The sequence below is a fragment of the Aegilops tauschii genome, chromosome 5 (genome assembly GCF_002575655.3).
Source record: "Aegilops tauschii subsp. strangulata cultivar AL8/78 chromosome 5, Aet v6.0, whole genome shotgun sequence".
In the NCBI taxonomy this organism is placed as follows: Eukaryota; Viridiplantae; Streptophyta; class Magnoliopsida; order Poales; family Poaceae; genus Aegilops; species Aegilops tauschii.
Window position 1 is genome coordinate 48,289,590 of NC_053039.3, and position 144,179 is coordinate 48,433,768.

At 46.8% G+C, this 144,179-nt stretch overlaps 1 long non-coding RNA gene across 1 annotated transcript; it reads left to right on the forward strand.

Annotated features, from left to right (window-relative positions):
* Positions 1-127,181: 127,181 nt before the first annotated feature.
* LOC123493849 (uncharacterized) lies at positions 127,182-129,511 on the forward strand. The gene is made up of 3 exons (XR_006663245.2): positions 127,182-127,265; positions 128,550-129,141; positions 129,226-129,511. It is a non-coding gene; the product is annotated as an uncharacterized lncRNA (long non-coding RNA).
* The last annotated feature ends 14,668 nt before the right edge of the window (positions 129,512-144,179 follow it).

Genomic DNA, 144,179 nt, shown 5'->3' on the forward strand with positions numbered 1-144,179 from the left:
GCACGGTGGGGTGTCGCCGACAAAGCCGGGAAGGAGAACGACGGCGTCTGGCCAGCATGTGAGAAGTAGTAGTACTAGTAGTTAGTGTGTGTCTGTGTCGTCCGTATGTTTGTTTAATTAATTACGAGCATGTACCCATACTACTAGTTACTGCTGTAGTTTTTAGAGCAAATTACCAGTACATTAGCCTAGACTCAATGGAAAATTCATATCCTATGCATCAAATGGCATCTCTTTCTCTATAGGAATTGAGATGCATGTCATCTCACTTCCTATGATTTTCATATTCCTATAAAATTCCTATCCTATGAACCAAAGGAGGCCTCTGCTGGAGTAACTACTGTAGCTAGCAGTGTTGCTGGTACAGTAGTTTTCTTCAAGAAGCGGAATTCAACGAAGTCATGATGGTTCCTTCGTCCGAGCAACTTCACAGTGGGTAAGGTTGGGCCCGTGATTTGATGGCTCATTAGTAATTACTGCGGCGCGACCACCGGGGTGAGTCTCCCTTGGAGTTCTGCGGGCATGGCAAGTGGACCAGGATGGTCGACGTCCCACATGTCGGCGAGCGGAAGTATTCTTTCTGATATCGAGGAGCAAGGAAACCGCGTGGTATAGTATCACTGGTGATTTATATTTATTTTTTATTTATGATGAATGCTAGCGTTTCAACTCTTACGACGAAGGAGTGCCAAACACACGGCACGTGCTGGATGTCCCACACGTCAGCGAAAGGAGTGGGACATGAACAACATGGTAGAGTGTCTCCACTTCTGGGTCGGAGACCACACGTAGTAGTACTACTGTACTAGTGGTATGAACGATACAAAGTGCGACCCAGAGAGAAAGACACGTCTAGTTGGAAGGTCTCGGGGAACACACGTAAACACATATAAAACCTAATATGTGCCTCCAATTAATATAGTAGTAGTAGAGTACTTAGTCACGTACTCCATAACATCATCGGGCATTGCACGTACAACATTTAGTGGTAGTAAGAGACAAATGCCTATATGCCATGCATGTTCATACTATTCATGCCTTTCTACTTCACTTACTGCGCTACATTAGACAGGTTCGCACGTCCACTAGTGGGTACATGTCAGTCTCGTAGTTCCAGTCCCACGTGTTCTTCATATAGATGGAACGATCCTTGCATGACACGTGCACCTTGATGCTAGATGTCTCGTGTGTTGGCAAAAGGATGAACAAAGCTCACGTAAAAAAGAGAGTGGAAGAACATAGATTCCCGATGACCGAGAAGGAGCAAGGAACCTCGTGGTGGAGCGTCTGCACTCATAATATTTTATATTATTCAGCGATATAAAATCAACCAATCATCACCACAGTGGACTGGAAGAGTACGAAACACGGCAGCCCAGTGTAGTTACATCATACTAGTACATGGCTAACCCACGCTATCACCATATTTCTTGGCTTCCGTGCGACACCTATCTCTAGTAACCCAACAGCCTGTATCTCTTCTCCCTCCTCGTCTCTCTCAAAGTGCGGCGGGCTTGCGTTTTTGCCGTCTACTGAGGTCGGTTAACTCATCACATGTTAGCGACATGCCAAGATCATTCTAAAAAAATTCCTTTCACGTTTCGTTTTCAAAAAGAAAAAAAATCCTTTCACGTACGAATTTGACTGTATGCTTTGAGCAACTTGCGTGTCCTATACTGCTCCTGTTTGGATACTCTAACTTAGCTAGAGGTTAGACTAACTCATGACTAACCCTGAACTAACTGTAGCCAAAGAGGTGTTTGGGTGTCAAGGTTAGAAAAGTGATTTTTCAGTGGTCCCAATGAGAACTATCTCCAGTTAGCACCTCTTGGGTGGGATAGTTTTTTTTGGTGGGTTCGGTGCAACTTGCTCCAATTTAAACCCTCATGCTTGGATACTTTAGGGATATTTGAGCCCCAACTAGCTCAAACTAACTCTAATCCATGGATCCAAACAGGGCCTATGGCCAGCCTCGACGCGGAGCAGTCGCGTGCACCGGGTAGCGGCTCTCTCTCGGCCGTCGCGCCGCTTCAAAGCTGGCGCTAGTGAGACGTCGCCTCCGCTCTGGCTGGGCATTAATGCGGCACTGACGCTCTAGGGCGACGCTGACCATTTCACGTGGGAAGCGCGCGCTGGCAAGGGAGTATAGGTTTTGAACCGTTTCAGGTGTAGTACTGGTAGTTTGCAAAACTACTCAATTATTGCACTCAGTTTCCTAAGAAATTGTGGTAAAAAACGTTACTCAATAGCCTGATTCCCTTCTCCTTCCTCTTGCACCGCCCGTGCACGTCCGCGGGAAGCGACCGGTCAACCCTTATATAGGAGTGCTAGCACAAAAAGATACATGCACGACCACTAAAATTTCCAGATTAAAGCGACGCTCCCGGTCTCCCCATTCTCTCCGTTGCCCGTTTCAGAATCCGATACTCTCTGACATGCACCCGTTGCACCTCTCAGACCTTGTTTTGTGAGCGGGAGAAAAGCATCCTCAGAATGGGCTGAAATTTGTCAAGTGGTCTTGGTACACCACCGGTAGACCGCCTGTCAAATTTCGTTCCATTTGGAGGTCGTTTGATGCCCCAACGGTTAACCGCGTTAGCCGAAACCCCTCTCTCTTTGCAGCCCAACACCCGCTTCATAATATCCTACTAGCCCATCTAAATCCCCTCCATGCTCTCCGTCATTGGATCACGATCGTGTGGGCGAAAACCGCACCTCATTTCGCCTCTCCTAGCTCCCTCTACCTATAAATTGCCCTCCCCTCCGAAATTTCGGGCAAAACCCTAGCCTACCACTCCTCCCCGCGCAGCCGGACACGTCCGCCGATGGCCAGACATGTCCGCACCGCCGGCCGAGCCAACGGGAGCGCGCCACGTCAACCCGCCGCGGCCCGCCGGGGCCCGGATCGGGCCCTCCCGGCCCGGATCCGCCCGCGACCGCCTCCACCCGAATGCCCCCGCTGCTCCGCCGGCCGCGCCGCGCTCCACCGCGCCGCCCTCCGCCACCGCTCCGCAGCCGCGCCCCCGCTGGACCTCGCCGCCGCCGCCGGAGGTCGCCTCCTCCTCGCCGTGCCACTCCTCGCCGGCCTCCTCCTCGCGCGTCGCCGGAGCTTCCCCTTCCCGGATCCACCTTCCCCTTCCCGGATCCACCTCGGGTGGATGAGATCCACCAAGCCCCTCATCCAAACACACCGCGCCCCGTCCCCGGATCCCTCCGTCCCGGAACCACTCCGTCCAGTTTTCGCGGGGTAAAATTCTTCCAAGTCCCCAGTTTTTCAACATGTGTGCATCTTTGACCTGCCGTAACTTCATGCGTATTGCTCTATTTCGCGTGTATGATATGTCAAAACGTTCATCTCTGAGTGCTCTGGAAGCTAGTGTCATTTTCATGCCTGTTACTCTCCATATTGATGCCAGAATCATTGTTGCAAGAGTGCTAAGTGATATAACCTACTGAGAATTGTCATAGATTGCTGATTTGTCTTTTTCATAGCATTTTGTTTGTATGTCTTTGAGCATCATGTCTACATGTTTTAGGAGCATATTCAAGTCATATTTACAGTGGTGCAACCCATGTATTTTTATGTGCCTTGTGGTAAGTGCATCAAGCTTGTGAAGTAGGGTACTTGTTGTTGCTGATTTCTGTGACTTGATGTTTTCCTCTTTAAGTCTGAGAATCTGTTTTTAACTTGCAATCTTGTCTTGATGAATGCCATTGATCTTGAGGTTATATGGAGATGCTTAGTAATCCTGTTTTGCCATGTTTAACCTGCACTTTAATTCCATGCTTTTGCTTGTTATGTTATTGCACTGTAGGATGCTTGTTTCATGCCTCCAACATGTCAACATGTTATTTCTGCTCACATGTATGCCCTGTTTTTGCTTCTTGCTTTGATCATGTTGGCTTAATCCTGATGCCTATGAACCTCAACCTTGATGATATTTGAAGCATGTAATATGTACTTTGAGTGCATACCAAGTTTGTGTCCATATGTTTCCTGTAGCATGTTGTTTCCTTCATTGCAAAGTGCTTAGTTGCTGTTTTGGGCAGATTATGTTTGAAACTTGTATTGGGTGTATGTATTCAAACCATGGCTCCGTTTGGAGCATCCTCTATATGTAACTTACTAGGTTTTGCATGTAGTTTCATGTTACCTTGTTGCATCCTTGTTTTGGAGTGTTTGCGATGTTATTTTGTTTGCATTTGCATCAATGCCATGTTTAATTTGTTTTGCTCATATCTTGTAGGCCGTAGCTACGAATTAAATGAACTTTGAATGTAACTTGACTAGAAAGACGCGTAGATCATCATGATGCACTTTAACTTGATGTTTAACAACTTTAACATTATGTGTTATTCAGATCTTGAGCAATTTCGAAATTTTCATATGGGGAGTTCCGGAATTGTTATATGTTGTTTCCTGTTTCATTTAAACTTGCTTTGATGTGTTGTTCTTGTATGCATCCTCTCTTGCCATGTGTAGCATCATGTAGCCTTGTCATGCATCATACTTGGTTGAGCATCATCTCATCTTTATGTGTTGTGTGTTTACCATGTTGTTTGCTTCTTTCTGTTTGTGCTCCTTCTCCATAGTTCCTATTTCGTTGCGATTGTGAGGATTTATTCGACTACGTGGGATCGTCTTCTTCAGGGACTCGTTCTTCTTCCTAGCGGGATTTCAGGCAAGATGACCATCACCTTGGATCTCACTACTATCTTTGCTATGCTAGTTGTCTCGATGCTATCGCTATGTCGCCCTACCTACCACTTGTTTATCAAGCCTCCCAAATTGCCATGATAGCCTCTAACCTTTTTCACCCTTCCCAGAAAACCGTTGTTTGGCTATGTTACCGCTTTGCTCAGCCCCTCTTATAGCATTGCTAGTTGCAGGTTGTTCCATGTTGGGACATGGATATCATGGGATATCACAATATCTCTTATTTAATTAACGCACTTATACACTTGGTAAAGGGTGGAAGGCTCGGCCTTATGCCTGGTGTTTGGTTCCACTCTTGCCGCCCTTGTTTCCGTCATACCGGTGTTATGTTCCTTGATTTTGCGTCCCTAACACGGTGAGGGGTATGGGGCCCTCTTGACAGTTCGCTTTGAATAAAACTCTTCCAGCAAGACCCAACATTGGTTTTACATTTGCCATAATAAAACTTAAATTAAATAATTAATTGGCATAGGGCGTCATGAACCCGAGGATTCTTTCTACATAGCAGGGGGGCCAGCGCTGATGGTGTTGGTCCCAAACTAGAGTCCCTTGCAGCACCGCCACGGGGAAACCTGAGGACAGGTTTTAGTTGTACGGACTACTCATTCGGACGTGGCCTGAGACGAGATACGCGCAGCTACTATCAGGGTGTCGGCACGCCGGGAGGTCTTGCTGGATTAGTTTTACCATTGTCGAAATGTTTTGTGCACCAGGATTCCGAGTCTAATCGGGGGGTCCTGCGATGGAGGATTGTCTCCGCGGATCATGAGCTTGTCATGGGCTAAGTTGGGACACACCTGCAGGGTTTAAACTTTCGAAAGCCGTGCGCGGTTATGTGGCAGATTGGAATTTGTTAATATCCATTTGTAGAGGACTTGAAGTAAACTCAATTAAAATACACCAACCGCGTGCGTAACCGTGACTGTCTCTTTTCGGGGAAGTTCGAGAGGAGAACACGGTTGGGTTATGTTTGAATGTAAGTAGTTCAGGATCGCTTATTGATCACTATTAGTTTGCGACTGTTTGCGTAGATTCTCGTCTTATTCTTGTACTCGTAAGTTAGCCACCATACAATGCTTAGTCGCTGCTGCAACCTAACCACTTATCCTTTCCATACCCATTAAGCTTTGCTAGTCTTGATACCCATGGTAATGGGATTGTTGAGTCCTCGTGGCTCACAGATTACTACAACAACAGTTGCAGGTACATGTAAAGCGATGATCATGACGCAAGATCAATGTCTACTTGTTTTGGAGTTCTTCTTCTTCGTCGATCTTGGGTTAGGTTCCTAGTCGGCAGCCTGGGCTAGCAGGGTGGATGTCGTTTGAGTTTCTATTTGTGATTCATCCGTAGTCGGATGTTGATCTCATGTATGATGTTGATGTATTCTTATGGCTTTGTATGCCCTTTGTATGTATCCCCATCTATTATTTAATGGTACGATGTAATGATACCCACCTTGCAAAAGCGTGTCAATATGTGTTCTATCCTTGGTGGGACCTTCGTCTTTAGGATAGGGTCGCATATTGCGAGTGACAAGTTGGTATCAGAGCCTCGACCGACCATAGGATCCCCCTTGATTGATCGTATTTGGCCATTGTCGAGTCTAGTAGAAAAACTGTTCGGAGTCTAGTTATATCGAAGAGTAGGAATTCTTTTTACTCCTCAGCCCCCTTCGTCGCTCTGGTGAGAAATCTTGACGTAGGTATTTTGATATACTCCTCTTCCCCTTCAATTTTTTTAGGATCACGCAGTTAGTTTTCGTTCGTTGCGATGTCAGCTCTTTTCATCCGGTGCATTCCTCGTCAAGTTGATTCGATCCTCGTTATCTTTTGGGAGATCAATCCTCAGTTTCTTATAAACGACGTTGTTCCCCCGTATGAAGTTGTTATCTTTTCCCACCCGCCCACCCTTTTTCTTCTCGGAGCCGGAGTCCATAATCGAGTATCCATCCTACTCGTGCGAAGCCTTTGCATTCTTTCCTCAATTACTTACACCAGTTTTTTCTCTTCAAGTTATTCGTCGGTTCCCCGTTCCAGTTGTCTTTGTTTTTCCCGCCCTCCCAACCCTTTTATTCCCGGAGTCTGAGCCTCTATTCGAGCATCAATTTCATTCGTGCGGAGCGTCTTCAGTCTTTCATCAATTTTCTCAACCGGTGAATTCTCGTCAGCTTCATTATGGTTCGTCTCGTCCTCTTTCCGGTGGATCCAATTCATGTTTTTTGTTGTTGATCATATTCCTTTCCTCGACTGAAGTGTTTCCCCTTGCTCGTTCGCCTCTCGCCAGCTTATCATTCTGGAGTGCTGAAGAAATCTCAGAAGATTCATGGTTGTGTTCAAATTATTTCAAGGTTGTCACCTCATTCAAGTCTTTCAGCTGTTCCGGTGCGTCATCTCTCTCTCTCAACCGATCCTTTCCAACGGTGTTTCTTTTCAGTGGGTCCTAACCCACAGGTCTTTTCCCAGGATCTTACCTGGCTCTTCTAATTATTCCGGAGTTATTCTCAAACTCTTTTCAAGGTTGATGTAAGAACGAATTCTCATCAGTCACATGCCTTCTTCGAGACCATTTTCAAATTCTTTTCAACTTCCGCTCAACATTTCTAGTATTCATTGTTCCGGAGCATCTCCCTAATTCTTCATGGTGTTTCCCGTCGTCATTCTCAACATTTGAAGACCGAAGAAGAGTTTCCTCAAAAATCTTGTCCGCTCTCTCGGAGATTCATGGTGCTAGCTTGTTGCTATCCTCTTATTGTTGGGGAACGCAGTAATTTCAAAAAAATTCCTATGAACACGCAAGATCTATCTAGGTGATGCATAGCAACGAGCGGGAGAGTGTGTCCACGTACCCTCGTAGATCGAAAGCGGAATTGTTTAGTAACGCGATTGATGTAGTCAAACGTCTTCGCGATCCAACCGATCAAGTACCGAACGCACGGCACCTCCGCGATTTGCACACGTTCATCTTGGTGACGTCCCTCGAACTCTTGATCCAGCTGAGGCCGATGGAGAGTTCCGTCAGCATGATGGCATGGTGACGGTGATGATTAAGTTACCGGCACAGGGGTTCGCCTAAGCACTACGACGATATGACCGAGGTGTAAAACTGTGGAGGGGGGCACCGCACACGGCTAAAGGTCAACTTGTGTGTCTTTGGGGTGCCCCCTCCCACGTATATAAATGGGGGAGGGGGGAGTAGGCTGGCCAAGGAGGAGGAGGTGCGGGGGTGCTACCTCTTGAGAATGCGTTGGTTTTCCCTTGAAGAGGAAAGGGTGATGCAGCAAAGTAGCGTAAGTATTTCCCTAAGTTTTTGAGAACTAGGGTATCAATCCAGTAGGAGACTACATGCAAGTGACCTAGTACCTGCACAAGCAATCAATAACCTTGCAACCAACGCGATAAAGGGGTTGTTAATCCCTTCACGGCCACTTGCAAAAGTGAGATCTGATAAGGATAATAAGATAAATATTTTTGGTATTTTTGTTGTATAGATTGGAAAATAAAGATTGCAAAATAAATACCGACAGAAATATCTAGTTGACAGGAAACTAATATGATGTAAAATAGACCTGGGGGCCATAGGTTTCACTAGTGGCTTGATGTCTACTACACAACCTTCTTCTTGTAGACGTTGTTGGGCCTCCAAGTGCAGAGGTTGTAGGACAGTAGCAAATTTCCCTCAAGTGGATGACCTAAGGTTTATCAATCCGTGGGAGGCGTAGGAAGAAGTTGGTCTCTCTCAAGCAACCCTGCAACCAAATAACAAAGAGTCTCTTGTGTCCCCAACACACCCAATACAATGGTAAATTGTATAGGTGCACTAGTTCGGCGAAGAGATGGTGATACAAGTGCAATATGGATGGTAGATATAGGTTTTTGTAATCTGAAAATATAAAAACAGCAAGGTAACTAATGATAAAAGTGAGCACAAACGGTATTGCAATGCGTTGAAACAAGGCCTAGGGTTCATACATTCACTATTGCAAGTTCTCTCAACAATCATAACATAATTGGATCATATAAATATCCCTCAACATGCGACAAAGAGTCACTCCAAAGTCACTAATAGTAGAGAACAAATGAAGAGATTATGGTAGGGTATGAAACCACCTCAAAGTTATCCTTTCTAATCGATCTATTCAAGAGTCCGTAGTAAAATAACATGAAGCTATTCTTTCCGTTCGATCTATCATAGAGTTCGTACTACAATAACACCTTAAGACACAAATCAACCAAAACCCTAATGTTACCAAGATACTCCAATGTCACCTCAAGTATCCGTGGGTATGATTATACGATATGCATCACACAATCTCAGATTCATCTATTCAACCAACACAAAGTACTTCAAAGAGTGCCCCAAAGTTTCTACCGGAGAGTCAAGACGAAGACGTATGCCAACCCCTATGCATAGATTCCCAAGGTCACGGAACCCGCAAGTTGATCACCAAAACATACATCAAGTGAATCAATAGAATACCCCATTGTCACCATGGGTATCCCACGCAAGACATACATCAAGTGTTCTCAAATCCTTAAAGACTCAATCCGATAAGATAACTTCAAAGGGAAAAATCAATCCATTACAAGTGAGTCGAGGGGGAGAAACATCATAAGATCAAACTATAATAGCAAAGCTCGTGATACATCAAGATCGTGCCAAATCAAGAACACAAGAGAGAGAGAGAGATCAAACACATAGCTACTGGTACATACCCTCAGCCCCGAGGGTGAACTACTCCCTCCTCGCCATGGAGAGCGCCGGGATGATGAAAATGGCCACCGGTGAGGGATCCCCCCTCCGGCAGGGTGCCGAAATAGGGTCCCAATTGGTTTTTGGTGCTACAGAGGCTTGCGGCGGAGGAACTCCCAATCTAGGTTTCTTTCTGGAAGTTTGGGGTTACATAAGAGGTGTTGGAGTTGGGAACAAGTAAGGGGGTCCCCGAGGCGGCCACGAGGTAGGGGGATGCCCAGGGGTGTAGTGCGCGCCCCCACCCTCGTGGTGGCCTCGGGACTCTTCTGGCCCACCTCCGGTACTCCGTGGGCTTCTTGTGGTCCAAAAATGATCTCCGTCAAATTTCAGCTCAATTGGACTCCGTTTGGTTTTCCTTTTCTGCAATACTCAAAAACAAGGAAAAAACAAAAACTGGCACTAGGCTCTAGGTTAATAGGTTAGTCCCAAAAATCATATAAAATAGCATATAAATGCATATAAAACATCCTAGAAGGATAATATAATAGCATGGAACAATCAAAAATTATAGATACGTTGGTGACGTATCAAGCATCCCCAAGCTTAATTCCTGCTCGTCCTCGAGTAGGTAAATGATAAAAACAACATTTTTGATGTGGAATGCTACCTAACATATTTATCAATTTAATCTTGATTATTGTGGCAAGAATATTCAGATCCATAAGATTCAAGACAAAAGTTTAATATTGACATAAAAACAATAATACTTCAAGCATACTAACCAAGCAATTATGTCTTCTCAAAATAACATGCCCAAAGAAAGCTTATCCCTACAAAATCATATAGTTTGGCTATGCTTCATTTTCGTCACACAAAAATGCTCTCATCATGCACAACCCTGATGACAAGCCAAGCAATTGTTTCATACTTTAGTATTCTCAAACTTTTTCAACTTTCACGCAAGACATGAGCGTGAGCCATGGACATAGCACTATGGGTGGAATAGAATATAATGATGGGGGTTGTATGGAGAAGACAAAAAAGGAGAAAGTCTCACATTGACGCGACTAATCAATGGGCTAGGGAGATGCCCATCAATTGATGTCAATGCGAGGAGTAGGGATTGCCATGCAACGGATGCACTAGAGCTATAAATGTATGAAAGCTCAACAAAAGAAACTAAGTGGGTGTGCATCCAATTTGCTTGCTCATGAAGATCTAGGGCATTTTGAGGAAGCCCATCGTTGGAATATACAAGCCAAGTTCTATAATGAAAAATTCCCACTAGTATATGAAAGTGACAATATAAGAGACTCTCTATCATGAGGATCATGGTGCTACTTTGAAGCACAAGTGTGGAAAAAGGATAGTGGCATTGTCCCTTTTATTTTTTTTATTTTTTTATTTGGCCTTTCTTTTTTTTCTTTTTTTATTCGGCCTTTTTTTGCCTTTATTTTTTTTATTTTTTCGGGACAATGCTCTATTAATGATGATCATCACACTTCTATTTATTTACAACTCAAAGATTACAACTCGATACTAGAACAAAGTTATGACTCTATATGAATGCCTCCGGCGGTGTACCGGGATGGGCAATGAATCAAGAGTGACATGTATGAAAACTTATGCATGGTGGCTTTGCCAAAAATACGATGTCAACTAAATGATCATGCAAGGCAATATGACAATGATGAAGCGTGTCATGATAAACAGAACGGTGGAAAGTTGCATGGCAATATATCTCAGAATGGCTATGGAAATACCATAATAGGTAGGTATGGTGGCTGTTTTGAGGAAGATATAAGGAGGCTTATGTGTGATAGAGCATATCATACCACAGGGGTTGGATGCACCGGCAAAGTTTGCACCAACTCTCAAGGTGAGAAAGGGCAATGCATGGTACCGAAGAGGCTAGCAATGATGGAAGGGTGAGAGTGCGTATAATCCATGGACTCAACATTAGTCATAAAGAACTCACACACTTATTGAAAAAATCTAGAAGTCATCAAAAACTAAGCACAACGCGCATGCTCCTAGGGGGATAGATTGGTAGGAAAAGACCATCGCTCGTCACCGACCGCCACTCATAAGGAAGACAATCAAAGAAACACCTCATGCTTCAAATTTGTTACACAACGGTTACCATACGTGCATGCTACGGGACTTGCAAACCTGAACACAAGTATTTCTCAAATTCAAAATTACTCAACTAGTAGTACCCTAATATCACCATCTTTATATCTCAAAACAATTATCAAGTATCAAACTTCTCATAGTATTCAATGCACTCTATATGAAAGTTTTTATTATACCCATCTTGAATGCCCATCATATTAGGACTAATTTTATAACCAAAGCAAATTACCATGTTGTTCTAAAGACTCTCAAAATAATATAAGTGAAGCATGAGAGTTCATCTATTTATTAAAAATAAAACTACCGTCGTGCTCTAAAAAGATATAAGTGAAGCACTAGAGCAAACGACAAACTACTCCAAAAGATATAAGTGAAGATCAATGAGTAGTTGAATAGTTATGTAACTATGTGAAGACTCTCTAACATTTAAGAATTTCAAATCTTGGTATTTTATTCAAAAATCATATAAAATAGCATATAAATGCATATAAAACATCCTACAAGGATAATATAATAGCATGGAACAATCAAAAATATAGATACGTTGGAGACGTATCATGGCTTCTCTCATGATAGCATATATCACGGTGGGTGAACAAATTGCTGCCGAGCAATTGATAGAAAAGCGCATAATTATGAGAATATCTAGGCATGCTCATGAACATAGGCATCACGTCCGTGTCAAGTAGACCGAAACAATTTTGCATCTAGAGTATTAAGTTCATAAGAACAGAGTAACGCATTACGCGAGATGACATGATGTAGAGGGATAAACTCAAGCAATATGATATAAACCCCATCTTTTCATCCTCGATGGCAACAATACAATACGTTTCGGTTCCCTTTCTTTCACTGGGATCGAGCACCGCAAGATTGAACCCAAAGCTAAGCACTTCTCCCATTGCAAGAAAGATCAATCTAGTAGGCCAAACTAAACCGATAATTCAAAGAGACTTGCAAAGATATAAATGAAGGAAATATGCCCTAGAGGCAATAATAAAGTTGTTATTTATATTTCCTTATATCATGATAAGTGTTTATTATTCATGCTAGAATTGTATTAACTGGAAACTTAGTACATGTGTGAATACATAGACAAACAGAGTGTCACTAGTATGCCTCTACTTGACTAGCTCGTTGTATCAAAGATGGTTAAGTTTCCTAGCCATAGACATGAGTTGCATTTGATTAACGGGATCACATCATTAGAGAATGATGTGATTGACTTGACCCATTCCGTTAGCTTAGCACTTGGTCGTTTAGTATGTTGCTATTGCTTTCTTCATGACTTATACATGTTCCTATGACTATGAGATTATGCAACTCCCGAATACCGGAGGAACACTTAGTGTGTTACCAAACGTCACAACGTAATTGGGTGATTATAAAGGTGCTGTACAGGTGTCTCCGATGGTACTTGTTGAGTTGATATAGATCGAGATTAGGATTGGTCACTCCGATTGTCGGAGAGGTATCTCTGGGCCCTCTCAGTAATGCACATCACTCTAAGCCTTGCAAGCAATGTGGCTAATGAGTTAATTGCAGGATGATGCATTACAGAATGAGTAAAGAGACTTGCCGGTAACGAGATTGAACTAGGTATTGAGATACCGATGATCGAATCTCGGGCAAGTAACTTACCGATGACAAAGGGAACAACGTATGTTGTTATGTGGTTTGACCGATAAAGATCTTCATAGAACATGTAGGAACCAATACGAGCATCTAGGTTCCGCTATTGGTTATTGACTGGAGATGAGTCTTGGTCGTGTCTACATAGTTCTCGAAACCGTAGGGTCCACACGCTTAACGTTCGGTGATGATCGGTATTATGAGTTTATGTGTTTTGATGTACCGAAGGTAGTTCGGAGTCCCGGATATGATCACGGACATGACGAGGAGTCTCAAAATGGTCGAGACGTAAAGATCGATATATTGGAAGCCTATGTTTGGACATCAGAATGGTTCCAGATGAATTCGGGCATTTACCGGAGTACCGGGAGGTTACCGGAACCCCGCGGGGAGTATATGGGCCTTATTGGGCCTTAGTGGAATAGAGGAGAGGAAGGGAAAAGGTGGAGGGCGCTCCCCCTAGCCCAATCCGAATTGGGTGGGGGGCCGCCCCCCCTTCCTTCCCTCTCTCCTCCCCTTCCTTCTCTCCTACTCCTACTACTTGGAAAGGGGGGAATCCTACTCCCGGTGAGAGTATGACTCCCCAGGGCGTGCCATAGTAGAGGGCCGACCCTCCCCCTCCTCCACTCCTTTATATACGGGGGAGGGGGTGAGGGAGTCCTGGATTAAGGGGTCCTCGGGCGTCCGGACTATGATACGTAGGCCGGACTCATGGGCTGTGAAGATACAAGACCGAAGACTCTCTCCCATATCCGGATGGGACTCTCCTTGGCGTGGCAGGCAAGCTTGGCACCCTGATATGAAGATTCATTTCTATGTAACCGACTTTGTATAACCCTAGTCCCCTCCGGTGTCTATATAAACCGGAGGGCTTAATCCATAGGGAGGAGGATAATCATAGTCATAAAGGCTAGACTTTTAGGGTTTTAGCCATTATGATATCGAGGTAGATCAACTCTTGTAATACTCATATTCATCAAGATCAATCAAGCAGGAAGTAGGGTATTACCTCCATAGAGAGGGCCCAAACCTCGGTAAACATTGTGTCCCCCAAATCCTGTTACCATCAACCTTAGACGCACAGATCGAGACCCCCTACCCGAGATCCGCCGGTTTTGACACCGACGTTGGTGCTTTCATTGAGAGTTCCGCTGCGTCGTATTCAAGAGGTTCGATGGCCCCGTCAATCATCTACAACAATGCTGTCCATGGGGAAGTCTTCCCTGGACAGATCTTCGTATTCGGTGGCTTCGCACTGCGGGCCAACTCGCTTGGCCATCTAGAGCAGATCGACAGCTACACCCCTGGCCATCAGGCCATATTTGGAAGCTTGAACTACGTCGCTGATATCCGTGGAGAATTGATCCTCGACGAATTCGAGCCCACGGTAGGTGCTCCCTGCCACCTCGATGAACATGACTTAAATCTGTCATCGGACCACACCCAGGAGATAGTGCCTGTAACTGGTCTGGCCCTAGATCTGGAGCGGATCGCGCCATCCGAGGACGGGAAGCTTAACCCCGCCACGGAAGCCGCAGACTCAGCGGCGTTGGAGCCGCACACAGATCCAACCTCGGGTGGAATCTGCGCCACCGGAACCTCGGACTCGTTTCTGGCTACAGGTTTCGAACCACATGCGTCCGCGTACGTCGAGCTTGATCAGACTTCGATCATCGAATTCAGCTCCGCGGGCATCTTCCGGCACTCACCTTCAGGCGATGTGCTAAACTCATTAAAAACACTCTCCTTAGCGGGGGACTCATAGCCGAATTATATCCGGTTCGAACTAGAGGCTGATGACGGAGAATTTTGCTTCCCACCCACCGCCCACTTCATAGCCACTGTCGAAGACTTAACCGACACGCTCGATTACGGCTCCGAAGACATTGGCCGTATGGACGACGATGCCGAAGAGGAGCAGGGCCAAAACCCGCCGTTTACCGGGCGCTGGACGGCCACTTCTTTGTACAATGTGTACATGGTGGATACACCTAAAGGGAACAATGGCAATAACGAGAAGGATCTAGTCGAGGATAATCCTCCTGAGATATAGCCAAAATGCCGACGCCAACGTCGCCGCTCAAAGTCATGCCGTGAAAAGATAGCGATACCGGCACAAGAGAAAACAATACTCCGGATGATGCCGAAGACAAGGAATACCCCGTTGAGCCAACCTCCGAACAGGACGAACAGGAGGACGGGTGAGTCAGCCCTGATGAACAGGCCGTAAACAAAGACTCGGAGGACAGTAATTATATTCCACACTCCGAGGATGAGGTAGCCTCGGCAACGAGGATTTCATCGTGCCTGAGGAACCTCTCGAGGAGGAGCGCTTTAAGCGTCGGCTAATGGCCACTCCGAGGAGCCTGAAAAAGAAATAGCAGCAGCTTCAAGCTGATCAAGACCTGCTCAACCATAGATGGACTAATGTCCTGGCAGCCAAGGAATACGGCCTCGATCGCCCAACTAAAAGTTACCCGAAGCACAAATTGTTACCCCAATTCGATGACGAGGCGTTGGAGCCCGTACCATGCAAGCACTGAAATTGTAGGTAATAGATAGTTTTGTGATAAGATAATTTGTAACGGGTAACAAGCAATGAAAGTAAATAAAGTGAAGCAAGGTGTCCCAATCCTTTTTGTAGCAAAGGACAAGCCTGGACAATTTCTTATAATGAGAAAAGCGCTCCCGGGGACTCATGGGAATTATCGTCAAGCTAGTTTCATCACGCTCATATGATTCGCGGTCGATACTTTGATAATTTGATATGTGGGTGGACCGGTGCTTGGGTACTGCCCTTTCTTGGACAAGCATCCCACTTATGATTAACCCCTATTGCAAGCATCCGCAACTACAAAAGAAGTATTAAGGTAAACCTAACCATAGCATTAAACTAGTGGATCCAAATCAGCCCCTTACGAAGCAACACATAAACTAGGGTTTAAGGTTCTGTCACTCTAGCAACCCATCATCTACTCATTAGTTCCCAATGCCTTCCTCTAGGCCCAAATAATGGTGACGTGTCATGTAGTCTACGTTCACATAACACCACTAGAGGAGAGACAACATAAATCTCATCAAAATATCGAACGAATACCAAATTCACATGACTACTAATAGCAAGACTTCACCCATGTCCTCAGGAACAAACGTAACTACTCACAAAGCATATTCTTGTTCATGATCAGAGGAGTATTAATATGCATTAAGGATCTGAACATATGATCTTCCACCAAATAAACCAATTAGCATCAACTACAAGGAGTAATCAACACTACTAGCAACCCACAGGTACCAATTTGTGGTTTTGATACAAGATTGGATACAAGAGATGAACTAGGGTTTTGAGAGGAGATGTTGCTGGTGAAGATGTTGATGGAGATTGACCCCCTCCCGATGAGAGGATCGTTGGTGATGACGATGGTGATGATTTCCCCCTCCCGGAGGGAAGTTTCCCCGGCAGAACAGCTCCGCCGGAGCCCGAGATTGGTTCCGCCAAGGTTCCGCCTCGTGGCGGCGGAGTTTCGTCCCGTAAGCTTGCTTATGATTTTTTTCAGGGTAAAAGCCTTCATATAGCAGAAGATGGGCACTGGAGGGCCACCAGGGGGCCCAGGAGACAGGGGGCGCGCCCAGTAGGGGGGCGCCCCCACCCTCCTGGCCGGGGTGTGGGCCTTGTCGGAGTAAATGACCACGGGTAGCCCAACCGGCTCCCCCTGGCTCTTCAAAAAATATCGGGCCGATCGAGCCTCCAGACATCCAAGGCGCAGGGCCGCCTTCTCCTGGCCGGCTGTCTCCTAGGCCGACTACGGGAAGGCGTCCCGGCCCTAAACTCTCATGAAGAGAGCCACAAGAAGGCCGACTCGAAGAAGCCGGCCATGAGAAGGCCGGCTCCAAGAAACCGGCCACAAGAAGACAGATTCCAAGAAGCCGGCCACAAGAGGGCCGGCCCCTAGCAAGCGGCCAAGATTGCACCCTCAAAGTCTGCACTCACATAACGTGATGAGACGGGGCGTGGCTATAGTGAATCCTGCCACCCCCGAATCCCGAAGCACGCATGGCCACAGTGCGCCGTACGGGGCGGCCATCCCCCGTCCGGCACGGCACTGTTGCCATGTTGACCATGACGCCACCCATGACAGGCTGTCAGTATGGCCTGCAGGCGGCGGGCCCCTCCAGTCAGAGAGACACCGGGAGGCGGCCAAGCCTCCCCCAGTCGACCTGGGAGGTAGCCAGCTCCCAACAGCCGGCTCCCTCCCTCCCTCGAAGTACGTGAGCCATTCAGCCAAGGCGACGGGGTAAGGCTACAGTGAAAGCCTGCCAGGCGGCGACACTGTAGCCATGCTTACCTCGACAAAGCCCTCGTCATCAAGAGCGAGGCTACAGTAACCAGCCGCCGACAAGACCCCCAGGCGGTGGGGCCGGCCTGTCGGCCGAGGAGCCGGCAGCCGGCGGGACCCACCAGTCGGCGGACCCCAGCAGCCGGCGGAGAAGCCGGCGATTACTGACACTGACGGCCTGGACCCGCGTCCAGCCAGATTACCATTGTACCCCTGGGGATCTCTTAGAGTTTCCCACACCACATAGAGAGAAGAGGAGAGCTAGTCGTGCCCTTCTTCTTCCTCTCGCCAAACAGCTCAAGGAGCCTCTTGTAGCCACTTGTGTTGATCTAGTGATCATGCGGAGACCCCGCAGAGCAGGACTAGGGGTGTTATTTCCACGTAGAGCCCCGAACCTGGGTAAGATTCGCCGGCGTGCATGTCTTCGCCTTACCCCGTTTCCAGGCACCGGCGATGTCTTACTAGCTCCCACGATGATAATCCACCCGTTGGCATATGTCGCACCTACCACCCGACATTTGGCGCCCACCGTGGGGCCAGGTGCACCATCGTCCGGAGACCTGTTCTGGACGGGAACCCTCTTCCTCCCCCGCGAGCGTAGCCAGCCCGGCACTCCCGTTGGCGCTTGCCCCGACGCGCTGCAGGGCGTCGACAACGCCTGCGCGGCGATGTGCCTCACCGATCTTCTTGGCGAGGCTCGCATCTCCGATGAGCCTGCGTCCGACGCAGGCACAGACTGCCCCGAGAACCACCTCGTCAGCCTCCTCGAGCAGCTTCACATCTCAAGCGAGCCTGCTATGGATTTGGAGTCGGTCGGCTCCACCTACCCGATGCTTGTCGACTCTGACACGGCATCGCTGGACGCCTTCCCCACCAACGTGGTGATCATCGACGACCCTCTTCGTCGAACCGACAGTGGCGGCAGCACCGTCACTGAGGTGCTGGTCATCAGCCACGGCACCGCCTCAGGCGAGAACGCCCACGACGCCCTGCAAGCAGCGCTACACGACCTGTCCGCCCCCATCCCGGCTGACGCCGACGCCGAAACACTGGAGCACGCCACCTCGCCCTCATCGCGGAGGGCCAGAAGATAGCATCCATGAGACGCCTCACTTAGGCTCACCAGTGCGAAGTCGACCGTGCCGCCTTTGGCACGCCGCCTCCTGGCGGGCCGAGCCGAGTCGGCATCATCAAGAAGCGCGGCGCAGCCATCGCCAGCATGCTGGGAGCAGACCGCCCAGTCTATGCCACACCACTCGAGAACCTACGTGCCGCCCAGGCGGCCGTAGATGAGCTAAACGGACTGGAGGCCGACGAGCTCCCCTACATGACTAGACGCATCCAGCAGCTGATCGATGCGGCCACAGAGCGGCACGAAGCCAGCGCCCCCGCTGAAAGCCCTCCCCCACGCCGAGAGCACAGCACGACATCCCGGACGCCGACTACTGACGGCGCCCGCGCGAAAAAAGACAAGGAGCCGGCTGCTAGCCGCAGTCGGATTCGCCTCACCATCGAGCGCGACGCAGAAGGCCGCCCCCGAGCTGTGGAACGACGAGGCAATACGCCTCCTCCTCTGCCTCGTGGGGAGAGATATCTCACCCCGCCGCCTGTTGCATATCCGACTCTCAGCGGCCGACTCGGCCGCCGCGAAGGAGTCGGCGAGAATGACGCCCGCCACCGGACCGACCGCCTAGAGCGATCCCTGGCGCTAAAAGAAGAAGATGATGTCGGCCCACCTTGCTTCAGTCCCCGCATCCGCGACGAGCCCTTCCCCGAAGGGTTCTCGCTCCCAAGAGACACGCCAAAATACAATGTCTCGGTGAAGCCGGAAGACTGGTTGATTGATTACTCCACTGCAGTTCGCATAGCAAACGGCAACAGGCGCGTTGCCGTGAAGTACGTCCCTCTATTGCTTCAAGGCACGAAACGCACCTGGCTGAACAGCCTCAAACCCTACAGCATTAACAGCTGGCTGGACTTCACGGAAGTCTTCAACCGCAACTTCACCAGCACATACAAGCGGCCTCCCAAGCCCCGCCAGCTCTCCTTGTGCGTCCAAGGGCCCAGCGAATCAACTCGTGACTACCTCACACGTTGGGCCGAGCTCCGCAACTCCTGCGAAGGGGTGCACGAGGTTCAAGCCATAGAGTACTTTAGTGCCGGGTGCCGAGAGGGCACCCTCCTCAAGCACCGACTCCTCTGCGACGAGCCGACTACACTCGACGAACTGCTGATCATAGCAGACAAGTACGCCACGGCCGACTCTTCGATGAAGACTGAGCTCCGGGTGGACGCCTCTGGAAAGGTGCTTCCTCCGGCTCCCAAGACGCCGGCTGGCGACTCCAATCGATGCCTGTACTAGAACGACAACAAGCGCAAGGCCCCTATGCCGCCTTCCACCAGTCGGCAAGTGGCCACAGTTGAAGACGAACAACCTGAAGGGCAACCCCAGCCCAAAAGATCGAAGGGCGGCAGGCCGGCTTGGCAGTCGGCTTTCTCCTACGAGCAAACCCTTGATGCCCCCTGCAAGTTACACAGCAGCGCGAAGCCGTCCAACCACACAACTCGGAAGTGCCATTGGCTCACACGAACCTCCAAGGGCGAAGGGCTGGTGCCGCCTCCGCCTGCTGGCCAGACGCCTCCAGCTCCTCAGCAGCAGGCTGCTCGCCCAGTAGTCCGAGCCATTCAAGACGAGTTCCCTGACGAGCACACCGCCTACGTCGTCTTTACAAGCCAAGCTGAAGACAGGCGCAGCCGGCGCCGACAACACCAAGAAGTCAACACGGTCGCCTCCAACAACCCAGAGTTCATGCATTGGTCTGAGAAGCCTATTAGCTGGAGCCGGGCCGATCACCCAGAGGTGATGCCGTCTCCGGGCTCTTATGCATTGGTACTGGATGCCACCCTCGCGACAGAAAGGCGGGCTGCCCGTTTCTCTCGAGTTCTGATTGATGGTGGGAGCAGCGTCAACATCCTGTACCGTGACACCATGGAGAAGTTGAACATCAAGACAAAGCAACTTATGCCTAGTCGGACTGTGTTCCATGGCATTGTACCCGGCCTGTCCTGCTCACCAATCGGCAAGATAAAAATAGATGTTCTCTTTGGAGACAAGGATCACTTCCGCCGAGAGGCAGTCTGGTTTGAAGTAGTGGATCTAGAGAGCCCTTACCACGCGTTGCTTGGCCGACCCGCCCTGGCCAACTTTATGGCTGTGCCCCACTACGCCTACCTCAAGATGAAGATGCCGAGTTCAAAGGACATCATCACCATAGTCGAAGATTACAAGAAATCCTCTGAGTGTGCTGCAGCCAGCAGCCGGCTAGCCGAGTCCCTCGTGAGTGCTGAAGAGAATAAGATGCTGGACCGAGTTGTGGCCATGGCCGGCAAGCAGCCGGCCCTGTCGCCTGACCCCAAGGAATCTGATGCTCAAGGCTCCTTCCAGCCGGCCAAGGAAACAAAGAAGATACCTCTGGACGCAGAGAACCCGGAGAGGTTTGCCGTCGTTGAAGCAAACCTAGACAGCAAATAGGAAGGCGAGCTCGTCAATTTCCTCCGTGAGAATCGGGACATCTTTGGATGGTCCCCAAAGGACATGCCGAGTGTTCCGAAGGATTTCGCCGAGCACAAGCTACACGTCCGAGCAGACGCAAAACCAGTCAAGCAACCTCTCCGCCGACTGTCGGAGGAAAAGAGAAGAATTGTTGGAGAAGAGATAGCCCGGCTTCTGGCAGCCGGCTTCATTATGGAGGTGTTCTTTCCAGAATGGCTTGCCAACCCGGTCCTTGTATTGAAGAAAAACAATAAGTGGCGCATGTGTATAGATTATACCAGCCTCAACAAAGCCTACCCCAAATATCCGTTTGCCTTGCCTCGAATCGATCAAGTGATAGACTCCACAGCCGGATGCGAGCTGTTGAGTTTCTTGGATGCTTACTCAGGTTACCATCAGATCAAGTTGGATCCAGCCGACCGCCTGAAGACCGCCTTCATCACACCATTCAGAGCTTTCTGCTACCTGACTATGACATTCGGCTTGAGAAATGCCGGTGCCACTTTTCAGCGTTGCATGCAGAAATGCCTCCTCAAGCAGCTCGGTAGAAATTCCCACGTCTATGTAGATGATATCGTGGTGAAGATAGAGAAGCGCGGCACCCTGCTGGAAGACCTCAAAGAAACATTTGACAACTTGCGCCGATTCCAGATCAAGCTAAACCCTGAGAAATGCGTGTTCAGAGTACCAGCCGGCCAGCTTCTAGGTTTCTTGGTCTCTGAACGCGGCATCGAGTGCAACCCAGTGAAGATCAAGGCCATAGAGAGAATGGAGATTCGTACCAAGCTACGAGAGGTCCAAAAATTTACCGGGTGCCTGGCCTCCCTGAACCGCTTCATGAGCCAGCTAGGAGAGAAGGCTCTCCCCCTGTACCGACTCATGAAGAAGTCCACTCACTTCGAGTGGAACGACCAAGCGGACCAAGCTTTTCACGAGCTGAAGAATATGCTGACCACACCGCCTGTCTTGGCGGCGCCGACTGAGAAAGAGCCCATTCTCCTTTACATTGCCGTGACTAGCCGAGTGGTCAACACAGTTATTGTGGTCCAACGCCCAGAAGAAGGTCGGGCTCAGTTAGTCCAGAGGCCAGTGTTTTATTTGAGCGAAGTGCTGTCCACCTTGAAGCAAAATTACCCGCACTACCAGAAGATGTGCTATGGTGTGTACTTCGCTGCCAAGAAGCTCAAGCCCTACTTTCAAGAGCACCCCATCACAGTCATATGCACTGCCCCGCTTGCGGAGATCATAGGCAGCCGGGATGCATCCGGGCTGGTGGCCAAGTGGGCCATTGCGCTGGGTCCTTACACAATCTTCTACCAGTCTCGCACCGCCCTCAAGTCCCAAGCATTGGCCGACTTCCTCGTCGACTGGGCCGAGACCCAGTACCTACCGCCGGCTCCCGACTCCGCTCATTGGCGGATGCATTTCGACGGATCCAAGATGCGCACCGGCTTGGGAGCCGGCATCGTCCTCACCTCTCCCAAGGGCGACAAGCTCAGATACACATTGCAAATTCATATTGCCGCCTCCAACAACGTGGCCGAGTACGAGGCGCTCATACATGGGCTCCGGCTAGCCAAAGAACTCGGCATCCGCCGGATCCTGTGCTATGGCGACTCGGACTTGGTGGTCCAACAATCATCTGGCGACTGGGACGCCAAGGACGCAAACATGGCAAGCTACCGCTTCCTCGTTCAGCAAATCAGCGGATACTTTGAAGGATGCGAGTTCCTCCACGTGCCATGGGCCGACAACGAGCAAGCAGATGCCCTGGCACGAATCGGCTCAACCCGACAAGCCATACCAACCGGCGTCTCTCTCCAACGCCTCCTCAAGCCGTCTGTCAAGCCGTCTCCAGAATCAGACTCCATCTTCGTACCGCCTGACCCCGACGTTGTCGGATCCGACTTGGGGAACCCAGCAGGCGGCTCGGGGACTTCGGCAAGTGGCTTGGGGACTGCTGTAGTCGCATCTGGCTCGGGGACTTCAGAACCCGGCCCGGGGACTGCAGCAGTCGGCCCGGGGATTGCAACGACACAACAGGCGGCGGCCGACTCCAACTCTTCACCACCCAGTCCACCCACACTGGTCGCAGTAGCCGTGTTGGCAACAGAAGAAGTCACAGCTCCATCATGGGCCCAACCCATCCTCAACTTCCTGGTAAACAGAGAGTTGCCGACTGACGAGATCTCGGCAAGACAAGTTCAACGCCGAGCCGGAGCAACACAATAGTGAACAGAGAACTCGTTAGGCGCAGCATCACTGGAGTCTTCCAGCGCTGTGTCGAGCTAGAGAAAGGCATAGCAATCCTCAAGGACATCCACCAAGGCGAATGCGGCCACCACGCGGCCTCAAGATCACTTGTCGCCAAAGCTTTCCGCCATGGGTTCTTCTGGCCGACTACTTTGGAAGACGCCAAGGAATTAGTCAAACACTTCAAAGGGTGCCAAGTTTTCAGCTCCAAGCAACACCTGCCGGCTTCTGCACTCAAGACCATCCCCCTCACCTTGCCCCTTGCCGTCTAGGGGCTGGACATGGTGGGCCCATTCAAGACAGCACGCGGCAGCATGACACATCTGCTTGTCGCCGTGGACAAATTCACCAAGTGGATTGAAGCGAAGCCAATCAAGAAGCTGAATGGGCCGACTGCCGTGACATTCATCGCAGATATCACCACCCGGTATGGCACACCACACATCATCATCACCGACAACGGCATAAATTTTGCCAAAGGAGCACTGACACGTTTCTGCGCGAGACAAGGCATCCGACTGGACTTAGCGTCCATTGCCCACCCGCATTCAAACGGTCAAGTAGAGCGAGCAAACGGCCTCATCCTCTCCGGCATCAAGCCCCGACTGGTGGTACCACTGGAGCGTTCGGTCAGCTGCTGGCTAGACGAGCTGCCGGTCGTCCTCTGGAGTCTGCGTACTACCCCAAACAAGTCAACCGGCTTCACTCCTTTCTTCCTTGTATATGGCGCCGAGGCTGTCATCCCAACTGACATCGAGTTCGACTCACCTCGGGTCACACTACAGGAAACAGGCTATTTTGCCGTCTGCCACGGCGGACGGCAAAGGCTCGAACGGCGGACGGCAAAGGCCTTTGCCGTCAGCCGCGGACGGCAAAAGGCTCCGGCAAAGTAGGCCACGGTAAATAGCTGCTTTGCCGTCCGCTTCCTGGCGGCGGACGGCAAAGGCTCTTTGCCGTCTGCCGGGGACGGCAAAGAGAGCGGACGGCAATAATTGCGCTGTCAGTCCGTTAAGTGGCTAACGGCAGACCTTTGCCGTCCGCCGCTGACGGCAAAATTTCTATGGTCTTTGCCGTCCGCCGTATGATGTCATCTACACGTCACTAGATGGCAGGTTCTTTGCCGTCTGCCGCTGATGGCAAAGTGCATGTTCTTTGCCGTCTGCCACTGATGGCAAAGTCTTTGTCGTCTGCCACTGTAGGCAAACTGACCAAATGGGTCAGGTCCCAGGAAGCACAGTTGGCTGCCACGTGGCTTCTTTGCCGTCCGCGGCAGACGGAAAAGAGCCCGTTGCCGTCGGTGGCAGACGGCAAAGAGCCTGCATATTGGCTCTTTTTTCTGTTTTTTATTAAATCCAACAATTTTCACTCCAAATATATATGACATGTATAGATATATTTCACAGGCATTCATATCACAAAATTCCATCCATAAACAAAGTTCCTTCATACATAAACAAAGTTCCATCCATAAACAAAGTTCCTTCATACATAAACAAAGTTCCTTCATACATAAACAAAGTTCCTTCATACATAAACAAAGTTCCATTCATATCACAAAGAGCCTTCATACATAAACAAAGTTTCATCCATACATAAACAGAAAGACTAGAACAAGAAGAGTAGCTTCCATGAAGTGAATGAAATCTGCAAAATGGCAAAATAAGAAAGTTAGAAATAGGTGACTAGAACAAGAAGAGTAGAACAAGAAGAAGACTAGAACAAGAAGAGTAGAACAAGAAGAAGACTAGAACAAGAAGAGTATGTCATTTATGAGCTAACTTACGTGAAATGGATCATATATGAGCTAACTAAGTTGAAATGGGTCGTTTATGAGCTAGCTAAGGTGAAATGGATCGTTTTTGAGGTAACTAAGGTGAAATGGATCGTTTTTTAGCTCACTTAGGTCAAATGGATCGTTTTTGAGCTAACTTAGTTGAAATGGATCGTTTTTTAGCTAACTTTGTTGAAATGGATCATTTTTGAGCTAATTTAGTTGAAATGGATCGTTTTTGAGCTAACTTAGGTGAAATGGATCATTTATGAGCTAATTTAGTGGAAATGGATCTTTCTGAGCTAACTTAGGTGAAATGGATCATTTAAGAGCTAATTTAGGTGAAATGGATCGTTTTTTAGCTCACTTAGGTCAAATGGATCGTTTATGAGCTAAATTAGTTGAAATGGATCGTTTATGAGATAACCTATGTAAGATGGGTCGTTTTGGAGTTAACCTAGGTGAAATGGGCCATTTTAAAGCTAACGTAGGTAAAATGGATCATTTAGGAGCTAATCTAGGTAAAATGGGTCATTTTTTAGCTAACTTGGATGAACTGCATCATTTATAAGCTAACCTAGGTAAAATGGGTCATTTTGGAGGAAAAGAAGCTAACTCTAGGTCATTATGGTAAGCATATTGGAGGAAATAAAGCTAAGTCTAGGTCTTTATGCATTTGTTAAGCAAAACACTAGAGAAACTTACCGTGATCAGGGAGGTGTAGGAGCGGGGTGGCTAGTGCCGCTACCTAGAGAAGGATCGTGCGATGCGTTTCTGGAGTTAAGCTGCACCAAAGATCATTTCCAATGTCTCGTTAGCATTACGACACTCAAATGTTAAGACTAGCAAGTAATGTCCATTCAAATTAAACTCACCGTGCTCCCAGGAGCAATCACTCGCATCGGCGGAGCGGGCTGACCGGACTTCTCGCACACAGACTGCACATTTGGTTTTCAGAACAGAGTCATACTAGTTAGTAATGAGACTCAAATGTTAAGACTAGCAAGTAATCTGCAGAAGAAACTTACCACAAGGAGCTCGTACATGGCCCTTGCCTGCATGTCATTCCGTGCCCTCTCCTCCTCCATCATCTTTCTCGTCCTCTCCTCCATCTCCCGCTGCCTCTCCGCCGCCTCCGCCAGAAGTTTCTCCGTTCTATCTCTCTCAGTCTGTATAGCAGCCTGCAACACCACTCACATGACCATTTGTAATCATTGATGGAAGCGCACACAATGTAATGGAGAAAGATAACTGAGTACGTATCACTAACCTTGATGGCGAGTTGCACTGGCCGTTCACGAGGCCTTATCTCAGGAACGGAGCTCGACTGGCGCGCCTTGATCTCCGGGAGAGTGCTAGGACAACGGATAAGTCCATCTCCAATGGCTATGGAGCCATGGGACCTCCCGCCACCAGATGTCATCACCAGCTCTGGATCAATGGGACCCTGGCTCGGGTTAAAGTCCTCCCCTTTCCTCGCCTTCCCCTCATCTCTATATCTCACGAGCTTGTTGTGGGAGGAGATGTTGGTGAAGTTGTTTGCATCATCGAGGTCAGACTGAGAGAAAGCCTTGACTTTCTTGAAAGAGCCAGTGTGGGCCATGGCATACAGGTCGTACACCTCTGGCACCTTATCCGCCTTATTGTAGCGTGCCTGAAAGAGAGAAACAATGAAAATTAGTAATTAAAGGGCTCAAGCTAGCATGATGAATGAATTGCATGAATCATGAAGCAAACCACATACCCAGTTGCGCCCGAACTGATATAAGTTGGAGCTGCCTTGATGGTGTGGCACACCTTCCATTTGGGCACGTTTGTCCTTGGCCTAGTTGTGGAGGGCTAGCCATTCTTTTGAGCACCACTCATCGACCAACACCTCCCAACAATCCATCCGATCCGCACACCATCTCGGAGGCGCCTAAGTTAGCAAATAGAAACTTGAGCGCTACGGCTAAGAATTACTAAATGAAGGAACTTAAGTAGAAGGCCTTAAGAATTACCTTCATGTACTGCTCCTTACTCAGGAACTTATCGCGGCACGCCGGCTTGGTCTTCTTGATACCACGCAAGGCGTAGTAGTCTCGAACAGCCTGCACCCGAGCCTCGTGCTGTAAGTTCTGGAGTAGGCGCTTGCAGACGTTCTGGATAACATTTGCCGCGTCCTCCTCGTATCCCTCCTCACACCTGTAGAATGTCTGCAATCAAATGAGACAATATTGATTAGTACAATTAATAACTAGCTAGTTGAAGATTTTGAAATGTGTAAAGGAGAAATTACCCAGAACGTCCTGATCACCATGTCTGCCCTCGTGTCGCACACGACACCGTCGATAATGACATCCGGCGGGGCCGGGGCAGCCACGTAGTGCTCCCAGCTCAACCCAAGCTCTGGAAGCCGACCCTCACCAGGCAACGTGACAAACCCCGGGAAGTTTTGCTGGCAAAGAACTCCAAGGACGGAGTTGGGCCGGCGTACACTATGATGGTGGTCCCAACCCCTGCAGCATGACAAGGCCAACGCATTAGTTATTTGAAGAAACGTGAATGCAGAAGGTACAAAAATATTAAATGCACTTACGTACCTCTCCCAATCAGGGAGATCAACCACCTCTGCTCGCGGGTCGCCGGCACGGACGGGAGCCGTGTAGCACCACGCTGGTAGACGGTGCCACCCTCCTCCTCAAGATCAGTCGGCTCCCCGCCATCATCAGCATGGCCACTCGGCTCCTCGGGCTGATCCGGCCAGGTACCCCATCCGGACGTGTGCTCCACCGGGGTCTCGTGGGCCGAACTCTCGTGGGCCGAAGGCCAGTCGACCCGAGGCTCGTGGGCCCAAGACCCGTGGACCGGAGGCTCGTGGACCGGAGTCCGTGTAGCCTCCTCCTCGGACGAGTCCACCCTAGCAGTCACGTGCTCGGGTGAAACAGCTGGGGGTGGCGGCGAGGAAGGCGCCGTAGCAGTCACCCTACCTCCTCTCCCGCGACCACGTGCCCCACCTCCTCTCTTCCTACCTCGTCCCCTGCTGGGCACCGCGGTCGACGAAGAAGGGCCCGGCGGTGTGGACATACTGTCCGGCAACGCTCGGCGGAGAGGTGCGTCTGGAATCGAATACCTCAGACCACGCGCCGACGAAGAAGGGGCCTTGGCGCGCTCCCGACCAGCGCCCACCATCTTTCAACACCTGCCATGACAAACAGTAAACGAAATTAGTACAACATAAAAAAAAGACCGACATGAATAATAATATGTGTATCACTTAAGTGTATCATCATCAAGTACAACATTACAAAATTTAATACCTGACACTACTAATAATCTCGATCAGTATCATCAATAAATGCATAATCATCATCATCACTATAATCAATGACGGGCTCATAGGGTTCAGTGGCATCAACATGTGCAAGGCCACCTTGACGTAATCGGTCAAGCAATGACAGGTCATCCGCAGCAGTAACCTCTTCTTGTTCCGGCTCTTCTTGTTCCTCCTCTGGGGTGATGTCGGATTCACTGTCGCTGTCTACTTCAATGTTTTGGGGTGAAGTATAGCGGTTCTTGAAACGCTTTTTGGAAAGACGTGTCTCTTGGAAGAATTCTCCTTCATATGTGTCTGGGTTAATGTGAGGTTCATAATCCTCTTCCTTTGGGGAAGATAGTCTAGCACGTGGCGGCACTTCATAAACGACATCCCAACCTTTCAGATTTGGATTAGTTTGGCAGGCCCACGGTAGATAGAATACTTGGGTCGCCTGTTGAGCCGTAATATAGACATCAGGAACATCTAAATGGGTTCTTTGGTTGATTTCAACTAGCCCTATATGTTCATGAGTCCTTCTAGTCTCCTTCGGCTGAAACCAATAAGATTTGAAGACTACGACATTCGGTGGGTTTTCACCATAGAATAGAAGTTCATAAATTGCTTCAACTCTCCCATAATACTCGGTACCTCCTTCGCCGATAGCAGATACACAACAATTTGTAGACTTTCGGTCGGCCATAGATAGCTCTTTGCCATAGGTACGAAAGCGATACCCGTTGATGTCGTATTTTTCAAATGAACGGACCTTATAGTCAAAACCATTAGCGACTTGTCTCAATTCGGCGTCCATAGACTCTGAATTAGCCTACAAGTTTAATATGAAAGGATTGTTGCATTACGCACAAATTAGCAAATGAAACCGGGATAGCCGCCTACAAATTAGCCTACAAGTCTAATAGAAATTACCGTTTGTTTGAACCAAGAGATGAAACCGGGATAGCCGCCTCCTTGCTTTGCGAGAAGCTCATACTCTTCGACAGAATCCTTTTGGATCACCGCTCCATACGAGAATAAGGCGATGTATCGACTGTATGAAATATCCAGGAATAAGAGCAGTTCAAAGGAAATAGAAGTTGCGAAACTATGTACCGAGAACTTACTCGATGTACGGCCGCACTTCTATCAGGTTGTTGAAGATATACAACGAAATGGTCCGCCATTGCTCGTTATCCAAAGATACTGGATTTGAAACACTGGCTGGTGCGAGATTCCCTTTGAATAGGCTGAGGTTGGATCCACCCTTTTTAGGGTCGTCAGCATTGTACCAAGGCTTCGGATTATGCAAATGACGATTTTTGGCTTCGTAGTGTGCTGTCACGAAGTTTGCCGCCTCCTCAGTGATGAATGCCTCAGCCATCGATGCTTCAATTCTACGTTTATTTTTACATTTTTGTCGAAGCGTCTTCTGCATCCTCTCAGTTGGGTAGCACCAACGATTTTGCACGGGCCCCCCCAATCTTGCCTCGGTCGGGAGATGCAAAATCAAATGTTGCATTGGATTAAAGAAGCCCGGTGGAAAGATCTTCTCTAACTTGCAGATCAACTCCGGCCAACTCTTCCATTTTTTCTAGCACGCCAGGCGATAGTTCTTTCGCACAAAGAACACGGAAGAAATAGCTGAGTTCTGCCAGTACTAGCCATTCATCCTCAGGGATGAAGCCACGCAACATCACCGGCATTACCCGCTCAATCCATATGTGCCAATCATGACTCTTGAGACCAAATATCTTCAATTTATCAAGACTGGCTCCCCTCTGTAGATTCGCTGCATACCCATCGGGGAACATCAACTGCATTTTCACCCACAAGATAATTTCCCTCATAGCTGGCCTTCCAAGATTGAACCATGCCTTTGGCTTCGTCCAGTTCTGCTTTCCTTTCGGTTCTTTCATGTTTTGTAACGGCCTATCACATAGCGCCTCCAGATCGACTCTAGCCTTAGTATTATCCTTTGACTTCCCATCTATGCCGAACAATGTACCAAAAAGTGCCTCGGCGATATTCTTCTCAGTGTGCATCACGTCGATGTTGTGTGGGCAAAGGAGGTCCTTGAAGTAAGGCAGATCCCATAAGCATGTTTTGTGAGTCCAGGCGTGCTTAGAATTATACCCCTTGAAGTACCCTGGACGCTCTGGATCTGGCTCGAGAGCGTTTAACTGATCCAGGGTCTGTTGGCCTGTCAATGCAGGTGGTGCAGAGTTTTTGACAACTCTACCTCTGATGAAGTTCTTCTTGTCTTTCCTGAACTTCTGGCGAGGATTCAGGAATTGTCTATGCATGTCGAAGCAAGAAAACTTGCGACCGGCCTGAAGCCAACGAAACTCAAGAGCTCCCTTGCATGTGGGGCACGGGAACCTTCCATGCACACACCAGCCAACGAATAGCGCATACGCCGGCAAGTCATGCGTCGAGTACATGTACCAGACACGCAGTATGAAGTTCCGTTTCCTATAGGCATCGTATGTCCTGAACCCATTATCCCAGGCTTCTTGCAATTCGTCCTTAAGCGGTTGCATGTACACATTCATATTTTCCCCGGATAGTTGGGCCCTGGAATTATCAACGTCAGGAAAATGTTCTTTCTTTGCATAATCTGTCCGGGGGGGAGATTGAGTGGAAAGACAAATACGGGCCAACAATTGTATTGGGCTGCCGTCATACCAAACACACTGAACCCATCCGTGCTGATGCCGACTCGAGGATGCCTCGAATATGCCGCTTTGTTACCATGTAATTCATCAAACTTTTTCCACGCAACACCATCCGATGTGTGTACAATCATCAGATTCCCATCTGCATCTAGTTCGGTTCTTTTGCCCGTTTTGTGCCATGTCATCTGTCTGGCTGTCTCTTCGACCATGAAAAGACGTTGAAGTCTTGGTACGATTGGCATATACCGAAGAACACTAACGGGGATTTTGGTCTGTGTCTTCTCACCCATACCGTTGTCTACCACAATATACCTGGAAGACTTGCAAATGGGACAATAGTTCAAGTCCGCATAGTCAAGCCTAAACAAGACACATCCTTTCTCACAGGCATGTATCTTATCATAGGGCATCTTCAGTGCACGGAGGATTTTGTCCGACTGGTACAGGTTTGCAGGCATTACATGGCCTTTGGGTAGAAAGCGTCCAAATACTGTCATCATTGCATCGTAGCATTCTCTGCCCAAGTTGAACTGAGCCTTCAGAGCCATTACTTGTGAGATGGCATCCAACTGACAAAGCTCAGTGTGCTCATGGAGCGGACGTTTTGAAGACTCCAACATTTCATTGAAGGCCTTTGCAGATTCCTCCATCTCCTCGTCCGAATCCCGAGCATCATCAAAGTCTTGCACCATGTTTTCCATCCCGGTACCATGCTCGTCGGTGCGACGACGATCCACCTCAGCTCGGTCACGTTGGGCAGACTCACCATGAAATGTCCACACCGTATAATCGGGCGTAAAACCACTCTTCTGCAGGTGTTTGCCCATTTCAGCCTCTGTCCTCTTTTCCCAATTGCCGCACCGTAAACAGGGGCACCAGGTTTTCCTCTGGCCATTTACAAATGCGGCTCGCACAAACCCCTTGGTTTTTTTGAACCATTCAGTGCTCCATTTGTTCTGACCAGTGTGACCGGTGTACATCCACGCACGATCACTCATCTTGACTTTCAGAGCTACTAGACACACAACAAATATATATATATATATATAATTCACCATGTATATATTCATCAGCTGATCTACTTTGTCAATTTTATTACGTCCATGCAACCTACACTCTAATAGGTAATGATAGGTCCTAATCCCACCCGAGTATGTTTAGATTAGGTTCATTTTCCCATGCTATGCTCCGGATCCTACGCAAAATTTCGGCAGCACCTCCCCGCTGTTCTCCTGATACACGTCTCTGCAATAAATAGAGAGGATGTGTACCCGAAGAACAACAGGGGAGGCACTAACGAAATTTATGCGTCGGATCCGGAGCAAAGCATATGGGAAAACGAACCCAATCTACACATACTCGGGCTGTCCATGGATAGCGTTGGACAATTCGAAAGAATCAAGGTTATAAATATGCAAATGCATGCATATTTATAACTATGACGCTTTTGAACGGGAGACACATATTGGTTACGCATACTGATGATTCAAGACACATATGTAGCTAGCTATCAAGTTTCATCGAAATAGATCAAATAATTAATGGGGGAGGAGGACATGTCATTTGTGCTCACCCACGAACGAAGGGGCAGAGCTCGTCAAACGCACGGCGAGGTCGTCGAACACCAAACCTCGCAGCGATGAAACAACTGCACATTTAAAACTACCCGATCGACGCAATTATATATGATGTTTTTCATAACAAAATCGAAAGATATATGACCTAACTAATAATTCACAAATATATGACCCCGTCGGCTTCTGGAAGGCCAAAGAACACCTTTTCGGGAGGTGTCGGGGGTCGGGGTGTCGTGTCGGTCTCGGGGTGCCGTGTCGGGGTCGGGGTCGGGGTCTCGGGGTCGGGGTGTTGGGTCGGGGTGCCGGGTCGGGGTCGGGGTGCCGTGTCGGTGTCGGGGTCGGGGTGTCGGGTCAGGCTTGGGGTCGGGGTGTCGGGGTCGGGGTCGGGGTCGGGGTCTCGGGGTCGGGGTGCCGGGTCGGGGTCGGGGTACCGGGTCGGGGTCGGGGTGCCGTGTCGGTGTCGGGGTCGGGGTGTCGGGTCAGGCTCGGGGTCGGGGTCTCGGGGTCGGGGTGTCGGGTCGGGGTGCCGGGTCGGGGTCGGGGTGCCGTGTCGGTGTCGGGGTCGGGGTGTCGGGTCAGGCTCGGGGTCGGGGTCTCGGGGTCGGGGTGTCGGGTCGGGGTGCCTGGTCGGGGTTTCGGGTCGGGGTGCCGTCTCGGGGTCGGGGTGTCGGGTCGGGGTGCCGGGTCGGGGTTTCGGGTCGGGGTGCCGTCTCGGGGTCGGGGTGTCGGGTCGGGGTGCCGGGTCGGGGTCGGGGTGCCGTGTCGGTGTCGGGATCGGGGTGTCGGGTCAGGCTCGGGGTCGGGGTCTCGGGGTCGGGGTGCCGTCTCGGGGTCGGGGTGTCTGGTCGGGGTGCCGGGTCGGGGTCGGGGTGCCGTGTCGGTGTCGGGGTCGGGGTGTCGGGTCAGGCTCGGGGTCGGGGTCTCGGGGTCGGGGTGTCGGGTCGGGGTGCCGGGTCGGGGTGTCGGGTCGGGGTGCCGTCTCGGGGTCGGGGTGTCGGGTCGGGGTGCCGGGTCGGGGTCGGGGTGTCGGGGTCGGGGTCGGGGTTGGGGTCGGGGTGGCGGGGTCGGGGTCTAGGGGTCGGGGTGTCGTGTCGGGGTGCCGGGTCGGGGTCGGGGTGCCGTGTCGGGTCGGGGTTTTTTCCTCTTTTTTCTTTTTCTTCTTCTTCCTATTCTTCCTTTTCTTCCTCTTCTTCTTTTTTCTTCTCCTCCTCCTCTTCTTCTTCTTCCTTTCCTTTTTCCTCTTCTTCTTCTCCTCCTCTCCTCTTTTTTCTTCTTCTTCTTCCTCTTCTTCTTTTTTCTTCTCCTCCTCCTCTTCTTCTTCTTCCTTTCCTTTTTCCTCTTCTTCTTCTCCTCCTCTCCTCTTTTTTCTTCTTCTTCTTCCTCTTCTTCTTTTTTCTTCTCCTCCTCCTCTTCTTCTTCTTCCTTTCCTTTTTCCTCTTCTTCTTCTCCTCCTCTCCTCTTTTTTCTTCTTCTTCTTCTTCTTTCCTCAAACTAAACTAAACCTAAAACTACAACTAAAACTAAATCTAAACTAAAAAGGAAAAAACAGAAAAAAAAATAGAAAAAGGGGGGCTCACCTGGGGGGTGGAGGAGGCCGGTGAAGGAGGGGGGCGGGGCGGTGGAGGAGGCGGCCTGGGGCGGCGGGGGGCCGGGCCCTGGCGGTGGGGCGCGGGGCGGTAGGGGGCCGGGGCGGCGGGGGGCCGGGGCGGGGGGGGGGGCGACGGGGCGGTGGGGGCGACGGGGCCCCGTGGCGGCGGCGGCGGCGACGGGGCGGCGGGGGGCCGGGCCCGGGCGCGGGGCGGCGGGGGGCCGGGGCGGGGGGGCGACGGGGCGGTGGGGGCGACGGGGCCCCGGGGCGGCAGCGAGCCGGGGCGGCGGCGGCGACGGGGCGGCGGCGGCGGCGGGGTGGGAGGAGAGAAACGGCGAGGGAGAGACGAAGTGAGTAACGGGCGGGGGTACGGGCCGTTAGGTAGTGAGCTCTTTGCCGTCCGCCCCTCTTTGCCGTCCGCTTTTTTGCCTCTTTGCCGTCTGCTAGCGGACGGCAAAGAGGTGGCCCATTAAGTTTTTCCCAAACGGGCGGGGGGTGGGGGCCACCTCACTCTTTGCCGTCCGCCAGCTGACGGCAAAGATTCTTTGCCGTCTGCTGGCGGACGGCAAAGAGCTGGCAGATGGCAAAGAGCTTCTTTGTCGTCTGCCCTTTCTTTGCCGTCTGCTTTTGGGTAGCTGATGGCAAAGAGCTTCTTTGTCGTCAGCTAGCAGACGACAAAGAGCTGGCAGATGGCAAATTAGCTGATTCCAGTAGTGTCACCATGTACACGGAAGCGGAGGCCAAAGAAGCACGAGAAGACGGCGTTAACCTGCTGGAAGAGGGCCGGCAGTTAGCACTCAGCCGGTCCGCCATCTACCAGCAGGGTTTGTGCCATTACCACAACCGGAAGGTCAAACCGAGATCCTTCCAAGAGGGCGATCTTGTGCTCTGGCTGATCCAGCGAACAGCCAGCCAGCACAAGCTCTCGACCCCTTGGGAAGGCCCCTTCGTCATCAGCAAGGCCTTAGGCAACGACTCCTACTACCTGATCGACGCACAGAAGCCGAAGGCATGCAAGAGAGATGATTCCGGCAAGGAGTCAGAACGACCATGGAATGCCAATCTCCTCCGAAGATTTTACAGTTAAATGCAGTATGTACCACGCTACCTCTTGTACTAAGTATAAGACATCGGGCCCCCCGAGGAGCACTCGGGGACTACCCTCTTTTATCTATATGATGAGTATCATGCCTATGAATGTGTTATTACATTTGTTCTACTGTCCGGCACCGGGTTCGGCTAGTCGGCCCGGGGACTCGCCGCCTTGAGTCATGTTAAGTTCTACCTGCAGTCAAACAAGTAGTGTGTCGGCACCCAAGCCCTCTCTTGTCGAAAGTCGCACCTCGCAGAGTTGACTGTCCGACTGGCAAGAGTCAAAGGCAGGAAAGGATGCCCACATGAAAAACGGCTAAGGACTAATGAACTTACATAACACAAGCCGACTTCCCACCCCGCCAACCGACTGTTAGAACAGCCGGCTGGCCGGCTTCCCATTCAACTTGCTACAATCTAAGAAAGCTAAAGTACCTGTCCTCCCAAACGGCCAAGCCCTTCCCCAGCCACAGACTGCAGAGCAGCTGTCCGGCTGGGAAGGCGGCGACCAAGGGAGGGCGGCAAAGGAAACAGCCGAAAAGATGAAAAGCAAGTACAGTCGGAAGCCAAACACATGCAAGATTATATTTACACAAAAGGCCTTCGAATGGCCGGCATTCAACATAGTTTGAATACACCCCCAGTGGGTGGAACTGCGCAAACTTAACAAATATTGTTCAAAGAGCAATGAGCAGGAAAAGCAAGGGTAAAGACGGCAGATCAGGCCAAAGGTGCAACAGGCCAGCCGGGCAGGTGACTGGAGACGGCGGTGCTGGCTGGAGGAGTGGCCGGCTGGTGAGTCTCGGCTTGATCATCGCCGGCGGCAGGCGGCGCGCTTGCACGCGCCTCGTTGCTGGACGCACGATCAAGCTGAGGCTGGCCGGTTGCTCCACCATCTGGCACGGTGTCTTCACCATCCTCTCCCTCCTCCTCTTCGCCCTCATCGCTGGAGTCGATCTCCTCCGCGAGTCTTCACCATCCGCCGGGTTCAGCCCAAACCACTCCTCCGGCAGAGCAACGCCGTCATCATTTAGCTCAGGGGCGAAGGCGCTGGTGGTGGTGTACTCGGCGATCGCCGAGGCGCGCTGGATGATAGACGGCCGCACCACCTCCAGCTCCTCGTTGGCCTCCTGCCGCCAGGTGGTCAGCTGGGTCAAGTCCAGCCCGGGATACCAGGCTCGGACGAACTCCAGCGCCCGCCTAGCGCCTGAGCGAGTTGCAGAAGCCTTCGAGGCCTCAAAGCGGCCAACCGCTACCTCCAGCCAGTCGGCAGTCCGACTGGGGGTGCGGAGAATCACCTCGCCAGGCCAGAGGGCGGCCAGCACTTGCGCCCCAACGCGTTGAAGACAGCGGAGCATGCGGTGAGCCGGCTGGAGGTGGGTTTGGATCGCCAGAAGCTGCTCCTCAAGCGACCGGCGAGCATCCAGCATGATCTCAGCTCCAGCCTGCCTCTGCGCGTCACGGTGGGCCTCAATGACTTGGCTGGCGGCAACAGAGTAACCAGGGAAGTACTCTGCACAAGTAAGAAAAGAAGAGAAAAAACACAAAGTCAGAAAACGGACCAAATGGCAGGCGGCGAGCAAAGGGACGAAGAAGAAGGCGGCCTACCGTCAACCAAATCTTCGATATGGCCATAGCCGTCACTCAGCGCCTATTTTTCTTCAGCCCAGCTCGCCGCCTCGGTCTCATATTCGGCTTGGAGGGTGGCCTCGCTGTCCTGCGCCGCCTTCAGGGCCGCCTTGTGGCTCTCCTCCTGGTCGGCCAGTTTCTTGACCAAGCGGTCGCGCTCTTGAGCCAAGGCGTTGTACTCAGTTTCCTTGGCGCGAAGGGCGGTCTGGGCCGCACCCAGTTGCTCCCGCAGGTTGGCATTGGCCTCTGAAGAAATGGCAAAGAAGAAAAAAGCAATAAGAGAGAGGTCGCCAGGAAAGATCCAGCCCGACTGCTCAGCAATCGGCCCGAATCTCGGGGACTACACCCAGTGGGTGCGCTGACGCGCCCCCACGTGAGATAAAAGATGAAGCACTTACTCCGGCTCTCAGTCAGATCAATGGTCTTCTGGTTCAGCTCCCGGGCCTGGGAGTTGAAGGTAGCCGTGCGGAGGTTGTGATAATCCTGCAAATAGAACAGAGGGGCGAATAAGAACAAGATGACAATCGAAGTCTACTAAGAAGTTCCAAGCCGCCTGCTCAGCAGCCGACTCGGAACTCGGGGACTACACCCAGTGGGTGCGCTGACGTGCCCCCATGGAAGAAATCAAGAACAAAAAGCAAAAAAGCGAGAAGACTCACCCGAATGGCTATCCGCGTCGCGAGGAACTCCTCAGTGTATTGCTTCAGCATGGTGGCCTGAGACTAAAGCCGGTTCCGAACTTCTTGTGCCGCCGCATTCAGCACGGCCGTCCCGCCACCCGGCGTCCACCCTGGCGAGCTGGCGCTTGCCGTCTCCAGTTCCTGGGCCGACGAGCTAGAGCCCGCGGCCCTTTGCGGATTCGGCTCCGAAGTTGCCTTCCCTGCGGGCTGGCGCGCCGGGGACCGAGCCAAAACGTTCACCCTTGCCGCCGGCTCGCCTCCAGTCGGCGGCGCAGGTGGCGCGTCGGGCTGACCGCCTTGGTCTGCCCTAGCCGGCGATGGCGGGGCCGCCTCCCTCTCCAAGACGACGACGTCGCCCTCCTCCCTCTCCGTTACCGGCTGGTCGCCGTCGGCTCCCACCGGCGGGACCACCGGGATCTCAGGCGCCACTGCGCGGAGGGGAATGACGAGCTGCGGAGGCTGGTTACGAAGGGCCTCCACCGCCTGCTCCGCGGCTACAGCCTTCGCCTGAGCCTTGGCCGCTGCGTCGGCCTGTGCCTTCGCTGACTCCACTGTCGCCTCCTGCGCCACCTTGGCAGCGGCTGCCCTCTACTCCTCCGCCTCCCGCTCCTCCCGCGCCTCCCGCGCATTCCGCTCCGTCGCTGCCTGAAGCTCGGCGCGGGGGTCCATGCAGTGGGTACTCGCAGACTCTCCCGCCGCTCCAACCACGGAGGCAGCAGCGGTCCACTCAAGAGAAAGCGGAGCCCTGTTTTCAAGTCATGACAAGAACTCAGAGGAACATCAACGAAAAAGAAGAAAGGAATGCGTAAGAAAATCGGCACTTACGCGGAAACCATTTGCGGTTGCTTCACCGCCTTGCGGAAGCGGGCAACCTTCGCGGCTGCCTCATCCCGCTTGGTCGCCGCCGCCGCGCTCTTGGGTTTCTTCGGCCGACTGCCGAAGACGATAGGTGCGGCCCGGCGCTTCTGAGCACCGCCTCGGGCAGCCGGCGCGGCAGATGAGCCTGCGCCCTGCTGATCGGATGCCGGCTGGCGACGCGGGACGACTTCCGCCTCATCGTCATCCGGCCAGTCCTCAAGTCCCGCTCTGAGCCCGGAGCCACCTGGCTCGCCGCCTCCCCCCACAGCGTCGTCGTCCAGAGCGGCCGCCCCCAAGTCAGGGTCATCCAAGTCATTCGTCGTCCGGTCAGGGAGATATTGGCACTCCACCCCCGCGGCATCGGCTGCCGGTCGAAGGAGGGGGCTCTGTCAAGACAAACCAACTGGTCAAAGTCGGCCAAGAAGAACTTGGTGACAAAAGTGAAGAAGAGAAGAAAAGAAAGCTTACCGTAGGCGGGGGATTGGCACAGGAATACTTCTCCTTGCCAAAATGCCACTTGTCGGTGAGCTTGCAGTTCGCAAGGTAGTTCACCATGTGAGCTACCTCTGCGTGAGGCATCTCCTTAGTGCACAGCCGACTCAGATCGAGGTGTCCGCTCATTTGACAAATCAGATGAGGGCGGCCTTGGAGCGGGAGCACCCGGCGCGCCACGAAGGCGGCCAGCAGGTCGGGCCCGGTCAGGCCCTCCGACTGGACCAATACCCGAAGTCGCGCGACGGCGGCAGCCCCAGCAGGTGACAGCGTTTTCGCCTGATAGGACCATTGGGGCCGCCTCCCAGCCGGCGGGCCGGCTACCCGGCAAGTTGACAAAGTCGCCTTGCGGAGCGACGTTCTTCACATAGAAGTAGGACTGCTGCCAGAGCTTCACCGAATGGATCAGCATGATGGGAGGAAAGGGATTGTCGGCTACCGGCCTCCGCATCACGATGAAGGCGCCGCTCTGAGCTGGCACGCCCCTCATGGTGGTACCGAGCTTGGACTGGAAGAATTCCCCCCAGAGCTCGATGGTGGGAAGGACGCCGAGGAAGCCCTCGCACAAAGTGACGAAGGCAGACAGCAGCACCACCGTGTTTGGAGTGAGGTGGTGTGGCTGGAGCTGGTAGAACTCAAGGAAGGAGCGGAAGAAGCCGCTCGCAGGCAGGCCGAGGCCGCGCAGGCAGTGCGAGCGGAAGATTACCCGCTCGTCCTCCACCGGCGCCGGCGAGATCTCCCTCTTCGGCGCAAGACGGACCCACACATAATCCCTGCCGGGAAACCGCCGCGTCTTGCGGAGGAAGTCGATGTGGTCCTCATGGACGTTGGAGCCGTCCCAGTCTCCGTCGCGCGAGATGAGGGCAAGAAGCTGATGAAAAAAGGGCGGCGACAGCGAAAGCACAGCCCCGCGGCGGCGAAGCTGCGGGGTAGTGCGATGACTAGAGGAGCGGCGCGGCGGCGAGCAGCTGCAGCGAATGAGAGGAGGAAGAAGAAGAAAATGGCGGAGCGAGGGCGAGGCGAAGCCGAGGAGGCGAGGCATGGGGGGGACGTGGGGTTAACTGCGCCCACTCCCCTACGTGGGAAACTGCCGTTGGAAGACGAATGGCAGGTTCGGGCCACAGAAGATCCGCACATGGGCCGAGGCGTGGAAGTGGCGGGCCCCGGCCTGCGGCGACGTACCGTCGCGCGCGTGGGCTGGTAGGTTCTGCCAGCTGAGGGGTTCCACGTGGCGCGCAAGGGACAAGCGGCCGGCCCGCAGCCCGGTGTGCGCGCCAGTTGGCTCCCACATGGCGCATCTACTCAAGGCCGACTCCTAGTTGTTGGCTCTTCAAGATAGGAAGCTGCTTGAGCTTCTCGTCCTCCTTTCAGCCGTGAAGCCCAACCAGCTTCGGGGACTACTATCGGAGTAAATGACCACGAGTATCCCAACTGGCTCCCCCTGGCTCTTCAAAAAATATCGGGCCGATCGAGCCTCTAGACATCCAACGTGCAGGGCCGCCTTCTCCTGGTCGGCTGTCTCCTAGGCCGACTACGGGAAGGCGGCCCGGCCCTAAACTCTCACGAAGAGAGCCACAAGAAGGCCGACTCCAGGAAGCCAGCCATGAGAAGGCCGGCTCCAAGAAGCCGGCCACAAGAAGACCGACTCCAAGAAGCCGGCCACAAGAGGGTCGGCCCCTGGCAAGCGGCCAAGATTGAACCCTCAATGCACCCACATAATGGTGATGAGACGGGGCATGGCTACAGTGAAGCCTGCCACCCCCGAATCCCAGAGCACGCATGGCCACAGTGCGCCGTACAGGGCGGCCATCCCCTGTCCGGTGCGGCACTGTTGCCATGTTGACCATGACGCCACCCACGACAGGCTGTCAGTACGGCCAGCAGGCGGCGGGCCCCTCCAGTCAGAGAGACACCGGGAGGCGGCCAAGCCTCCCCCAGTCGGCCTGGGAGGTAGCCGGCTCCCAACAGCCGGCTCCCTCCCTCCCTCGAAGTACGTGAGCCATTAAGCCGAGGCAACGGGGTAAGGCTACAGTGAAAGCCTGCCAGGCGGCGACACTGTAGCCATGCTTACCTCGACAAAGCCCTCGTCATCAAGAGCGAGGCTACAGTAACTAGCCACCGACAAGACCCCCAGGCAGTGGGGCCGGCCTGTCGGCCGAGGAGCTGGCAGCCAGCGGGACACACCAGTCGGCGGGCCCCAGCAGCCGGCGGAGAAGCCGGCGATTACAGACATTGACGGCCTGGACCTGCATCCGGCCGGATTACCATTGTACCCCTGGGGTAGAATTATATAAACCCCCAGGGCACCCATGCAAAGGGTTGATCTCTTAGAGTTTCCCACACCACATAGAGAGAAGAGGAGAGCTAGGCGTGTCCTTCTTCCTCTCGCCAAACAGCACAAGGAGCCTCTTGTAGCCACTTGTGTTGATCTAGTGATCATGCGGAGACCCTGCAGAGCAGGACTAGGGGTGTTATCTCCACGGAGAGCCCCGAACCTGGGTAAGATTCGCCGGCGTGCATGTCTTAGCCTTACCCCGTTTCCAGGCACCGGCGATGTCTTACTGGCTCCCACAATGATAAGCAACCCGTTGGCATATGTCGCACCTACCACCCGACAGGCCCCCTCTGGTATTTTCTTTGCTCAGTAATTCTTAATAATTCCAAAAAAGACTTTCGTGGAGTTTCAGGACTTTTGGAGCTGTGCAGAATAGGTTTCCAATATTTGCTCGTTTTCCAGCCCAGAATCCCAGCTGCCGGCATTCTCCCTCTTCATGGTAAACCTTGTAAAATAAGAGAGAATAGCCATGAGTATTGTAACATAACGTGTAATAACATCCCATAATGCAATAAATATCAATATAAAAGCATGATGCAAAATGGATGTATCAACTCCCCCAAGCTTAGACCTCGCTTGTCCTCAAGCGGAAGCTGAAATCAAAAAATATGTCCACAAGTTTAGAGATAGAGGTGTCGATAAAAATAAAATACGAACATGAGGGCATCATGATCATTCTTATAACAACAACATATATAGATTTTGTCACATAATTTCTTATGCTCAAGTAACATTCTATTCACAATGTCGAGTATGGTTCAGAAACTTCACTGAGAACTAACAAACTATAATCTCAGTCATTGAAGCAATTGCAATTTATCATAACATCGGAAAGAGTCAAGAATAGAGCTTTTCAGCAAGTCCACATACTCAACTATCATATAGTCTTGTACAATTGCTAACACTCACGCAATACTTGTGGTTATGAAGTTTTAATCGGACACTGAGAAAGATAGGGGCTTATAGTTTCTCCTCCCAACGTATTCACCGTTAGGTGATGTCAACAATAATAGCTCATGCTAACCTACATCCAATTGGATATATATATCAGGATCTTTCCAACACGAGGCGCTTGCCAAAGGATAAAATGAAAAAGGGAAAGGTGAGTATCACCTTGACTCTTGCATAATATAAAAGACATCAAGTAAAAGATAGGCCCTTCGCAGAGGGAAGCAGAGGTTGCCATGCACTTTAAGGGTTGGATGCACAAAATCTTAATGCGAAAGAACGCCACTTTATATTGCCACTTGTGATATGAACCTTTATTATGCAGTCCGTCGCTTTTATTACTTCCATATCACACGATCGTATAAAGCTTATTTTCTCCCACATTAATAAGTCATACATATTTAGAGAGCAATTTTTATTGCTTGCACCGATGACAACTTACTTGAAGGATCTTACTCAATCCATAGGTAGGTATGGTGGACTCTCATGGCAAAACTGGGTTTAAGGATATTTGGAAGCACAAGTAGTATCACTACTTGGTGCAAGGATTTTGGCTAGCATGAGGGGGAAAGGCAAGCTCAACATGTTGGACGATCCATGACAATATACTTTAACTAAGATGTGAGAAAACATAACCCATTATGTTGTCTTCCTTGTCCAACATCAACTCTTTAGCATGTCATACTTTAATGAGTGCTCACAATCATAAAAGATGTCCAAGATAGTATATTTATATGTGAAGCCTCTCTTTCTTTATTACTTCCTATTAATTGCAACGATGACCAAAACTACATTTGTCAAATCTCAACAACTTTTATGCCTCATACTCTTTATATGTGAAGTCATTACTATCCATAAGATCAGTATGAACTCATTTATTCTATTTATTTATTTTCTATTTTTTTCAAGATCATAGCAAGATAGCAAAGCCCTTGACTCAACACTAATATTTATTATAGATAGCTCACGGACTTGATTACATAGAGAGATCACAAAGCAAAACTCAAAACTACCTCATACCAAAACTTTATTCTACTAGATCAAGATATTACAAAAAGGATCGAACTAAGTAAAACGGTAAAGATAGGAGTGTGATGGTGATACGATACCGGGGCACCTCCCCCAAGCTTGGAAGTTGCCAAGGGGAGTGCCCATACCCATGTGATTATGTCCTCGGAGGTGACGAAGGTGGTGTTGATGATGGTGGATAGTCGCACATCGAGCGTAAAAGCTCCTCCAACTTGCGGATCATGCCCTTGAGTGCGACGATATGATCCTTCAACAAAATATTTTCCCGTGTGATATACTTGTTTTGTATGTGAGCTAACTCAATCATCTTGAAAGCTTCAATCTCAGTTGGGGTGTAGAGGTTAGGTAGAGGCTGAGGGATGTTTTCTTCTTCCGCCACCGGAGCTTGGTCCTCCATGGCCTTCTTGATCCCTTCCTCCTTGTTGATCTCCTCCGGTTCTTCTCTTTTCAGCGCTATCTTCAATAGCCAAGCATCCTTGTCTTCATTGTTGAAGGAGGGTGACGTCATGATGTTCTAGATCTGTCAGAAAAACAGCTCGAAACAAAAACAGAAGATTTTTGCGTGATACGGTGGTCAAAACCTTCGGGAGATTATATAATGATTTTTTACCGACCAAAATACGTAACGTGCAAGAAAACAGAGTCCAGGAGGCACACGAGGTGACCACGAGATAGGGGGGCGCGCCCTCCGCCCTCGTGGAGGCCTCGTGTCCTTCTCGGATTACTTCTTGCTTTCCAAAATTCTTAAATATTCCAACACGGAGAAAAATTGCCATTAGAATTGTTTTCGAGTCGGTTTACTTACGTACCACATACCTATTCCTTTTCGGAGTCTGAAACCTTCTGGAAGGTGTCCCTTATGTATTCCTCCGGGGTTATGGTCTCAATAATATTAGTTTCAACATTTATAATATTACCTGTGATATAATGTTTGATTCTTTGACCGTTCACCACCTTCGGATTTGTGCCTTCGAAGTTGTTGATTTTTATGGCACCGGAACGATAGACCTCCTCGATAACGTAAGGACCTTCCCACTTAGAGAGAAGTTTTCCTGCAAAAAATCTTAAACAAGAGTTGAATAGCAACATAATCACCTATTAAATTCTCGCTTTTGTATTCTTTTGTCATGCCAACTTTTAACTTTTTCTTTGAATAGCTTGGCATTCTCATAGGCTTGGGCTCTCCATTCGTCATGTGAGCTAATATCAAATAACCTCTTCTCACCGGCAAGTTTGAAATCATAGTTGAGCTCTTTAATAGACCAATATGCCTTATGTTCAAGTTTGAGAGGTAAGTGACATGCTTTTCCATAAACCATCTTATACGGAGACATACCCATAGGATTTTTATATGCAGTTCTATAGGCCCATAATGCATCATCAAGTTTCTTGGACCAGTTCTTCCTAGATCTATTAACAGTCTTTTGCAAAATTAATTGGAGCTCTCTATTGCTCAACTCTACTTGACCGCTAGACTAAGGGTGAGAAGGAGATGCAATTCTATGATTAACATCATACTTAGCAAGCATTTTACGAAAGGCACCATGAATAAAATGTGAACCACCATCAGTCATTAAATATCTAGGGACTCCAAACCTCGGAAAAATAACTTCTTTAAGCATCTAAATAGAGGTGTTATGATCAGCACATCTAGTTGGAATAGCTTCTACCCACTTAGTAACGTAATCAACAACAACTAAAATATGTGTATATCCATTAGAGGCAGGAAAAGGTCCCATATAATCAAAGCCCCAAACATTAAATGGTTCAATAACAAGAGAATAATTCATAGGCATTTCTTGACGTCTACTAATATTACCAATTCTTTGACATTCATCACAAGACAAGACAAACTTACGAGCATCTTTGAAGAGAGTAGGCCAATAAAAACTGGATTGCAATACCTTCTGTGCAGTTCTATCTCCAGCGTAGTGTCCTCCATATGGTTCGGAGTGACACTTGCATAGGATTTGTTCCTGTTCATGCTCAGGTACACAACGTCTAATAACACCATCTACTCCTTCTTTATAAAGGTGTGGGTCATCCCAGAAGTAATGTCTTAAATCATAAAAGAACTTCTTCTTTTGCTGGTATGTGAAACTAGGTGGTATAAATTTAGCAACAATGTAATTAGCATAATCAGCATACCATGGAGCAGTATGAGAAGCATTAATGACCGCTAATTGTTCATCAGGAAAGCTATCATCAATGGGTAATGGGTCATCAAGAACATTCCCTAACCTACACAAGTTGTCAGCAACGGGGTTCTCAGCTCCCTTTCTATCAATAATATGCAAATCAAATTCTTGGAGCAGGAGAACCCATCTAATAAGTCTAGGTTTAGCATCTTTCTTTTCCATAAGATATTTAATAGCAGCATGATCAGTGTGAATAGTAACTTTAGAATCAACAATGTAAGGTCTGAACTTATCACATGCAAATACAACTGCTAAGAATTCTTTTTCAGTAGTAGCATAATTTCTTTGGGCATTGTCTAGAGTTTTACTAGCATACTGGATAACATTTAATTTCTTATCAACTCTTTGCCCTAGAACAACACCTACAGCATAATCACTAGCATCACACATAATTTCAAAGGGTAAATTCCAATCAGGTGGCTGAACAATAGGTGCAGTGATCAAAGCTTTCTTAAGTATTTCAAATGCTTCTACACAATCATCATCAAAGACAAAAGGAATATCTTTTGGCAATAAATTAGTCACAGGCCTAGAGATTTTAGAAAAGTCCTTAATGAACCTACTATAAAAACCGGCATGTCCAAGGAGACTTCTTATACCTTTAATGTCATTGGGACACGACATCTTTTCAATAGCATCAACTTTAGCTTTATCCACTTCAATACCTCTTTCAGAAATTTTATGCCCCAAGACAATGCCTTCATTAACCATAAAGTGGCACTTTTCCCAATTCAAGACGAGACTAGTGTCTTCACATCTCTGCAAAACTCGATCAAGGTTGCTCAAGCAATCATCAAAAGAGGATCCGTAAACGGAGAAATCATCCATGAATACCTCACAAATCTGTTCACAAAAGTCAGAGAATATAGCCATCATACATCTTTGAAAGGTAGCAGGTGCATTACATAAACCAAAAGGCATACGTCTATAAGCAAAAGTACCGAAAAGGGCAAGTAAAAGTAGTTTTGGATTGATCCTCCGCTGACACAGGTATTTGAGAGAAACCAGAATAACCATCTAGGAAGTGGAAATGTGTATGTTTGGACAGTCTTTCTAGCATTTGATCAATAAAAGGTAAAGGGTAATGATCTTTCTTAGTAGCTTTATTCAATTTACGGAAATCAATTACCATCCTATAACCTGTAATAATTCTTTGCAGAATCAATTCATCTTTATCATTAGGGACAATAGTAATACCACCCTTCTTAGGAACGCAATGGACAGGACTTACCCAATCACTATCAGCAACGGGATAAATTATACCTGCCTCAAGGAGCTTTAGTATCTACTTTCTTACCACTTCTTTCATCTTAGGATTTAATCGTCGTTGATGATCTCTAACTGGTTTGGCATCTTTCTCCAATTTAATTTTGTGTTGACATAAAGTGGGACTAATGCCCTTAAGATCATCTAGAGTATATCCGATAGCAGCATGGTGCTTCTTCAGAGTTTTCAATAATCTTTCCTCTTCCTGCTATGAAAGGTTAGCACTAATAATAACAGGATATATCTTATTTTGATCAAGATTAGCATATTTAAGATTATCAGGTAAAGGTTTGAGCTCAAACACGGGATCACCCTTGGGTGGAGGGGGGTCCCCTAGGATTTCAACAGGTAAGTTGTGTTTCAAAATAGGACCCTGTTGAAGGAATACTTGGTCTATTTCCCTTCTTTCATTCATAAACATTTCATTTTCATGGTCTAGTAAATATTGTTCTAATGGATCAATAGGAGGCACGACAATAGAAGCAAGACCAATAATTTCATCCTTACTAGGCAATTCTTTATCATGGGGTTGTCTACGAAATTTAGCAAAATTAAACTCATGTTCCGTATCCCCCAGGCCAATAGTAACAACATCCTTTTTGCAATCCAGCAGGGTATTTAACTTTCCCACACAAGACTTCAACATCTCTAACAATCCCAAATGGTGTAATAGTATCTCTATTGGCAAGCTTAATTGTAACATCAATATCTTCTAACTAAGCGGGTGCAATATCATGCATAATTTCTTCATATAAGGAAAAAGGTATTGCACTAGAACTAGCACCAATATCACATAAGCCATGATAACAATGATCTCCTATTTTAACAGAAATAACAGGCATGCCTACAATGGGTCTATGTATCTTAGCATCGGGTTTAGCGATATTGGCAGCTTCCCCACAGTAGTAAATAACATGCCCATCTATATTATCATCCAAGAGATCCTTAACCATAGCAATACTAGGTTCAACTTTAATTTGCTCAGGAGGTGTATAAGTTCTAGCATTACTCTTACGAACAACAGTTGAAGCTTTAGCATGATCCTTTATCCTAACAGGGAAAGGTGGTTTCTCAACATAAGTAGTAGGAACAAAAGGATCATTATAAGTAATGGTCTTTTCTTCAACTGTAATAGGTGCAACTACTTTTACTTCAGTGGGAGGATTATATTTAAACCACTTCTCCTTAAGGAGATTAACGTGAGTAGCAAATGATTCACAGAAAGAAGCTACTATCTCAGAGTCAAGTCCATATTTAGTGCTAAATTCACGAAAAGCATGGGTATCCATAAAAGATTTAACACAATCAAACTTAGGTGTCATACCTGACTCCTTACCATCATCAGAACCCCAATCTTCAGAGTTGCGTTTAATTCTTTCCAATAAGTCCCACTTGAATTCAATAGTCTTCATCATAAAAGAACCAGTACAAGAAGTATCGAGCATGGTGCGATTGTTGCCAGAAAGCCGAGCATAAAAATTTTGAATAATCATTTCTCTTGAGAGCTCATGATTGGGGCATGAATATAACATTGACTTAAGCCTCCCCCAAGCTTGAGCGATGCTTCTCCTTCGCGAGGCCAAAAATTATATATGTAGTTACGATCACGATGAACAAGATGCATAGCACTACTAGGAAAAGGGCTATAGATGATATGGACACTAATGGCGCACCAGACATGTGGTGCGCCACTACTATATACTAATGGCGCACCATGTGTTGGTGCGCCATTAGTGTCCAAATACTAATGGCGCACCACATCCACGGTGCGTCACTAGTAACATTTTTTTTTTCAAAACTAGTAATGGCGCACCAGGGGATAGTGCGCCATTACTAGTTAAACTAGTAATGGCGCACCACATCCACGGTGCGCCACTAGTAATTTTTTTTCAATTTTTCTATTTTTTTCCAAAACTAGTAATGGCGCACCAGGGGATAGTGCGCCATTACTAGTTAAACTAGTAATGGCGCACCACATCCATGGTGTGCCACTAGTAAATTTTTTTCAATGTTTTTTATTTTTTTTCAAAACTAGTAATGGCGCACCACTCCCACGGTGCGCCATTACTAACTTGACCCAAAAATTTCACCGAATGCACCCCCCACCCCCGTGGTCCGCCTTTTCAGTTTTAAAAAATAAAAGAAAATGATTGAAATGTCAAAAAAAATAAAAGAAAATAAGTTTCCCATGTGATATGTGGTCTAGTTGTTGGGAAAATTTACAAATATGAATTTCGACTTTATTTGCAAAATCTCTCTGGAATTTGTAAAATGGGCATAACTTTTGCATACGAACTCGGATTAAAAAGTTTTTTATATGAAAAATCATCTACTCGAAAAGTTACATCCGAATTTAACCGGGGGGAACCCCGTTAAACATTTTCAAAATCCTCAAAAACCTAACAGAAAAAAAGTTACGGGGCTTTCAAGATCTAGAGGCAAAAAAATTCAAAAAATTTCAAACTTACTAGTGGCGCACCGTTTGCTAGGTGCGCCACTAGTAACAGAAAAAAAAATTGGTGTTGAATTTTTTTTTTGGAATTTTTTTCAAAAAATGATACGTAATATGACCGGGAGGTTTGAAATATTTTTCAAAATTTCATCATACTCATGAACATGAACAAAGTCCTAGACATCAACAAGGTTTAATAGGATTGATATGGTAGATATATCAACAAGTGCCTGTTAAGTGAGGTGGTGCTGGGGTTGGATAGAACTGTGAAGTTAAGCGTGCTCCGGCTGGAGTAGTGTGAGGATGGGTGACCTTCCGGGAAGTTTGACCACTTAGTGCGATTTGACTTGAGATTAAGCATATTGACCCGAGATTAAGCCATAGTGACCCGAGATTAAGAAAAAAAGGAAAAAAAATTGAAAAAAAAATTTAAAAAAATTTCTGAAAAAATATTTGAAAAAAATAGTTACTAATGGCGCACTTCTATGTGGTGCGCCATTACTAAGTCAGATAGTAATGGCGCACGGCGTGATGCGCCATTAGTATACCAGATACTAATGGCGCACCAGTGGTGTGCCATTAGTATTTAATACTAGTGGCGTGGTACTAGTGGCACACCAGTAGTGCGCCATTAGTAGGCAAAACTGGTGCGCCACTAGTAGGCCTTTTCCTAGTAGTGTAGGATAGAACTTCTGATGAAATTCCAATTTCAGTCGTTTATAGTTCCAAGATCCCGTATCATCACATAGCCTATACCATGTCAATGTGTCTCCCTTCAAAGATAAAGGGAAGACCTTCCTCTTAACAACATCATCGGGAATACCTGCAAGCTTAAATAATCCACAAACTTCATCCACAAAGATAAGGTGTAAATCGGGATGCAATGTTCTACAAAGGGATTAGCTAGCAGTTTCTCTATCATACCCAAAGGAATCTCAAAGTAAACATTTTCAATAGGTTTAGTAGGTTCAGGAGAAATTCTCTACTCTACTGGTCGGGGCGAAGATGCCCCGAACAAGCCCCTCAAAGGATTAGTTTCCATAGTAACCAGTGACAGAAAATTTCAGCACACGATATAAATGTTTCGTTACCAAGTTCCACTCACCAGAGGCGCTTCACTCCCCGGCAACGGCGCCAGAAAAGAGTCTTGATGACCCACAAGTATATGGGATATATCATAGTCCTTTTGATAAGTAAGAGTGTCGAACCCAACGAGGAGCAGAAGGAAATGACAAGCAGTTTTCAGTAAGGTATTCTCTGCAAGCACTGAAATTGTAGGTAATAGATAGTTTTGTGATAAGATAATTTGTAACGGGTAACAAGCAATGAAAGTAAATAAAGTGCAGCAAGGTGGCCCAATCCTTTTTGTAGCAAAGGACAATCCTGGACAATTTCTTATAATGAGAAAAGCGCTCCCGAGGACACATGGGAATTATCGTCAAGCTAGTTTCATCACGCACATCTGATTCGCATTCGATACTTTGATAATTTGATATGTGGGTGGACCGGTGCTTGGGTACTGCCATTTCTTGGACAAGCATCCCACTTATGATTAACCCCTATTGCAAGCATCCGCAACTACAAAAGAAGTATTAAGGTAAACCTAACCATAGCATTAAACTAGTGGATCCAAATCAGCCCCTTGCGAAGCAATGCATAAACTAGGGTTTAAGCTTCTGTCACTCTAGCAACCCATCATCTACTCATTACTTCCCAATGCCTTCCTCTAGGCCCAAATAATGGTGAAGTGTCATGTAGTCGACGTTCACATAACACCACTAGAGGAGAGACAACATACATCTCATCAAAATATCGAACGAATATCAAATTCACATGACTACTAATAGCAAGACTTCACCCATGTCCTCAGGAACAAACGTAACTACTCACAAAGCATATTCATGTTCATGATCAGAGGAGTATTAATATGCATTAAGGATCTGAACATATGATCTTACACCAAATAAACCAATTAGCATCAACTACAAGGAGTAATCAACACTCCTAGCAACCCACAAGTACCAATTTGTGGTTCTGATACAAGATTGGATACAAGAGATGAACTAGGGTTTTGAGAGGAGATGGTGCTAGTGAAGATGTTGATGGAGATTGACCCCCTCTCGATGAGAGGATCGTTGGAGATGACGATGGTGATGATTTCCCCCTCCCAGAGGGAAGTTTCCCCGGCAGAACAGCTCCGCCGGAGACCTAGATTGGTTCCGCCAAAGTTCCGCCTCGTGGCGGTGGAGTTTCGTCCCGTAAGCTTGCTTACGATTTTTTTTCAGGGTAAAAGCCTTCATATAGCAGAAGATGGGCACCGGAGGGCCACCAGGGAGCCCAGGAGACAGGGGCGCACCCCCCACCCTCCTGGCCAGGGTGTGGGCCCCCTCTGGTATTTTCTTCGCTCAATAATTCTTAATAATTCCAAAAATGACTTTCGTGGAGTTTCAGGACTTTTGGAGCTGTGCAGAATAGGTTTCCAATATTTCCAGCCCAGAATCCCAGCTGCCGGCATTCTCCCTCGTCATGATAAACCTTGTAAAATAAGAGAGAATAGCCATAAGTATTGTAACATAACGTGTAATGACAGCCCATAATGCAATTAATATCAATATAAAAGCATGATGCAAAATGGACGTATCATACCATCATCGCGCAATGCTGCTGACCGACCACCATGTGGCCGGGACAAAGCGGCAACTCAGGCCGAACACCAGCTCACACTACCTCACTGTAAAAGCAAAGATAAAACAGCTCGGGGACATATATATGACCTGCGGCATAACCTGGACAGTAGAGCAGGGCAGAACAGATCGATCTATGGATCACGGGGGCGTGCCCCGAGACGCGACAATGGCTACCAAGCCAGACGCAACAATCATAATCACGCCCAGGCCGAGAATAGCAGACGGACTCCATCCGAGCTACGGCGCGAGGTGGCCCGATATAGAGGCGCCGCACACCCACTTTGCTCCAGTAACGAGGTAATGGAGCACGAATTCCCAGAAGGGTTTAAACCAATGAATATGGAATCATACGATGGAACAACATATCCCACGGTATGGATTGAAGATTTTCTTCTCCATATCCACATGGCCCGCGGTGATGATCTCCACGCCATCAAATACCTCCCACTAAAACTAAAGGGACCAGCGCGGCACTGGCTAAACAACCTTCCAGAGAACTCCGTTGGCAGCTGGGAAGACCTGGAAGACGCCTTTCGCGTTAACTTCCAAGGTACATATGTCCGGCCACCAGATGTCGATGACTTAAGTCACATCATCTAGCTGCCCGGAGAGTCAGCCAGGAAGATCTGGACTAGGTTCTTAGGTAGAAAGAACCAAATTGTCGATTGTCCGGACGCCGAAGCCCTCACGGCCTTCAAACACAGCATCCGGGATGAGTGGATCGCCCGCCACCTCGGTCAAGAAAAACCAAAATCCATGGCAGCCCTTACCGCTCTAATGACCCGCTTTTGCACGGGAGAGGATAGCTGGCTCGCTCGCAGAAGCAACAGCGCCAGCGATCCGGGCACTTCCGAAGTCCGAGATGGCAATGGCAAGCCATGTCGCAATGAACACAAGCGTCGCAATAATAATGAAAGAACGCAAGACACGGCGGTCAACGCCGGATTCAGCGGCTTCAAACCCGGTCAACGAAAAAAGCCATTCAAGGCAAATAGAGACGGACCATCCAATCTAGACAAGATACTGGACCGGCCGTGCCAGATTCATGGCACCCCCGATAAACCAGCTATTCACACCAACAGAAGCTGTTGGGTCTTAGAACAAGCCGGCAAGCTTAATGCCGAACACAAGGGGAAGGGGCCGCCCAGTGATAGCAATGATGAAGAGACTTGCCAGCCGAATACCAGGGGTCAGAAGCAATTTCCTCCCGAAGTGAAAATCGTAAACATGGTATACGTGACGCACAACCCTACAGGGGAGCGCAGCCGCGCACTATCGGGCGCATACGCCATAGAGCCGGTCCCCCCAAAATTTATCCATATCCGTCCCGAAGGTTCGGCAGCTCTGATCATCGATCCTATTATCGATGGGTTCCATCTCATGAAAGTCCTTATGGACAGCGGCAGTAGCCTTAATCTACTCTACCAAGACACTGTCCGCAAAATGGGCAACGATCCTTCAAGAATCAAGCCCACCACAACTACCCTCAAGGGAGCAGTACCCAGCGTAGAAGCTCACTGCACGGGCTCCATCACATTGGAAGTCGTTTTCGGTTCGCCGAACAACTTCTGAAGTGAAGGATTGACCTTTGATATTGTCCCGGTCCGAAATAGCTACCATGCACTTCTGGGGCATACCGCTTTCACTCGTTTTAAAGCGGTCCCACTCTACGCCCGCGCAAAACTTAAGATGCCCGGTCCACATGGCGTCATAACAATAAATGGAAATATGGAACACTCTCTTTGTACAGAGGGTGATACTATGGCTACTACAGCCGAAGTATAAAGCGGCCTCATCAAACCGCATATCTCATCAGCCATTAAGCCGCTGGTCTCTATTAAATAGGACCAATCAATTTTAGAGCTGGATTAGCAGTTCGGCCTCCATCGTTCGCCTCATATAACCGCGAAGTTTTTACCGTGCGTAAATAATTATGTACTTAAAATACCCTGGTCATCGGTGGAGGCACAATACGGACAGGGCTAGAAGCACTCCCATAGCCTCCTTTTCTTTTCTAACTATTTTTTATCTTTTACCACAGGTGGCTCAAAGACAGGTCATCTCACGGACTCTTTCGGAGTTCAGCTTTGAACACCTACCTAAAGGCTATTCCTGTTAAGGAGTCCTTTCACCGAGGCAAGGCGGCGCAGACGTGCGACAGGAGGTCCAAATAATTTTTCGTAGACCACACTCTCTATTTCGAGCCTGTAAGGTGCCTTCTCCCTCATCCTTCGACCACTGGCATGTCAAATAGCCTGAGTCGTGGCGTTATTATCTGTAAAATGGTAATTGACATATCAATCAGGTTCCAGTGAACATAATCCGTATTCAGTATTCGCTTTTTCTAAAGAACTGAATTTGGCTTCTTCGGTTGTTTCACACACGCACCTCAGCATAAATTGCCAGGGGCTCAATATGGGAACAAAAGAATTCCCGGCAAGTTCGAACAGCTTTATAGCACACTTTGGCGTCACGAGTGTCGGTGTCAAAACCGGCGGATCTCGGGTAGGGGGTCCCGAACTGTGCGTCTAAGGCTAATGGTAACAGAAGGCGGGCGACACAATGTTTACCCAGGTTCGGGCCCTCTCGATGGAGGTAATACCCTACTTCCTGCTTGATTGATCTTGATGATATGAGTATTACAAGAGTTGATCTACCACGAGATCGTAGAGGCTGAGCCCTAGAAGCTAGCCTATGGTATGATTGTTGATGATGTTGTTGTTGGTCCTACGGACTAAACCCTCCGGTTTATATAGACACCGGAGGGGGCTAGGGTTACACAAAGTCGGTTACAGAGAAGGAGAGCTATATATCTGAATCGCCAAGCTTTCCTTCCACGCAAAGGAGAGTCCCATCCGGACACGGGACGAAGTCTTCAATCTTGTATCTTCATAGTCCAACAGTCCGGCCAAATTATATAGTCCGGCTGTCCGGATACCCCCTTATCCAGGACTCCCTCAGTAGCCCCTGAACCAGGCTTCAATGACGATGAGTCCGACGCGCAGATTGTCTTCGGCATTGCAAGGCGGGTTCCTCCTCCAAATACTCCATAAAAGATTGTGAACACAAGGATCGTATCCGGCTCTGCAAAACAAATTCCACATAACACCGTAGAGAGAATATATTTCACAAATCTAATCTACTGACAACTTTTTCATAGCGTGACATCGCGCCGCGGCCCGGTCTTTATTCGAACCATTTTTCTCCCTGCCCGCCATAACACGTATTGCGAGGCGGTTTTATTGGCACGTCTTGTCGAAGCAGAGATCGTGTCCCCCTTATCACGGGATTCTCATCAATACGGGCGTGGGTGACCCAATCGCGTTACTGATATAACTCCATGGTTTTAGGCAAGTTCCAAACGGTCACGCGGAGGACGCTTGATATTCAACCTGTTTATAAAGAGGTCCAGACCCGTCCTTTTCTTTCCACGCCCAATCCTTCCCTTCCCCTACCTCGAGTTCCAACACCCAAGGCTCAGGCTACGTGCTTCAGACCTTCAATCATGTCCGGATCCAACCTTGAAGGTCGGTGGATGGCCTCTTCTGTGACAGAGGAGGATATCAAGAAACTCAGGGAGGCTAGGTATCTGACCGCCGAAATCTCCCACCGGCTACCTACTCAAGGGCAGGTTATCCCCACTCCCAAACCCAGCGAGAGTGTCGTATTTGTTTCCCACTTCCTTCGAGGGCTTGGCTTTAGTCTCGATCCCTTCGTAAGAGGGCTCATCTTTTACTACGGGCTAGATTTCCATGATCTAGCTCCGGATTCCATCCTTCACATCTCGTCGTTTATCGTCGTGTGTGAGGCCTTAATCCGCATTACCCCGCACTTCGGCTTATGGCTCAAGACCTTCAATGTGAAGCCGAAGATGATCGAGGGGCGACACGCAGAGTGCGGAGGCGCTATAATAAGCAAAGGTGCCGACGCCCCATGGCCGAAGGGTTCCTTCCTGGAGGTGTCCGAATTATGGCAGCGGGAGTGGTTTTATATCACTGCCCCCCGGCATAAAAAGTGGGTGGCCGCCCAAGCCTTTTTCCCGGGCCCTCCGCCTCAACTGGCGTCGTGGGTCAACAAAGGGCTGGACTGGGGGCCAATCAGTGACGTGCTGACATTGCAAAGCCGCATCCGAGATCTCCTCAGGAGGGACGTTAGTCTCGTCCAGGTAATGCAAGTAATGCTGGTTCGACGGGTCCCGCCGTGCAAGCGTCGCCCTCTCCATATGTGGGAGTTCAACCCGGAAGGACCGCGAACTATTCAACACTTCTTCGGCATGACGCTCGAAGGGATGTATCAATTATTCTTCAGACCACGAATAAAGTGTCCGGACACCACCGAGGATGCGGGTCTGAACTGCAACCATCCAGATACCCAAGTAAGTAGCTCTGCAACTGAACACACCGTTATTATGTCTGTTATAACATCATTCTGATAAACCACCCTCGACCAGGATTGGATAAATAAGGCGGAGAGGTTCAGGTGCTCGGCCCCTCTTCCTGAAGGCTTACCGAATCCTGTTCTAGCCAGGATGCTGGAGCGCGCACCCTACCAAGTGCCATCAGGAGAAGATGAAGGGAGGCGCAGAGAAGCCGAGAGCAGGCTTCATGCATTATACATCCAAACCGGGGGAATTGGTACCCCCGCAAAGGAGGGTGATTGGAGAGGTGAATCAAAAATTGCCTCTCCCCATGGGAAGAAAAGGAGCGCCCCCTGAAGATTTGGAGACGGAGGCTTCCAAACGTGGGAAGAAAACTTCGCCAGGGGGTCCCGGCCCAGAGGGCATCCTTGCCGCACAGCGCCCGCAAGGGGGCCAGCCATCAACCGAGCCGTAAGTGAACAAAGGCACTTTGATAAATATATCCTTTTTCTTCTCTGAGAATAACGACCAGGACACATGTTTTACAGTCCGGCTGCTAGCCCTTCTCAACAAAGTTCGTCCTCGGGGGATCTTCTTCCGGAGATGATGGAGAGTGAGACGCCTTCTCCTACTTCCCCGCATCGCGAGACGGACAACCCTGAGGTGTCGTCGCGGAGGATTTCACCGGATCGGCAAAGGCCAGAAGGTAACTCTTCGGCCGCCCGAAGTCCGGAGTATCCGGCTCCCAAGGAGAGCAACAGAAAGAGCCCGGGATTGTCCAGTGCACAACCGGACACACTGATGGGTCTTTTGGAGCAAGCGGCTATCTCAGAGGCGCATCGTACCTTCATGGGTACGGTGATTGAGAGGATTTCATCCGCTAAGAGTGGGTTGAATGAAGCTCTTACAAGCCTGCTGAGAGGCTTTGAGGTACGCAAAGTAATATATATATATACTTTTGACTGTACTGCACACGATAGGTGCTCTGTATAGATAGTAGCCCCTGAGACTCTGGTTGCCGACCAGCGGCAAACAGAGGATCATAGTCCCAGGTAATGACCGCACTGCTATCATGTGTAGGCAGCTGAGGGTCTGGCGGCTGACCGGACTGCTGATTTTGTCGAACTGAGGCGGCAGCTTGATGTGGCCGACGTCGACATCGTGCTTGTGAACAAGCGGCTTGACGAGGTGCAGGGTATGTATTTTCGGGTGGTTAGCAAATATTAAGAGGAGCATGATGCTAGTATCTATAATATGCTTTGATTGCAGATGGAGCTGCTGCCGTGGAGACCCTGCGGGCAGAACTTACCCGAGCCAAGGAGCAAGCCAGAAGAAGTGATGCAGCTGCCCTGAAGGCAGCCGAAGAGTTAAAGGCCGAACAGGCTGCCCGTCGCCAGAGTGAAGAGAAAGTAGCCAATATGGCTCTTGAGCTGCAAAATGCCGCCAGCCGCTATGAGCTCCTCGAGAGGGAGAACTAGACTAAAGCGGCTGACTTGAAGAAGGCCTTAGAAGCAGCCAAGGAAGCGCGCTCGTCAATCAGAGCGGCGCGGGAGGAGCTTCGCCAAGCCAGAGATATCACGGCTGGGAAGCCCTTCCTATTACGGACGAAGTTCGGCGATCTGAAGTATGCCCCTCTGGATAAATTATGGAGTGCTGCAGATGCATACCTGGACTTAGTGAAGAATGCTGCTTATGCGATTGAATACTTCAAAGATCAAAAGGATCATGAGGTGGAAAAGTTGTTCTGGTCGCAGTTCAGTGCTCCAAAGCATCCGCTGCTGTTAAATGAACAAATGGCTGAGTGGGCCGAGCTCCATAGGTTGTCCGGGCTTGCCATGAGGTATGTCATGGATCATCTTTGGCCGAAGGAGCCGAGTCCGGAAAGTTATTTTGGTTTAGTGCAACGATTTCTTCGTGCTGTGCCGCATATTGACGCTATAAAGAGGTCGGCGTGCATAGAGGGTGCGCGGATGGCTCTTGCCCGTGTTAAGACATACTGGGCAGAGATGGAGGCCACCGCCATTGCAACCGGGGGTCCGACCGGAGGCCAGGACTCGCCCGAGCACTATTTTGAAGAAGTCCTAGAAGGTGCCCGTATAATAGAGGCTCAGTGCTCAAAAAGTACCATGTTCTAATGCCATGTATCTTGATTGTAAAAACAATTCTACTTTGATTATAAAGGCTATTTTTATACTTTTGCCCGTAAAGTATTAAGTGCCTCCTGTGCGGCCGTTTATGTATATATGTATATAACCTGAAAGATTGCAGTCGTCGGCTTCAGCCCCCACGCATATAATGCGGGGGTGTTCGGTAAAATGCATAATCACACTTAATCCAACGTCTTGGTCCGTTTGAGGAGGTGATAGCGCGGCGAACAAGGCAATCGGACTATATTGCTTTAACACTTTCACTTAGCCATAGGGGTTTGACGGTGGGGCTACTATATAGCCCCTGGTACTTCCGCGTTCATCCGAAATACGGTGCGCGTACGTACATGGGCGGGAAACGGTCCTTCGTTAATGCGGGGGGATCCCGAAGATTCCGATGGGTCATCGAGTGGCTGACCAGTCTCTCGCTTTATCATGACAGTCAGTTTTCGGCTTTCTCTACTGAGGTGCTCGCCCAGATGAACCGGGGCACAATCGCAGTAGTTCTCCCGGTGGCACCTTAGCCGATAGAGCAGAACGTAAGGTATCAAAACACGGGAGCCGGGCAAACCCAACATTTGACCAAAGACATGATTCGGAGCTGATGCATATAAGGCCAAACTCGCGACGCCGAACACTCCCTAAGGTATTCGGACTTCACAACATATTCTGGGCTGAGTAACGCCCTCGATAATGAGCCCTAAATTTCCAGGTACATGCATTAATCTACGCGTGATGAAATGCCAATAACGCCGGTATCCCTCTCGGTTATGTAAAGTACCGGGGTAACTGAAGCAACAAGAGATAGTAAAATAGGTCTACGGAGGGACTTAATCTAAAAAGAAACCTTTGAACGGGGCCCTGCTGCACGTCTACGCCTTTGTCTCCGTTGTGCCGTATCCTGGAAGGGTGTGGCACGATGATCATCTGTAAAAAAGAGAAAGAACCCAGGTGAAAGAATCGGGTGATCGTGCAAAAAGGTTGGTTATTCTTAATGAACCATAAAAATGCAATCTATTAATTTACTAATAGGATCAAGCCGAATTATGAGCCTTTATACATGCGGGTAGCCCCTAGCACCACCTGTGGGGGCGTGTCCGCCAACCAAGCTCAGGTTTATCTGGGCTGTTACAACTAGTGGTGCACCGGACACGTCTAGCCGCGTCCGTGGTCTTGATGACCGATCGTTTATTCGGGTTGGGGAGCTGGTTCGGCTATTAGAGCCGCCGCATATTCTTCCGCACGTAGACAACGCTCTGTATTTCCGCTAATTGAAATAACGCCACGTGGACCGGGCATCGTGAGCTTAAGATAAGCGTAATGCGGGACTGCATTAAAACGAGTGAAGGCCATTCTTCCGAGTAGTGCATGATAGCCGCTTCGGAATGGAGCGATGCCGAAGGTTAGTACTTCGCTTCGGAAGTTGTCGGGAGAACCGAATACAACCTCCAATGTTAGAGAGCCCGTACAGCGGGCCTCTGCGCCTGGTATTACTCCTTTAAAGGTAGTAGTGCTTTGGCTGAATCTTGATGGGTCTATCCCCATTTTGCGGACAGTGTCCTGATATATCAGATTGATACTACTGCCGCCGTCCATAAGGACTCGGGTGAGATGGTATCCGTTAATTATTGGGTCGAGCACCAAGGCAGCCGAACCTTTATGCCAGATATTAGTCGGATGATCACTGCGATCGGAAGAGATCGGACAGGCCGACCATGGGCTTATCTTGGGGGCGACGGGCTCTACGGCGTAAATCATGTTTACTGTTTTGACCTCTGAGGGAAAAAAATATGTCCCCCAGTGTTCGGCTGGCGAGGCTCATCCTCGTCTTCACTTGGTGTATCCTTCCCCTTGTGTTCAGAGTTTAGTTTGCTGGCCTACTTGAAGACCCAGCATTCTCTGTTGGTATGATTAGCATGTCTTTCGGGGGTGCCATGAATCTCACACAATTTGTCTAGAATCCTGTTTAGGCTGGTTGGCCCATCACTACTGCCTTTGAATGGCTTCTTCCGTTGACCGGGTGGAGAGCCCCTGAATCCGGCGTTGACCGCTGTATTGTCTAGGCTGTCTTCATTATTTCAACGCTTATTTCTATTGCGCTGTGGCTTTCCGTTGCCATCCCTGACTTCGGATGTGCCTGGGTCGTTGGTACCACTGCGGGCCAACCAACTGTCCTCGCCCACACAAAAGCGGGTCATAAGGCTTGTGAGGGCTGCCATTGTCCTCAGCTTTTCCTGGCCGAGGTGTCTGGCCAGCCATTCGTCCCGGACGCTATGCTTGAAATCTGGTAAGGCTTCGGCGTCCGGGCAGTCGACAATTTGATTCTTCTTAGTGAGAAATTTGTTCCAAGGCTTTCGAGCTGACTCTCCGGGTTGTTGAATTATGTGACTTAGATCGTCTGCATCCAGAGGTCGGACATAGGTCCCTTGGAAATTAGCCCCGAAAGCATCCTCAAGTTCCTCCCAACTTCCAATTGAGTTTTCGGGGAGGCTTTTTAACCAATGCCGAGCTGGTCCTTTCAACTTGAGGGGCAGATATTTAATGGCGTGGAGATCGTCTCTGCGAGCCATGTGGATGTGAAGAATAAAGTCCTCAATCCAGACCCCAGGGTATGTCGTTCCGTCATATGCTTCTATGTTTACGGGTTTGAATCCCTCTGGAAATTCATGATCCAGCACCTCATCGGTGAAGCACAGGGGGTGTGCGACACCCCTATATTTGGATGCTTCCGACGGTTGTAGTGTTCAGTTTTGATTCCAGGTTGTTATTCGATCAGTATGATCGTTTGGGCGGCCCTGATCCTGTGTCGGAGCACGCCTCCTAGATCCGTAGATGGACCTGGCCATACCGGATTTTTTGTCCAGGTGCTCACATAAATCGTGTGCTGACTTGTGTGCGGCATTATTGGCTACTTTATCTCGGCCACAGGGTCGTCGGTCCGGCCGGTCGGCCATATTATTCTTCAGCGGTATGGGCTTTATAACGTCGTCGTTGCATTCAGGCAGAAGTTTGCGCTTTGGATAGCCCTTGGTGTGGCGATCACCGCCGTATTTTTCTTCAGTGTTGAGCACTTTGTTCCATCTGCGGTTGAGCGTATCCTGTGCGGCATTAAGCCTTTGCTTCTGCTTCTTCAAGCTCCTTGCGGTGGCGATAAGCACTTCGCGAAGGTCTTCTTGTTCCAATTGCTTTTCCGGGATGATGAATGCATCGTCGTCCGGACTGTTCTCCTCTCTGGAGACAGGTTTATGAGTTTTATCCTTGCCGTCACTATGACCGGACAGCGGCCCCGGATTATGTTCGGCGTCCCCTGGCTCATCCTGCTTCATCGCTGGGTCCATGGGGTCGTCCGGGGTATTATTTCTTCTTGCACTATTATCGCTATTTTTACTTTGGCGGGATTTGGAGCGGCGCCGACGTCGTCGCTTTGGTTGCTTGTCGAGGGGATTATCCTCCGTTGCATCCTTCCGTTCCTCACTGTTACTTTTCTCTGGGTGTATCCACCATGTATATGTCATGTGATGAGGTGGCAGTCCAGCGCCCTGTGGGCGGTGGTTCTAGTTCTTCTCCATCATCGTCGTCCATACCGTCGATGTCTTCGGAGTCGAAATCGAGCATGTCGGTTAAGTCGTCGATAGTGGCTATTAAGTGGGTGGTGGGTGGGGAACGAATTTATTCGTCGTCCGCTTCCCACTCGAGCCGGACATAGTTCGGCCGTGAGTCTTCTGACAAGGAGAGAGATCTCAATGATTTTAGCACGTCGCCGAAGGGCGAGTGCTGACAGATATCCGCGGAGGTAAACTCCTTGATCGGTGCCCAACCAGATTCCATAGGCACGGATGCACGCGGTTCGGAGCCTATGGCCGGAAACGAGTCTGAGGATCCAATGACACGGCCCTCATTGAAGGCGAAGTTTGTGTTCGGCTCCATCGCCGATGAGTGTGCGGCCTCCGAGGCGGGGTCCATCCACCCATCCTCGGATGGCACGATCTGCTCCGGATTGAGAGCCGGAGCGGCCGCAGGTGCGATCTCACGAACACTGTCTGATGGCAGATCTAAGTCATGCTCACCGAGACTGTTCGGCGCACCTGCCATGGGCTCGAGTTCGTCGAAGATCAAGTCTCCGCGGATATCGGCCGTATAGTTCAAGCTTCCAAATCTGACCTGATGACCATAGGCGTAGCTATCGATCTGCTCCAGATGGCCAAGCGAGTTGGCCCGCAGTGCGAAGCCGCCGAATATGAAGATCTGTCCGGGGAGGAAAACCTCACCCTGGGTTGCATCGTTGTATATGATTGAAGGAGCCATCAAACCTTATCGCGACGACACAGTGGAAATCTCAATGAAAGCACCAATGTCGGTGTCAAAACCGGCGGATCTCGGGTAGGGGGTCCCGAACTGTGCGTCTAAGGCTAATGGTAACAGGAGGCGGGGGACACAATCTTTACCCAGGTTCGGGCCCTCTCGATGGAGGTAATACCCTACTTCCTGCTTGATTGATCTTGATGATATGAGTATTACAAGAGTTGATCTACCACGAGATCATAGAGGCTGAGGCCTAGAAGCTAGCCTATGGTATGATTGTTGATGATGATGTTGTTGGTCCTACGGACTAAACCCTCCGGTTTATATAGACACCGGAGAGGGCTAGGGTTACACAAAGTTGGTTACAGAGAAGGAGACCTATATATCCGAATAGCCAAGCTTGCCTTCCACGCAAAGGAGAGTCCCATCCAGACACGGGACGAAGTCTTCAATCTTGTATCTTCATAGTCCAACAGTCCGGCCAAATTATATAGTCCGGCTGTCCGGATACCCCCTTATCCAGGACTCCCTCAAGGAGTTTGGCCCTATATGCATCAGCTCCGAATCATGTCTTTGGTCAATAGTTGGGTTGCCCGGATCCTGTGCTTACTACCTTACGTTCCGCTCTATCGGCTAGGGTAGTAAAGGGAGAACTACTATGATTCTGTCCTGGTTTATCCGGATGAGCACCTCAGTACAGAAAGCCGAAAACTGACTGTCATGATGTGGTGAGAGCTGGTCAACCACTCAATGACTTATCAGAATCTCTCGTGATTCTTTCGTATTACACGAAGGATCGTTCTTCTGGTCACCTATGTAACGCACTGTGTTCGGATAACTGCGTGCATACCAGGGGCTATATCGTAGACCCACCGTCAAACTCTTATGGTAAGTGAAAGTGTTAAAGCCCTATAGTCCGATTGCCTAGTTCGCCGCATTGACACCTCCTTCACGAACCAAGACGTTGGGTCAAGAGTGATCAAGTGCTTTTTCTTAACACCCCCGTATTTTATGCCGGGGGGGGGGCTGAAGCCGACGACTGGAAAACTTTCAGATTATACAAAAACGGCCGTAGAGGAGGAGCCAACACTTTTAGGCATAGCCTTAAAATATCATAATATTGTTTTTACAATTTCGATACACTTCACTCGAATATCATATCTTCCGAGCACTGGCCCTCTATCAAGCGGGCACCCTCTAGGACATCCTCAAAATAATGCTCTCGCGTATGATGGTCCTTGCCCTTTGGTGGATTTTTCGCTGCAATATCGGTGGCCTTCATCTTCGCGCAGTACGTCTTGATGCGGGCAAAGGCCATCCATGCACCTTCAATGCACGTTGACCGCTTAACGGCATCAATTCGCAGCACCGCATCAACAAGTCGCTGCACCAAACCGAAATAACTATTCGGAATTGGCTCAGTCGGCCACAGTCGGACCACGACGTCCTTCATGGCAGAACCGGATATCTTGTGGAGCTCGGCCCACTGGGCCATCTGTTTGTTCAGCAACAGCGGGCACTTTGGCGTGCCGAATCGTGACCAGAAAAGCTTCTCCGTTGCATACCCTTCTTGCGCTTGGTAAAATAGCGCCACATCGGAGGCGCTCTTCGGCAAGTCCAAGAATGCATCTGGAGAGCCCCACATTTGATTAAGCGGGGCATACTTTGGATTGCCGAATTTAGTCTGTAATAAGAAAGGCTTACCGGCCGCTAGCTTGCCGGATCTCCTCCCGAGCCGCTCTAGACCCGGATCGTGCTTCTCTCGCCTCTTGTAAGGCCTTGTCGAGATCGGACGCTTTTGGCTATGTTATCCCTCTTGAAGAATTCGCACCGGACAGTGGCTTCCTTTAGCTCGCGCGCCATAGTAGACATTCTCTCCTCGCACTGGCGCCGAGCAGCCTGTTCGGCTTTTAACTCATCAGCTGCCTTCTTGGCAGCCACATTACTCATCCGGGCTTGCTCCTTGGCTCGGGCAAGTTTAGCCCGAAGGGTCTCCACCACGGCAACACTATCTGCAGTTACGCATGTCTTAGTATATAATTCTAGCTTCGTGCTCATGTTATTATACATACATACATACACTAACCGCCCCAAAACATACCTTGCGCCTCGTCGAGCTGCCTGTTAATAAGCGTGATGTCATCATCCGCCACATCATGTTTTTGCTTCAGACCTGCAACCTCTGTAGCGTGGGCACTCGTCATGGATGTAACAGCCTGTGTTCCAATTAATTAGATTATTTCCTGGGCATATATTTTTCGATTCTCTGATTGCCTCCCTTTGGATGCCAACCAGAGTCTCAGGGGCTACTGTCTATACACAGGTGCATTTTGCGTATAGAGCACAATCGAAACATTATGTACCTCGAAGCCTCTTAGCAGGCCCATGAAGGCTTCATTCAATCCGCTTTTCACGGACAGAATCCTCCCAACCACCGTACCCATCAAGGTACGATGTTCCTCTGAGACGGACGAATGTCGCAACATGTCCATCAGTGTATCCGGCGCCTCCGGATTCCTCGAAGCAGCTGCGGGAGTATGGACTCCCTTTGAAAGGATATGTTTGCTCGACCCTAGAGTCGTCTTCGGCTGTAGACCGGATAGTCCGGGGCCTTTATTGTTGGTCCCCGTGGGGACCGCACACCCCGGACCCTGGGCGGCCGAAGTTTCACCTTGGGGCATTGTCTTCATTATCCTCTGTTGATCAGGAGAGATCCTCCGGGACGACACCTCGGAGTCGTCCGCCCTATTGGGCAAGGAATCCTGTGGAGGCGTCTCGCTTTCCATCATCTCTGGAAGGAGATCCCCCAAGGAAGAGGATTGTTGAGGAAGAGTGTGTGCCGGACTTCAAAACATATATTCTTGTAACATCAAAAGGAACGGGATATGTTTAAAACACCCTTGTTCACTTATGATTGGGCTAAAGGCTTGTCCTTACGGAGGAACTATGCGACAACGTTGCCTTCTGAGCCCGAACCGCCTGACAGGGGCGTCTTATCTCGCTTAAGAGCCTTTACCTCCCAACCTTCGGAGGCGGCCCTTTTCTTACCATGGGGAGAAAGGATGTCGGCTTCTCCTTCTCTTTTGTCTTCGGAAGAGGGAGCCTTAATCTCCTCGGACACAGTGTTGGGTGTACCTTCAGAATGGAGGCTACCTTTGGCCTTCCTGCTCTCCTCATTGTCCTCTTTCACCGGCACCTGGTATGGTGCTGGGACCAGCATCCTTGTTAGCACAGGACTAGCTGGCCTTCGGGAAGAGGGGCCGAACACCTAATTCGCTCCGCCTTCTTTATCCAGCCCTGGAAGAAGATGGTTTTCTCAGTATATTATCCCGGGATATTTAACTAAGCTGTGTTCAGGAGTCAAGTGCTTACCGAGGTATCTGGATGATTGCAGTCGAGCCCGATGTCCTCGGTGGTGTCTGGCCACTGTTATTGTATCCCAAAAAATAACTTCCACATTTCTCTGTGCGTCGCACCGAAGAAGTGCTGAAGGGTTCGTGGTCCTTCCGGATTAAAATCCCACATACGGAGGGGCCGTCGCTGGCATAGGAGGACCCGGCGGACTAACATTACTTGAATCACGTCGATGAGATCGGTGTCCTTCTCAAGGAGACACCGGATGCGGCTCTGTAGAGTCAGCACTTCGTCAATTGATCCCCAGTCCAACCCCTTATTGATCCATGATGCGAGCTGAATTGGAGGGCCAGATCAGAACGCAGGTGTAGCTGCCCACTTCGTACCACGGGGTTCAGTGATGTAAAACCACTCCCGCCGCCATAAGTTGGAAGATTCTGTGAAGCATCCTTTTAGCCAAGGAGCGTTGGTGAGTTTGCTCAGTGTAGCACCACCGCACTCCGCTTGTTTCCCCTGAAGTACCTTCGGCTTCACATTTAAGGTCTTGAGCCACAAGCCGAAGTGTGGGGGAATACGGAGGAAGGCCTCACACATGATAATGAACGCCGAGACGTGAAGAAAGGAGTCCGGAGCTAGATCGTGAAAATCTAGCCCGTAATAGAACATGAGCCCTCGAATAAAGGGGTGAAGAGCGAACCCTAGCCCTCAGAGGAAGTGGGAGATGAATACGACCCTCTCGCCGGATCTGGGAGTAGTAATAACCAGCCCTTGAGCAGGAAGCCTATGGGGGATTTCCACGATCAGGTATCTTGCCGCCCGGAGCTTCGTAATATCCTCCTCTGTGACAGAGGAAGCCACCCACCGACCTTGAAGGATGGGTCCGGACATAACTGAGAAGCTCGAAGCAATTGAATTGAACCTTGGGTGCTGGAACTTGAGGTTGGAGAGGTTGAGGAAAGGGTTGGCGTGAAGGAGCAAGACGGGTCTTAGCCCCTTTATAAAGGCAGTGAATATCGAACGCATCCTCTTAAGCCCTAAAACCTGCCTATTCCTAAGGAATCATGCCAACAGAACGGTTGGGTTACCCACGCCCGCGTTGATGAGAATCCCGCAATAAGGGGACACGATCTCTGCTTCGACAAGACGTGCCAATAAAACCACGTCTCGGAACAAGGAGCGACAGACTAAACAACGGTTCGAAATAATAACCGGGTGATGACGTGATATCGTGCTATGAAAAGTTGTCAGCAGATTGGACTCGTGAAATATTATACTCTCTGCGGTGGTGTGTGGTACTTGTTTTGCAGAGCCAGACACGTTCGTCGTGTTCAAAGACTGTGTTGGAGTATTTGGAGAAGGAACCCGCCTTGCAATGCCGAAGACAATCTGCGCGCCGGACACCTCGTCATTGAAGCCTGGTTCAGGGGCTACTGACGGAGTCCTGGATTAAGGGGTCCTCGGGCGTCCGTACTATGATACCTAGGCCGGACTGATGGGCTGTGAAGATACAAGACCGAAGACTCTCTCCTGTGTCCGGATGGGACTCTCCTTGGCGTGGAAGGCAAGCTTGGCACCTTGATATGAAGATTCCTTTCTCTGTAACTGACTTTGTACAACTTTGGTCCCCTCCGGTGTCTATATAAACCGGAGGGCTTAATCCATAGGGAGGAGGATAATCATAGTCATACAGGCTAGACTTTTAGGGTTTTAGCCATTACGATCTCGAGGTAGATCAACTCTTGTAATACTCATATTCATCAAGATCAATCAAGCAGGAAGTAGGGTATTACCTCCATCGAGAGGGCCCGAACTGGGTAAACATTGTGTCCCCCGTCTCCTATTACCATCAACCTTCGACGCACAGTTCGGGACCCCCTACCCAAGATCCGCCGGTTTTGACACCGACAGGGGGGCACCCCATAGACACACAAGTTGATCATTGATCTCTTAGCCATGTGCTGTGCCCCCCTCCACCATATATCACCTCGGTCATATCGTTGCAGTGCTTAGGCGAAGCCCTGTGCCGGTAGCTTCATCATCACCATCATCACGCCGTCGTGCTGACGAAGCTCTCCACCAACACTCAGCTGGATCGAGAGTTTGTGGGACGTCACCGAGCCGAACGTGTGCACATCGCAGAGGTGCCGTACTTTCAGTACTAGGATCGGTCGGATCATGAAGACGTACGACTATATCAACCGCGTTGTCATAACGCTTCCGCTTACGGTCTACGAGGGTACGTGAACTACACTCTCCCCTCTCATTGCTATGCATCACCATGATCTTGCGTGTGGGTAGGATTTTTTTGTAAATTACTACGTTCCTCAACAGTGGCATCCGAGGCAGGTTTATGCGTAGATGTTATATGCACGAGTAGAACACAAGTGAGTTGTGAGTGATAATAGTCATACTGCTTACCAGCATGTCATACTTTGATTCGACGGTATTGTTGGATAAAGTGGCCGGACCGACATTACGCGTACGTTTACGCGAGACTGGTTCTACCAACGTGCTTTGCATACACGTGGCTAGCGGGTGTCAGTTTCTCCAACTTGAGTTGAATCGAGTGTGGCTACGCCCGGTCCTTTTTGAAGGTTAAAACAGCACATACTTGACGAAAAATCGTTGTGGTTTTGATGCGTAGGTAAGAACGGTTCTTGCTCATCCCGTAGCAGCCACGTAAAACTTGCAACAACAAAGTAGAGGTTGTCTAACTTGTTTTTGCAGGGCATGTTGTGATTTGATATGGTCAAGACATGATGCTAAATTTTATTGTATGAGATGATCAGGTTTTGTAACAGAGTTATCGGCAACTGGCAGGAGCCATATGGTTGTCGCTTTATTGTATGAAATGCATTCGCCATGTAATTGCTTTACTTTATCACTAAGCGGTAGCGATAGTCGTAGTAGCAATAGTTGGCGAGACGACAACGATGCTTCGATGGAGATCAAGGTGTCAAGCCGGTGACGATGGTGATCATGACGGTGCTTTGGAGATGAAGATCAAAGGCACAAGATGATGATGGCCATATCATATCACTTATATTGATTGCATGTGATGTTTATCCTTTATGCATCTTATTTTGCTTAGTTCGGCAGTAGCATTATAAGATGATCTCTCACTAAATTTCAAGGTATAAGTGTTCTCCCTGAGCATGCACCGTTGCGAAAGTTCGTCGTGCCGAGACACCACGTGATGATCGGGTGTGATAAGCTCTACGTTCACATACAACGGGTGCAAACCAGTTTTGCACACGCAGAATACTCGGGTTAAACTTGACGAGCCTAGCATATGCAGATATGGCCTCGGAACACTGAGACCGAAAGGTCGAGTGTGAATCATATAGTAGATATGATCAACATAGTGATGTTCACCATTGAAAACTACTCCATCTCACGTGATGATCGGACATGGTTTATTTGATATGGATCACGTGATCACTTAGATGATTAGAGGGATGTCTATTTAAGTGGGAGTTCTTAAGTAATTTGATTAATTGAACTTTAATTTATCATGAACTTCGTACCTGATAGTATTTTGCATGTCTATGTTGTTGTAGATAGATGGCCCGTGCTATTGTTCCGTTGAATTTTAATGCGTTCCTAGAGAAAGCTAAGTTGAAAGATGATGGTAGCAACTACACGGACTGGGTCCATAACTTGAGGATTATCCTCATTGCTGCACAGAAGAATTACGTCCTGGAAGCACCGCTAGGTGCCAAACCCGCTGCAGGAGCAACGCCAGATATTATGATCGTCTGGCAGAGCAAAGCTGATGACTACTCGATAGTTCAGTGTGCCATGCTTTACGGCTTAGAACCGGGACTTCAACGACGTTTTGAACATCATGGAGCATATGAGATGTTCCAGGAGTTGAAGTTAATATTTCAAGCAAATGCCCGGATTGAGAGATATGAAGTCTCCAATAAGTTCTACAGCTGCAAAATGGAGGAGAATAGTTCTGTCACTTGATTCAACTGGGAGTTAATCTTCCCGATGATAGTGTGATTGACAGAATCCTTCAATCACTGCCACCAAGCTACAAGAGCTTCGTGATGAACTATAATATGCAAGTGATGGATAAGACAATTCCCGAGCTCTTCGCAATGCTAAAGGCTGCAGAGGTAGAAATCAAGAAAGAGCATCAATTGTTGATGGTCAATAAGACCACCAGTTTCAAGAAAAAGGGTAAAGGGAAGAAGGGGAACTTCAAGAAGAACGACAAGCAAGTTGCTACTCAAGTGAAGAAGCCCAAGTCTACACCTAAGCCTGAGACTGAATGCTTCTACTGCAAAGGGACAGGTCACTGGAAGCGGAACTGCCCCAAGTATTTGGCGGATAAGAAAGATGGCAAGGTGAACAAAGGTATATGTGATATACATGTTATTGATGTGTACCTTACTAATGCTCGCAGTAGTGCCTGGGTATTTGATTCTGATTCTGTTGCTAATATTGCAACTCGAAACAGGGACTACGGATTAAGCGAAGATTGGCTAAGGACGAGGTGACGATGCGCGCGGGAAATGGTTCCAAAGTCGATGTGATCGCAGTCGGCACGCTACCTCTACATCTACCTTCGGGATTAGTTTTAGACCTGAATAATTGTTATTTGGTGCCAGCGTTAAGCATGAACATTATATCTGGATCTTCTTTGATGCGAGACGGTTATTCATTTAAATCAGAGAATAATGGTTGTTCTGTTTATATGAGTAATATCTTTTATGGTCATGCACCCTTGAAGAGTGGTCTATTTATGTTGAGTCTCGATAGTAGTGACACACATATTCATAATATTGAAGCCAAAAGATGCAGAGTTGATAATGATAGTGCAACATATTTGTGGCACTGCCGTTTAGGTCATGTTGGTGTAAAGCACAGGAAGAAACTCCATTCTGATGGACTTTTGGAATCACTTGATTATGAATCACTTGGTACATGCGAACCATGCATCATGGGAAAGATGACTAAAACGCCGTTCTCCGGAACAATGGAGCGAGCAACAGATTTGTTGGAAATCATACATACTGATATATGTGGTCCGATGAATGTTGAGGCTCACGGTGGGTATCGTTATTTTCTCACCTTCATAGATGATTTGAGAAGATATGGGTATATCTACTTAATGAAACATAAGTCTGAAACATTTGAAAAGTTCAAAGAATTTCAGAGTGAAGTGGAAAATCATCGTAACAAGAAAATAAAGTTTCTAGGATCTGATCATGGAGGAGAATATTTGAGTTACGAGTTTGGAATTCATTTGAAACAATGCGGAATGGTTTCGCAACTGACGCCACCCAGAACACCACAGCATAATGGTGTATCCGAACGTCGTAATCGTACTTTACTAGATATGGTGCGATCTATGATGTCTTTTACTGATTTACCGCTATCGTTTTGGGGTTATTCTTTAGAGACGGCTGCATTCACGTTAAATAGGGCACCATCTAAATCCATTGAGACGACACCTTATGAACTGTGGTTTGGCAAGAAACCTAAGTTGTCGTTTTTGAAAGTTTGGGGCTCCGATGCTTATAGAAAAAAGCTTCAACCTGATAAGATCGAACCCAAATCGGAGAAATGTGTCTTCATAGGATACCAAAAGGAGACTGTTGGGTACACCTTCTATCACAGGTCTGAAGGCAAGACATTCGTTGCTAAGAATGGATCCTTTCTAGAGAAGGAGTTTCTCTCGAAAGAAGTGAGTGGGAGGAAAGTAGAACTTGATGAGGTATCTGTACCTGCTCCCTTATTGGAAAGTAGTTCATCACAGAAATCTGTTCCTGTGACTCCTACACCAATTAGTGAGGAAGCTAATGATGATGATCATGTAACTTTAGATCAAGTTACTACCGAACCTCGTAGGTCAACCAGAGTAAGATCCGCACCAAAGTGGTACGGTAATCCTATTCTGGAGGTCATGTTACTTGACTATGACGAACCTACGAACTATGAGGAAGCGATGATGAGCCCAGATTCTGCGAAATAGCTTGAGGCCATGAAATCTGAGATGTGATCCATGTATGAGAACAAAGTGTGGACTTTGGTTGACTTGCCCGATGATTGGCAAGCCATCGAGAAAAATGGATCTTCAAGAAGAAGACTGACGCTGGCGGTAATGTTACTGTCTACAAAGCTCGACTTGTTGCAAAAGGTTTTCGACAACTTCAAGGAGTGGACTACGATGAGACCTTCTCACCCGTAGCGATGCTTAAGTTCGTCCGAATCATGTTAGCAATTGCTGCATTTTATGATTATGAAATTTGGCAAATGGATGTAAAGACTACATTCCTGAATGGATTTCTGGATGAAGAGTTGTATATGATGCAACCTGAAGGTTTTATCGATCCAAAGGATACTAACAAAGTGTGCAAGCTCCAGCAATCCATTTATGGACTGGTGCAAGCATCTCGGAGTTGGAATAAACGTTTTGATAGTGTGATCAAAGCATATGGTTTTATACAGACTTTTTGAGAAGCATGTATTTACAAGAAAGTGTGTGGGAGCTCTGTAGCATTTCTAATATTATATGTGGATGACAAATTGTTGATTGGAAATGATATAGAATTTCTGGATAGCATAAAAGGATACTTGAACAAGAGTTTTTCAATGAAAGACCTCGGTGAAGGTGCTTATATATTGGGCATCAAGATCTATAGAGATAGATCGAGACGCTTAATTGGACTTTCACAAAGCACATGCCTTGATAAAGTTTTGAAGAAGTTCAAAATGGATCAAGCAAAGAAAGGGTTCTTGCCTGTGTTACAAGGTGTGAAGTTGAGTTAGACTCAATGCCCGACCACTACAGAATATAGAGAGAAAATGAAAGTTGTTCCCTATGCTTCAGCCATAGGCTCTATCATGTATGCAATGTTGTATACCAGACCTGATGTGTGCCTTGCTATTAGTTTAGCAGGGAGGTACCAAAGTAATCAAGGAGTGGATCACTGGACAGCGGTCAAGAACATCCTGAAATACCTGAAAAGGACTAAGGATATGGTTCTCGTTTATGGAGATGACAAAGACCTCGTCATAATTGGTTACGTCGATGCAAGCTTTGACACTGATCTGGATGACTCGAAGTCACAAACTGGATACGTATTTCTATTGAATGGTGGAGCTGTCAGTTGGTGTTGTTCTAAGCAAAGCGTCGTGGCGGGATCTACGTGTGAAGCCGAGTACATAGCTGGTTCGGAAGCAGCAGATGAAGGACTTCTTATCCGATCTAGGTGTCATACCTAGTGCATCAGTTCCAGCGAAAATCTTTTGTGACAATACTGGTGCAATTGCCTTGGCAAAGGAATCCAGATTTCACAAGAGAACCAAGCACATCAAGAGATGCTTCAATTCTATCCGCGCTCAAGTCAAGGAAGGAGACATAGAGATTTTCAAGATACATACGGATCTGAATGTTGCAGACTCGTTGACTAAGCCCCTCTCATGAGCAAAACATGATCAGCACCAAGGCTCCATGGGTGTTAGAATCATTACTGTGTAATCTAGATTATTGACTCTAGTGCAAGTGGGAGACTGAAGGAAATATGCCCTAGAGACAATAATAAAGTTGTTATTTATATTTCCTTATATCATGATAAATGTTTATTATTCATGCTAGAATTGTATTAACCGGAAACTTAGTATATGTGTGAATACATAGACAAACAGAGTGTCACTAGTATGCCTCTACTTGACTAGCTTGTTGAATCAAAGATGGTTAAGTTTCCTAGCTATAGACATGAGTTGTCATTTGATTAACGGGATCACATCATTAGAGAATGATGTGATTGACTTGACCCATTCTATTAGCTTAGCACTTGATCGTTTAGTATGTTGCTATTGCTTTCTTCTGACTTATACATGTTCCTATGACTATGAGATTATGCAACTCCCGAATACCGGAGGAACACTTAGTGTGCTACCAAACGTCACAACGTAACTGGGTGATTATAAAGGTGCTCTAAAGGTGTCTCCGATGGTACTTGTTGAGTTGGCATAGATCGAGATTAGGATTTGTCACTCTGATTGTTGGAGAGGTATCTCTGGGCCCTCTCGATAATGCACATCACTATATGCCTTGCAAGCAATGTGACTAATGAGTTAGTTGCGGGATGATGCATTACGGAACGAGTAAAGAGACTTGCCGGTAACGAGATTGAACTAGGTATTGAGATACCAACGATCGAATCTTGGGCAAGTAACATATCGATGACAAAGGGAACAACGTATGTTGTTATGCGGTTCGACCGATAAAGATCTTTGTAGAATATGTAGGAACCAATATGAGCATCCAGGTTCCACTATTGTTTATTGACCGGAGATGAGTCTCGGTCATGTCTACATAGTTTTCGAACCGTAGGGTCCGCACGCTTAACGTTCGGTGACGATCGGTATTATGAGTTTATGTGTTTTGATGTACCGAAGGTAGTTCGGAGTCCTGTATATGATCATGGACATGACAAGGAGTCTCGAAATGGTCGAGACGTAAAGATCGATATATTGGAAGCCTATGTTTGGACATCGGAATGGTTCCGGATGAATTCGGTCATTTACCAGAGTACCGGGAGGTTACCGGAACCCCCCGGGGAGTATATGGGCCTTATTGGGCCTTAGTGGAATAGAGGAGAGGAAGGGAAAAGGTGGAGGCACGCCCCCCTAGCCCAATCCGAATTGGGTGGGGGGCTGCCCCCCCCCCTTCCTTCCCTCTCTCCTCCCCTTCCTTCTCTCCTACTCCTACTACTTAGAAAGGGGGATCCTACTCCCGGTGGGAGTAGGACTCCCCAGGGCGCGCCATAGTAGAGGGCCGGCCCTCCCCCTCCTCCACTCCTTTATATACGGGGGAGGGGGCGCCCCATAGACACACAAGTTGATCATTGATCCCTTAGCTGTGTACGGTGCCCCCCTCCACCATAATCCACCTCGGTCATATCGTTGCAGTGCTTAGGCGAAGCCCTGCGCCGGTAGCTTCATCATCACCGTCATCTCGCCGTCGTGCTGACGAAGCTCTCCCTCGACACTTAGCTGGATCGAGAGTTCGTGGGACGTCACCGAGCCGAACGTGTGCAGATCGCGGAGGTGCCGTACTTTCGGTACTAGGATCGGTCGGATCGTGAAGACGTATGACTACATCAACCGCATTGTCATAACGCTTTCGCTTATGGTCTATGAGGGTACGTGGACTACACTCTCCCCTCTCATTACTATGCATCACCATGATCTTGCATGTGCGTAGGAAATTGTTTGAAATTACTACGTTCCTCAACAATCAAATCATGCATATAAGAATTCAGAGAAGAATCAAATGTTGTTCATAGATAATCTTGATCATAAACCCACAATTCATCGGATCTCGACAAACACACCACAAAAAGTATTACATCGAATAGATCTCCAAGAACATCAAGGAGAACTTTGTATTGAGAACCAAAGAGAGAGAAGAAGCCATCTAGCTAATAACTATGGACCCGAAGGTCTGTGGTAAACTACTCATACATCATCGGAGAGGCTATGGTGTTGATGTAGAAGCCCTCCGTGATCGAATCCCCCTCTAGCAGATCGCCAAAAAAGGCCCCAAGATGGGATCTCATGGGTACAGAAGGTTGCGGTGGTGGAAAAGTGGTTTCGTGGCTCCCCTGGATGTTTTCAGGGTATAAGAGTATATATAGGCGAAAGAAGTAGGTCGGTGGAGCTACGAGGGGCCCATGAGTGAGGGGGCGCGCCTACCCCCTGGGCGCACCCTCCTGCCTCGTGGCCGCCTCGTTGCGTCTCTGACTTCCACTCCAAGTCTCCTGGATTGCGTTTGTTCCAAGAAAGATCCTCGCGAAGGTTTCATTCCGTTTGGATTCCGTTTGATATTCCTTTTCTGCAACTGGGCCTCCGGTTAATAGGTTAGTCCCAAAAATAATATAAAAGAGCATATTAAATCCCATTAAACATCCAAAACAGATAATATAATAGCATGGAACAATCAAAAATTATAGATACGTTGGAGACGTATCAGCATCCCCAAGCTTAATTCCTGCTCGTCCTCGAGTACGTAAATGATAAAAACAGAATTTAATGTGGAATGCTACCTAACATAATTTTCAATGTAATTTTCTTTATTGTGGCATGAATGTTCAGATCCGAAAGATTCAAGACAAAAGTTTAATATTGACATAAAAATAATAATGCTTCAAGCATACTAACTAAGAAATTATGTCTTCTCAAAATAACATAGCCAAAGAAATCTCATCCCTACAAAATCATATAGTTTGGCCATGCTTCATTTTCGTCACACAAAATGCTCTCATCATGCACAACCCCGATGACAAGCCAGGCAATTGTTTCGTACTTTAGTATTCTCAAACTTTTTCAACTTTCACGCAATACATGAGCGCGAGCCATGGACATAGCACTATGGGTGGAATAGAATATGATGATGGAAGTTGTGTGGAGAGGACAAAAAAGGAGAAACTCTCACATTGACGCGGCTAATCAACGGGCTATGGAGATGCCCATCAATTGATGTCAATGCGAGGAGTAGGGATTGCCATGCAACAGATGCACTAGAGCTATAAATGTATGAAAGCTCAACAAAATAAACTAAGTGGGTGCGCATCCAACTTGCTTGCTCACGAAGACCTAGGGCATTTGAGGAAGCCCATTGTTGGAATATACAAGCCAAGTTCTATAATGAAAAATTCCCACTAGTATATGAAAGTGACAAAATAAGAGACTATCTATAATGATGATCATAGTGCTATTTTGAAGCACAAGTGTGGAAAAGGATAGTAGCATTGTCCCTTCTCTCTTTTTCTCTCATTTTTTTTGGGCCTTCTCTTTTTTGGCCATTCTCTCTTTTTTTTATTTGGCATTTCTCTTTTTTTCCTCACACGGGACAATGCTCTAATAATGATGATCATCACACTTCTATTTATTTACAACTCAAGGATTACAACTCGATACTAGAACAAAATATGACCCTATATGAGTGCCTCCGGCGGTGTACCGGGATAGGCAATGAATCAAGAGTGACATGTATGAAAAATTATGCATGGTGGCCTTGCCACAAATACGATGTCAACTACATAATCATGCAAGGCAATATGACAATGATGAAGCGTGTCATAATAAACAGAACGGTGGAAAGTTGCATGGCAATATATCTCGGAATGGCTATGGAAATGCCATAATAGGTAGATATGGTGGCTGTTTTGAGGAAGATATAAGGAGGTTTATGTGTGATAGAGCGTATCATATCACGGGGTTTGGATGCACCGGCGAAGTTTGCACCAACTCTCAAGGTGAGAAAGGGCAATGCACGGTACCGAAGAGGCTAGCAATGATGGAAGGGTGAGAGTGCGTATAATCCATGGACTCAACATTAGTCATAAAGAACTCACATACTTATTGTAAAAAATCTACAAGTCATCAAAACCAAGCACTACGCGCATGCTCCTAGTGGGATAGATTGGTAGGAAAAGACCATCGCTCGTCCCCACCGCCGCTCATAAGGAGGACAATCAAAGAAACACCTCATGCTTCAAATTTGTTACACAACGGTTACCATACGTGCATGCTACGGGAATTGCAAACTTCAACACAAGTATTTATCAAATTCACAATTACTCAACTAGCATGACTCTAATATCACCATCTTCATATCTCATAACAATCATCAAGTATCAAACTCCTCATAGTATTCAATGCACTCTATATGGAAGTTTTTATTTTACCCATCTTGGGTGCCCATCATATTAGGACTAATTTTATAGCCAAAGCAAATTACCATACTGTTCTAAAATACTCTCAAAATAATATAAGTGAAGCATGAGAGATCAATAATTTCTATAAAATAAAACCACCACCGTGCTCTAAAAAGATATAAGTGAAGCACTAGAGCAAAAATTATCTAGCTCAAAAAGATATAAGTGAAGCACATAGAGTATTCTAATAAATTCCAATTCATGTGTGTCTCTCCAAAAAGGTGTGTACATCAAGGATGATTTTGGTAAACTAAAAAGCGAAGATTCAAATCATACAAGACGCTCCAAGCAAAACACATATCATGTGGTGAATAAAAATATAGCCTCAAGTAAAGTTACCGATAGACGAAGGCGAAAGAGGGCATGCCTTCTGGGGCATCCCCAAGCTTAGGCTTTTGGTTGTACTTGAATTTTACCTTGGGGTGCCTTGGGCATCCCCAAGCTTAGGCTCTTTCCACTCCTTATTCCGAAATCCATCAAATCTTTACCCAAAAACTTGAAAACTTCACAACACAAAACTTAAACAGAAAATCTCATGAGCTCTGTTAGTGTAAGAAAACAAACCACCACTTTAAGGTACTGCAATGAAATCATTATTTATTTATATTGGTGTTAAACCTACTGTATTCCAACTTCTCTATGGTTCATACCCCCCGATACTAGCCATAGATTCATCAAAATAAGCAAACAACACACAAAAAACAGAATCTGTCAAAAACAGAACAGTCTATAGTAATCTGTATCAAACGTATACTTATGGAACTCCAAAAATTCAAAAATAAATTGCTGGACGTGAGGAACTTGTATATTAATCATCTTCAAAAATAATCAACCTAAAATAACTCTCCAGTAAAAAATGGCAGCTAATCTCGTGAGCGCTAAAGTTTCTGTTTTTTACAGCAAGATCGCAAAGACTTCACCCAAGTCTTCCCAAAGGTTCTACTTGGCACAAACACTAATTAAAACATAAAACCACATCTAAACAGAGGCTAGATGAATTATTTATTACTAAAAAGGAACAAAAATAAAATTGGGTTGCCTCCCAACAAGCGCTATCGTTTAACGCCCCTAGCTAGGCATAAAAACAAGAATAGATCTAGGTATTGCCATCTTTGGTAGGCAATTCTTCAATTGAACACTTATAACCCTTAGGAGTTTCCTTGTTTTCATTGATGATCAAACTCCTAGGCAAGAAATCAAGAAATTCATTTATGTAGCAAAAGGTTCCTTAATGATAGCTAAAAAGTTGGGGTGAACACTTATTGATTTGAGATCCGCATTCTCCTTACTAGAAGATTCACTCTTATTTTTAGGAACATACATAAACTTGGCAACTTTGGTAGTAGGAGGGTTTGAAGTGTTTCTCACGGCAGAAAAGGCAGACCCTAAGTTGGTAATAATATCCTCAAGTTTATTAATTCTAGTGGAATCTTGATCTATCTTTTCATTAACTATGGGTTCTTTTTCTCTAAAAATTTCCAGAGTAACTCCTACCTTAGATCCATATTGGGTAATTTGGTTTTGGATCTTTCTATCCAAATTCTCGATCAACTCTACAGTGGCAACTTTATTTTCAATAATTTCAAGCCTTTGCATCACATGTTCCAAAGTTAAAATAGTTCCATTAACCAAAAGAGGTGGTGGGCCAAACAAATCTATCATAGCATTATAAGAATCAAAAGTATGGCTACCCAAGAAATTCCCTCCCGTAATGGTATCAAGAATATATCTATTCCAAGGAGTGATGCCTACGTAAAAATTATGAAGAACGGAAGTAGATTGCTTCCTAGTGGATCTATTCTGAGCATTGCAAATTCTGTACCAAGCATCTTTTAGATTTTCTCCTTCCCTTTGTTTAAAATTAAGAACTTCATTATCGGGAGTACTAACAATGATAGAAGGACTGGCCATGATGGCAAAACAAACGATCTAACACGCGGACACACAAGAAGCAAGCGAAAAGAGACGAACAGAAAAAGGGCGAATAAAATGGCAAGGGTGAAGTGGGGGAGAGGAAAACGAGAGGCAAATGGCAAATAATGTAATGCGAGGGATAAGAGTTTGTGATGGGTACTTGGTATGTCTTGACTTGTGCGTAGATCTCCCCGGCAATGGTGCCAGAAATCCTTCTTGCTACCTCTTGAGCATGCGTTGGTTTTCCCTTGAAGAGGAAAGGGTGATGCAGCAAAGTAGCGTAAGTATTTCCCTCACTTTTTGAGAACCAAGGTATCAATCCAGTAGGAGACTACATGCAAGTCGCCTAGTACCTGCACAAACAATCAAGAACCTTGCAACCAACGCGATAAAGGGGTTGTCAATCCCTTCACGGCCACTTGCAAAAGTGGGATCTAATAAAGATAATAAGATAAATATTTTTAGTATTTTTGTTGTATAGATCAAAATAAACAGCGACAGAAATAGCTAGTTGACGGGAAACTAATATGATGTAAAATAGACCTGGGGGCCACAGGTTTCACTAGTGGCTTCTCTCATGATAGCATATATTATGGTGGGTGAACAAATTACTGCCGAGCAAGGCATGATCATTAACATTGGCAGCACATCCGTGTCAAGTAGACCGAAGCGATTCTCCATCTACTACTATTACTCCACACATCGACCTCTATCCAGCATGCATCTAGAGTATTAAGTTCATAAGAACAGAGTAACGCATTAGGAAAGATGACATGATGTACAGGGATAAAATCAACCAATATGATATAAACCCCATCTTTTTATCCTCGATGGAAACAATACAGTACGTGTAGGTGCCCTTTCTGTCACTGGGATCGAGCACCTCAAGATTGAACCCAAAGCTAAGCACTTCTCCCATTCCAGGAAAGATCAATCTAGTAGGCCAAACTAAACCGATAATTCGAAGAGACTTGCAAAGATATCAAATCATGCATATAAGAATTCAGAGAAGAATCAAATATTGTTCATAGATAATCTTGATCATAAACCCACAATTCATCGGATCTCGACAAACACACCGCAAAAAGTATTACATCGAATAGATCTCCAAGAACGTCGAGGAGAACTTTGTATTGAGAACCAAAGAGAGAGAACAAGCCATCTAGCTAATAACTATGGACCCGAAGGTCTATGGTAAACTACTCACACATCATCGGAGAGGCTATGGTGTTGATGTAGAAGCCCTCCGTGATCGAATCCCCTCCGGCAGATCGTCGGAAAAGGCCCCAAGATGGGATCTCACGGGTACAGAAGGTTGTGGCGGTGGAAAAGTGGTTTCGTGGCTCCCCTGGATGTTTTCAGGGTATAAGAGTATATATAGGCGAAAGAAGTAGGTCGGTGGAGCTACGAGGGGCCCACGAGAGAGGGGGGCGCACCTACCCCCCTGGGCGCGCCCTCCTACCTCGTGGCCGCCTTGTTGCGTCTCTGACTTCCACTCCAAGTCTCCTGGATTGCGTTTGTTCCAAGAAAGATCCTCGCAAAGGTTTCATTCCGTTTGGATTCCGTTTGATATTCCTTTTCTGCGAAACACTCAAACTGGCAAAAAACAGCAATTGGCACTGGGCCTCCGGTTAATAGGTTAGTCCCAAAAATAATATAAAAGAGCATATCAAAGCCCATTAAACATCCAAAACAGATAATATAATAGCATGGAACAATCAAAAATTATAGATACGTTGGAGACGTATCAGGGGGCAATCCTACTCCAAGTAGGATTCGGCCCCCCCTTCCCTATTCCAACAAGGAGAAGGGGGGAAGGATAGGGAGGAGAGAAGGAAAGGGGGGCCGGCCCCCTTGTCCAATTCGGTTTGGGCTAGGGGGGGCGCGTGCCACACCTTGTCCTGCCTCCTCTCTTCCACCACTAGGCCCATGAGGCCCAATAACCCCCGGGGGGTTCCGGTAACCCCCCGGTACTCCAGAAAATACCCGATACACTTTGGAACCATTCCGGTGTCCGAATATAACCTTCCAATATATCAATCTTTATGTCTCGACCATTTCGAGACTCCTCGTCATGTCCGTGATCACATCCGGGACTCCGAACATCCTTCGGTACATCAAATCACATAACTCATAATACTATCGTCATCGAACGTTAAGCGTGCGGGCCCTACGTGTTCGAAAACTATGTAGACATGACCGAGACACATCTCCAGTCAATAACCAATAGCGGAACCTGGATGCTAACATTAGCTCCTACATATTCTACGAAGATCTTTATCGGTCAAACCGCATAACAACATACATTGTTCCCTTTGTCATCGGTCTGTTACTTGCCCGAGATTCGATCGTCGGTATCACCATACCTAGTTCAATCTCGTTACCGGCAAGTCTCTTTACTCGTTCCGTAATGCATCATCCCGCAACTAACTCATTACTCACATTGCTTGCAAGGCTTATAGTGATGTGCATTACCGAGAGGGCCCAGAGATACCTCTCCGATACACGGAGTGACAAATCCTAATCTCGATCTATGCCAACTCAACAAACACCATCGGAGACACCTGTAGAGCATCTTTATAATCACCCAGTTATGTTGTGACGTTTGATAGCACACTAAGTGTTCCTCTGGTATTCGGGAGTTGCATAATCTCATAGTCATAGGAACATGTATAAGTCATGAAGAAAGCAATATCAACAAACTAAACGATCATAGTACTAAGCTAAGGGATGGGTCTTGTCCATCACATCATTCTCTAATGATGCGATCCCGTTCATCAAATGACAACACATGTCCATGGCTAGGAAACTTAACCATCTTTGATTAACGAGCTAGTCAAGTAGAGGCATACTTGGGACACTCTGTTTTCTATGTATTCACACATGTATTAAGTTTCCGGTTAATACAATTCTAGCATGAATAATAAACATTTATCATGATATAAGGAAATATAAATAACAACTTTATTATTGCCTCTAGGGCATATTTCCTTCAGTCTCCCACTTGCACTAGAGTCAATAATCTAGTTCACATCGTCATGTGATTTAACACCAATAGTTCTCCTCAGCATGTGATTAACACCCATAGTTCACATCACCATGTGACCAACACCCAAAGGGTTTACTAGAGTCAATAATCTAGTTCACATTGCCATGTGATTAACACCCAAAGAGTACTCAGGTGTGATCATGTTTTGCTTGTGAGAGAGGTTTTAGTCAATGGGTCTACCACATCAGATCCGTATGTATTTTGCAAATTTCTATCTCTACAATGCTCTGCACGGAGCTACTCTAGCTAATTGCTCCCACTTTCAATATGTATCCAGATTGAGACTTAGAGTCATCCGGATCAATGTCAAAGATTGCATCGACGTAACCCTTTACGACGAACTTTTTGTCACCTCCATAACCGAGAAATATATCCTTATTCCACTAAGGATAATTTTGACCGCTGTCCAGTGATCTTACTCCTAGATCACTATTGTACTCCCTTGCCAAAATCAGTGCAGGGTATACAATACGTAAGGTACACAGCATGGCATACTTTATAGAACCTATGGTTGAGGCATAGGGAATGACTTTCATTCTCTTTCTATCTTCTGCCGTGGTCGGGCTTTGAGTCTTACTCAACTTCACACCTTGCAACACAGGCAAGAACTCCTTTGACTATTCCATTTTGAACTACTTCAAAAATTTGTCAAGGTATGTACTCATTGAAAAAACTTATCAAGCGTCTTTATCTATCTCTATAGATCTTGATGCTCAATATGTAAGCAGCTTCACCGAGGTCTTTCTTTTAAAAACTCCTTTCAAACACTCCTTTATGCTTTCCAGAAAATTCTACATCATTTCTGATCAACAACATGTCATTCACATAAACTTATCAGAAAGGCTGTAGTGCTCCCACTCACTTTCTTGTAAATACAGGCTTTATCGCAAGTCTGTATAAAACTATATGCTTTGATCAACTCATCAAAGCATATATTCCAACTCTGAGATGCTTGCACCAGTCCATAGATGGATCGCTAGAGCTTGCACATTTTGTTAGCACCTTTAGGATCGACAAAACCTTCTGGTTGCATCATATACAACTCTTCTTTAAGAAATCCATTAAGGAATGTAGTTTTGACATCCATTTGCCAGATTTCATAAAATGTGGCAATTTCTAACATGATTCAGATAGACTTAAGCATCGCTACGAGTGAGAAAATCTCATCGTAGTCAACACCTTCAACTTGTGAAAAACCTTTTTCGACAAGTCTAGCTTTGTAGATAGTAACAGTACTATGAGCATCAGTCTTCCTCTTGAAGATCCATTTATTTTCTATGGCTTTCCGATCATTGGGCAAGTCAGCCAAAGTCCATACTTTGTTCTCATACATGGATCCTATCTCAGATTTCATGGCCTTGAGGCATTTTGTGGAATCTGGGCTCATCATCGCTTCCTCATAGTTCGTAGGTTCGTCATGGTCTAGTAACATGATTTCCAGAACAGGATTATCGTACCACTCTGGTGCGGAACGTACTCTAGTTGACCTACGAGATTCGGTAGTAACTTGATCTTGAAGTTTCATGACCATCATCATTAACTTCCTCAGTAATTGGTGTAGACATCACTGGAACTGATTTCTGTGATGAACTACTTTCCAATTCGGGAGAAGGTACAATTACCTCATCAAGTTCTACTTTCCTCCCACTCACTTCTTTCGAGAGAAACTCCTTCTCTTGAAAGGATCCATTCTTAGCAACAAATATCTTGCCTTTCGGATCTGTGATAGAAGGTGTACCCAACAGTTTCTTTTTGGGTATCCTATGAAGACGTAATTCTCCGATTTGGGTTCGAGCTTATCAGGTTGAAGCTTTTTCACATAAGCATCGCAGCCCCAAACATTAAGAAACGACAGCTTAGGTTTCTTGCTAAACCACAGTTCATACTGTGTCTTCTCAACGGATCTAGATGGTGCCCTATTTAATGTGAATGCAGCTGTCTCTAATGCATAACCCCAAAACGATCGTAGTAAATCGGTAAGAGACATCATAGATCGCACCATATCTAATAAAGTACGGTTACGACATTCGGACACACCATTATGTCGTGGTGTTCCAGGTGGCATGAGTTTTGTGAAACTATTCCACATTGTTTTAATTGAAGGCCAAACTCGTAACTCAAATATTCGCCTCCGCGATCAGATCATAGAAACTTTATTTTCTTGTTACGATGATTCTCCACTTTATTATGAAATTCTTTGAACTTTTCAAATGTTTCAGACTTGTGTTTCATCAAGTAGATATACCCATATCTCCTCAAATCATCTGTGAAGGTCAGAAAATAACGATACCCGCCGCGAACCTCAACACTCATTGGACCGCATACATCTGTATGTACTATTTCCAATAAGTCAGTGGCTCGCTCCATTGTTCCGTAGAATGGAGTCTTAGTCATCTTGCCCATGAGGCATGGTTCGCAAGCATCAAATGATTCATAATCAAGTGATTCCAAAAGTCTATCCGCATGGAGTTTCTTCATGCGACCAATATGACCTAAACGGTAATGCCACAAGTATGTTGCTCTATCATTATCAATTTTGCATCTTTTGGCATCAATATTATGAATATGTGTATCACTATGATCGAGATTCAATAAACCATTTATATTAAGTGTATGACCATAGAAGGTTTTATTCATGTAAACAGAACAACAATTATTCTTTGACTTAAATGAATAACCGTATTGCAATAAACATGATCCAATCATATTCATGCTCAACGCAAACACCAAATAACATTTATTTTAGGTTCAACACTAATCCCGAAGGTAAAGGGAGTATGCGATGGTGATCTTATCATCCTTGGAATCATTTCCAACACACAGTCACCTCACTCTTAACTAGTCTCTGTTTATTTTGCAACTCCTGTTTCGAGTTACTACTCTTAGCAACTGAACCAGTATCAAATACCGAGGGGTTGCTATAAACACTAGTAAAATACACATCAATAACATGTATATCAAATATACATTTGTTCACTTTGCCATCCTTCTCATCCGCCAAGTATTTGGGGTAGTTCCGCTTCCAGTGACCATTTCCTTTGCAGTAGAAGCACCCAGTTTCAGGCTTGGGTTTAGCTTTGGGCTTCTTCACAGGAGTGGCAACTTTCTTGCCATTCTTTTGAAGTTTCCCTTTCATTCCCTTGCCATTTTTCTTGAAACTAGTGGTCTTGTTAAACATCAACACTTGATGTTATTTCTTTATTTCTACCTTCGCTGATTTCAACATCGCGAAGAGCTTGGGAATCGTTTTCGTCATCCCTTGCATATTATAGTTCATCACAAAGTTCTAGTAACTTGGTGATAATGACTAGAGAATTTTGTGAATCACTTATTTTATCTGGAAGATTAACTCCCACTTGATTCAAGCGATTGTAGTACTCAGATGTTCTAAGCACATGCTCACTGGTTGAGCTATTCTCCTCCATCTTGTAGGCAAAGTATTTGTCAGAGGTCTCATACCTCTCGACACGGGCATGAGTCTGAAATACCACTCTTGGAACATCTCATATGCTCAGTGGCATTCAAAACATTTTTGAAGTCCCGGTTCTAAGCCATAAAGCATGGTGCACTATACTATCAAGTAGTCATCATATCGAGCTTTGTCAAACGTTCATAACGTCTGCATGTGCTCCTGCAATAGGTCTGTCACCTAGCGGTGCATCAAGGACATAATTCTTCTGTGCAGCAATGAGGATAATCCTCAGATCATGGACCAAGTCCGAATCATTGCTACTATCATTTTCAACTTAGTTTTCTCTAGGAACATATCATAAATAAAAATGGGGAAGCTATACGCGAGCTATTGATCTACAACATAGATATGCAAATACTATCAGGACTATGTTCATGATAAATTAAAGTTCAATTAATCATATTACTTAAGAACTCCCACTTAGATAGACATCCCTCTAATCATCTAAGTGATCACGTGATCCAAATCAACTAAACCATGTCCGATCATCAAGTGAGATGGAGTAGTTTTCAATGGTGATCATCACTATGTTGATCATACCTACTATATGATTCACGCTCGACCTTTCGGTCTCAGTGTTCCGAGGCCATATCTGCATATGCTAGGCTCGTCAAGTTTAACCCGAGTATTCAGCGTGTGCAAAACTGGCTTGCACCCGTTGTATGTGAACGTAGAGCTTATCACACCTGATTATCATGTGGTGTCTCGGCACGATGAACTGTCGCAACGGTTCATACTCAGGGAGAACACCTATACCTTGAAATTTAATGAGAGATCATCTTATAATGCTACCGCCGTACTAAGCAAAATAAGATGCATAAAGGATAAACATCACATGCAATCAATATAAGTGATATGATATGGCCATCATCATCTTGTGCCTTTGATCTCCATCTCCAAAGCACAGTCATGATCACCATCATCACCGGCTTGACACCTTGATCTCCATCGAAGCATCGTTGTCGTCTCGCCAACTATTGCTTCTACGACTATCGCTACCGCTTAGTGATAAAGTAAAGCAATTACATGGCGATTGCATTTCATACAATAAAGCGACAACCATAAGGCTCCTGCCAGTTGCCGATAACTTTTACAAAACATGATCATCTCATACAACAATTTATATATCATCACGTCTTGACCATATCACATCACAACATGCCCTGCAAAAACAAGTTAGACGTCCTCTACTTTGTTGTTGCATGTTTTACGTGGCTGCTACGTGCTTAGCAAGAACTGTTCTTACCTACGCATCAAAAACCACAATGATTTTTCGTCAAGTGTGTTGTTTTAACCTTCAACAAGGACCGGGCGTAGTCACACTCGCTTCAACTAAAGTTGGAGAAACAGACACCCACTAGCCACATGTGTGCGAAGCACGGTGGTAGAACCATTCTCATGAACGCGGTCATGTAATGTCGGTCTGGGCCGCTTCATCCAACAATACCGCCGAATCAAAGTATGACATGCTGGTAAGCAGTATGACTATTATCGCCCAGCCTCATTGTGTTCTACTCGTGCATATAACATCTACGCATAGACCTAGCTCGGATGCCACTGTTGGGGAACGCAGTAATTTCAAAAAAATTCCTACGAACACGCAAGATCTATAGGTGATGCATAGCAACGAGCGGGAGAGTGTGTCCACGTACCCTCGTAGACCGAAAGCGGAAGCGTTTAGTAACGCGGTTGATGTAGTCGAACGTCTTTGCGATCCAACCGATCAAGTACCGAACGCATGACACCTCCACGATCTGCACACGTTCCGCTCGGTGACGTCCCTCGAACTCTTGATCCAGCTGAGGCCGAGGGAGAGTTCTGTCAGCACGACGGCGTGGTGACGGTGATGATGAAGTTACCAGCGCAGGGCTTCGCCTAAGCACTACGACGATATGACCGAGGTGTAAAACTATGGAGGGGGCACCGCACACCGGCTAAAGATCAACTTGTGTGTCTTTGGGGTGCCCCCCTCCCATGTATATAAAGGGGGGAGGGAGGAGGAGGCCGGCCAAGGAGGAGGAGACGCGCCATAGGGCGGCAATCCTACTCCAAGTAGGATTCGCCCCCCCCCTTTCCTATTCCAACAAGGAGAAGGGGGAAGGAGAGGGAGGAAAGAAGGAAAGGGGGGCCGGCCCCCCTAGTCCAATTCGGTTTGGGCTAGGGGGGCGCGCGCCACACCTTGGCATGCCTCCTCTCTTCCACCACTAGGCCCATAAGGTCCAATAACCCTCCGGGGGGGTTCTGGTAACCCCCCCCCCAGTACTCCGGAAAATACCTGATACACTTCGGAACCATTCCGATGTCCAAATATAACCTTCCAGTATATCAATCTTTATGTCTTGACCATTTTGAGACTCCTCTTCATGTCTGTGATGACATCCAGGACTCCGAACAACCTTCGGTACATCAAATCACATAACTCATAATACTATCGTCATCGAAAGTTAAGCGTGAGGACCCTACGGGTTCGAGAACTATGTAGACATGATCGAGACACATCTTCGGTCATTAACCAATAGCGGAACCTGGATGCTCATATTGTCTCCTACATATTCTACGAAGATCTTTATCAGTCAAACCGCATAACAACATACATTGTTCCCTTTGTCATCGGTATGTTACTTGCCCGAGATTCGATCGTCGGTATCACCATACCTAGTTCAATCTCATTACTGGAAAGTCCCTTTACTCGTTTCGTAATGCATCATCCCGCAACTAAATCATTAGTCACATTGCTTCCAAGGCTTATAGTGATGTGCATTACCGAGAGGGCCCAGAGATACCTCTCCGATACACTGAGTGACAAATCCTAATCTCGATCTATGCCAACTCAACAAACACCATTGGAGACACCTGTAGAGCATCTTTATAATCACCCAGTTACGTTGTGATGTTTGATAGCACACTAAGTGTTCCTCCGGTATTCGGGAGTTGCATAATCTCATAGTCATGGGAACATGTATAAGTCATGAAGAAAGCAATAGCAACAAACTAAACGATCATAGTGCTAAGCTAACGGATGGGTCTTGTCCATCACATCATTCTCTAATGATGTGATCCCATTCATCAAATGACAACACATGTCCATGGCTAGGAAACTTAACCATCTTTGATTAACGAGCTAGTCAAGTAGAGGCATACTAGGGAAACTCAGTTTGTCTATGTATTCACACATGTACTAAGATTCCGGTTAATACAATTCTAGCATGAATAATAAACATTGATCATCATATAAGGAAATAAAACTAGCAACTTTATTATTTCCTCTAGGGCATATTTCCTTCACTTATTTTGATCTGATCTTCAAGAAATCTTTTCTTACCATCCGGAGTATTTCAGGAGTTGTTTTTCCGTTTCGATTATCCAGAGGCCTTCATTTCAGAATATTTCTTTGTTCCTAGTTTTTAGCTTCGTTCTCCAATTATTCTAAACTGATGCCACTTCGTTCGTCTCCATATTGTACCGGTGCTTCGTCCAAACATCCTCTAATCAGTTCGCGATCTCTTCGTTCTCTTGCATCTTGATTCACTCAAGTATCTTCATTCATTTTCTAATTCTTTCCAGCGATTCGTTCTCTTCTCTTCGTTCGTTTTCATTGCCACGGTGGTTCGTTTAAGAATTTCACTTCCGTTCATATCATATCAATTCATTCGTTCTTTCCAGTCCTCCCGGTGGTTCATGAAGACCTTCCCAAGTTTTGCGCTATGTCTCCCCTTAATCTTTCCAACGCAAATAAGTTGTATGCAATGCTTCTCATCAATTTAATTGATGAAGGATAAGCATAACATAATTCGTATTCTTCTTTTATCAAGTTGATTAATTCCTTCCTTTGGAGATTATTCATGATGAATAATCTCACGGTTTTAAGTTATTCATTTTTCTTTTCCGGAGTTCCAAGTTTTTCTAGCTTGTCTCGTCGCAAAGCTCCATCTAAACCATCGCAAGGAGTCATCTTATTATTTTATCCTTCAATCCTATCTCATCATCCTTTTTGTTACCGGAGTTCTTCACGGCGGTTCATAAGGAATTAATTCATCCTTCAAGTGTTTTGTCAAGATTCTTGTTGGAGTAGCGCAAGTATCTTTTACTCTTGCATATCGAAGTGCAATTTATTCTCCGTATTCTTTTGAAGTGGAGTTTTGCATTTCTTCGTTCTTCTCAGCTATTCAATCATTTCCGTTTGTGGCCGGTTATCACCTCATAATTTTTGATATGTTTTCCGTAAGCCCACAACAAGCTTATTCTTTTCGTTGTTGAATTTCCAACAACTTCGTTCAACCCTTCTTCGTAAGGATGCTTTTCAAACTCAATTGTGGTAGAAGACGTCATCTTCTTCTCCATTCTTTTCATTCCACTCTTTCAATTCTTCCAGAGGTATTGTGTTGTCCCTCTCGTCAAGTATTGCTCCATCTTTTCAAGTTCATGTTCTATTCCATTCGATGTTCAACTACGATGCTAACCCAATTCCTTCGTTATTATTCCCTTTCTATCTTGTTCTAACCAAAGTGGTTTCAAAGTCCATCTTGTTCCTTGAGCTTTCGGTTCTCGTCATAATCAACATTCCTCTTTCCTACCCAAGTGCTCTCAATTTTGTTCATCTTCTCTCTTGCACTCTTGTTACCATGTCCTCTTTCTCTTCCTTCTCGTTCCTAAGATCTCGGGACGAGATCTCTTGTTAATGGAGGAGAGTTGTAACTCCCCGAGACAGATGGGCCAGGTGTCTTCCAGTTATTCGCCGTCATTGTCATGTCATTCGCTTGCGTGTTGCACTTTGCCATGTCATCATCTGCATTTCATCTGCATATTTTTCAAAACTTGCATCCGTACCGGTCTCCCCGTTCTCTCCGTTGTCCGTTTCAGAATCCGACACTCTCTCACATGCACCCGTTGCACCTCTCAGACCTTGTTTCGTGAGAGGGAGAAAAATGTTCTCGGAATGGGCCGAGATTTCTCGAGTGGTCTTGGTACACCACCGGTAGACCGCCTGTCAAATTTCGTTCCATTTGGAGGTCGTTTGATGCCCCAACGGTTAACCGCGTTAGCCGAAACCCCTCTCTCTTTGCAGCCCAACACCCCCTTCATAACAGCCCACTAGCCCATCTAAACCCCCTCCATTCTCTACGTCATTGGATCACGGTCGTGTGGGCGAAAATTGCACCTCATTTGGCCTCTCCTAGCTCCCTCTACCTATAAATAAGCCCTCCCCTCCGAAATTTCGGGCGAAATCCTAGCCTACCACTCCTCCCCGCGCCACCGGACACGTCCGCCGACGGCCGAACATGTCCGCACTGCCGGCCCAGCCAATGGGAGCATGCCACATCACCTCGCCGGCCTCCTCTCCACCGCGCCGCGGCCAGCCAGCGCCCGGATCCGCCCGCCGCCGCCTCCGCCCGAACGCCGACGCGCCGCCGCTGCTCCACCGGCCGCGCCGCGCACCGCCGCCTGCTGCGCCACGCCGCCGCCCGCTGCCACCCGCGCCTGCAGTCGCCGTCGCCGCTCCACAGCCGCACCCGCGCCCCCGCCGGACCTCGCCGCCGCCGCCGAAGGTCGCCTCCTCCTCACCGCGCCGCTCCTCGCCGGCCTCCTCCTCGCGCGTCGTCGGAGTTCGTGCCGGAGCTTCCTCCGCCCGGATCCACCTTGGGTGGATGAGATCCACCAAGCCCCCATCCAAACACATTGCGCCCCGTCCCCGGAACCACTCCGTCCAGTTTTCGCGGGGTAAAATTCTTCCAAGTCCCTAGTTTTTCAACAGTATGTGTGCACCTTTGACCTGCTGTAACTTCATGCATATTGCTCCGTTTTGCATGTATGATATGTCAAAATGTTCATCTCTGAGTGGTCTATATGCTAGTGTCATTTGAACGCATGTTACTTTCCATCTTGATGCCCTAATCATCGTTGCAAGAGTGCTAAGTGATATAACCTGCTAAGAATTGTCATAGCTAGCTGATTTGTCTTTTTCATAGCATTTTGTGTGTTTGTCTTTTAAGCATCATGTCTAGATGTTTTAGGAGCATATTCATGTCATCTTTCAGTGATGCAACCCATGTATTTTTATGTGCCTTGTGGTAAGTGCATCAAGCTTGTGAAGTAGGGTACTTGCTGTTACTGATTTCTGTGACATGTTTTCTGTCAACTCTGTGAAACTGTTATCATTTGCATTTCTGCCATGATGTTTTGGGCATGTTCTAGTGGTTTCTAGAATTATATTAGTGTCCATGTTTTGTAGTGCTCTACATGTAAATGCCTGCCATGTCCTTTGATGCCTCATATATGTCCAGTAACATACGTTTTCATTGTCATGAACATGCCTAAATGATGTTCCAGATTTCTGTTAACTTCATGATGCCATGTTGCGAGCTTGTTATTGATTAATCTTGCCTCTTTTGGAGTATGTTCTAATTACATGAATTGAAGTATGCTATGAGAACTTCATCCACATTCCAAGATTGATGATTTTGGACTACATATGACCTCTGTTCCAAGCTTGCAAACATGCTATGATGATGTTGCTGTTTTACACTTGCTGAAACTGTTACAACATTCAAACTTGTCTTGATGTTTTCTCACTAGTCCATGAGCCATATGTTGATGATGCCTTGATGTTATTTGATATTTGTTATGTGTAGTTTCATGCCATGTCCTTGGTTTCCATATAACTTGCTTTAGCTTGTCTCTTTCTTGCTCTCAACTTGCCATCATACCTAATCTGTCAACCTATTAACAGTATGTTCCTTTTTGCAAAAATCATAGTAATTACCCCATGCATCATATGAACTTGTGCACTTGGACTAATTTGAAGTATATCATGTCTACTACATGCCCATGTCTTTTGCATAATTATTGAAGTTGCTATGCTTGCTGTTATGTGCCTCCAAAGTCAGCATCATAATGTTATTGTTTTGCAATCTTGTCTTGATGAATGCCATTGATCTTGAGGTTATATGGAGATGCTTAGTAATCATGTTTTGCCATGTTTAACCTGTACTTTAATGCCATTCTTATGCTTGTTATGTTATTGCACTGTAGCATGCTTGTTTCTTGCCTCCAACATGTCAATATGTTGTTTCTGCTCACATGTATACCCTGTTTTTTTAGTCATAATCTGTGTTATTAAGTTGCTACTTGTTTTGATCATGTTGGCTTAATCCTGATGCCTATTAACCTGAATCTTGCTGATATTTGAAGCATGTAATCTTTACTTTGAGTGAATACCAAGTTTGTGTCTATGTTTCCTGTAGCATGTTGTTTCCTTGATTGCAAAGTGCTTAGTTGCTGTTTTGGGCATTGTGTTTGAAACTTGTATTGAGTGTATGTGTTGAACCGTGGCTCCGTTCAGAGCATACTCTATATATAACTTGCTTGGTTTTGCATGTAGTTTCATGTTACTTTGTTGCATCCTTATTTTGGAGTGTTTGTGATGTTATTTTGCTTCATTTGCATCAATGCCATGTTTAATTTGTTTCGCTCATATCTTCTAGGTCGTAGCTCTGAATTAAATGAACTTTATATGTAACTTGACTAGAAAGACGCGTAGATCATCATGGTGCACTTTAACTTGCTATTTAACAACTCTAACATTATGTGTTATTCAGATCTGGACCAATTTCAAAATTTGCATATGGGGAGTTCCGAAATTGTTATATGTTGTTTTCGGCCTCATTTAAACTTGCTTTGATGTGTTGTTCTTGTATGCGTCCTCTCTTGCCATGTGTAGCTTCATGTAGCCTTGTCATGCATCATACTTGGATGGCATCATGTCATGTTTATGTGTTGTGTGTTTACCATGTTGTTTGCTTCTTTCCGGTTGTGCTCCTTCTCGATAGTTCCTGTTTCGTGGCGATTGTGAGGATTTGTTCGACTACGTGGGATCGTCTTCTTCAGGGACTCGTTCTTCTTCCTAGCGGGATTTGAGGCAAGATGACCGTCACCTTGGATCTCACTACTATCTTTACTATGCTAGTTGTCTCGATGCTATCGCTATGTCGCGCTACCTACCACTTGTTTATCAAGCCTCCCAAATTGCCATGATAGCCTCTAACCTTTTTCACCCTTCCTAGAAAACCATTGTTTGGCTATGTTACCGCTTTGCTCAGCCCCTCTTATAGCATTGCTAGTTGCAGGTGAAGTTGCAGGTTATTCCATGTTGGGACATGGATATCATGGATATATATCATGGGATATCCCAATATCTCTTATTTAATTAATGCACTTATACACTTGGTAAAGGGTGGAAGGCTCGGCCTTATGCCTGGTGTTTTGTTCCACTCTTGCCGCCCTAGTTTCCATCATACCGGTGTTATGTTCCTTGATTTTGCGTCCCTAACACGGTGAGGGGTATGGGGCCCTCTTGTCAGTTCGCTTTGAATAAAACTCTTCCGGCAAGGCCCAATATTGGTTTTACATTTGCCATAATAAAACTTGAACTAAATAATTAATTGGCATAGGGCATCATGAACCCGAGGATTCTTTCTACATAGCAGCAGGGGCAACGATGATGGTGTTGGTCCCAAACTAGAGCCCCTTGCGGCGCCGCCACGGGGAAACCCGAGAACTGGTTTTAGTTGTACGAACTGCTCATCCGGACGTAGCCTGAGACGAGATACGCACAGCTATTATCAGGGTGTCGGCACGCCGGGAGGTCTTGCTGGATTAGTTTTACCATTGTCGAAATGTTTTGTGCACCAGGATTTCGAGTCTGATCGAAGGGTCCTGCGATGGAGGATTGTCTCCGCGGATCGTGAGCTTGTCATGGGCTAAGTTGGGACACCCCTGCAGTGTTTAAACTTTCGAAAACCGTGCCCGCGGTTATGTGGCAGATGGGAATTTGTTAATATCCGGTTGTAGAGGACTTGAAGTAAACTCAATTAAAATACACCAACCGCGTGCGTAACCATGATTGTCTCTTTTCGAGGAAGTTCGAGAGGAGATCACGGTTGGGTTATATTTGAACGTAAGTAGTTCATGATCGCCTATTGATCACTATTAGTTTGCGACCGTTTGCATAGATTCTCATCTTATTCTCTTACTCGTAAGTTAGCAACCATACAATGCTTAGTCGCTGCTACAACCTCACCACTTATCCTTTCCATACCCATTATGCTTTGCTAGTCTTGATACCCATGGTAATAGGATTGCTGAGTCCTCGTGGCTCACAGATTACTACACCAAAAGTTGCAGGTATAGATAAAGCGATGATCATGACGCGAGAGCGATGTTTACTTGTTTTGGAGTTCTTCTTCTTCGTCGTCGATCTTGGGTTAGGTTCCTGGTCGGTATCCTGGGCTAGCAGGGTGGATGTTGTTTGAGTTTCTGTTTGTGATTCATCCGTAGTAGTCGGATGTTGATCTCATGTATGATGTTGATGTATTCTTATGGCATTGTATGCCCTTTGTATGTATCCCCATATATTGTGTAATTGGTACGATGTAATGATACCCACCTTGCAAAAGCGTGTCAATATGCGGTTCTATCCTTGGTGGGACCTTCGTGTTCCTTTAGGATAGGGTCGCATATTGGGCGTGAGAGGGAGGGGCCTGCGGCGGTGCGCTAGGGTTCGCCCCTGTTGCCCGCAGGGGCGACCTGGGGCGACCTGGAGGCCATGTTAAAGTGAGGCTGGTGCTGAAGAAACTCACTATTTGGGTCCAGGAAGCATTGATCGGGTGACTACTTAGATCGAGTAAAGGAAGGGTTGAACTTTGTGTGAATCCTGGACCAGAGCCTGTGGCCATCAACCTTGGCGCCCAGAGAAGAGGTGCCAAGACTGAACATTGAGAAGTTGTGATCTAATTGTTGAGTTCTGATTGTAATTTCACAATATAAAAATCCAGAGATATTTTCACGCGTGAAATACAAAGAAAAATTTATCAATTAATGAACCAATTGGTCTCGGATGTCATTCGCAAGAGAGATATATGTGCGCATACGTAGCTTACCTCGATTAATTCAAGCATACATATTACACATCGGCGTCGATATCTATAGCTAAACAATGTGCAAATGCTCTCTGTACATCTGAGGAAACTAAATGCACAACAATACATGCTAAAGTTCCCAAGGCCGACGGCACTCTTGGATTCGTACCGCCAGAAAACACTCGTGCTTGAACAGGATCAGGCCCCTGGCTAGATGTTGAGTACTACCAGTGCTATGATAGAGCTTCCGCCACGCTGAGAGTTTGAGCCATCGGCCCCTGGCACACCCCAGCCAAAAGATATCTTGGTGCAATCAGGGCCGGCCCATAAGCCGGGCAAAAGGGGCGACCACCCCGGGCCTCAATAGGGGAGGGCCCAACTAAAACTTATACTAGTAAGCATTATATGCAAAAACGTAAGCTCACAGCACATACTAATAAGTTGTACCATGCATAGGCAAACCAATCTGACTGGCGGAGTTGAGTTCAAATACACTAGTCTCTTTTTATGATGAATGTCTTAATATCATAATAAAAAAATTATGATAACTAGATCTCAATGTTTAAACCAATGCACAATTTTTAATTCGATAAACGTGTAGGACATCTCATTTGCATCAAATCAAACCATGTGAGTCTCGACGAACATGTTAGTTAATCGAGTCACATGTAGAAGTATAATCAACAAAATTTTTAGTTCTTCGATGATTCTATTATCGAACCCAACTTGCAAGTCACAATTTCTATGCCCTAGAAGTTTCCAAGAATATGACTGCCTAATATGCACTAGAAACCACTATTAAAATATTTGTTAGCGTGTATATGATTTAGAAATCTCTACCATAATATTCAATAATATTAAAATATATATGAACAAACGCATAAATATGCAAATATGTATACACTAGATTGGTTATGCAATATTAAAAAATAAATCAGAAAATTATTTTAACAATAAATAAAATCTTTTGGTACATGATAAAATTTTCATTTTGTAGGATTAAAATTTTCAATGTATAACACATTACAACTGAATACCAATGAATAATATAACTATTATTTGAAAACATTCTTATGTGGCTAAGTAATAGAAAAAATATATTAATTACAACTATAATGTGGTACACATAATTTAAAATAAGTATAAAAGTTTAGAATAAAAAACAATTATTTTACATTCCCCCGGACGCGCTCGGACGCGCCCGAACTATGATTTTCCACCGGGGGCTTATGAGTATTCCAAATAGCCCAGCAGATCGCTGCCAGCCCAAAGGTGTAAAATCTGGCCCCATCGGGCAAGAAAACGAAACACCAGGAGAAAAATTGCCAAATGTTGTTTGGGCATAAGTCAGTGCCAAGTACAGAACCCACAGTTCGCCACACCACTCGAATCATGGGGCACAGGAAGAACAAGTGTTGGGATGTTTCGCGTTTATCACAAAAGGAGCACTTTGTGTTTCCAGGCCAATTTCTCCTGCTCATGACATCTCTAGTTAGACAGCGTCTTGAAATAGCTGCCAGAGGAAAAAATTTATTTTTAGAGGAATCGAGGCCTTCTAGATCCATCGAAAATCACAGTCAGCAATATTTTTTTCCAGCTGTTCGTACATGGATTTCGTAGGAAATTCATTCTCGGGTCTGTATGCCCAACCAACTCGATCAGGCTCATCACCAAGCTGAATTCCAGCTACTATCACCTGCATCTCCCTCTGCATGGCTCATCACCAAGCTGAATTCCAGCTACTATCACCTGCATCTCCCTCTGCATGGAGTCAAGGGGGGGCACAATTGCCTACGGAATAGGTCAGGTGTTTCCAGATTTTTCCATCGAGCTACTGTTACATCAGGATAGTTACAGATACTAAACAAGTGAGGAAATTTAGTGCACAGGGGTGGGAGCCCTCTCAGGGAGTCGTGCCATACACGAGCAACATCTCCCGCCCCAACTTGAATTGTCCTACCAGACATATAGTAATTTTTCCCTTTCATTATAGCCTTCCAGATAGGGGAATCGTTGAATTTGTTGCTAACCGAAGCTATAGTATCCCTTCTAAGGTACTTAGCTTTCACCACATCCTGCCATAGGCCCTGTCGCGTGCCAAGTTTCCACCACCACTTGACCAGCAAACAAATATTCTGTTTTCTTAGTTCTTTAACCCCAAGGCCCCCTTTGTTTTTCGAACGACACACCCGGTTCCAGCGAACTAGATGGTATCTTTTCCTGCCATCAACGCTTTGCCAAAAGAAACTACCTCTCCTCTTGTCAAGTTTCTCAATGACAATTTTTGGTAGGAGGAACATAGCCATATAATAATAGACGATGCTAGAGAGAGAGGAATTCAGGAGGGTAAGTCTACCACCAGAAGAGGCAGCCTGCTCTATCCAGGCCTCACAACGCTTCATGAACTTTTCATCTACTGATACATCTCCAACGTATCTATAATTTTTGACTGTTCCATGCTATTATATTACCCCTTTTGGATGTTTATGGGCTTATTTTACACATTTATATCATTTTTGGGACTAACCTACTAACCGGAGGCCCAGCCCGTATTGCTGTTTTTTTGCCTATTTCAGTATTTCGAAGAAAAGGAATATCAAACGGAGTCCAAACGAAATGAAACCTTCGGGAGCGTGATTTTTGAAACGAACGTGATCTGGAGAACTTGGAGTGCAAGTCAAGAAGCAAACGAGGCGGCCAGGAGAAAGGAGGGGCGCGCCCATCCCTCCTGGGCGCGCCCCCTGTCTCCTGGGCCCCACGAGCGGCCACCGACCTACTTATTCCTCCTATATATTCCCACGTACCCCGAAAACATCCAGGGAGCCACCGAAAAACAATTTCCACCGCCGTAACCTTCTGTATCCGCGAGATCCCATCTTGGAGTCTTCGTCGGCGCTCCGCCGGAGGGGGAATCGATCACGGAGGGCTTCTACATCAACACCATAGCCCCTCCGATGAGTTGTGAGTAGTTTACCACAGACCTTCGGGTCCATAGTTATTAGCTAGATGGCTTCTTCTCTCTTTTTGGATCTCAATACAATGTTCTCCCCCTCTCTTGTGGAGATCTATTCGATGTAAACTCCTTTTGCGGTGTGTTTGTCGAGATCCGATGAATTGTGGGTTTATGATCAAGTTTATCTATGAGAAATATTTGAATCTCCTCTGAATTCTTTTATGTATGATTGAGTTATCTTTGCAAGTCTCTTCGAATTATCAGTTTGGTTTGGCCTACTAGATTGATCTTTCTTGCCATGGGAGAAGTGCTTAGCTTTGGGTTCAGTCTTGCGGTGTCCTTTCCCGGTGACAGCAGGGGCAGCAAGGCACGTATTGTATTGTTGCCATCGAGGATAAAAAGATGGGGTTTATATCATATTGCATGAGTTTATCCCTCTACATCATGTCATCTTTCTTAATGCGTTACTCTGTTCTTTATGAACTTAATACTCTAGATGCATGTTGGATAGCGGTCAATGTGTGGAGTAATAGTAGTAGATGCGGGCAGGAGTCAGTCTACTTGTCGCGGACGTGATGCCTATATACATGATCATGCCTATATAATCTCATAATTATTCGCTTTTCTATCAATTGCTCGACAGTAATTTGTTCACCCACCGTAATACTTATGCTATCTTGAGAGAAGCCACTAGTGAAACCTATGGCCCCCGGGTCTATCTTTTATCATATAAGCTTTCAATCTACTTTTATTTGCATCTTTACTTTTTGCATCTATATTATAAAATACCAAAAAAAATATTTATCTTATCATATTATCTCTATCAGATCTCACTTTCGCAAGTGGCCATGAAGGGATTGACAACCCCTTTATTGTGTTGGTTGCGAGTTCTTTGTTTGTTTATGTAGGTGCGTGGGACTTTGAAGGAGCTTCCTACTGGATTGATACCTTGGTTCTCAAAAACTGAGGGAAATACTTACGCTACTGTGCTGCATCACCCTTTCCTCTTCAAGGAAAACCAACGCAAGCTCAAGACGTAGCAAGAAGGATTTCTGGCGCCATTGCTGGGGAAGCTTCCATCAAGTCAAGACATACCAAGTACCCATCACAAACTCATCTCCCTCGCATTTACATTATTTGCCATTTGCCTCTCGTTTTCCTCTCCCCACTTCACCCTTGCCGTTTTATTTGCCCTCTCTTTCCCAATCTTCTCCTCTCTCTTTCGCTTGCCTTTTTGTTTGCTTGTGTGTTGGGTCGTTTATATTTTCACCATGGCCGAATCAAAAAGAGTTAGGGGCTCTCTCCCGAGCTCTAGTACTCTGGACGATCCCTCTATTCTCTTCAAACTCATAAATAATGAGGCTATGGAAAGACCTGCCGGAGTTGTCAATGAGAGTCTTAATAATTTTGATAAAAATGACCCCGGAATTTTTCGTTATTTACTTTGATGAATCTCTAAAAGATGCTTGGGATAGGTTATTAAGGATACGGGCTAGCTATGTGCCCCAATACCAAATCGAAATTTACTTGAGAACTTTTATGTTGCCCTACCTTCTTCGTTCAAGCATGTTTTAGATTCTATATTTGAAGGGGGTTTTCTTGAACGGGATGCCATAGATACTTATGAAAAGATGAAAACCATATTTGGGCACCCCATGAATGAGAAAGTTGAATCCACATCTCTTTTGCTCTCTTACCAAAATGAATCTATCAAAGAGATGAAGGCTAGCTTAGATGTGAATTTCCGTAACATGCTAAATCTTTCTTCAACCATTAATAGCCATGTGCTTTATCAAAACCGAAAGATTAATGCCATAGATAATAAGTTTGCTCTATTCTTTCCTAAAACCAAAGATGACACTACTTAGATCTATCTTCGCTTTTATGCCTAGCTAGGGGCGTTAAACGATAGCGCTAGTTGGGAGGCAACTCAATTTTATTTGTGTTTTTTGTTTTTGTTTCTGTTTAGTAATAAATTTTGCATCTACCTTCTGTTTAGGTGTGTTTTTAAGTTTTAATTAGTGTTTGTGCCAAGTAGAACCTATAGGATAACCTATGGTGATAGTTAATTTGATTCTGCTGAAAAACAGAAACTTTGCGCGCATGAGAAACAATTTAGTAAATAACAGAAAAATGCTTTTTCGTTGATTCTTTTTTATTCTGATCAATAGACAAATTTCCTAGGATTTCCTATTTTGGTAGAATTTTTGGGGTTCCAGAAGTTTGCGTTAGTTACAGATTACTACAGACTGTTCTGTTTTTGACAGATTCTGTTTTCCGTGTGTTGTTTGCTTATTTTGATGCATCTATGGCTAGTAAAATAGTTTATAAACCATAGAGAAGTTGGAATACAGTAGGTTTAACACCAATATAAATAAAGAATGAGTTCATTACAGTACCTTATGTGGTGGTTTTGCTTTCTTTCACTAACGGAGCTTACGAGATTTCTGTTGAGTTTTGTGTTGTGAAGTTTTCAAGTTTTGGGTGAAGATTTGATGGACTATGGAATAAGGAGTGGCAAGAGCCTAAGCTTGGGGATGCCCAAGGCACCCCAGGATATTCAAGAATAGCCAAAAGCCTAAGCTTGGGGATGCCCCCAGAAGGCATCCCCTCTTTTGTCTTCGTTTATCGGTAACTTTACTTGGAGCTATATTTTTATTCGCCACATGATATGTGTTTTGCTTCGAGCGTCGTGTATTATATTAGTCTTTGCTTTTTAGTTTTCCACAATCATCCTTGCTGTAAACACCTTTTGAGAGAAGCCTACTTTATTAGAATTTATTAGAATACTCTACGTGCTTCACTTATATCTTTTGAGCTAGATAGTTTTTGCTCTAGTGCTTCACTTATATCTTTTAGAGCACGGCGGTGGCTTAATTTTGTAGAAATTTCTAGTATCTCATGCTTCACTTATATTATTTTGAGAGTATCTTAGAACAGCATGGTATTTGCTATGGTTATAAAATTGGTCCTAGAATGGTAGGCATCCAAGTTGGTATAATAAAAACTATCATAGGAAGTGAATTGGATGCTATGATCAATTTGATACTTGATAATTGTTTTGAGATATGGAGGTAGTGATATTAAAGTCATGCTAGTTGGGTGATTATGAATTTAAAGAATGCTTGTGTTGAAGTTAGTAAGTCCCGTAGCATGCACGTATGGTTAAAGTTGTGTGACAAATTTGAAACATGAAGTGTCCTTGGATTGTGCATCCTTATGAGTGGCAGTCGGGGACGAGCGATGGTCTTTTCCTACCAATCTATCCTCTAGGAGCATGCGCGTAGTGCTTGGTTTTTGATGACTTCTAAATTTTTTCAATAAGTATATGAGTTCTTTTGACTAATGTTGAGTTCATGGATTATACGCACTTTTACCTTTCCACCATTGATAGCCTCTTCGGTACCGTGCATTGCCCTTTCTCACCTTGAGAGTTGGTGCAAACTTCGCCGGTGCATCCAAACCCCGTGATATGATACGCTCTATCACACATAAACCTCCTATATCTTCCTCAAAACAGCCACCATACCTACCTATTATGGCATTTCCATAGCCATTTCGAGATATATTGCCATGCAACTTTCCACTGTTCCGTTTATCATCATGACACACATTACTTTTGGCATATTGCCATTGCATGATCATGTAGTTGACATCGTATTTGTGGCAAAGCCACCATGCATAATTTTTCATACATGTCACTCTTGATTCATTGCACCATCCCTGTACACCGTCGGAGGCATTCATATAGAGTTAAATCTTGTTCTAGTTTTGAGTTGTAATTCATGAGTTGTAAATTCATAAAAGTGTGATGATCATCATTATTAGAGCATTGTCCCCGAAAAAAAAGAAAAAAAAAAGAAAAAAAAAAGAAAGGCCAAAAAAAGGGGGCCAAAGAAAAAAATAAAAATAATAAAAAAAGAAACAAATAAAAAGGGGCAATGTTACTATCTCTTTTTCCACACTTGTGCTTCAAAGTAGCACCATGTTCTTCATATAGCGAGTCTCATATGTTGTCACTTTCATATACTAGTGGGATTTTTTATAGAACTTGGCTTGTATATTCCTACGATGGGCTTCCTCAAAATGCCCTAGGTCTTCGTGAGCAAGCAAGTTGGATGCACACCCACTTAGTTTCTTTTCTTGAGCTTTCATTCATTTATAGCTCTAGTGCATCCGTTGCATGGCAATCCCTACTCCTCATGTTAACATCAATTGATGGGCATCTCCATAGCCCGTTGATTATCCTCGTCAATGTGAGACTTTCTCCTTTTTTGTCTTCTCCACACAATCCCCGTCATCATATTCTATTCCACCTATAGTGCTATATACATGGCTCACGCTCATGTATTGCGTGAAAGTTGAAAAAGTTTGAGATTATTTAAGTATGAAACAATTGCTTGGCTTGTTATCGGGGGTGTAGAATTTGGGAACATTTTTGTGTGACGAAGATGAAGCATAGCCTAACTATATGATTTTATAGCGATAAACTTTCTTTAGCCATGTTATTTCGAGAAGACATGATTGCTTTTATTAGTATGCTTGAAGTATTATTATTTCTTATGTCAATATGAACTTTTATTTTGACTCATTTGGATCTGAACATTCATGCCACAATAAAGAAAATTACATTGAGAAATATGCTAGGTAGCATTCCACATCAAAAACTCTGTTTTTATCATTTACCTACTCGAGGACGAGCATGAATTAAGCTTGGGGATGCTTGATACGTCTCCAACGTATCTATAATTTTTGATTGTTCCATGCTATTATATTACACCTTTTGGATGTTTATGGGCTTTATTTTACACATTTATATCATTTTTGGGACTAACCTACTAACTGGAGGCCCAACCCGTATTGCTGTTTTTTTGCCTATTTCAGTATTTCGAAGAAAAGGAATATCAAACGGAGTCCAAACGGAATGAAACCTTCGGGAGCGTGATTTTTGGAACGAACGTGATCCGCAGAACTTGGAGTGCAAGTCAAGAAGCAAACGAGGCGGACAGGAGATAGGAGGGCGCGCCCACCCCTCCTGGGCACGCCCCCCTGTCTCCTAGGCCCCACGAGCGGCCACCGACCTACTTCTTCCTCCTATATATTCCCACGTACCCCGAAAACAACCAGGGAGCCACCGAAAAACAATTTCCACCGCTGTAAGCTTGACTTAAGTCCACCGGAGAAGAAAAAGAACGAAGAATAATAAACTTGAAGCTCCGTTAGTATCTTCATGGGAAAATCACCGGATAAGAACATTGAAAGAAAAGAATGAAGAGACTTCGTATCAATAAAAAGGATACTTGATTAAGAAATCTGAGTCCTTGAAGAAAAAGGGTGGGAGGGCGGGAAAAACAAAGACAACTTGGGACGGATGAAGCAAACACCGTTGCAAAGAACTGAGAATTGATCTCGCGAATGTTGAAAATGATCGGATCCACTTGAAGAGAAACACACCGGTTGGAAAAGAATTAACATGACAACCTCGATGATCAAGAAGGATTAGTATTCACATAGCAATATGAGAACACCGTTTAGGAAAAATATGGATTCAACATTTGACTTCGAAGCAACTCGAATACCACAAAACAAAACAACTACAAAGGATTGGCTTGCAGAATAAGCCGGAACAAACATATGATAGAGATTTCGTCCGAAGTTTTCGTGGTGGGGCCCACACGGGCTCGATCGTACAGCACCATCATGTACAAGGCAGTGCACATGACATACGAAGCGTCCCCGAGTCGGCATAGCCAAGGACTCTTTAAGACACTACGAGACCACTGTAAAACCAACCGTGGAAAGGCGGACCGCTAGACGTCGAACCCCAATCTCATATCATGCGTCTGTCGGAAAGATATCCTAGGAGCTACTTGAATTCCCACTTATAAACTCCCGAAACTTTCTGGTTATGCAATCAGGTGTTGGGGATACAGGGGACACAAAATATATCACCCAAACTAACAATACCTAGATCCAGCTGTATCCATCCGTCAACACATAACCAAGAAATCTTCGGAAATCGTTTACCTCAACCTTCGAAAAGCATCCGTTATACGAGTTATGGCAATACTCCCGAACTCCCGCCCCAGTACTGGGTGGCGTCGAGGTGATCTCACCAACAACTGCATAAAAGAGATTTCGATGTCGGCGAAACTCAGGTATTCCAGAACTGCAACGATAAAATTGTGACGACAACACCTCGGAGCTCAACTCCCCGGGACACTGCCACAACCCCTAAATGTCAAGAGGCACCAAGAACAATGTTCTCGTCAGAAAACCATCGGAACGATTCCAAGATACCCGCGTGATCCTAAAAAAAATTTAGTGAAATTTGAGGAGAGAAAAGTCAAAACTTCTACGTCAGGAGGCCTCACCAGAGCGACGAAGGGACTGAGGAGTAAAAAGAATCCTACTCTCCGATATATATAATCCTAAGACTCAAAACATTTTTGTTCTAGACTCAACAACGCCAGCGATTCGATCAAGCAGGGGGCTCCTAAGTCGGGGATGGCTCTGATTACCAACTTGTAACACCCACGATGCGGCTATATCTCCCACGTGTCGAGGCACGACTTAGAGGAATAACCGCATTGTGGTTTTGTCGCAAGAAGGGTCATCTTCACACAATCCCATGTAATGAACAAGAATGGGATAAAGAGTTGGCTTACAATCGCCACTTCACACAATACATAAATGAATTCATACATCATTCAAGATACACACATAGGTCCGACTACGGAACCAAAATAAAAGAAGACAACCCAACTGCTAGATCTCCGATCGTCCCAACTGGGATCCACTACTGATCAACATGAAAAGAAACAACACAACGAACAAGATCTTCATCGAGCTCCCACTTGAGCTCAGTTGCGTCACCTGCACCGGTATCATCGGCACCTGCAACTGTTTTGGAAGTATCTGTGAGTCACGAGGACTCAGCAATCTCACACCCGCGAGATCAAAACTATTTAAGCTTATAGAAAAGGATGGTGTAATGAGGTGGAGCTGCAGCAGGCACTAAGCATGTATGGTGGCTAACATACGCAAAAGAGAGCGAGAAGAGAAGCAACGGAACGGTCGTGAGCTAGCAATGATCAAGAAGTGATCCTGAACTCCTACTTACGTCAAACATAACCCAGAAACCGTGTTCACTTCCCGGACTCCGCCGGAAAGAGACCATCACGGCTACACACGCGGTTGATGCATTTTAAATAGGGTCAAGTGTCAAGTTCTCTACAACCGGATATTAACAAATTCCCATCTGCCTCATAACCGCGGGCACGGCTTTCGAAAGATAATACCCTGCAGGGGTGTCCCAACTTAGCCCATTATAAGCTCTCATGGTCAACGAAGGATATTCCTTCTCCTAGGAAGACCCGATCGGTCTCGGAATCCCGGTTACAAGACATTTCGACAATGCTAAAACAAGACCAGCAAGACCGCCCGAATGTGCCGACAAATCCCGATAGGAGCTGCACATATCTCGTTCTCAGGGCACACCGGATGAGCAGTCCGTACAACTAAAACCAGGCCTCAAGTTTCCCCGAGGTGGCGCTGCAAAGGGCTCTAGTTTGGACCAACACTCAGATGAGCACTGGCCCGGGGGGGTAAAATAAAGATGACCCTCGGGAGCGCGACTCCCAAGGGAAAAAGGCTAGGTGAGGCAAATGTAAAACCAAGGTTGGGCCTTGCTGGAGGAGTTTTATTCAAAGCGAACTGTCAAGGGGGTCCCATAAATCACCAAACCGCGTTAGGAACGCAAAATCAAGGAACATAACACCGTATCACGGAACTAGGGCGGCAAGAGTGGAACAAAACACCAGGCATAAGGCCGAGCCTTCCACCCTTTACCAAGTATATAGATGCATTAATTAAATAAGAGAATATTGTGATATCCCAACATAAACATAATCCAACATGGAGGAATCTTCATCTTCACCTGCAGCTAGCAACGCTATAAGAGGGGCTGAGCAAAGCGGTAACATAGCCAAACAACGGTTTGCTAGGAAGGGTGACAAAGGTTAGAGGTTCATGGCAATTTGGGAGGCTTGAAGAGCAAGTGAATAGGTAGCGCAGCATAGCAATAGAGCGAACACTAGCAAGCAAAGATAGAAGTGATTTCGAGGGTATGGTCATCTTGCCTGAAATCCCACTGGGAAGAAGAACGAGTCCATGAAGAAGACAAACGAATGTAGTCGAACCAATCCTCACAACTCCGGAACAAAACCGAAGCTAACGAGGGAAGCAACCCGGAAAGAAACAAACAACATAGTAAACAAACAATCATAAACATGGTATGATGCACAATCAAGTATGATGCATGTCCGGTTTAAAGAGGCATGGCATGGCAAAGTGCACAAACGAAACTACAAGTTAAGTGGAGCTCAATATGCAACGAGTTGCATATTGACGAAACACCACATCAATTGTTTAGTTCTCTCTCATTTATGTACCCAACAATATTAAATGTTGATTAACATGGCAAGAGGTGAAGCATAAATAAACTAACTATCTAGGCAATTTAAATGAAGCCGGAACAACAAACAACAATACCGGAAAATCCCCATATGCATTTAGCAATTTAATACAAACACAATTTTAAACATTTAAATGTTGTTATCATGATGCGTATGACAATGCAAGTTTTAAGCAATTTTATGAAAATGTTGACATGAGCATGTTATAAAGCATTTATCGCCATGGTGGAATGAAAAGGGTGCCACGGCAACGATAACGAAAATGGTGCCACGGCAACCTTCCGATGATCCGATAACTCACGGAGATACCGGTGCAAAAGAAGCAAGTGTGCGGATGTGCGAAAACATGCAAAAGATGGTGGGGGTGATCCCGATTACCGGGTGTCCCACATGTCGGTGGCATGGAAACAAGGAACGTGCAAGCAACAACTGGGACACGGTGCAAACGCGAGCATCTCATACAACAAAGCATTCGCTCCACGGACATCATCTCGGGTTATACCTTCGAAGCGTGCCTTTTGAAACGGATCAAGTTCGTTGAGGGAAGTAGTGGAAGTAGTGGTTCACAAGTCGGAGAGGAAGTAGTGGTTCACGTCTCGGAGAGGGACTTGACGGATACAACGCCTTCGGGGCGATGGTGGTGTACACAGCAACCAAAGTCTAACTTGAAGGGTCGTCGATGTCGTGGTACTTGGTGACATGCACGGGATGGTAGTTGTACACGTTCGTATACTTCCAATGTTGTTCGTAGAGGTACTTGACGTCCGGTGCGGTACTTGGCGAATCCCAGACGTAGAGGTACACTTGTTGAAGCGGAACTTGACGAAATCCCTCTGGAGGTAGCCGTCCGTGGTCGTACTCATGTTGACATGCAACACAATGGTCTTGATGGATCGTAGTCGAACTTGGCGGCAGAGATTCTTGTGCTCACGAAACGGCGAAGAGACACAGCAGCAGCGGACGAGGGACTCCGGGACGGCATGGAGGTCGAGGATGATGAGCTCGAGGCGGCGCTGGAGCATGGCGGCCGGACGAAGCAGGGAGGCGCGATGGAGGTCGACGGCGCGGAGAAATCGCAGGCGAGGTGCGGCGTAGCAGAGGAGACGAGGCGGCGCTTGGGGCTCGGTGTCGCGGGGAAGGGGCAGCTCCGGTGCTGCGGCGCCGGAGACGGCAGGGGAGCAACGTCCTGGGGCAGCGCGGCGAGGCGAAGCCCGGCGGCAGCGAGCGGGCTCCGGTGGCCGGTTGGAGGTACGGAGGCGACGTGGCGAGTCGGGGACGAGGCCGTACGTGAGGACGAGGCGGAGGAGGAGCTGCAGAGGAGCGGCTGGAGATGGAAGGGGGCGCGACGGTGGCGAGGAGGCCGACGGGGCTCCGGCCTGGTGGCGTTGGCGCTCCTGCGGGCATTCATGGCGGCGGCGAGGAGAGGTGGCCGCGGCAGGGTCAGGGCAGAGGCGAGGCGAGGACGACGACGAACTGGAGAAGAACTGCGGTGGCGGCGAGCGTCGAGGGCCACGGACGCCAGGAACAGGGGCGCCATGGGGATCGGGCGCGTGCGCTCCTCTCCTGTGTGATGCGTGTGTGTGGCGGTGGTGTGGGAGTACGAGAGGGAGAGATCGAGAGGAGGGGTCTGGGCTAGGGTTAGCGAGGGAGAGAGGCTGGGCTGGGCCTAATGGACTGCGGCTACAGGAGGCCCAAGTGGCCGGCTGGGGTGCGCTGGGGTCTCTCTCTTTCTCTAATTATCTCTCTGTTTCAAAGAAACAAAAGCTTTAGAAGAAATGTCGAGAGAGATTGGAGTGGAGTTTGGGCATGGGGATTATTTTTCCGGAGTTACAAAAATGCGCTTGATCCAGGAAAAATAGAAGTGGCATGATTGAAAGAATTAAATTCAAATTTATTTGATTTAAATTCAAATGATTTGAAAAGGGAGTGAGGGTTGGGAAGGTCCAAAAATGTTCGGATTTTTGGTGGAGCTCCGGAATATGATGAAAGAAAATATGGCAAGGTTGGAGACCCAGAATTAAGATAACAAAGGCATTGGGATATTTGCAAGTGTGTTATGGTGAACTCCAATTAATGGGATATTTTTAATATAGCTCCCTAATAATATTGGGAGGATATATGTTATAAAGAGAAATCACCCTTCCCTCGATTTAAATGGATCGAAGATCCATGCAATTTTACTTGGTTGAGTTTTTAAAAAAATTAATGACATGATGGCATGATGACATGACGCAATGCAAAAATAAAAGAGCAAGCACAAATGAAACACACAGCGATCACGAAATATGGAAGTCTTCTGAAGCGTCGGTCTCGGGGCGTTACAAGGATGATGCATCAAGTGATGACGGCAAGAGAAGCCCCACACCCAACTCGGTTTCATACTCGAAGCCAAAATGACCGGATTGATGCAAGAAAGACGCAAAAGAAAAGAAGAAGAGGAAAGGAGATGATGAGCTCAAAAATGATATCGAAGCTATTGTGAAGGCAAGAAAAGAAGCCAACGAGGTGAGGAAAATGGCATGGAACCAAGATGCCGCGGCTGAGGAGAGGAGGGTGGCGGATGAGGAGAGGAAGGTGGCTTTGGAGGAGAGGAAGGTGAGCAATGAGGAGCGAACTAGATTGTCGGATTGGGAGAAGCACTTGTTCTTCTTGGACACATCTATCCTCAATGAGGCACAAAAGGAGTGGGTCAATCTTGCCCGTGAAGAGATCTTGATCCAAAAAAGAGCCATGATTCGCGCAGTGGGTGGCGGTGGCCTTGGCGCCATGGGAGGCATGGGTGGCTTCGGAGCTACCATGGGCGGCATGGGTGCCATGGGTGGCTTTGGAGCTACCATGAAGACCATGGGAGGCATGGGTGGCTTTGGAGAACCTCCCGGCGCCATGGCCAGCATAGGAGGCATGAGTTTTGCGTCTTTCATGGGAGGCATGGGTGCACCTCCGGCCGCCATGGGCGGAATATTTTCCGGTGTGCCTCACACCCCTTCCCATGAAGATGTCGTTGAAGATCTTGCCAACACCGTCCGAGCTTTACGTGATGCGGTGCGCGACAATGATAAGGAGGAGGAGGAAGAATCGTCTTCGGAGGAGTCGGATGAATCGGAGGAAGATGAGGACGAAGACGAGGACGAGGCTTGATGTGTCTTTCGTTTGTGTCATGAACTTGGTTTGCATTTTGAACTTGGTTGGATGAACTTGTGGGCATGAATTTGAACTTGTGGGCATGAACTTTTATTGATCAACTTGTTGCGTGAAATTATATTATGCCATGTTCATTGCATTTTGAATGTTTGAAATCCATTTTGTGTCCAAAATGCAACATATGGCATGCGCCGGCGAGTCGCGCGCGCTTCATTTTTGCGCGCTGCTGGAGCTGCTCGCGTGCTGCATTTTTGCGCGGCTGTTGGAGCCAGCGCTGCCCGCCGCGCCAAACCAGGCTCTAGACGCGCGGCAAAGTAGTTTTTAGCGCGCGGCGCGTTCGACGGCTGTTGGAGATGCTCTGAGACCATACAGATAATTGTTGAGTTGACATATAGATATAGTAAGCTTGATGGAGCTCAATATGTATTGATTTTTCTATTTCAATTACAGGATGTGGAAGTCTATCAGGTAACAATCAAAGATTAAATATAGGAATAGTGAATACCAAAAGTGAAGAAAATGGTGAAATGAAGTAAATTCTATGAATCTCTTCTCAGTTGCAGCTCACTGATAATATAGCATAGGTTCCACATCATGTGTGTGTGCTTTAGGTTGTAAGTATAGGATACCCTAGTGAAGACATAAACCACCTCCCATTACATGCATGCTAAAACATGTTAGCTTATGCACGGTATAAAGGGATAAGTTATGCAAATTCCAAACAAGAAATTAGATTCATATTATCATGCATGCTCATACACAAATGCCGCAGCCGTAAAAAAATTGCCCCTGTTCCTAGATTTATTTTCACTCCTTAAGTCTAGCAGTGAATCATCATTCAGCTGCTGTTTCCGCCTCATGCTTTCCTAGTGTTCTTGAAATCCTTGCTCTTTTTTTCTATCCCAAAACCATAGAAAAAAATCCTTGGCCTTTCGGAGAATATATCATCAAACGGTTTTCTACTATATTTGAGAGGAACCCAGAGGTTCTATTAGAGCATCTACAGCCGCGATGAGCTAATTCGGCCCCTCAAATGCCCGCACGCAGACGCGCCTGGGCGCGTCTTCGGGCATTGGCCGGGCACGTCTCTTATTTCCCTCTTCACATCCGCGTATCTCATATCCGACATCGTATATCCATACTATACATGCAACGTGAGCTACTCTACGCGATCAAAGAACAGGAAACAAAATCGGCTGCAAACGGACAACAAAATCAGCTGCAACGGACATTAAACAAGCTTGATATCATCCAAAAGATCATCTGAGTTCGTCGCCGGACAAGTTCTTAAACATCAACATCTAAAAACGATATAAACATAAGTGGAGGTGCGGGATCACCACTTCCGCGGCGGGGCTTTGCCCTTTCAGTCGGCGGCGCTGTTGTAGGCGTCCGTGGCTAGTGTAGGATCTTGGTCGTCGTCGGAGGAGTGGAGATGTCCTCGTCGCCGTCATCGGAGGAGGACGAGGACAGGACAATCAGCCCATTCATCTGGTGGACGGCCTTGTCCCGCTGTCGCTTCAGCTTGGCGAGCCGAGCCGCCTCCGCCACTGCCTCTTACGCCTCCCGCTCCGACTGCTCTATGGCTAGCCGGAGGGCCGTTGTGTCCTTCCGCCAGAGGCGGCGAGCGTCTGTCTCCGCTGTCATGAGCGACCGACGCCAGACCCATGCGAGGAGCTGCTCGTCCTTGTTGGGCTCCACCGGCATGCCGCGGCGATGGCGCACGGACCACTCTGTCGCTTCCCTCTCCCTTGCCCGCTGCCTCTCGCGGCGGGCAGTGCGCACATCCGATTCCGGAGTGCACGTGTGGGCCGGCGGCGTAGGCACTAGCACCCACCACTGCCCCGCTCGGAGGAGCGGCTGGCGGGGGAAGGGGACGGTGCGGGGGCGGTGCGGACTGCGCTTTCCTGCCGGAGGGAGGGTCCAGCTCCGGCGTCCGCGCTATGTCGGCGCCAGAGCTGTGGCGAGGCGGCAGATCCGAAGCTGCCCCCGGTGTCCACCTTGGACCGCTCCAAGGCAATGTGAAGGGTCAGTTTCTCATCGTAGTTGAGGTCAGAGCTGGAGTGGCTGCCGGAGCTCTACATTACTCTGGATTGGACCAGAATGCGGGAGGGGAGAGGACAAAACGGAGCGAGAGGGGCAAGCGGAGTGAGTTAGGGTTTGGAGCTGTAAGCCGGAGGATTTTGTGGGACAACTGTGAGGTCGGTGGTAGGTTAGGCCTATAAGGCGGACGCGTCCGGGCTTGCCCGGGCCGCCCAATATCCGTCCTAAATTTGGACTGGATATGAGGGGCGCCGGAGAGCCCGGGCGTTTGAGATGCGTTTGAGGCGCCTGGGTGGGTCGATTGTTTGTGACCGGTCAGCCCACCTAGACGTCTGAGATGCGTTTGGGACGCCCGGCTATAGATGCTCTTACCTCTTGTTATCTCGAAAGGAGGCACACCACTGCCACGTCCATAACAAGGGAAGATGCATCGCACCAGGTGTACCACAGTACCACTCTACGTGATGGGAAGCATGTGATAGTTAGCGGATATGTTTTCTCTTTTGCACTATGTATATTCAGAATCAGTATGTTTTTTCTCCTTATTGCCTGCTTGGAAGATATTGGAAAGCAACATTGAGTACAACCTTTACGAGGTGCACGTTGATCTGCCGGAAGACCTAATGTGACTCTGCTTCAAGCTGCTGCACATATTGATCTCATGGAGCTTGAGTCGATGCAACTGACAACGCCTGGCGTTGCCAAACGGAGGCAAGTGCAGTCATTCTGAGTTAGCAGTAAAACCAGTGAACATCTTGGACAACTCACGCTTCCTTCGTCTGTGCTGTAAGAGCGGGGTACATTCCTAACACCTCCCATTTCCAGGCGAATATACGTTTGACCAACAAAACAGAATGAACCAAAATACCGACGAAAAAAGATCCTAGTCAGCCTAGCTAGACCTACAGTCGAGCATCAGAGGGGAAGACGTTGTTGCAGGATGAAGATTGATGCACGAGAGGCTTATCCCAAGATATATAACGCGAAGTTGGAAGTACGTTATGGCTGAAAGATGACCCGACTCATCAATGAGACGGGCTTTCGGATCACGTGGGAAACTGAGGTGTCTTATAACGTGAGAGAAGTGAAAAAGGAGAGAGTGTTACTTATTACGGATAGTTTTTTTTTGGTTTTTCTAGAGAGAAAATGTCCAAAGACAATGTCCTATAATGCGATAAAGATTTAACGGTGATAACGATTTACTCCCGTGAGTTTTTGCTTTACATCCTTATAATCAGAACACGAACGATCACAACCATAACAAGAAGACAAATGTTGATCAAATGATTGAAAACATGATATCATGTGAATTAGCTCCAGGCAAGAAGATTGAGTATATGAGAACCGACGGGTAACAGGAGAGATTAGGTAAGGAAAAAAAAAAGAACCTCTCCCTCCCGTGTCGCCTCCACGAGCGATCCCGAGGAAACCTAACCGCAGTCGGCTCATTCTCCCTTCCCTCCCTTCATCCACCTCGCTGCCGCCGGAGGGCGCTGCCGAGCGAAGCCCGGGCAGTGTGGGCTGCGGCGGGGCACTGCTTCCCTCTTCGCACGCATATGGCCGGCGCGGGGATGGTGCAGCTGTGCGGAGACGTGACACTAAGCGTGGGGCAACGCGGCGTGGCCCCAGGCGTATGTGGCGGCAGCGCGGATGCAAGGTGGTGGCGTGGTGGCTGCGTGGTGGTGCGCTGTGCGCGGGGAGGGCTTGGTGGTGCGGACATGCGGCGGGCCGGCGGGCCGCTGTGATCCAGAAATGGCTCTACAACGGCTTTTCATGGCGGCACGGGTGCTACATCAACGGGGCCCTCCCGTCCTGGCCTCCTTTGCCACCGTGATGCGCGGGGGACCTTGCCCTAGACCGGTCCGGCGCGGCAGCCGGCGGCTCGTGAGCAGGTTCCCCGTTTCCCAGCGATTTGTCTCGTCCTGGTGCATGCGCGCTGGCGGGCTATTGTGCCTGTAGAAGCGATGTTGCTCGACCCTATTGTGTTCATTGACGGGGAAAGACTTGTATGAGATCTCACATTTAGGTGAGATCGTGACGACAACCCCCCCCCTACCCACTTCTCCTTGGCCTTGGCGAGGGTGCGTCGGACATCCGCCCACTTCTGGCACTTCTCGATCCGGGAGAAGACGTGGAGGTACTTGAAATCTTGGTCGCTGCTGTCCTGGCGAAACATGGCGAAAATCCGCACCATCTGCACCGAGGAACAACAGTCAGCGGCGCACACAGCGAAAAGATAAGGGAGAGACCGGCATGCCATACCTAACCATCGATGCTAGTGCCGCTCTCCGGGCGAGCCGCGATCTCCTCGACGATCACATGCCATTTGTTGCACGCCGTTTGGGTGAGACCCCAATGGTACGCCATTGCCTTCGACGCGCGCTGCATGTAGACGCCTTTGAAATAGGGGTCGACGAGCTTGCGCTCGTCGAACTCGGCCTTGATGCGCTCTCGATACGTGTCGACGCTCTGGTTCGTGCTGGTGACCGGGTCGAGGCAGGCGACTTTCCACGCTTCGGCGAGGCACTCGTCCTCCTTGGACGCCCACTTGACGCGTGGCTCGCCGGTCCTGGCCGCTCGCTTCTTCTTCTTCTTCCCTTTCCTCGCCGGAGCAGGCGTCGGCTCCTCCTCCTCCTCCGCCTCCTATGGCTCCTCCTCGCCGTAGTCGAGCTCGCTGTCAATGTCGCCGTTGAGGTCCATTGTGTCGTCTTAGGCAGTGAACCCGGGGGAGGCGGCGGCGACGGCCGAGCCGGTCGTGATGATGTCGTCCATGTCGGCCTACGTTGCGTCGGTGTCGCCGAGATGCGACGAGGAGGCTTGTGAGAAGAGCAGCGCGCCACGCGGAGAGGTGGCATCGGGGAGGCTCCGTAGGCCGGTGGCGAGTAGGTGTACAGAGGGTACTGCACGCCGGCGAAGGCGGGCGAGGGCGTGCGCTGGGCGGGGTCACCATGGGGGAAGGTGATGTTGGGGTTAAACGCGCCGTGCGAGTCGCCGTCGGAGTAGCCCGGCGACAGCGTGCAGCCCCAGGGTTGTGGCGACGATGAGATGCCGGCCGGAGAACCGACGCTTTGCTGGCTCCAGGACGCGTACGGGCCGTGGCCGCCGGGTGGATTCATCATCCCCGCGCGAGCAGTCTCGGCTTGTTCGGCCGCGTGATCCGCCTGCTCCACCACCGCCGCAGTGGCGAGCGCCGCCCTGTCCCGGGCCTTCTTGTTGGCCCTGTTCCGCCGGTCGGTGGTGACAGCCTCCCGGCGCTGAACTTCCGCCTTCCAGTCCGCGTTAGACATGCCCGAGGGCTTGGACGACGGCGCCCTCTGCTTCCTCTGCTTCGGCTGGGTGTGGTGGTGGCGGCGGTGGCATCCGTCACGGCGCGCAGGGCTACGTACTTCTTCGGCTGGGAGGGGAGGAGGAATGGAGAACGGGAGGGAAGTCGAGGGGGGAAAGCGGGGGGAAACGGCGGGAAAAGGGCCTCCTCTCGCCGATAGAGCGGCCCCACGCCTCTTTTCGCTTCGCCCGGCGCCCCCAGGCGACCCCTGGGCGCTTGGGTTCGGCTCGGGTTCGCCGGCTGTTATTTCGGCCCAAACTGGCGCTAAATGAGATCCTGGGGACGCGAGTGGGCCGATTTTCGGGCGTCGGCGCTAAAAAACGCTTTGGGGAGGGGCCTGTTGGGGGGCGCGGTTGGAGATGCTCTTAGGTGACATCGTGACAACAACCCCCCCCCCCCCCCCCCTCCCACAAATCATATTTAGACATCTCGAAAAAATCTGAAACAACATTCATGTGGGGTATGTCTACAACTCCCAAAAAATCAGCACAGAACTTGATGTACATTTAGAGATTCAAAAAATACAAATTCAAATGTGAATAGTAGCATCTTTGGGTGAATAGTACTTTGACACTATTCACATCTGATTTTGTCTTTTTTCTATTAATGTAAGTTGACTTAGGAGCTAAAACTTTTTAAGATTGTATATCAAACATTGATGTGTGTCTGCAATTTTTTTTTTTGAGAAAGTTTGAACATGTGTTTTTTTCAAAAAAATCGGTCTCATAGATCTCACCTAATGTGAGATCTCACACAAGTCTCCCCTCGTTGACGGTTGGTGGTTGGGGATCTGTTCGGGCCTTGGTCTGATCTGGCCTCCAGAGTTAGCGAGGCCTCATCTCGGGCCTCGGCGTCGCTGTTGCAGGGGGCAGTAGGTGGCTGCGGCGTAGCGACCAAAGCGCCCAGTGCGGATGGTGGGGTGTCCTAGCGGTCAGATCCTTGCCTCAGTTAGCTGGTCGCGGTGACCTGAGGAGGGAAAGCAGAGGCCTTTCCGTCCATTTCTACGGCGGGTGCTCGTCGCTTACTAGGCCCAGGTTACGGTCGGCTCATGCATGCCGGTGCGTCGGCCCTGGATGGTGAGGTTACATGCTTGGCTCATTGGCGAGCAACATGGTAGTGGTGGTGGTGCCTCCTCTTGTCTATGTGGTGCGGCGGGTGATCCTGGTGTCATTGTGGCTTCGGTGGTGGTGACTCCCTGGTCAAGATCTGGAGCTACTTTAGGCGTGCCTTACTCCTCTCTTGTAGTGCTCTAGACTCTAGCGTGGAGTGGTCTCGATGATCTCAGTCTTATACACGTGTCCCCACGGTATCTGTGCTCGGTCCTTGCTACCTCCTGGACGAAGTGGCTCTCCACAGCCCGTAGTGTGAGGGTAGTCTCAACGGTGAGTTGGCCCCTTCCGGAGGTGTCTTGGTGTGTTCGATACTATGGTACGGTGTCCGGTGGTTTTTTAACATGGTGGTAGAAGGAAACTGATTAATGCCATTCATTTAAATTAGAGTGAATTCCGATTTTTATTATGGTGTCTTTCGTTCATGAATACACATCTTCAAATAATGACTAAGAATGTTGATGTAAATTTTATCAATGGAGACGGAGAACATACATGCACACTGGGAGACTACTCTCAGATGAAAACTCAACCTCACCGGCTAGCCTGTCCAGAGTGCCGTAGCAAAGAAACGTCATAGATGATGTACCAAAAAGTTATGGTCACAAGACTTCCTCTCGTCGTGTTGCGTGTGTATATTACATTGCCCGTAGAATGCATCTAGCACAAACAAATATATGGACTTCTTTGAGCGAGCTGCTTTGAACAAATTAGTCCGGTTATGTTGTTCGCACTGAGATTGATTTTTAATGGCCAGACGAGCAATTAAAATCCAAGATATCAAATTGATTCCCTTGGAGATCTCATCAACGGTATAAGGTTTGGTTTCCATATGATATTGTGGCTTTTGCCTATCCTGTTATTGTAATCTTCTGAATGCCTTCAATGCCTAAAGTAATTTGCATCAACCAAACTAAATGAGGGGATCATATGAGGAAACAAATGGGATATGTGAATATGCATAAATGGGTGGTGAAAGAGTTATATGGTACAATATAAAAAGAAAGGATTCCAATGCTTAGCTATCAGCAGACAATATGGGAGGCATCTGGGGAAGTACACATAAGGTGGATGAAGTAGACGGTGGTAGATATTCACACAAACAAAAAGTACGGTGACCACTACAAGACATTATGCTACGATATCACATAATTGGATGGCATACAGTAACAAAACGTTCCAAGACTTGAACAACACCTACACTTGTATGGCTAACTAAATGCACAACACCAAAGATGGTGCTAAAGAACTTTGAAACAACACGACAAGCGTGAAAAAGAAAAGTAATAAGGATGGGCTGGTTAGAACATGCGGAAGAAGAAATAGAAAGTTCCAGCATAGGTCAAGCTCCACAGGACCCTTTATCTATATCGTCAGCTCACATCTTGATCTGTGCAACACAAGCTGTCCTTCTGACATATCCAGAGTAATTAACAGGGGTTCACTTGCCTATGTGAATAGTGATTTGATGTAGGTATAGACCTGAATGCTAGTTAGAGGTCTACCCTATTCGGACTCTTGTGTCACTATTTGTCACGTGGTATGGGTCAGCCGATCCCCTCGCCATGCTCTCTTTTCTCGCTTTTTCTTAATCGTAGGTATTATTGTCATATATCTTGTAATGGTTTAACTACGGTTGCCTTTATTCTGTTTTCTGCTTAAAAATTATTAAGATTGGATTTGCGCATCACGATAATGCAGAGGGGGGGGGGGGGTCTTGAGCTCCTTTTTCAAAAACAAAAAAACTGCTAGGGCTTTGTTTTTACTGTATCGACACTGTCCAAGGAATACAACACCAGGTTTTATAGGTACTGATATCATGCAATTACTATATAGCAATCACATATATTTTGTTTAATAAATTCAAGCAAGACTGACAATGGTTATGCTATAATTGAACTCATGGACTGGCCGTGTTCTTACAACAATGCTACTGGGAAAGCTGAGAGAAATGACGACCAAAGCTGAAGACATGTCAATACCGTCATATTGAACTCACACGAACAAGCAAGTTCGGGCACAACAAGTTTAGGATGGGTGAGGTTAGCAATTGATTATGAAGAGGTTCGGATCTGAAGTTAAACGGCAATTTAGAATGGTGGTCGTCTCTTTTGTCAACAGTTTGGGGCACTATCCACAATCCAAAAAGTTATGCTTAATGATGATGCTAGGGATTCCAATCATTTATGATAACTTGTGGAGTATATGATGCACAACGCAGCTGAGACATGAGAGCAGTGCAAGTTCTACAGGGACGTGTGAATGCAAATTTGTGGATTTCTTGGTTTACTATACTTGTGAGTTGTGACAATGTACAATATACTCGTAGATGGATGTCGATGAGGTGCAGAAATGCAGGTGTCCTGATTAAAATGTATGCAAAAGTGCTAGTGTTGTATTAATCATTCTTATATCTACTTTATGTTGCTAGCATTAATTCTATGCAAATTTTGGAAGGAAATGGATCCTATGTGCAGAGCACATGCTTCTGTAGAAAATTCAGGAAAGAGATGACAATAACTTTGGTCACTAGCTGAATGTTAATGTGGAAATAGCCTGTCTGCCTATGTTCGTTTTGGATGTCAAGCTAGAAATGTGTATTATGCAACTGCTATAAAATTTACAAATCTAATCTGTATGCCGACTAACTGCTACTTATGGAATACATGCATATACAGTGATGAATACGCCAATGGCCATATTTCGAAACTCTGCAGAAAAGAGATTTGTTAGGCATCCCTATAATCTTACACCATAACAATGCATTAAATTTTGTAGGTAGAGTGCACTCCCTGGGGCTGAAAAGTGAGCGCACACCTTGTAGATGCTGCCATAGAATTAACACATGTTCCTACACAATCTGAATCCTTTAGAAAAATAACATACAGGTGTCAGACACCATGCCCTGTTAAAGTGTTAAGGCTGGCGCTGAGGAAACTCACTCTTTGGGCCAAGGAAGCATTGATCGGGTGACAGCTTAGATTGAGTAGAGGAAAGGTTGAAAGTCGGGTGAATCCCGGACCAGAGCCTGTGGCCGCCATCTTTGGCGCCCATAGAAGAGGTGCCATGACTGAACATTGAGAAATTGTGATCTAGTTGTTGAGTTTTGATTCTCATTTCACAATATAAAAAATCCAGAGATATTTTCACGTGTGGAATACAAAGGAAAATTTAACAATTAATGAACCCATTGCGGTCGGAGGTCATTCGCAAGAGCTGTATGCGCATACGTAGCTTCCCTTGGTTAATTCAGGCTTACATATTACACACCGGCATCGAAGTCTATAGCTAAACAATGTGCAAATGCACTCTACTGATCTGAGTAAACTAAATGCACAACAATACATGCTAAAGTTCCCACGGCCGCCGATACTTGGATTTGTCCGTCCAGAAAATACTCCTGCTCGAAAAGGATCAAGTAGTTGTTCTCACGATGGTGAGTACTACCAGTGCTAGGATGGACCTTCCACTACGCAGAGAGGTGGAGCCATCGGCCCCTGCCACACCCCAGTCGAAGGATATCCTGCTGCAATGCTACACATGAGAAGGCTACATGCAAGGGAGGGGGATCGAACTACTGAAAACAGAGTAGACTCTTCTTCCTAGAAATTGTGATTCTTCCTCCCCATATCAGGTTTTATCTACCGTCGTTGTTCCTTGCTGATTGTATCCTTCAAACATTTATATGTGAGTGAACCATATACGGGAGGTAACGCTTGTCCGCGAGTTCCCTATTTCTTCCATGCCTAGCTAGCTAGAATACAAAGACTAAACAAGATACTGGGGGCACGTTTCGGGCTCTTTGTCAAAAGATGCACTTACCTAACTACAATGTGTTGGTTATTGTTCTACTAGGCATTGTGCTTAATTTAGACAATTCAGAAAGGAAGATGCACGACTGAGAACATAGTTGGCCAGCAAAACTTAGTGGTAAGAGGAAGTAAATGTGGAGCAGGCGCGACGAGGGAGCTTAGTATAGCTGAGAAACATCGTGCATATATAGGAGAAAATATTAATGGTGTGGCAGTTGTGTCCATGGCCACAAAATCATAGAATTTATGAGAGTGGTGATGACAGCAATGGTGGTTGAAAAATATTTCCTCAAGGAATCCAGCTCGTTGGGCCTCTATGTTTTCTGCTACATTGTGCATCTCCCATTCTGAATTATGTGAAGTACAAGTGTTTAGTAGAACTGCAACCAACATCTTCTAATTTAGCTGTCTGTATCTTCTTGGAAAGGGTGTATAAATGTACTCTTCCATTAATTATACAGAAAAGATATCAACATTTTCTGTAGCATCGCTTGATTAGTTCTGCGTCTAGGCATGTAAGGCGCACATCAGGAACTCATAAAAAATATTAGCCGATTCTTCCGGACTATTGATTTATTCATCGATATCTATGAGCCCCGCTTCGGTACAACCCACCCCACCCCCCCAAAAAAAAGTAAAAAGGGCAATATGGACATTTGACATATCGTACAGAGTTTCATATGTGGCCTGGCCGATTTACGTTTTGTTTCTTTGATTAAACTTCAAAAAGTACAAGCTATACTTTGTGGGATTCGAGACCGGCCACCTCTTGTAGAGGAGCTGCTAACCACTAGGATAGTTTAACTGTTGTCCCCCGCTAAAAAAACTGTTGTCCCACTTCTTTCATCCTTCTTATATCGAAATATAATGTCAATAAAAAAAGCGTGCATTTCCGATCTAATTTTTTTCATTTTGGCTGTTTTTCTTTAAATTTGTTTCATTTTTATTTTTGCCTTTTTCCTGGTTTCGTTTTATTTTTGTTTGCTTTTCTTAATTTGCAGACCTTTTCTTATTTCCTTTTTTCCTTTTCTTAACAATTTTGGAATTTCAAATTGTATTTTATAAACATGAACAATTTTTCCAAAATTTCTAATATATTCCCAAATATTTATGTTGTACACAAATGGCAAACCACATAATTTTTAAAAATTTATCAACATTTCTAAAACACAAACATTCATTAAATTTATGAACAAAAAATTCAAAACTGGAACATCTTTTAAATTCCAGACCATTTATAATTTGTAAAACATATTTGAAAACAATAACTTTATTTGTTATTCCAAAAACATTTAAAATTTTAAAAAAGGTTTTAAAATGAATTATAAAGTTCAATAAGTACAAAAACGAAATTAATAAAAAATTAAAAAAATAGAATAGAACAAGCTTCCATCGGGTGCCTGTTTGGACGGCCCATGCATTCGCCGATCTGAAAAAAGTTCATCAATTTTGAAAAAGAAATTTGAAAAAAAATACGGGCTTTTATAAAACGTTTGTAAAAACTGAAAAGAGTTCCTGGATATGAAAAAAAGTTCATCCATTTGAAAGCAAAGTTTGTGAATTTAAGAAAATGTTCGTGAATTTAAATGGAAAAAACTTTGCGTAGGGCATCCGGGTTGGGCGGAAGGTTCCATCTTAGAGTATATTTTTTCTACATCGTTCAAATGGACCAAACTTTTACTAGGGCCTTGTATCACCATACAAAGGCACCATGCCAAGTTTTTGTGATTTCGACAATTCTGCATTTTCAAATAATGTCCGTGCTTTCAAAATTTATTTGGAATTTAGAAAATAATCCCGTGTTCAAATGTTTTTTACACAAATACAAAATCTTCCAAAAATTTAAAATAAATTGTTTTCAAATTTTTGTTAATATTTTCTGTTTTTTCTTGAAATTTCAAATTTCATAGTATTTTTCAAAAATAAATCATGTTCAAAATTTTGTTCGCTCTTTTTAATATATGTTAGTGTTATGACATTCTGAGCAATTTTGAAAGTTTTGATTGTTTTGACATGTCTATACAATTTTTTGAAAATGCAAATATTTATAGTTCATGAAGAAAATTTAAAAGCAAACATTTTTAAAATTTTGAAAAAAAAATATAAGTGTGGAATTTTTTGAAAAAGGAAAAATAAAAAATACGAATAGAGAAAACAAAAAAGAAATAGTGATAAAAGGACCAATTCAACAATGGGCTGGCCTAGCCGCGAACTGAAGTAAAAGAACAGAAAGAAACAAAGTAAGTATGCACAAGCACTAGGATGTCCTAGTTGGTTCGCTTGGTCCTCCTTAGAGCAAGAGGTCTTGAGTTTGATTTATGTTACCTGCACTCTATTTTTCTTTTTTTAAGTGAAAAACAGCTGAGGTCACTGCGAGACAAAAAAAGACGCCTCCAGGAAAAAAAGGATGCCACGTATGTGTACGCATGCCACGTATCGGCGTAGGTAAAAAAGACCATCCTACCTTTTATTATGAAGGGGTATAGAGAGATCTCAGCCGTGAATGTGTTTACAGGGATATACCGAAGCAAAAGTGATATGGCTTTTATCCACATTAGCTATCTCAGTCTCTCACTGCTAACCTCCATGATTTGGAACCACTGAAGCTTGGCTCTCTACCTAGCTACAGGTTAGCTTGCATGTCGCAACTGTTTTTCCTTTATGGAAATCAAGACAGTGTAATAAATTTGTGGGATACATATATACTCCCTCTGTAAACTAATATAAGAGTGTTTAGATAACTAAATTAGTGATCTAAATGCTCTTATATTAATTTACGGAGGGAGTACTAAATTGGGCTCACAAAATTACCATGACAATGACTTTCTTCCGAGAACAGAAAAAGGCTCTCCATAGGCATATTTTTTTATTCTCCAAAATAGATCATTTTCCATTGCATTAGCAGACACAACCAACATGTTCAATTTACAAACAAAGGAGCGGAAACAAGAGCACGCAAGTTCATGCATCATGATGGTGATTGATGCATCGCCTTAGGTCCTGGGTGAGAAATCTTTTCTTAGCCTTTCTTTGCCGGGCTCAGTAGTGATGAACTTACGTCATTACCTTGCTGATGGCGGTGTCTCCTTCTTGTTATGTCGATCTTCATTGGTTAGTCTCGACAATCAGGATGAAAATCCTTATCCAGGTCGTCTTCCACTGCTACTTGATGAAAATGATACGAGGGCGTTTATTCGTTCTTGGAGGCATTGCTGTAGACAATGTCGACATAGTTGTAGGTTCTAATTTCATATCTTGTAATTGTTAAACCATGGTTGTCTATGTTTTGTACTCTACTTGATGACGATTTTGGCTTAATTGCGTTACATCAATTATAATAAAATATGGTTGTGTACATCACAATGATGCAGAGGCCGGGTGTCTAACCTCCTTCTCGAAACAAAAGTTTGTCCATCATTGGGAAACAAAAGTCCGTGTATCATTGGGAAACCCTATGCAGCTCCAACATGGAACCGTGCACCACGAGACGATTTCTATTCTGTTGCAATTAGTGCATTATAATTTTTTGAGCAATAGGCATGAGCACTGCTTTCTCATTCGGAAGAAATAGAATATGTGCAAAGGGAAAGATTGTAAAGAAAACAGGGGTAAGCCAGAGAACCCACAAACACCTCATGGTAACTACTGATGCTTTGGCTTAGCTCTTTGATGGGAAGCCACGGCCCTCTACATCATGGCCTCAATGGTCAAGTGCACCACCTCGATGTACGTTAATATCTTGTCATTGAAGATCCGGCGGTCCCTCTCTTTCCAAATTTTTTAGAAAAGAAGGATTATCCCCGGCCTCTGCATCAGATTGATGCATGTTGTCACTTTATTAAGCGAAGTATCCAAAAAGTCTGGGGTCCAGTACAAGCTCTATCAGAGCTGAAAAGATAATAAAAAGGTAAAAAAAAGGCAAAACCGGTGAAAATAGGACGAGATGACTGAACACCTAGCCTGTTACTGGACCTCCATCCAAACTGGTTGTAGATATCCCGAGGTACCATCTCCCATCGGACAGACCCAGTACCCAAAGGCTCCCTGGTTTTCGTATGAGTGAGTAACGACCACCTCCCATTCATAGGCAGACGTGTTACAGGATCAAGTGTCAAGTGAGGATGCATGAAATGGTAGAGCAAGGGCAATTATGACCATTCCATACTATACATTACAGAAGGACCTATGATTGAGTGGCAGAAAAGCTACGAGGTGATAGAGGGGCAGAGGTCTATATATTCGAGAGCAACACTTTTGAGTGGGGACATATAATCTATAACTGATGTTTATTGAATGAGTGGACGTGATTTAAATTCATCACGCCTCCAAGCCATATGCACGATTTGATATATGCTCCACACACATCACAACTACACGTTATGGTAATGATCCCTAGGTTCCACCAGTGTAAATTTCAAAACTTTATGTCTGGCTACATGGAAGGCAAGAAATAAATAAATATCTATGATGTGTGACAATTGAAATAAATATTGAGATGGGTAGCAATTGGAGTAAGGATTTTCCCCAACATGAGTGGAGCCTGCTAAGGGGACGGGTATAGAAATGTACACCCATTATGTGTGAAAGGAGTATTTAAATAGTAAAACACTAAGATTCAAACTTTGTACACTCAATCTAACGGTCATGCCTCCGCCACTGTCTCCCCAGCCTTTTTCTGATTTATTAGAATGTATTTTTTGACTAAATATTAAAATTCTCCAAGAGCTTTCGTTATAGATAGTAATAGCTGCCATAGTCGGAGCATCATCACTAAGTTGTGAAAACCATGAATTGAAACCTTGTCTGCGGTCACAATCCTAGAGATAGTAGCAAAGGCTCAGGAAAGTAGAATATATCCTAAAATACACAATACTACGCCCTATCTTTAGTTAAGATGCATAAGGGCCTTTTTCAGCTCAAGAATCTCAGCTACAAGGTGGCGATGCGCCGAGCTGTAGAGCTGCTCACCCTACGCCCAGCTTCATCTCTTGTGCTACTCTTGCAGACGAAGTCAGGGCCGCACCCTTGACTGTACTCGCAGATGGATCCTCATCCCTTTAGTACTGTTCACTACGCGATGCTCTATCGTGTACTATGTAAAGGCTTTGATACATTCCTGACGACTCCCATTTCTACTTGAGCACGTCGATCACATCAGGAGAAGCTCGTATAGGGCAGATCTAGTCATTTCTAGCTAAGACAAGTGACCTCCCTCTAGACGGATGAGACTAGGGGAAGAGTGATGTATGCCAGGAGGATACTCTCTCTTAAGATATATAGTATGAAACCTGTTGTGTGGTGGGTGCGAGATGATTCAAACCTATGTATAATACATATGAGAAATCTTGTTACAATGTTTACTTCACATCTCGGTCGTTCACTCGTACTACATATATTGTGTGCCCCTATCCACTACACGTGCAACATTAAGGCTCTAATCCAGCATGCTATATGTCTAGCTCCGGCAAGCATGCGCAAAATCAAGGTTCCCATCCCACAGGAAACTATAGATGCATTTATGGTTTATTTAGGATAATCACCTCCCATATATTTCCATACACCCACACTAATTTTCTAAAGGTCTCTATATACACTACTGGAATTAGAAGATTTGCCGTCTGAAGGATGTTTTTGCCGTCAGCTACCAAAAAACAGACGCAAAGAGATGGCTGACGGCAAAGGATGTCTTTGCCATCAGCCACCTCTTTTGAATCTTTGTTGTCTGCTAGCGGATGGCAAAGAGGGGTGTTGGTCCACTGGCTGGTAAACCCTAACGGCCCTCCTCTTTGCCATCTGCAGGCAGACGGCAAAGAGCAAGAAGGCGGACGGCAAAGGAGCGGCGGACAACAAAGGTTCAATTTAACTAACGGCCCGTGGCCCCGCCGTCGCCCTCTCTCTCTTTCTCTCCCTTTTCCTCTCCGTCGCCCACCGCCCCGCGGCCCCACCCCCTGTCGCCCCCCATCGCCCCGTCGCCCCACCCACCGCTGCCCCGTCGCCCCAACCACCCGCCGCTGCCCCGTCGCCCCACCGCCCCGCCCCCCGGAACAAGGTCGCGGAGCCCGCCCCGCCCCGCCCCGTCGCCGGAGCCAGGCCACGGCGGCCCTGCGGCGGCCCCTGCAGACGCCCCGCCGCCGGAGCGAGGCTGCTCCGCCGCCACCCTTCCCGCGGCGGCCCCTCCACCCGCCCCGCCGCCGGAGCCAGGCCGCGCCGCCGCCACCCTTCCCGCGGAGGCCCCTCCGCCCTCCCTCCGATCATCCTCCAAGGTGAGATTTTTTTACTGTCCATTGATGTAAATGGTGATGGTCATTGTGTTGCTGCTAAAAAAACTGTGGTTGGTTTGCTTGTTTTGGTATTTTTTTTGTTTGATAGACTGAGATTGGTGGTGTATGTATGGAATGTTTAGTGTTGCTGATTCATCAAATCAGACTTGCATGTAGCCCAAGACTAACAACTACAGTACTCTACTTAAAGAGGATGCAAGGCAATGGGCTTGTCTTTGATTATAAACATGAATGAATGAATCAATGTACTAACATTATTTCTTCGCCAAAGTTATGGAAACTACTAGCAATTTTATTTATTTTTGACATGGAACATCTTTATTCTTCCATTAACCTGAGTGCACCAAGTCTTGGACCATACGGCTTGGGGATCGAGTCCATGTTTCACCGAATCGAATGCTGGTACATCAGAGCATGTGCAACCTTAAAACAGAAAAATGTAAAACAAGAAAGGCATTTTTATCTCTTTAACATTATGGCCATCCATCTTAACTAGCAGCAGCAGCACTTGTAGTAGCAGTAGACACTAACTAGCCAATAATAATCACGACACCTATTATTGCATTCATCTTTCTTCTCTTCTCTAAAAAGGAAAAAAATAATAGCAGCAACAGCACAACACAATAACAAGAATGAAATGATTCAAGAAAGCTAAGCTTCCTTAAAAGTGTCAAACTAAAATGAGTGCATCATCACCACATCATCATGCTAAGTAGTAATCTCATCCCATCGGTGTTCATTCATGCTACACCTTGTTAGCTAGACATCAATCACTTAGAGAGTCATGCCAAACAAGCAAACCAACCACAGTTTTTTAGCACAACACAGTCGAGGGTCGCCGAGGGAAAAGAGGGTCGTCGAGTGGTCGAGGGGTCGAGGATCGAGGGGAAAAGGAGTCGAGGGTCTAGGGGTCGAGGACCGAGGTGTCGAGGGGTCGAGGGGAAAAGGGGAAAAGGGGTCGAGGGGAAAAGGGGTCAAGGGGTCGAGGGGAAAAGGGGAAAAGGAGTCGAGGGTCTAGGGGCTGAGGATCGAGGTGTCAAAGGGTCGAGGGGAAAAGGGGAAAAGGGGTCGAGGGTCGCCGCCCCGACCCCTGACCCCGACACCCCGACCCCGCCTCGACACCACGACCCCGACACCGCACCCCGACCCCAACATGGCACCCCTGACCGCGACACACTTAAATATTTTATTATGTTCATGATGATGATACACACTTAAATTTTTTTATTATGTTGTACTAATTTCGTTTACTCTTTGTCATTGCAGGTGTTGACAGATGGTGGGCGCGGGTCGAGAGCGCTCCGAGCCTCCTTCCTCGACGCATGCTGGGAGGGGTGTTGTTATTCCACCACAGCACCTTCGAAGAGCGCTGGTAGATGGCATGCACACACCGGCGGACGCTTCTTCTTCGGCCGGGAGAGGTCGGGGGAAGACGAAGAGGGGTGCAGCTAGAGGTGGACGTGGCGGCGGGAGAGGTAGGAGGGTTGCTGCGCCTTCCTCGCCGCCACCCCCAGCTGATTCTCCAGACCACCGGAGTGCTCCATCTCAGGTGGACCCGTCAGACTTGGACCCGTCTCGGACTCCGGTCCATGAGCCTCGGGCCGACGAGCCTTGGGTCGCCGAGCCTTCTTCCTTGGAGACTCGGGCCCCAGAGTCTTCGTCCCACGGGACTCCGGTCCCAGAGTCTTCGTCCCGCGTGACTCCGGAGACTAGTGGCCATGCTGATGGCGAGGACACCTGGTCTGACGATAGTTATAGCGAGGGCGAGCTGGTTGAGGGGGGCAAGAAGGTCTACCAGCATGGTGGTCATGCAGGCGACCCGCGATCAGAGGTCGTTGATTCATCCTAACAGGGAGAAGTAAGTGCATTTACTCTTTTTTAACCTTTGTCCTTCATGTTTCTTCAAATTAATATCTAATGTGTTGGCCTTGTCATACTGCAGGGGTTGGATACACCCGATGGTGTCCGCAGGCCCAACCAGGTCCTTGGTGTGCTTTGCCGGCACCACTTCCCGGGGTGGGTCACGTTGCCCGGTGAGGGTCAGGTTCCACAGCTAGCACTGAGCTGGATGTTGTACGTGGCTGCCATGGCCCCGTCGGAGGAGAGGGTCGACGGTGTCTTGTGCGAGACGGTGGCCGACATTGTGAGGCGGTGTTGGGGAACGTAGCAAAAATTCAAAATTTTCTACGCATCACCAAGATCAATCTATGGAGTAATCTAGCAACGAGGGGAAGGGGAGTGCATCTACATACCGTTGTAGATCGCGATGCGGAAGCGTTGCAAGAACGCGGATGAGGGAGTCGTACTCGTAGCGATTCAGATCGCGGTTGATTCCGATCTAGGCGCCGAACCACGGCGCCTTCGCGTTCAACACGCGTGCAGCCCGGTGACGTCTCCCACGCCTTGATCCAGCAAGGAGAGAGGGAGAGGTTGGGGAAGACTCCGTCCAGCAGCAGCACGACGGCGTGGTGGTGGTGGAGGAGCGTGGCAATCCCGCAGGGCTTCACCAAGCACCGCGGGAGAGGAGGAGGAAGAGGGATAGGGCTGCGCCATGAGGGAGGGGTTTTCTCATGTGCATGGCAGCCCCAAACCCCACTATATATAGGGGAAAGGGAGGGGCTGCGCCCCCATCTAGGGTTTCCCCCCCAAAGGGGTGCGGCCAGCCCTAGATGGGGCTTGGGGGGGGCGGCCAAGGGGGGGAGAGAGGGGGGCGCCCCACTAGATGGGCCTTAGGCCCATCTGAGCCTAGGGTTTCCCCCTTCCCCCCCTTCCTGAGCCCTGGGCCTCTTGTGGGGGGCGCACCAGCCCACCTGGGGCTGGTCCCCTCCCACACTTGGCCCACGCAGCCCTCTGGGGCCGGTGGCCCCACCTGGTGGACCCCCGGGACCCTCCCGGTGGTCCCGGTACATTACCGATAGCACCCGAAACTTTTCCGGTGACCAAAACAGGACTTCCCATATATAAATCTTTACCTCCGGACCATTCCGGAACTCCTCATGACGTCCGGGATCTCATCCGGGACTCCGAACAACATTCGGTATCCACGTATATCTATTCCCTATAACCCTAGCGTCATCGAACCTTAAGTGTGTAGACCCTACGGGTTCGGGAACCATGCAGACATGACCGAGACGTTCTCCGACCAATAAACAACAACGGGATCTGGATACCCATGTTGGCTCCCACATATTCCACGATGATCTCATCGGATGAACCACGATGTCGGGGATTCAATCAATCCCGTATACAATTCCCTTTGTCTATCGGTATGTTACTTGCCCGAGATTCGATCGTCGGTATCCCGATACCTTGTTCAATCTCGTTACCGACAAGTCTCTTTACTCGTTCCGTAACTTACATCATCCTGTGATCAACTCCTTGGTCACACTGTGCACATTATGATGATGTCCTACCGAGTGGGCCCAGAGATACCTCTCCGTTTACACGGAGTGACAAATCCCAGTCTCGATTCGTGCCAACCCAACAGACACTTTCGGAGATACCTGTAGTGCACCTTTATAGCCACCCAGTTACGTTGTGACGTTTGGTACAGACAAAGCATTCCTACGGTATCCGGGAGTTGCACAATCTCATGGTCTAAGGAAATGATACTTGACATTAGAAAAGCTCTGAGCAAACGAACTACACGATCTTGTGCTAGGCTTAGGATTGGGTCTTGTCCATCACATCATTCTCCTAATGATGTGATCCCGTTATCAACGACATCCAATGTCCATGGTCAGGAAACCGTAACCATCTATTGATCAACGAACTAGTCAACTAGAGGCTTACTAGGGACATGGTGTTGTCTATGTATCCACATGTATCTGAGTTTCCTATCAATACAATTCTAGCATGGATAATAAACGATTATCATGAACAAGGAATTATAATAATAACCTATTTATTATTGCCTCTAGGGCATATTTCCAACAGTCTCCCACTTGCGCTAGAGTCAATAATCTAGTCCACATCACCATGTGATTAGCACTCATAGGTCACATCACCATGTGACCAACATCCAAGAGTTTACTAGAGTCAACAATCTAGTTCACATCACTATGTGATTAACACTCAATGAGTTCTGGTTTGATCATGTTATGCTTGTGAGAGAGGTTATTAGTCAACGGGTCTGAACCTTTCAGATCCGTGTGTGCTTTACGAATATCTATGTCATCCTGTGGATGCTACCACGCGCTATTTGGAGCTATTTCAAATAATTGCTCTACTATAGAATCCGGTTTACTACTCAGAGTCATCCGGATTAGTGTCAAAGTTCGCATCGACGTAACCCTTTACGACGAACTCCCTTTCACCTCCATAATCGAGAAAATTCCTTAGTCCACTAGGTACTAAGGATAAGTTCGACCACTGTCATGTGATCCATTCCCGGATCACTATTGTACCCCTTAACCAACTCATGGCAAGGCACACTTCATGTGCGGTACACAGCATAGCATACTGTAGAGCCTACGTCTAAAGCATAGGGGACGACCTTCGTCCTTTCTCTCTCTTCTGCTGTGGTCAGGTCTTGAGTCTTACTCAATACTCACACCTTGTAACATAGCCAAGAACTCCTTCTTTGCTGATCTATTTTGAACTCTTTCAAAATCATGTCAAGGTGTGCGTTCTTTGAAAGTATCATCGGGCGTCTTGATCTATCTCTATAGATCTTGATGCCCAATATGTAAGCAGCTTTATCCAGGTCTTCCTTTGAAAAACTCCTTTCAAACAACCCTTTATGCTTTCCAGAAATTTTACATCATTTCGAATCAACAATATGTCATTCACATATACTTATCAGAAATGTTGTAGCGCTCCCACTCACTTTATTGTAAATACAAGTTTCTAACAAACTTTGTATAAACCCAAAAACTTTGATCACTCCATCAAAGCGTATATTCTGACTCCGAGATGCTTGCTCTAGTCCATGGAAGGATCGCTGGAGCTAGCATACCTTTTAGCATCCTTAGGATCGACAAAACCTTTCTGATTGTATCACATACAACCTTTCCTTACGAAAACTGGTAAGGAAACTTGTTTTGACATCCATCTGCCAGATTTCATAAATGCAGCTAATGCTAACATGATTCTGATGGACTTAAGCATCGCTACGGATGAGAAAATCTCATCGTAGTCAACTCCTTGAACTTGTGAAAATTCTCTTTGCCACAAGTCGAGCTTCATAGACGGTAACATTACCGTCCATGTCCGTCTTCTTCTTAAAGATCCATTTATCTCAATGGCTTGCCGATCATCGGGCAAGTTCACCAAAGTCCATGCTTTGTTCTGATACATGGATCCTATCTCGGATTTCATGGCTTCTAACCATTAGTCGGAATATGAGCCCACCATCGCTTCTCCACAGCTCATAGGTTCATCGTTGTCCAACAACATGATATCTCAGACAGGATCACGTACCACTCTGAAGTAGCACGCATCCTCGTCGTCCTACGAGGTTTGGTAGTGACTTGATCTGAAGTTTCATGATCACTATCATAAGCTTCCACTTCAATTGGTGTAGGTGCCACAGGAACAATTTCCTGTTCCCTGCTACACACTAGTTGAAGTTATGGTTCAATACCCTCATCAAGTCTCCACCATCCTCCCACTCAATTCTTTCGAGAGAAAATTTTCCTCGAGAAAGGACTCGTTTTTAGAAGCAATTACTTTTGCTTCCAGATCTAAAATAGGAGGTATACCCAACTGTTTTTGGGTTTTCTATGAAGATGCATTTATCCGCTTTAGGCTCGAGCTTATCAGCCTGAAACCTTTTCACATAAGCATCGCAACCCCAAACTTTTAAGAAACGACAACTTAGGTTTCTCTAAACGGTGTCGTCTCAACGGAATTGCGTGGTGCCCTATTTAAAGTGAATGCGGTTGTCTCTAATGCCTAACCCATAAACGATAGTGGTAATTCGATAAGAAACATCATGGTATGCACCATATCCAATAGGGTGCAGCTATGATGTCCGGACACACCATCACACTATGGTGTTCCAGGCGGTATTAATTGTGAAACACTTTCCACAATGTCTTAATTGTGTGCCAAACTCGTAACTCAGATATCTCTATGATCATATCATAGACATTTTATCCTCTTGTCACGACGATCTTCAACTTCACTCTGAAATTACTTGAACCTTTCAATAATTCAGACTTGTGTTTCATCAAGTAAATACACTCAGCATCTACTCAAATCATCTGTGAAGTAAGAACATAACGATATCCACTGCATGCCTCAGCACTCATTGGACTGCACACATCAAATGTATTACTTCCAACAAGTTGCTCTCTTGTTCATCTTACTGAAAACGAGGCCTTTCAGTCATCTTGCCCATGTGGTATGATTTGCATGTCTCAAGTGATTCAAAATCAAGTGAGTCCAAACGATCCATCTGCATGGAGTTTCTTCATGCATATATACCAATAGACATGGTTCGCATGTCTCAATCTTTTCAAAAAACGAGTGAGTCCAAAGATCCATCTATATGGAGCTTCTTCATGCGTTCTATACCAATATGACTCAAATGGCAGTGCCACAAGTATGTGGTACTATCATTACTATTTTATATCTTTTTTCACGAACATGTGTATCACTGCGATCGAGATTCATTTTAGGTGCAAGACCATTGAAGGTATTATTCAAATAAACAGAGTAACTATTATTCTCCTTAAATGAATAACCGTATTGCGATAAACATAATCCAATCATGCTCAACGCAAACACCAAATCTCGATGGTAGAGGGAGCATGCGATGCTTGATCACATCAACCTTGGAAACACTTTCAACACACATCGTCATCTCACCTTTAGCTAGTCTCCATTTATTCCGCAGCTTTTATTTCGAGTTACTAACACTTAGCAACCGAACCGGTATCTAATACCCTGGTGCTGCTAGGAGTACTAGTAAAGTACACATTCATATAATGTATATCCAATATACTTCTGTCGACCTTGCCTGCCTTCTCATCTACCAAGTATCTAGGGTAGTTCCGCTTCAGTGACCGTTCCCCTCATTACAGAAGCACTTAGTCTCGGGTTTGGGTTCAACCTTGGGATTCTTCACTAGAGCAGCAAATGATTAGCTGTTTCATGAAGTATCCCTTTTGCCCTTGCCCTTCTAGAAACTAGTGGTTTTACTAACCATCAACAATTGATGCTCCTTCTTGATTTCTACTTTCACGGTGTCAAACATCGCGAGTTGCTCAAGGATCATCATCTATCCTTGATATTTATAGTTCATCACGAAGCTCTAATAGCTTGGTGGCAGTGATTATGGAGAACCATCACTATCTCATCTGGAAGATTAACTCCCACTCGATTCAAGTGATTGTAGTACTCAGACAATCTGAGCACATGCTCAACGATTGAGCTTTTCTCCCTTAGTTTGCAGGCTTAAGAAACTTGTCAGAGGTCTCATACCTCTTGACGTGGGCACTAGTCCGAAATCCCAATTTCAGTCTTTGGAACATCTCATATGTTCTGCGACATTTCAAAAACCGTCTTTGGTGCCACAATTCTAAACCGTTAGCATTACGCACTGAACTATCACGTAGTCATCAAAACGTGTATGTCAGATGTTTCGCAACAACTACAAACGACGTTGAGGTTCAGCATACCGAGCGGTGCATTAAGGACATAAGCCTTCTGTGTAGCAATGAGGACAATCCTCAGTTTACGGACCCAGTCTGCATAATTGCTACTACCAACTTTGAACTAAATTTTCTCTAGGAACATATCTTAAACAGTAGAACTAAAGCGTATGACATAATTTGCAAAGACCTTTTGACTATGTTCATGATAATGAAGTTCATCTGATTATTTAATGAACTCCCACTCAAATAGACATCCCTCTAGTCATCTAAGTGATACATGATCCGAGTCAAACTAGGCCGTGTCCGATCATCACGTGAGACGGACTAGTCATCATCGGTGAACATCTCCATGTTGATCGTATCTACTATACGACTCATGTTCGACCTTTCGGTCTCTTGTGTTCCGAGGCCATGTCTGTACATGCTAGGCTCGTCAAGTCAACCTAAGTGTTTCGCATGTGTTCCGAGGCCATGTCTATACATGCTAGGCTCGTCAACACCCGTTGTATTCGAACGTTAGAATCTATCACACCCGATTATCACGTGGTGCTTCGAAACAACGAACCTTCGCAACGGTGCACAGTTAGGGGGAACACGTCTCTTGAAATTTTTAGTGAGGGATCATCTTATTTATGCTACCGTCGTTCTAAGCAAATAAGATGCATAACATGATAAACATCACATGCAATCATAAAGTGACATGATATGGCCAATATCATCTTGCGCCTTTTGATCTCCATCTTCGAGGCGCGGCATGATCACCTTTGTCACCGGCATGACACCATGATCTCCATCATCATGATCTCCATCATTGTGTCTTCAAGAAGTTGTCTCGCCAACTATTACTTCTACTACCATGGATAACGGTTAGCAATAAAGTAAAGTAATTACATGGCGTTTTTCATTGACACGCAGGTCATACAATAAATTAAGACAACTCCTATGGCTCCTGCCGGTTGTCATACTCATCGACATGCAAGTCGTGATTCCTATTTCAAGAACATGATCAATCTCATACATCACATATAACATTCATCACATCCTTTTGGCCATATCATATCACATAGCATACCCTGCAAAAACAAGTTAGACGTCCTCTAATTGTTGTTGAATGTTTTACGTGGCTGCTATGGGTTTCTAGCAAGAACGTTTCTTACGTACGCAAAAACCACAACGTGATATGCCAATTTCTATTTACCCTTCATCAGGACCCTTTTCATCGAATCCGATCCGACTAAAGTGGGAGAGACAGACACCCGCTAGCCACCTTATGCAACTAGTGCATGTCAGTCGGTGGAACCTTGTCTCACGTAAGAGTACGCGTAAGGTCGGTCCGGGCCGCTTCATCCCACGATGCCGCCTAATCAAGATAAGACTAGTAACGGCAAGTAAATTGACAAAATCGACGCCCACAACTACTTTGTGTTCTACTCGTGCATAGAAACTACGCATAGACCTAGCTCATGATGCCACTGTTGGGGAACGTACAAGAATTTCAAAATTTTCTACGCATCACCAAGATCAATCTATGGAGTAATCTAGCAACGAGGGGAAGGGGAGTGCATCTACATACCATTGTAGATCATGATGCGGAAGCGTTGCAAGAACGCGGATGAGGGAGTCGTACTCGTAGCGATTCAGATCGCGGTTGATTCCGATCTAAGCGCCAAACCACGGCGCCTCCGCGTTCAACACACGTGCAGCCCGGTGACGTCTCCCACGCCTTGATCCAGCAATGAGAGAGGGAGAGGTTGGGGAAGACTCCGTCCAGCAGCAGCACGACGGCGTGGTGGTGGTGGAGGAGCGTGGCAATCCCGCAGGGCGTCACCAAGCACCGCGGGAGAGGAGGAGGAAGAGGGGTAGGGCTGCGCCATGAGGGAGGGGTTTTCTCATGTGCATGGCAGCCCCAAACCCCACTATATATAGGGGAAAGGGAGGGGCTGCGCCCCCATCTAGGGTTTCCCCCCCAAAGGGGTGCGGCCAGCCCTAGATGGGGCTTGGGGGGCGGCCAAGGGGGGGAGAGAGGGGGGCGCCCCACTAGATGGGCCTTAGGCCCATCTGAGCCTAGGGTTTCCCCCTTCCCCCCCTTCCTGAGCCCTGGGCCTCTTGTGGGGGGGCGCACCAGCCCACCTGGGGCTGGTCCCCTCCCACACTTGGCCCACGCAGCCCTCTGGGGCCGGTGGCCCCACCTGGTGGACCCCCGGGACCCTCCCGGTGGTCCCGGTACATTACCGATAGCACCCGAAACTTTTCCGGTGACCAAAACAGGACTTCCCATATATAAATCTTTACCTCTGGACCATTCCGTAACTCCTCGTGACGTCCGGGATCTCATCCGGGACTCCGAACAACATTCGGTATCGACGTATATCTATTCCCTATAACCCTAGCGTCATCGAACCTTCAGTGTGTAGACCCTACGGGTTCGGGAACCATGCAGACATGACCGAGATGTTCTCCGGCCAATAACCAACAGCGGGATCTAGATACCCATGTTGGCTCCCACATGTTCCACGATGATCTCATCGGATGAACCACGATGTCGGGGATTCAATCAATCCCGTATACAATTCCCTTTGTCTATCGGTATGTTACTTGCCCGAGATTCGATCGTCGATATCCCGATACCTTGTTCAATCTCGTTACCGACATGTCTCTTTACTCGCTCCGTAACTCACATCATCCCATGATCAACTCCTTGGTCACACTGTGCACATTATGATGATGTCCTACCGAGTGTGCCCAGAGATACCTCTTCGTTTACACGGAGTGACAAATCCCAGTCTCGATTCGTGCCAACCCAACAGACACTTTCGGAGATACCTGTAGTGCACCTTTATAGCCACCCAGTTACGTTGTGACGTTTGGTACACCCAAAGCATTCCTACGGTATCTGGGAGTTGCACAATCTCATGGTCTAAGGAAATGATACTTGACATTAGAAAAGCTCTGAGCAAACGAACTACACGATCTTGTGCTAGGCTTAGGATTGGGTCTTGTCCATCACATCATTCTCCTAATGATGTGATCCCGTTATCAACGACATCCAATGTCCATGGTCAGGAAACCGTAACCATCTATTGATCAACGAGCTAGTCAACTAGAGGCTTACTAGGGACATGGTGTTGTCTATGTATCCACACATGTATCTGAGTTTCCTATCAATACAATTCTAGCATGGATAATAAATGATTATCATGAACAAGGAAATATAATAATAACCTATTTATTATTGCCTCTAGGGCATATTTCCAACAGGCGGCGGTTTTGGGTAATTTATCCTTTACAGAATTAAAAATCAACATTACCTAGTGATTGTACTAATCAGTGTCGTCTTGTTCGATTGCAGACCTTCTACAGGTGTTCTGAGGAACACGAGGCGGAGGCGGCTAAGGTTCTTGAAGCCGAGTGCAAGCGCCTACTTTAGAACTTATGGCACGAGGCTAGGGTGCAGGCTGTTCAAGACTACCACGCCTCGACTAACATTAGGACGGCCAAGAAGAAATGTCGCAGCAAGTATCTGAGTAAGGAGAAGTACATGAAGGTAATTACCTATTCTTAAGGCCTTGTACCTAGTTTCCTTGATTTCATTCGTAGGCGTAGCGCTGAAATTTCTCTTTGCCAAATTTAGGTGCCCCCGAGGTGGTGTGCGGATAGGATGGACTGTTGGGAGGCCTTGGTGGATGAGTGGTGCTCTCCCCAATGGCTACCCGAACACAACAAGGCCAGGGATAAGCGTGCCCAAATGCGAGGTGTGCCACACCATCAAGGGAGCTCCAACCTGTTTGAGTACGGGGATCACTGGGTATGTGGTTTGCTTCACGATTCATGCAATTTCATTCTTCATCTTAGCTTGATCCCTTAACTAATATGTTGTTCCTCTCTTTTAGGTGTATCACAACAAGAAGGAGGTGCCACCGCTGTACGACCTCTATGCCATGGCCCATACTGCCCCGTACAAGAAGGCCAAGGCATTCTCTGAGTCTGACCTCGATCATCCAGAGAGCTTCACCAACATCTCCTCCCACAACAAGCTCGTGAGGTACAGAGACTTTGGGAAGGCGACGAAAGGGATGACTTCAACCCGAGCCAGAGTCCTTTTGATCTAGAGCTCGTGATGCTATCTGGTGAGGGGAGGAAACATGGCTCGATAGCCATTGGGGATGGACTGATACGTTGTCCTAGAAGTCTCCCGGAGATCAAGAAGTGCCATGTGAGGTCTCTTCCTGAGATACTGCCTCGACCACGGCCAGTGGAGCTCGCCATTGAGGCTAGGGCCCAGGAGCTTATGGCGGAGGCAAACAGGCAGGCTAAGCAGAGGGAGACAGAGTTGGAGGAGAGGACGGCTAGTCTGTTGGGGGCAGAGAGGAACCGGAACGACGCGTCTCACCGGGCCCTATACGAGCTCCTCGTGGTAAGTTTCTCCTGCATATTAGCCAAATCATGCACGTAATGTTCGTTTCATTACTAACTAATATGACTATCTCGTGAAAACAAAATGTGCAGTCTGTGTGCGAGAAAAACGGTCAGACCCCTCCGCCGATGCCCCAGATTCCTATAGCGGACACGATGAGTTTCATTTGAATGGTCATTAGTTACTAGTATTCACATTTCAATTGCATCATGCTAACGAGACATTGCAAATGATCTTTGGTTCAGCATGCCTCCCGACAAGCATCGACCGATCCTTCTCCGTCTCGCAGTGGCGCAACCCCGACCCCGACCGGTCCTTCTCCGTCTCGCACTAGCGCAAACCCAACCGGTCCTTCACCTCTGTGATGACGGTAAGTTTTCCCTAGTGTTTTGCTTACCAAATGCATAAAGACCTAGACTTAGCTTTATTTCCTCCAAAATGCTTACCATAATGACCTAGACTTAACTAATCTTCCTCCAAAATGACATAATTAGCTTACTTAGCTCCAAAATGATCTATACTTAGCTTTGTTTCCTCCGAAATGATCTATACTTAGCTTTGTTTCCTCCAAAATGCTTAGTTACCTGGGTTAGCTCAATAAAGACCTATAATTAGCTTACTTATGTCAAAAATGGCATAATATGCTTAGTTAACTAAAAAATGACCAAGTTTACCTAGGTTAGCTCCAATATGATCCATTTTACCTAGGTTAGCTCCAAGATGACCTATTTACCTAGCTTAGCTCTAAAATGACCTACACACTTAGCATTTTTACCTAGCTTAGCTAAAAAAGGCATTTTTTCTTACCTTAGTTAGAAGAAGAAGAAGATAAAGAAGAGGAGAGGAGACTAAGAAAGAGAAGATAAATTCTTCTTTTTCTTCTTCTTTTTCTTCTTCTTTTTCTTCTTTTTCTTCTAGCTAGTCTTCTTCTTCTTCTTCTAACTTTCATCTTTCCTAATTTGCAGATTTGCTTTAGCAGAGGAGCTTGCGTTCATGGAGTCTACTCTTCTCCTTGTGCTTCTTTTATGTTCTTCGAAACTTGTTGTTTGGATATGTGTTGGATACGTTGTTGGATATGTGTTGTTGCAAACTTGTTGGATATGTTGGAAACTTGTTGGATATGTTGTTGGATATGCTTGTCTATATATATCTTCAAATGTTTATATATATATATGTGTGTGTGTGTGTGTGTGTGTGTGTGGGTGTGTGTGTGTGTGAAATTCTATGAAATTGAATGAATTTAAGAAAAAACAGAAAAAAAAAACAAGGGGCTATACAGCCTCTTTGCAGTCTGCTGGCAGACAGCAAAGAGCTTTGCCCTCAGCCAGCAGACGGCAAAGCTGCCACGTGGCAGCTACCTGTGCAACCTGGGGGCACTAGCTGGCCTATTTGGTTTCTTTGCCGTCTGCCAGCTGACGGCATAGCATGCCACGTGGCAGCACCTGGGGGCTGGCCTATTTGGTTACTTTGTCGTCTGCTGGCAGACAGCAAAGGTGCAATGGTCTTTGCTGTCTGCCAGCGGACGGCAAAGCACGCCGTTAACCACTTAACGGACCTAAGCTGGCATGTGTGCCGTCCAGACCCTTTGTCGTCTGCTGGAAGACGGCGAAGATGCAAAGGTCTTTGCCGTCAGCCAGCAGACGGAAAATAGCCCTTTGTCGTAGTCTGTTCAGCCGGACGTGTTGCCGTCTGCTGGCTGGCGGCAAAGCCCTTTGCCGCCCGCCAGGCATACCTTTGCCGTCAGCCATAGTAGATGGCAAAGTTCCTGATTCCTGTAGTGATATACACATAGAGAATCAATGAATCACGATGCAAGCTAGCCATGAACTTACTTCATCGTGGCTGCCGCCCTAATGGCCGGTCACATTTGAACTTCGAAGTGCTATATGCCATCGGGAGTTAGTTTCACTACCTTCTTTTGTTTGAAGTGAAAAGTCTCACTACTTTCATAAGATAAAATCGAGGGATCTTCATGAGATTAATCGATGCAGAAATTATATTTAACAATTAATTCCGTTGTGTCAGAAGACCATTCCCAGTAGCAACACACACATTCATAACTTCTCTTGATCAATCCATGTTCACATTACACACAAGAATACTGTACAATCTAGAGCTGACAACTATCAAACTAAATGCATGCATGGTGAACACTTGAGGTGTCGTTGCTCAGATGTCGGTTGTGATTGACCATCTCGTGACATACCATCGTTGATGAAGTGAAGCATAGATCAGAAATATCCAACTTGTAGATAGGGACAACAATGAGGCCCCAGACCCACCAAACCAACGAGGATTTCATCTTTTAGGGGTGGGTGAGAGAGAACCTTTCCCATGGGGATATTTACTGAAGTAGTTTATTCCCCATAGGGTAACGGGATGGGGACGGTATCCTATTCCCCGCACCCATTCATCCTTGATCATGCAAACGGGGATGGAGACGGGGTAATGGGGAATATATCAGGACATGAATGTTCTAGGGAGGGCATAGGGGATTCTCCCCATTTCCATTTCTATTTGTATACACACGAACAAAGGTTGAATCCATGGAGATCCAACAGACTGAATCCCATGAGACATGTTGGAGACATACCTTAACACACCCTCTGGCAAAGCTAGATGCCCCGTCAGGACATGAGCTGAGCGTGGAGGATGTTATTTCATCTTCATGGAGTTGCGGCCACTTTGTCACCTGAGAAGGACACAAACCCTAATAAAAGAACACCTAAAACGGAGCAGAAACCCTTCCATTGGTAAGGGCGATCGAACGGTTTCCAAAAGAGCAACCGACACGTAGCGTGGATATTTCTGAGACCCCAGAACCAACATTGTTGTTAGCGGAGCTAAGAAAACTAGCATCCACTTGTGAGAATATTATGGTTGGATTGAAAACTTTTAAACAGTCAACTATCTGGCGCCTGGGTGATGGCGCTAGAATTGATATATGGAAGGTCACTCGATCCGAGGGAGCCATGACCAGAGGGTTATGACACCTAGAGGATATTCTTTACTACAAACGGGCCAAGAGTTAATTGATCCAAATTCTGGGAACCGGGATGAGTAGCTGATCAAGGATAACTTGTAGCTCATAGACGCACGGTTAGGTGAATTTAATAGCGTGGCAATATACAAAGTCGGGTTGCTTCACAATGAGCTCGGTGTATCTGGAGGCATGGAGATCTAAGTACATGACTGCGGCCTGTCTTAATGAGGGTGTTGGAGGGATGGAGCCACATCTGTTTTGGAAGTTGTTGTGGGGGAGATTGGTACCCACTAAAGTTCATATTTTCAATTGGAGGGTGTTGCATGGCCTAGTTCCTTATTATTGTTCTTTGGCTGATCGTCATACGCAAACCCCCGTTGTATGCCATGTTTGTCGCGTGGATCCCTAAGATCTCAGGCATACGTTGTTCCTATGCGATAGAGCTAAGGAAGTTGTGCTGCGAGAATTCATAGATAATTTAACGCCTCAGGAGCGACTGGGAGCTATAACTCCGGAGCAACTTCTTTGTGGTGAGCTTCCTGGCGGGATGGCTCTTCCCATTGTGAATGGAATTGAGACTATTATGGTTCCATCATGGTATCTCTGGTGAGATCACCGAAAAATTTCACATGGTAAGACGTGGTATCCCCTACCAGATCGGCCATAAATATAGAAGGGGTTGTGGTGAATGCTTTGGCTCGTAAGATAAAAGCTCCGGTTTGGAATGTCAAACGGAGCAGGAAAACGGCGAGGACTATAAAACATAACATTGATGTGAGTTTTTACCCAGACATGGGGGTTTGAGCGACGGGAGCTTTACTCCGAGACTCCAATGGGGCGTTCATCGTTGCATCATGTTCTTTTAAAGAGGTTGTCATGGACGTTGCATCAATAGAAGCATTCGCACTGTTGGAAGGGTCATGACTTGCAGAGTTGTTGGGGATCTTCTCGGTGGCGGTGGGAAGTAATTCAATGGAGATAGTTCAAGTCATTATTGATCCAGTCGAGTATCGAGCATAAGAAGAAGTGGTGACTGATGTCTGTCGGGAGGTTTCGAATTCTTTCGGCATGGCGACTATAGCACACTGTGCTCGGGAAGGCAATGTTCTTATACTATGGGACGAAGTGTAGTGTCAAAATCGTTTTTATATTATGGATTTATGGGACGGAGGGAGTGACCAGGACGCGTCTAGGGAGCAGCCGGCTGCTCCCTAGCGTTCCATGGCGGCCGAACCAAATAAGGTAAGTTTTTGTCCCCCCAGTACAGAAAAGGTAAGGCCCACAAAACATCCCCATCCCGATTCCCTCGCCCCCAGCCCCCCTGTTCCTTTGCCCCGACCCAACCAACCTCCTCTCCATGGCATATCTGTTGGTCCCATCCTCACGTGCTCTTCCTCCCCCATCCCTTGCACCAGGCGACTGCTTCCACGTCCATTACCTACCCACCCAGCCATCTTCTTCTCCCCTAAGTAAGGCACAGATTACTTGCCCACGCTCCCACAAGATCTAGGAGACCTTCAGATCCCTTGTAATGGCGACAACAAAACCTTCAGATGACCTGCAATGGCGCCTTGATTAGTTGCTTCTCCTCTTAAAGCTTCTCTGAACTGAGAAGGGGAAAAACAAGAGAAAGGGGCAGAGGTGCAATTTTAGAGGTCGGATCTCTCACCTTCTTCGACTTGATTTTGCAGTTTCTCATCAGTTTTCTGAAGCCCAGACTGTCTCCCATGCCATATAAATCCCGATGAGTACAAGAACATATAAACACCTCTGTAAAAAAACTAAAATGTTTGCCATTTGTTCTGTTGTTCTCGAGGTTCTCTTAATCACATGCTTCTCTTTTTACTAATACTATACATGAACAAGATGAAAAAGTTACTTCATCTACTTGCACATAA